We start from the raw sequence: 102,869 nt of genomic DNA on the forward strand, positions 1-102,869 counted from the left end.
AATTTTTTATCACAAACAACTTTTAATAATTATATAATAAACACAATCTTCAATAATTACACAAAAATAATAAGAATTAATATAATATCAAAAGAATTGACAATAATATAAATATCAAAACAACAAAAAAATTAAAATTCATATACAAAATTATAAATTAATATATAACACAATCAAAATATAATATTTAATTTTAATTATTTTTCATCTAACTTATACAAAAACTTTTATCAAAATTTTCATTTAAAATATCTATATATTATATTAATTATAAATTTTCAAAACCACTAATTAAATTTTATTTAAAAAATTTTCAAAAATTAATTATAAAATTAAATAAAAAAATTCAATCCCACCCTCCATACACCTTACCACACCTAATCCCTCCCCATCTTCCTCCCAACGCCCCACCACACCCAATCTACACCCAATCCTTCCCCACTTTCCCCCCAACGCCCCACCACACCCAATCCTTTCCACCCCATCTAATCTCTCCACGTGCCTAATATATCAAATTGTTTAATTCTTTCTAACAACCCGAGCCGAGACCTTTCTAGAAACATTTCATTCTTCTGTTCATCTTCTTTTTCGTCTTACATTTTACTTTCTCTGGCTTTCCAAAAAAATTTTTTTTTTTCATCTCTCGTTTTCTCTCACATCCCTTTATCACTATCACTTACTAACTTACCTAGTATCTACAGATATCTCATTCGTTTTTCAAACTTTCACAAGACACAACAGATCGATCATTTTACAAAAATTTTACAAAAAAAAAAATTTAACTTTCTTTTCTTACCTTGTTTGATCTTGAATGTTGATTGAAAACTTGAGGTTGATTTGAATTTGAATACTGAAAATGCCGTTTGAATGGTTGAAACTTGAAACTCTGTTTTTTAGCTCGTTTGAAAATTTCTTTTGATGATAAAGATCTGAGATTGTGAAGTTGTGAGCTTTATTTTTTTGATTTGGCTTTTACTTTTACTTTTGCAGGTTTGTTGTTTTATTTTGCAGGCATAAAATTTTATTTTTTTGTTAGAACTATTAGATCCGTGAGTAGAAAAACAGAATAACGACAATAACAGTCCGTTATTGCCGCTATTGCCCGTTACGCCGTTATTTTACGGCCGTTACTCTCCGTTTTTACTGTGAATAAATTTCTCAACCGTTTTCTATCTATTAACGATGGCGGAAGGCAGCACTACCGTAATTTTACGGGTGCTATTCTGCTATCAACCCGTTTTTTGAATCTCTGATAGTGGGCTTGGCCCACTGCTTAACTTGGTTTGTGCTTCCTAAAAAGCATTGCCAGGTTTCACCAGCTATCACAATTTAAACATTAAAGGATTTATCTCAAGGACATAGGCCCAACCTTAAGCCACCCCTTAAACTTCGATATTCCACCATTTGGTGCAACTTCCATATTCCATCAACCATCTAAAAAGACAAAAGGCAAAATAACAAATGATCTCAAGAAAATTTAATACCCTGATAATGTTACTGAATGCTGGATCATGTCAGTAATTCAAAACCAATTCTTTTCGCAAATTAGCAATTCTATTTATATATGCAACATAGGAATATTAATTCTATTCAATAAAATCCTTTTATCTAGTAAAACTATAATTAGAGTTTATAAAAGGTAAAACAATGAATTTGTCATGATGCATTCTTTAACAAATTCCACAGAATATCACTTAGCATCATATGTCATGGATGAAATTTGGGATTTTCCAATTTTTATAATCTAAACAATTGGAAAAATGAAAATATGAGGCAGTCGCAGACAGTCATGCAGATGGACTTCATTACTTAACAGCTGTAAAACCATGAAGCAGATGACCTCTAACCTAACCAAAACCAATTGACATTCAGGCATACACTATCTACTTTTATTTTTATTTCCTTTTGTTTCATCATGTAGAAGAATGAAATGCTTTACAGTAAGACAAATTATATTTGTCAAGAAGACCAGAGTGGAAACAATACGTCTTTAACTACAAAAGAAAAAAAAAAAACACAAATCTAGCAGTCAGTGACCTCTATAGGAGAATTTCTGATTGTTCAACCATGCCTTATGTTTAAAAGTTAGAACAAATCCCCATATTTCCAAGGTCCTTTGTATTGTTGAGTAGGTTTTGAATCTACTCCAACGCCCCGCAGAACAACAGAAACCTGAGAGATTTATTGCCACAAGATGATGGTTAACACAAAATTAAAGGGGAACACACAAACACACCCAGACACATCCACAGCTTATATTTAATTAGAAAGCACACCAAAAAAGAGATGGTTGTGACACTAAAAAAGATTGATGCAGTTAGCTTAGCGTATACTCTATAAGTCAAGTAAAAATCAAATGCATAAAAAAAAAACGGTGAGAATATACATCAAGGAAAAAGCACCTTGTTACTAGCTTAAATATGCTCCACCATTTTTGGTTCTCGCCTGACCAACTTGCGATCTAATATCATCTTCGAGATTGAGAGGTTTAAGAATTAAGAGGGGGAAGCCACTCCTTGCATAGCCTAACCATTGGACAAAATATGAACAATTTAATCAACTTCTCTATTAAATTTGCAAACTCAGATTTTTTTTTTTAGTAAATAGTAACCATACATAGTCCTTTTGACTGTCAAATAAGTAATAAGTTGAAAAGGAAAAAAAAATTGGTATATGCTACTGCCATGGTGTAAGTAAATCATAGGATTCTACAAGCTTTACCATTACCTCGGCATTGCATCAAGGCTCAGCACTAGGTACACTTCTTTTTGCATTAGATACGGACAAGCTTATGGTACATATCCAAGTTAAAGTGCCATGATGTATGTTATTTGCAAATGATATAGTCTTAGTTGTTGAAACTAATGATCTTAAAGCGAAATTAGAATTATGGAGGCATATATTGAAGTCTCAAAGCTTTAAATTGAGCAGATCCAAAACTGAATATATGAAATATAAGTTTAATAATTATGGACAGCGAGTGCTAGTGTGATTAAGTTGGATAGTGGGTAATATCAAAGAGTAGTCATTTTTTATATTTGGGATCAATTATTCAAATTGATGCTGAGATAAAAAAGGATATAAATCATATGATTCAAGCAGGAGGGTGAGATGGTGAAGTGCATTGGGTGTGTTATATGATCACAACATAACTTTAAAGTTAAAAGCGAAATTGTATAAAACAACTGTAAGGCTTGTGTTGCTATATGGATCTGAGTGTTGGGTCGTTAAGAAATAATATAAGAAGAAAATGAGCGTAGCTAAGATGAAGATGCTTAAATAGATGTGTGGTAAGACTAGAAGAGACAAAATAAAAAATGAAAAGATTCCAAAAAAATTAAGGATAATCTGAATTGAGCAAAAGATGGGAAAGGGGCGTTTGAGATGATTTGGATATGTAAAACGTAGGCCTATTTGTTCACTAATTAAGAGAAATGAGCTTTTAGATTTAGGTGAAACCAAAACTTCCACACGCAGATCACGAAAGAAATGAATGCAAATAATAATAAATAATATAAGTGTTAGGAAAGTAGATGAAAAGTTTGTTGCTAATAGAAATAAATTGCGCAAAAAAATTCAAAATTACAACCTAACATGATTTTTTTTTTGACCTTTCATACAACTAACCCAGAGTTATGCTATAAGGCCTAGTTTGTTGTCGTTAGTATATACTTTTGCATCAGTCATGCAGATCGACAACCGATAAATTAAAGCAATGCTACAAACTCTGATCTGGTAGTACATTTGCTTAAAAGCAAGCAAAACCTTCACATCCAAATTTATTTTATTAGAGTGCAGAAAAAAGAAATTTCATATATGTTAAATTTGGGTTAAATATAATACACATCCAACCTAAAATCAATTAAGAATAAGTGGAGTGACCTTGTTATATTTATGTGCCCAGATTAACCCCAATTTAATAGATTTGGGATTTCTTTTATTCCATTCTAATAAAATTCAAATTCCATAAGCCCTATATCTTACTATTATATAATAGCAGAAGCAACATGTATTTCAAAAAATTATGGCACCACTTAGCTATTAATTTTTTTAATTGTTTTTTGCTCCAAAAAACAAAATGGAAAGATGATGTTTGAATACAAAATTAAATATACATATAATTTGGAAAATTAATCATACAAAATATCACATTTTGTAAAGAATAAATGCATAATCTACTTTTATATTTTGAACTATTATGTTAAAATTGTTGTATTTTAGTCACTTCAGTCATTTGTTGCCTCTGAATTAATATGGTTTCCTTTCTATCATTCGCTTTGCTTTGCAGTTTGCAAAAATTTTTAAGAATCAAAAAGCAAGGAACAACGGAAAAAAAAAAAAAGAACAACAAAACAAAAAATGAATTTTTTAATTCAATTCCAAGTTCCCAACTGAGTAAAACCAAGTACCTCGACCTGTTCTTCAGTGCTGCGCTTGAACCAAGCCTCCTCTTTCCCAATCTCTTCTACCCTCTTCTTCCTCGTCTCCTCCGAGACTACTCCGTCTTCTTCCACTACCAAAACCTTCGCCGCCGCAGCACCATTCCCATTGCCGTTCACGTACTTCACCAAGCTCCCATTGCTCTCGCTCTCCACCACTCCTACCCCACCATTGATACATCCCTCAACTGATCCATTATTATACTGGTACTTACTTGCACTACCATTACCATTCAATACAAACCTACCGTTAACTTCCTTGATAAATTCTTGCTCCCTTTCCTCGTAGGCAACTCCTTCCTCTTTAAGAACTCGAACACGAGAACGCAAAACGACGCCGTTCCAGAAATGGATATTCCCAGAGAAAGAGACTCTAAAGAGAGAAGAACATCTAGAGAGATAAAAGCGGTACTTTTAAGTTGTTCTTGGAGTGAGAAAGTGAAGCTCTTGTAATGGTAGAGATGAAGCCATTAATGTAACAGAATTATCTTTTTCTTTCAACAGAAAATTTGAATCAAACCCTAACTAACACCCAAAATTTTCATTATTTTCCTTTTCTTTTTTGGTTATTTTTAGAACTGTGAAGGTTTTGTTGTTGGAGAGTGAAGACAAACGGACAAGTTTTAAAAAAATTAAATGAGGAGAGAATGGAGAAATAAAAAGTGAAAAATGCGCGGAAAGAAATATATGTAATTTAAAAAAAAAAAAAAAAGGTGGAGATTAAGGAAAACACGTGGCAAGACGATTGAGAGAGTGGGGATTTTGAGAATTGTGATTGAAGAAGACTGTTGCAGGAGATGTCTTGGCCAGAAAGTCTCTTTGACTATACGAAATTCAATTGTACTCTTTTTAGCTTACGTGTCAGTTAATTTTTGTTTTAATTAAAGTTGCCCTTCAAAAAAAATCCTGGACACGTGCGTTGGATTAGAGTTAAAAGTTCATTTGAGTATGCGTTTGATTTTAGTAAAATGAAAAATAAAAAAAAAATAGAATTATGATTAAAAATTTATTATAATGATAATTAAAAAATTTTATAAAAAAATTTATTTAAATAAAACTTATCAAAATTAATATTTAAATTTAATTGATAATATAATAAATTCAATTCACCATACTAAAAATATGATGATATCTAACATCTAATTATAATATATTTAGATGAACGATGAAATTAAATTTGATAAAATTGAAAACAATGATGAAAATAAAATTAGAAACTATAATAGTGAGATTGAGTGTTATAATAGTGAAATTAAAATCGATGGTAAAATATATGTTTGGATGTAAATGCAACGATAACGATGAAATAACATATACTGAGAAGAAAAAATAATAATTAAAGAGATTAAATAAAAACTTGTATAATAAAATTTTTAATAAATTTTTTACTTTTATGAATTAATTTTTATAATAAATAATAAATTTATTAAAAATTAATAATAATGTTTTACAATTTAAAAATTTTTAGCTTTTTATTTTATTAATGAATTTATTAATTATATAAATGATTTATTAAATAATTATAATGATATTATTTGAAAATATTTAAATATAAAAACTAAAATAACCAATAAAACAAACAAATAATAAAAAAGATAAAAACAAAGCATACAAGTGATACGGACATTTTCATCTCTGCACAGAAATTTTAAAGGTCAAAAAAAAAAAAAAAAAAAAAAAAAGGAAGAGGGAGCACGGGTAATAAAGGAAAGAATGCTGCGATGAGAGTGAAATGTTTTCACTGAACCCTGAAGGTCCAGTCAGTTTTTAAACCTCCAGCGCAATTGAAAAGCATGAAACGCACTGAATTGTGCTTTTCAAACACTTCATCAGTCCAGTGAAATGCTTCAACTGGATTTCAATGGAGCTTCAGTTGAATCCAAATGAAGGCTTAGTCAGGTCAGCCTGTCTGTTGATGTTGAGGAGCCCTAAACTAACCCAAAAAAGAAAAACCTAACCCCGGTCCGGTGTACAAGGCATTGGTCACATGGTCAAGTTTCCAGATTTTACAAGGATTTTCTTTTTTTTCATCAATCAAAACCAACAAATGCAAATTTATGAGTCCAAACCAATGTATCATCAACTCAATCGCTCATTTATTGTCAAGTTGGTATGAATGTTGGTAATAATTATTTTTGAGTTAATATCATAAATAGACTCTAATTATTGTAATTTTTAATGTGATATCTAAATTAAAGATTTTAAATAGTTACTTAAATTTCATTTTTATTTATTAAGTTATTCTAATTTTGAAAATCATTAGAATAAGACGTTAATGTGACAGTCAACACTGATGTGGATTACATGTGATTACCATACGAGAATAATGCGGATACCACATGTCATATTTTAAAAAATTAAAAATACAAAATCTTTTAAATAAAATAATTTTAAAATAAAAAAAAAAACTTTTTATTTTTCAGTTTTTTTTTTAAAAATTAGAAGATACAATCACATCACTATTACATAATAATCATGTCTCATCCACATCATTGTTAACTACACTAATGTTTATTCTAACGATCTTAGGAATTAAAATAATTTAATAAATTTAGATACCAATTTTAAATTTTTTTTTGATTAAGTAGCACATTAAAAAAATGTAATAATTCACAGTAAAAGGTTTAACTTTTATTCATGATGAAGAAAAGCTGAACAAATTTCTCTCAAAATAGTTCAAAAACAAAAAATGGCATAAAATATAAATTCTATAAACTGTTAAGTGTATAGATCAAATATAAAAATGACACATTAGTATACGATGACCATATTGAATCAACATGAAAGCTCAAAAGTGGCCTTTGATAAAGTAAAACCAAATTAAATAAAAACAGACTTAGCATGTTTTTTCTTCTCGAAAAGAAGTATGCAAAAGATGAGCCTCGTAAGCTATCAGCAGTTCCTGCACATCATCTGGAAACCTTGACATGAACTCCAAGAATTCATTCTCTGTATATTCCATAATGTAAAGAAAACTCCAATACATTTTCAACAACTCCTCCTACTTAATAATCTGCAAAACTCAATATTGAGGAATCACATGATCTCCCAAACTACTCATCAAAATAATTGGCCTAGAAAAAGACTTTTATCATGTGTTTTCTTCTTCTTCTGAAGAAGAAGTGTGCAAAAGATGAGCTTTGTAAGCCATCAACAGTTCACTTCCACATCATCTGGAAACCTTGATATGAACTCCAAGAATTCATTCTCTGTATATTCCAAGATGTAAAGAAAACTCCGATCCGTTTTCAACAACTTCTTGGAGTTAATAATCAGAAAAACTCGGTATCTAGGAATCACACGATCTTCCAAACTACTCATCAAAAGAATTGGCCTAGAAGCCAAAACATTCCTATCAAGCTTTGCCACATTAAGAAAGAAATCAATTCCTAACTTCATTTTCTCCTCAGAGACCTTAAAAACACCTGGGTTCTTCCTAAATGTAACCAGGCAATGATTGTCTGAAAAACCAAAAGTCTTAAGTAATTCACATTTCTTCTTAAATGTTTGTTCACTCAAGCAACTCAAGGTATAAATAGCATGCACTAACATCCTCGAATCAGTCGAAATCCCCATATCTACAACCCTCGTAACGAGATCCCTTAATGCCGATTCTCGCATCCTAAAAATCCTAGGTTGTCTCGTTAACAACTTTGAGAGCTGAGACCCAACAATCCCACAGCTTTCCAAATACTCAATGTTTCTCGACAACTTTGATATGCCATCTCTAGCAATAAAACCATTGCATCTACTGAAGACCTTAAACAAGTCTTCATTATTATTCCCTAAAATTTTCTTGACAAATTGGATAGAAGGAATCAACTTTTTATCTAAACTACAAGTTAAAAGCGTAGAATTCCTAGAAAAGAACTTACCCAGATGGGGTTCCACAAGACCCAGATCTTGAAAAAGTTTGATTGTTGGCCTAAGCTTCTTTTCTACATCAGCAAACAGAATTTGGGGCTCCAAACGGACAGCAAAGGCTATTTCGGCATTGGAAAAGCCAAGACTTTGAAAAAAATTGGCAACCGATCGAGCCTTTTGGACGGATTTGACATGAGAGTAACGGTTAGAGATTGAAACAGCTTGGGTTTCAGTGAAATCCAAGTTTTTTACAAGATAATTGAAAAGGGGCGGATTCGAAACAGAGGTGGAAGAAGAATATGAGAGAATAAAAATAAATGATTTGGGTTTTAACGAAAAATTGAGAAAATGGAAGATGATTTGAGGGTTTGCATTAAGGTTTTTGAGGAATTCTGTGCAGCGGGTTTTAGGGTTTAAAATTCAATCTTCATAATGCAGAATTGCAAATTCAATTCTAAATACACTCTCGATCAAGTAACGACGACGTTTAGGGTAGAACAATAAAATAAGCAGCGACGCCGTTGCTGGAAAAACAAACTTCTTTAAGGTGGACTTTTTATTCATTGGTCTAATATATGTTTTTGTTTTCTTATAGATAATGCAATTTATGATAAAATGTAATACCTTCCATTTTAATCATTATAATTTAACGCTAAAATTGGCATATGAAATTTATAAATTATTTAGATTTTAACCATTATTAACATTAATAATCTGTAAATTATACATACATGAGTATACAAAGATAAATCAAATATATTTTTTTTCTCCATAGGGTCAAACTTACTTTACATAAAGGTATAGATAATAATAATATTGCTTCATTTATAAATTTGCAGCAAAAATAATAAGCTGAATTAAATCAAAACAATCTTCTATTAAAGTTTTTTTTTTTTTAATTTTATGATTTATCCAATCGAATTTTAAATTAAAATTTTAATATTATATCAGTGCATCTTATGATTGTAAGTCTAAAAAAATGCTAGGATACTTTGTTTTAAATTGGACATCCAAAAGAAAAGGCAATTAATCTAGATCTTATTTATTTAATCATGATAATTAGATATGATAAATCTAAAACTTGCGTTCTAACGAGAAAAACTAAAGTACTAGAGAAGGCAACAAATATAACCAGAAAAGATACTCTAGTAGAAATTACACAGCCATTTTCTCATGTTTTTAGGCGCCAGGTTGGTATAGCCAGGAGATGCTTAGCCCTACGACATACTAGACCACAATCCTCAGTCATGTCCAAGTCAGTAGCCAACATATCATCCGGGAGTTCCCAATCGAAGCAATGCACCAATTGTGCCACCACAAGCCGAACAATAGTGAGACCCAGTTGCATTCCAGGGCAGCCTCTGCGGCCAGAACCAAATGGGATTAGCTGGAAGTTGCGTCCACGAAGATCAATGTCACTTCCAACAAATCTCTCTGGATAAAACTTCTCTGCATCAGTCCAAACCTTTTGGTCCCTACCTAGGCCCATGCGTTTATGAAGATTCGTGAATTCTTGGGTATGTGATAGCCATTCACTATGCAGTCTTCCATAGATGCATGCGGGAGCAGCAATGGTACCACGGGGTGAAGCCTAAAGCTTTCTTTCACAACCATGTCTAAGTACTTCAATTTCTCCAAGTCTGATTCTTCGACCATCCTCTCCAGGCCTACCACATTTTCCAGTTCTTTTTGGACTTCCTTTATCAACCGTGGATGTCTGATGAGCTCGGACAGTGGCCACTCAATTGCAGCAGCTACAGTATGCATTGAAGCTACAAGCATGTCCTGCAAAAATTGTCATATAGAAATATTTTTTAGACCAAAAGGCCCAATGGAGTGAATGGAAAAGTAAATGTGCTCAAAAGAAGAGTACCGATATTATTGCTTTCATATTGTCTCGCTCGACATGGTACTCAACAGTTTCTTCTGATCCAATGAATCCCAGCATGACATCAACGAAGTCCATGATTCTGTTTTCACTTTTGGATTGAACATGCTCATCAATTATCTTCTCAAGGAAGTCGTCAAAGACCTTGGCAATAGTTTTCAGGCGCTTTGTTAGACCCTGAAGATCAAGTCCTTTAATTTGAGGAATGTAATCAGCTAAATTAAAAGCACCAATTGATTGAGTGCCCTGTCGAATTATAGCTTCGAAGTCTTTTTCGTTGAAATCATCATTACTATATTTCTTTCCAAGCACCATTCTACAAGAAATATCAGTAGTAAGAGATGAGACCTTAGTACTAAGATCAACAGCAACTCGAGCAGAAGCAGCCTCTTGAATATACTGAATTAAAAGAAAAAGCTCTTCCTTTCTCATGGAACTGAAAGAATTGATTTTGAGATTACTAAGCAACTCTAGAGTGCACGTCTTACGCATGTTGCGCCAATAGGACCCGTATGGAGAAAAGGACAAGTTCTGCTGATTGTAACCAACATGCTTGGCACCTTCATGAGGCGGCCTGCTAGCAAAAACAAGGTCATATGTCTTAAGGAATAGCTCGGCAGCTTCAGGGGATGAGACAACAATTACAGGCATCAGGCCAAAGCGTAAGTGCATTATGGGGCCATACTTCTGGGCTAACTGTTGAAGATCTTGGTGAGGTATGTTCCCCATCATGAAAAAGTTTCCAAAAATAGGAAGCCCTCTCGGACCAGGAGGTAATCTCTTATTTTTGGCCCTTCTTTTCCATCTCAATGCTTGAAAGAAAAAGATAAGTGCAGCAACTGCAAGAATTGTCCATGACCACTCCATCACCGGCTGCTTGAACAAAAGTTAAAGCAGGGAAGAAGCCTGAGACACGGTCCTTACTTCTGCAACTGGGATACTGATATCATGGGGTGGAGCTTAAAGACAGAAGGGAAAACAAACAGAAGCAAAGTTCAATGACCACTTGCCTCTACTTAATCTAATATTTATCTTATCTAGAACAGTCATAGTACACAAAAAAATTCGAATTAAATGTCGTATAATGAATTAATATTTTGCTTTTTAAATATACAACAAATGATGTCACATTTCTATAATAATTTTTTGGAACAATCACAACATCACATTTGTTCAATTCAGTTTCATATCTGATCATGTCTGAAGCTAGAGTTAGAAAAACAGGAAAAAAAACAACTTCATTTTAAATGTTGTAGAAATGTTAAGTTATTTTTGAGCAGTGATAGACCCTTAATGTCCGAATTCTCTGAATAGGTTTAAGCCGGCGCTGCATATAGGCTTGCATTGAGTCTAGAAAAATAATGTTTTAATATTTTCTCCTTCATCTTATCGCTTTCATCTAGTTGAATTTGATATCGAGTTGGGGATCACAATTTTTTCTTCTGTCAATTTTGTGTCTTCAAGCCAGCTGGTTCCAGCTCAGTGGTATCCTGTAGCTGAGTTATCAATTTTCTCCCTTTGTCTCTTATACTTGTTAGCATCATTGACCTTGAACACTTGATAACAAATTACTTAATTCATAATCTCAGTAGAATTCTCAGCACATCTCCTTTTTGTGCAATTAACTAGCAGTAATTATTCAAATACAAAATGGACAAAATGAACCTAAGCGCAATTAGTTGTCGAAGCGCGTCGTCTGGGTGCTCCCAATCAAAGCAATGAACAAAGTGTGCCACCACAAGCAGAGCCATAGTGGGACTCAGTTGTTTTTCAGGATAGCTTTTATGTTACGGACTTAAAGAGAAGTCATGAATTTCACATCAAACATAATAGAAGGATCTTTGAGGTATAAAAAGATTCACATAATCTTTATCTTGTGAGGTACCTTTTGTAGGATAAAATCGTGAGATCAAAGGGACCAGAGCGAAAAATACCTCACAAAGATTTGAACCATGACAAAAAAACTGATCTAAGACGCCGAAAAAATGAATGTCTGAGTCTCGAAACCGCACGAATTCGAAGCTTAAATTTCGACCCGTAACATTTACAGTCAGAACCGAACGGGATTAGTTGCAAGTTGTGTCCTCGGATGCCAATGTCACCTAATAAATATCTATGGAAAAAGCTTATGGGCCAAGGACCCATAGGATGATGAAGATTCGAAATTCTTGGGTATGTGAAAGCCATTAACTATGTAGTCTGCCAGAGCCCCACGAGGGACCAACAACGGTACCTTAGGTTTTCTCTTGCAACCATATCCAAGCAGTCCAATTTCTCTACATCAAATTCTTTCACCATTCTTTGCAGACCCACCACATTTTCCAACTCTTTTTGGACTTTATTCATTACCTGTGGAAGCTTGATGAGTTCGGATAGTGTCCATTCAATTGCAGTTGCTGAAGTGTCCATTGCCGCCACCGCCACAAGGATGTCCTGCAAGGGAATTGTCGGCAAGAAGTACGGTTTCTAGATTCAAGGATACCGTGAAAATTAGAGAAGAAAAATATAGATTTAATGGTTTTAAATTTCAAGTCCTATTTTTATCTTTGGGAAAATCAAATATTGTTTGTTGAGATGTGGGAGATCATTTCCAAGATTATGGCTTCAATATTGTCTCACTCCACACGGAACTCAGTTTCTTCTGATCCCGTGAATTTCGACATAATATCAACAAAGTCCTCGGTTTCATTATCATCTTTGAATTGAACATGCCCATCAATTATCTTTACAAAGAATTTATCAAACACCATGGAAAACACTTTCATGAGCTTTGCTAGGTCTTGAAGATCAAGTGCTTTAATTTGAGGAATATAATCAGCTAAATTAAAAGCCGCTCCTAGTTGCATTCCCTGATCTCTAATTACAGTTTTGAAGCCCCTCTCATCAAAATCATCATCCAAATATCTTTCTAAGCACCATTCTACAAGTCATGTCAGTAGTAAGAGATGGGAACTTAGCACTAAGATCAAAAGCAACACGATCACAGGCAGCGTCTCGAATGTAGTCAATGAAAACATGAAGCTTCTCCTTTCTCATGGACTCGAAAGAATTAATTATTTTAACGTTACCAAGTAATTCTAGAGTGCACATCTTTGATCTTACGCATGTTGCGCCAGACCCGTATGAAGAGAGGGACAAGTTCTGCTGATTATAAGCTATATATATATATATATATATATATATATATACTTGCCAGCTTCAAAAGATGGCCTGATAGCAAAAACAAGGTCGTATGCAACAATTATACGCACCAGGCCAAAGCGCAAGTGCATGATGGGGCAATAATTTTGAGCTAAGGGTTCAAGATCTCGGTCAGGTTTATCCTCTAACATGAGAAGGTTTTCAAGAATAGGAAGTCCTCTCGGACCAGGAAGTAGTTTCTTCTTGCCCCATCTTTCCGTGCCAATGCTTTAAAGAAAAAGATAAGTGCAGTAATTGCAAGTGCTATTTCAATCAAATACACCATTGCTGGAATTACTTTGCTGGGATTCAAATAAGGCTGAGATACCCGGTGCTTTATGTTAGGCCAAATGGCCCCAATCTAATCACACTAACGAAAAGCGAAATCAAATAATTAATCAAATATATAAGAGACAACAATTTAACATAGTTCATTCTAATTAACATACATCTACATATGAGAAACAAGATTCATTAGTTGTAGAGAATTACAAACATATATAAAAACATATAAACCACTCAACAATCAATACCCATAGACCTTCTCAATCTCCTCTAGTTCTATGGAGTATTCTCAACCCAAACAAACACATACACATATGCACACTTTCAATACAACCAAACACATACCCATATGTACCCATACATCATACTTATGTGGACCTTTTCAGTCTCTTCTAGTTCACTCATAAACAAATATACACACCCATAAGACGTAAATCTTCAGTAGTCTTATGAGGTGTCTATTCATAAAACTCTATAACTCTTATACATCTTTTTTTCATACATAACACTGTAGAAACTTCACCTATTTATAACTATATAAACTTGCCTATTAAGAATCCCTTTCCTTTTATAATTCTTTTTCTGCAAGTTAAACTTGCCTATTAAGAATCTTCTGTCTCTTAAAATTTTTTTTTTCAAGTCTTCTTGTCCATCAAGCAATATCTAACAAATCTCAAACAAATCTCTAACAAATTTCAAACAAATCTCTTATAGGATTTGAGTCATTATTTCTAACAATCTCTACCTTGACTTAAATTACATCAATAATCTGTTTTTATGCTAGACATACTTGGTTTCACCTGTAATGGAAGTATCACCATCATTTTTTTTTGTGTATTTTCATGCTTTACGCAAATCGATCTTTAAAACACGAACTTGAACTTTTTTTTTTTACTTGGGCTTATCTAAGCTTGTCTCTTCCCATGTCTCGAACCATGCTCTGATATCACTTGTTAGAAATCACCATAGTTTTGATACCACTTGTTAAGCCAAATGGCACCAATCTAATCATACCAGCGGAAGCGAAATCAAATATTAATCAAACATATAAGAGACAATAATTTAACGTGGTTTGATCTAACGATCTACTTTCATAGATGAGAAATAAGATTCGCTAGTTGTAAAGAATTACAAACAAACATCAAAACATATAAACCACTTAACAATCAATATCCATAGACCCTCTTAATCTCCTCTAGTTTTATGGATTATTCTCAACCCAAACAAACACATATCCATATGCACACTTTCAATACAACCAAACACATACCCATATATGCACTCATACATCATACTGATGTGGACCCTCTCAGTCTCTTTTAGTTTACTCACATATACACACCTATAAGAGATAAATCCTTAGTAATTTTATGGGGTGTCTATCCATAAATCTTACAACTCTCTTATATCTTTTTCTCATACCTCTCATCTAGTTCATTCACAAACAAATATACACACCTATAAGATGTAAATCTTCAGTAATCTTATAGGGTATCTATCCATAAATCTTACAACTCTCTTACATTTTTCTTTCATACCTAACCTTGTAGAGACTTCACCTATTTATAACTATACAAACATGCCTATTAAGAATCTCTTTTCTTTTAAAATTCTTCTTTTACAAGTCAAACATGCCTATTAAGAATCATCTTTCTCTTAGAATTCTTCTTTTGTAATTCTTCTTGTCCATCAAGTAATATCTAACAAATCTCAAATAAATCTTTAACAAATCTCAAATAAATCTCTTATAAGATTTGAGTCATTATTCCTAATAATTTTTACCTTAACTCAAAGTTCATTAATCATATGTCTTCATGCTAGACATGCTTCGTTTCACCTATAATAAAAGTCTCACCAGTCTTTTCTCTTGTGTATCTTCATGTTTTACGTAAATCGATCTTTAAAATACGAACTTAAACTTTTTTCTTGAATCGAGCTCTTCTAAGTTTATCTCTTTTTATATATCGAACCATACTTTGATATCACTTGTTGAGAATCATCACAGCTCTGATACCACTTGTTAGATCAAATGACCCCAATCTAATCACACTAACAGAAGTGAAATCATACAATTAATCAAACTAATAAGAGATAATAATTGAATATGGTTCGGTCTAACTGCTTATGTCCACGGATGAGAAACAAGATCCACTAGTTGTAAAAAATTACAAACATACATCAAAACGTATAAATCACTCAACAATCAATACCTATAAACCCTCTCAATCTTCTCTAGTTCTGTGGATTATTCTCAACCCAAACAAACACATACCCATGTACACATTTTTAATACCACCAAACACATATCCATATACATCCATACATCATACCTATATGGATTCTTTCAGTCTCTTCTAATCCACTCACAAATAAATATACATACTCATAAGACGTAAATCCTTAGTAGTCTTATGAGATATCTACCCATAAAACCTTACAACTCTCTTATATCTTTTTCTCATACCTAACTTTGTAAAAACTTCACATATTTATAACTATATAAACTGGCCTATTAAGAATCCTTTTTCTCTTAGAATTCTTTTTCTACAAGTCAAACTTGCCTATTAAAAATCTTCTTTCTCTTAGAATTCTTCTTTTGTAAGTCTTCTTATCCATCAAGTAATATTTAACAAATCTTAAACAAATCTTTAACAAATCTCAAATAAATCTCTTATGAGATTCAAATAAGGCTGAAATACCTGGTGCTTCAATACGGTAGGTATCTCCACCAAGATAACAAGGTAAAAGCCTGAGACAAAGCCTTTACACTTACAGCTAAGGCATTTTGAAAGCTAAAAACTTGGAGCTTGAAGATAAAAGGGAAAATGATAATTAAAAAAAAAAGGTAGCGAAGTTCAACGCCTTAATATACATAATACATTGATGCCCAAAACATTTAGTGAAGAGTTAAAACCTACAAAATTAATTCATATAAGATCAAACCAAAAGGCTTAACTTTCTGGGAATACTCAGGTTGTGAACTTGAGTATGATAGACATAGATGGCCAAATAGGTTTCGATTCTCAAAATAATTAAGAATATAGTTTTAATTTTTTATTTTTTTAATACAGTTTTAGTTTATGCAATTATTTTAATCGGTTATCCTTGTACTGTAATTAAAAGATTAGTAGGATGTCCATTTTTGTTTTCAAGTACAATGAATTCAAACAGCTAGAGTCTCAAATGTCAATATCAATTCAATTTAAATATTTAATCTTTTGATAGATCAACAAACTTTTCAACTTAAAAAATAAAGATTTTAGCATCCAACACATTTAAATTTTAAATATTAATATTTGAAATTTTTTCTTTATTTCATACAACAACTTACTTTATACTAAAAAAATTTATTGCCAAAAAATTGAATGCCATGAAGATAAAAACTCATCATCATAAGCCACTTTATTAGATCTGATCAAGAGTTAGGCTATGCACCCAAAACTTATAGATTCATTCAAATTTTGAGAGAATTTGGATAAAAAATTAAAACTTGTTAAATGAACTTGAACTTAATTTTTAGATTTATTTAAATTTCGATACAGATCTTAAACAAAAGATTTAAAGTCTGAACTCGATTTGACCTAATCCAAATTCATATATATATATATATTTAATTTTTATATATATGTGAATTATATATAAACTAATTCACATATATATTATATATATTTTATTAAACTTAATTTTTATTTTTTATTTTAGATATATAATTTTTATTTTTAATTTTATAGATATGTAAATTAAATATAATCTCATTAAACTTAATTTAATTACATATTTTCTAATTTTTATTATACAAATAAAATTTAATGGGTGAATTTAAAATTTATTTTTTTTTAATTTAGAGTGGATTTAAAAAATTTTGAAACATAAAATTTCAAACTGAATCAGACTTGAATAAATATATAAATTATTAATATCAAATATAAATTTAGCTTAGCCCAATCCATTAACATTGTCTTACAAATGACATTGATTTATTTTTATTCTTATTTTCTCTTGATCATATTTATTTTTTTATATTGTAAAAGTGTTGCCATTTATATCACATTAAATAGACTTAAATATCTTTAGAGAATTTTATATTCCATTCAATTCTTGCATTTTATATTTAAACCACATATTAAATTTACTGGTGAACGTTTGCAAATCTCGGATCCGTGGCGCAATGGTAGCGCGTCTGACTCCAGATCAGAAGGTTGCGTGTTCGATTCACGTCGGGTTCAAAACCTCGATCCCAAGCGGATTCTTAATTTTGCTACTTTTGCCGCCCCCACACGGGGCAGCTCATGATTTCCTTCCATCCTAATACTCTGTCCATCCCAGCATTTTAACACAGAAGCCCCTATCTTCTACAAACAACGAACGGCGAAAAGAAAAGGAAAGAAAAAAAATTTAGGATTCCGAATATTGCTAAAGCTTTTTGTTTTACTAGTAATAAATTTCAGATATCAGGAATTTACGGTATAGCCAATAGGATTCCAGCTTAGGCTACAACCATGATTGTCCAAGGCTAAAAGACATAAATACAAGCCAGCCAGCGGGCGTTTCCCCCATCCCTGGAATGAAATGTAAAGGGAGGGAGTGAAGGACCTATATCTGGAGCATAATGCATTCCAAACATCCGATGTCCCATCCAAAACCTGTAAAATATAAATTTTAAGTTGAAATATTACAATGAACTCTTCAGTCTATAACATCAATAGATGGATGATAGTTCAAATAGGCTTCAATGTTCTTCTTGTCTAAATCTTGCAAGAATACTGTGCTTATTGTCCAGATCTTGCAAGCATACACAAAGAATGGTGTGAGTAAAACCTCAAAGAAACCTAATTTTATTTGTCTACAATTAGATCGTGTTCGAATAGAGGATGGAAAATTGTGGCTCAGACAAAAGAGATAGAAAACGACCTATAAAATGAAAATATGCTGGAATTCAACTTTCTATGGAGAAGAAACCCTCAAGGACATGTAGTGAGAAAAAAAAAGTTATTAAAATGAAAAAGTCTTCAATCTACAAGATAATAACAAATGCAGAAATATCCAAGCACCCCTTAAATGTTGCAACTTCAAAGCTACTTGGTCATTGGAAGAACAAAGGCGGCCACTTTCTATTATTTTTCAAGATTCTGATGCTGGGTAAAGAGAACATACGAAGTCCTTGATCTGCTGACTGTCAGCCTGTAGAAGGTTTGTTCTTGCTGCCACCAACAAAGAAACTTTATTTCAGACAGAACCAATGTGAAAAATCAAAGTTAATGTTAGGACCACCAGTTTCAAAAATTTTAAAACTACCTGCTTCAGTTGACAACTCGAAGCCAACAAAAGACAGAATACCAGGGCAGTTAGCATAAGCTATGGACATACGATGTAAAACAGAAGTATGTACGTCTCTTCCATCTGCATTATAAATGGAGATGTTACCATCCTCGTGTTTCCACTGCCCTTCAAACTGTCCATTTTCTGCATCTCTTATAACTAATAGATTTGGAGGATTTGCATTAAAAAATTGCAATGCAGGTGTTCGCAGTTGCTCCTCACTACAATATGAGCGAAATCACGGACAGCCCTATTTGCAGCACATTGCCGCTCAACTGTCATAGAAAAAGAAAAAAAAATTGAATGAAATCAACATAATGAGCAATGTCCAAAACACTTTCCATACAATTGACATTTTATTAGACTCTTACAATTTATATATTCATGTTTGTCTATCTTGTGTCAAACATATATAAAACACAAAAATTACCGTCACAATTTGTGTCCATGCCAAACACAACCCTTTCTCTTATATTTTTTGGCTAAATTTACGTTTTTTCATAAAATTTTAATCTTGCTTTATTTTTTTATATTTTCTTTTATGATTAAAATTAACGTGCTTTAAAACAAAATAAATGGTAAATGCATGACCACCCAAACGAGAATACCAATTCAAACATATTTGTTTCATATAAAAATGTGATTCAAGAATAACTATACCTTCTTGGTCAATTAATCCCACTTATTCTCCTCAGTTCGACCCTCATCTTTGTCATTTCCCTACATTTCGCATTCAGCTAATGCTGGAACTTTAAAAGTTTTCTTGGCTTTACGTTTTGCCATTTACACTAATTTTTTTTGGGTTTAACGCCTGAATTAGAATTAGCACATAATTTTTAGATTTAAATTCTGAAAAGAAAATTGAGGGAAAGCCTAATTCGGTGCCAAGATATTTTCCTCCACGACAAAGACCTAGTATTGTATGAAAAGGGCAATTAACAACAAGGCTTCAAGTAGAGTTGGCAACCCAACCCGTCTTTGGAGGGTTCCGACCCGACCCGACCTCCTAGGTTTTTTTTTTTTTTTAATAAAAAAATCGAGTTTCGGGTCAAGTTGGGTTGGTTATTGCTAAGAAAGAGTCAGGTTCGGGTTTTAGGCAAAATTGACCCTACCCGATATTTATATAAAAATTAATTTTTTAATTAATTATTTAATTTTTTATTTATATATATTTATATAATTATATATTTAAATATTTATATTTAAAAAATAATATTTTATATTTTAAAAAATAATATTTTATTAATTTCGAATCAGATCGGGTACAATTTATACAAATGTCGGGTCGGATCGGAATTAGGTATGAAAAAAAATAAAAATTTTTTTGGGTAAGGTCGGGTTCGGGGCAAGCTAAAACCCTCATCAACCTGACTCGTTGCCAACCCTAGGCTCGAGTCATCTTTGAATCATTAATTCTTTTGAATTTCCTTTTTTTCTCTTGCTTCTCTTTTACGATTTGCAAAAGATTTTGTTGGGGGCTTGGAATACAAAACTTGCGATCCAAAGTAGAGGTAATTATTCTCAATTTGGGCTTTGAATAGGCTTCACTTCACTTAGAATTTGAATATGTAGAAAGTTTGTCTTTTTTTTCACTCCAAGAAAAAACTTAGAGATATAAATTTTCTTTTCTATTTTCTAAAATTTAAAGCATGTATTGGATTTTCTAAGATAAATTGAAGTTGACAAAATATTTCGACGAACTTGACTACTGAATTTGTTAAATTTTGTTAAGATTTAGCCAACATATTTAGTTCACCCTAAACATTTAGTACATGATAATTATTTGTATCTCCTATTCAAAAAATTATATTTGAATTCTCCTTTTATCGATTAAAAAATTGAAGAAAATAAAACAAAATGATATATGTGATATTGGATAACACAATGAAAAATGTTATATTTTTTTTATCATATAAGTATCATCTTGCCCGCTTCAAAATTCGTACTCTAAGACTTTTTAATAATTTTTTTTACGCTCTTTGATATATACTTGTAATTTTATCTTAATGGTTTAGGTCAATATTTTTTTTGTACTTTTTTATAATTTTTTATATATAATATTATATTACAAATAAAGATTATAACCATTTTCAATATGTATCAAATAGTACATCCATATAAAAAATTAATATAAAAATCAATCAAGCAAAATCAACATAAAACTTGTGTGAATCTAAAAGTCATAGGATTTGAACTCTTCCTTACTTTTGGGACAAAGCTTGTTGGCAAACAGCTTCTTATATTTAGTTGTCTTTAGAATTGAATATGTTTAGGAATCAAATTAGGTCAAATCTAATTGATTTTTTGAAAAAAAAAATTTATCTAAGTCTCGTTCATCTATCATGGAATTTTAATTTTTCATTATGATGAAAGTGTAAACATTTTTAATTCAATGCAAATATTTAGTATAAGAGTAAATACTTAGAACTAGTCTGCGCTATTTTTTTTATTCTTTACGTTTTATTTTAGTGGTTAAAAAGATTTTATGAGAATATAAAAAATTCTAGTTTCGAGTCAAAAATTTTTTTTATAAGAGTTATACCTTTTCCTGATTAAAAAAAAAAGGAATACTTTGAAATTTTTATTTCAAAAATAAAATACTTGTACTTTTATTTTCCAAAGTAAAATACTCTTTGTCTTGTAAGCACTTGATCATCATCACATCAACTATTGACTTCTCTCTACCTCTTGTTGTCTTTTTATACTTTCATTGTCTTTTCTTTTCTCAATTTTTCCCTTCATAATCATTTTGATTTGAAACTACCATTAAGAAAAGCATGATATTTCAACTCATCTCAAGTTAATTGAATTAACCATAAAAATAAACAAATTTTTTTAAAAAAATCTATGGCTCTTTTTTGTTTAATGAAGGGTATAAGTATAACCCTTAAAAAATTAAAAAAATCTTTGTAAACCAATTCACAGTTCATTTATAGGTAACAACATAAACAATTATTCAAGCTCTTTAGAAATTATCTTATTCTCGTTGTTGTTCAAGACTTTTTCCTGCCAATCAATTAGCCATAGATTCTTTTGTCTAGATATATGCTTATGTTGCCAAGTCTATCAAAAAGATTTTATACGGCTCTCACCATTGGTGCCAAGGGATGATAGGTGATCTTTTGCTTTATTAATATGAAGGAGTTTAAAGAGTCGGATTCAATTTCAAGTCGATTGATTCCTAATTTTTTGGGCAATTCTATATAGCCCCCTAACTATGACAGGTCAATAAAACAATCATCAAGAGAGCTAAGAAATCCAGCTACTAGATTTACATTTTAATTCTCACTCTTTTAATGATCCAATGGCTCTGACATTTTTATTATATTATTTTTGTCCCAAGTCCCAATTGTCATAGACTTTAAGCTTAAACAATCTTATTTATGGTTTTCTCCAATTTCATAGAATTTCTCTTTTCTTTTTATTTCTATAATATTTATTGAGATATGAATATATTAATTATCTCTTTACTTTTTTAATTTATTTTTTTCTATATGACATTGTATGGATTTTTTGTGATACATGAAACCTCAAGTCAATATCTATTTTTGTAACGCCCTTAATCCCATATTAGAATAATGTGTGGATAAAAATTGATATATAAGTTAAGACTTAAACCCAAACTTGTGAGGCACCTTTTGTGAGACAAAACCATGAGACCTTCGGGTGAAAGCAGATAATATCTCGCAAGTTTAGTGCGGGTCTCCACAAATAATATAAGAGCGGTTACTAGTCAACAGGAATTAAATGCTACATCACGAGTCACTGAGTGTTACATAGTGAAGCTGTATGAGTACTAACTATTAACACGACGGGAAGCTACCTCTAAAATCTCAACGTTCAATGTGATCTTGGTTATATTGTTAAACTCGACTTGATAAAGAAGTCAAGTTTTAAAAGTAAGAAAATTATAACGTCTACAATCCAACATTGAAAGTATGTGTGGATTTGACTTAATATATAAATTAAGACTTAATCCTAAATCTGTGAGGCATCTTTTGTGAAACAAAATTGTGAGACCTTCGGGTCAAAGTCGACAATACCTCACAAGTTAGGTATGAGATTTTACAAATGGTATCAGAGCGGTCACCAGTTGACAGAAATTAAGTACCATATCGTGAGAGTCACTAAGTGCTACATGATGGGGTTGTGAGAGTTACTAAGTGCTACATAATGGGGAGTTACCTTTAGAATCCCAACATCTGGTGTGATCTTAGTCATGTGATTGGATTCGGCTTGACAAATAATGTCAAGCTTTAAAGGTAGAGAGATTGTAATGCTTCCTATCCCATATTAGTATGATATATTTATAAAAAACTAAACCCAAACTTGGAGATGCCTTTTGTAGGACAAAACCATGAGACCTTTGAGTCAAAGTGGATAATGTTTTGCAGGTTAGGTGCATGCCTTTATAAATAGTATCAGAGCGATCACTAGTTGGCAAGAATTAAGTGCTACATCGTGGGAGTCATTAAGTACTACACGGTGAGGAGCCACCTTTAGAATCTCAATGTCTAGTGTGATCTTAGTCTTATGGTTAGAATCTCAATGACAGGACATCAAGCTTTAAAGGTAAAGAGATTGTAATTTTCTCAATCCCATATTAAAAGAATGTGTGGATAAGAAATGATATATATGTAGAGGCTTAAACCTAAAACCTGTGTGATACCTTTTATAGGATAAAACCATAAGACTTTTAGGTCAAAGCAGATAATACCTCATAAGTTGGGTACGGATATTCTCAAATGGTATCAGAGTAGTCACTAGTTAGTGAAAACTAAGTGTTACATCATAGAAATCACTAAGTGCTATACGGTGGAGTCGTGGGAGTCACTAAGTGCTACATGGTAGGGAGCCACCTCTAGAATCCCAACGTCTAGTATAATCTTAGTCTTGTGATTAGACTCAGCTTGATAGAGATGTCAAGATTTAAAGGTGAAGAGATTATAACACCTCCAATCCCCCATAAAAGAATGTGTGGATAAGTAATGATATATATGTAAAGGCTTAAACCTAAAACCTGTGAAGCGCCTTTTATGGGATAAAATCGTAAAATTTTTGGATCAAAGTAGATAATATCTCGTAAGTTAGGTGCGAATCTTTACAAATTATATTAGAGTGATCACTAATCAGCAGGAACTAAGTGCTATATCGTGAGAGTCACTAAATGCTACATGATGGGGAGTCACAAGTAGAATCTCAATATCTGGTATGATCTTGGTCTTGTGGTTAGACTCGACTTAACAGGGATGATAAGTTTTAAAGTTTGAGAGATTGTAATGCCCTTAATCTCACATTGGAAGAACATGTGGATATGGTATAGTGTATATATATAGAGATCTAAACTAAAACTTGTGAGGCATCTTTTGTGGGACAAAACTATGAGACTTTCATGTCAAAGTAGACAATACCTCACAAGTTAGGTGAAAGTCTCCCATTATGTTAAGGGATTAAATATTTTTTATTTGAAAATATAAATTATTTAATTTTTTATTTTAATAGAAATTAAAATTATTTAATTCACTTGATCATTTGATTTTAATTATTTTTAATAAAATATCACATGTCATATTTTATAAAGTAATGGTAATCGTATTTTAGTAATTTAATAAGTGATTCATTTTATATTATATTAAAATTCAATATGTAATTTAATAGAAACATTATAATAATTTTGAAACAAAATGTCACATGTCAACTTCTTATAAAAGCACTCATAAAAACATCTATGTAATTATGGTATAAGGGGTATTATAGTAATTTTGATCAATTATAATAGGATTGAATGGAGTTAAAGATGTAAGAGAAAACTAGTCCACGGCATAATAATACTATGTCATAATGATAAAAGGTAAGACTGGAAAACAGACTATCAGTTCAACCAATGAGGAAAAGTTAAAAAAGACAAAGGTGATTGACATAAAGATTAAGGAAGTGAAATAAGCAAAACAGAACAACCTTAGTTAAAAGCAACAAGAAATTGACAAAAAAAAAGTGCTTTTAAGTCGCTCTAAGCTCTTAAGCTCCATACTTGTCCAAGTCATAAACTTTTGCAATTTTTGAATAGAATTACAGAAGTTGAACTCCTAAGCCTGCATAAACACTTGTCAATAGAATCAAGTTTTCAAGCTAGCCATAAGAAAATTTGAAATACAAATCTTCGTTTTGATTTAGTTATACTTTTTTATTATATGCCATCCTACTAACAACAAAATACTATCAATTAGGATTTGTCTTTTCTACAAGAAACAATATTAACCTAATTAAACAAAAAAAAACAATTAACCAAAGACCTAAGGTTGATGACAACAAACCAGAACCAATAGAGGACATCGTCTCTATACCATTCTTGGAGAATAATCCTTAAAAATGTACGCTAATTTAGGTCAAGCTTAACCATAAGAAACACCTAATTTAGCTATTAAAAAATAATACCGACCTGTTTGCATGGACATCATCAAATATGCTAGGGATTGATCTCTAGGAGATGGTTCATAGGTTACACATTGACTCAAACATGAAGCTAGTTTAGCAAAAGAATAAGATCTTTGCTCCAAATAGGCAAAAGGTTATTTAAATTAATATTTAAATTCAACTGATAATATAATAAATTCAACTCACCACATTAAAAATATGACTATATCCAACCCTCACTTATGGTTTATTTGGATGAGCGGTGAGATTGACTTTGATGAGATTAAAAATAATGAAAAAAGTGAGATTAGATATTGTAACGATAAGAGTGGATACTGTAATGATGAGATTAAAATTTGTGATGAAATATATATTTGGATGCAGACGCAATGATAGTGATAAAGTGAAATGTAGTAAGAAGAAAAAATAATCATTAAAGACATTAAATAGAAACTTGTATAATAAAATTTTTAATATATTTTTTACATTTATGAATTAATTTTTATAATAAATAATAAATTTATTAAAAATTAATAATAATGTTTTACAATTAAAAAATTTTCAGCTTTTTATTTTATTAATTAATTTATTAATTATATAAAAGATTTATTAAATAATTATAATGATATTATTTGAAAATATTTAAATAAAAAACTAGAATAACCAATACAACAAATAAATAATAAAAAAGATAAAAACCAAGCATACAATTGATATGGATATTTTCATCTCTGCACATAAATCTTAAGGGTAAAAAAGAAAAAAAAGAAAGAGCATGGGTAATAAAGGAAAGAATGTTGCTATGAGAGTGAAATGTTTTCACTGAACCCTGAAGCTCCAATTAGTTTTTAAACCTCCAATGCATTTGAAAAGCATGAAATGCATTGAATTGTGCTTTTCAAACGCTTTATCAATCTAGTGAAATGCTTTAATGGATCTCAAAAGAGCTTCAGTTGAATCCAAATGAATGCTTAGTCAGGTCAGCCAGTCAGCTGATGTTAAGCAACCCTAAACTAAGCCGAAAAAGAAAAACCTAACCCCAGTCTGGTGTACTAGGCATTGGTCACATGGTGAAGTTTCCAGAGTTTACAAGGATTTTCTTTTTTTTTTTTCATCAATAAAAACTAGCAAATGCAAATTTATGAGTCCAAACCAATGTATGATATTAGCTATCTATTTATAAACCTCTTAACTATACATAAGTTAATAAGTAGCTATAGTTTATTTTGACAGTTTTCATGAATAATGACAATATTTTTATTTGTTACTGTAGATACTACAACAGATTGATGTTTGTTTACTTGCTCTCTCGGACTTTGAACCAAGCTGTCTTGACTTGTCAGTGCTATTGGTGTAAGTTTATTTTGGTTTGGAATAGCTTATCCTTTTTTAATATTATCTAGATTAATTAACTTTTCATCTTTAGGATTAAAAGACTGAGTAGAAACTGTTCTAGATTTATTCTACATTTGTCATCCTTTTGATATTGAAACAGAAGATGCTAAAGATGATCCATGTCTTTCATTTCTAATATTTTTTGTAATAGTGCTAGTACTTTAGGTTTTATTACCATTTCAAAGTCATTGGCAGCAGCATAGAATCTTTTGACAAAAATTCTTTGTCCATTTGTTTGGGTAAAAATTATGAGATACGATGAATGAATAGTTTGAGTCAAAAGAATTTTGGCATAATTAATCATGGATATTCTTGTTTGTAAGTGATATCTTGATGAATTTGAGTATTTCTGTACTACTTGGTTTAGTAGTTCAAAATTTTCAATTCCATCCATTGCTAGTTCCAAGAGAAGACCGGACATAAGTTTCTCAACTTCTCATATCTGGTAAGGTTGGAAGAATTTTTCTTAGTATGTTCCAAGGAGATTATGGTATGTTCCAAAGAGATTATGGATAGAAAAATGAATATAACAAAACAGTTTTTGATTTATTCCACATTTGCCATCCTTCTTGATATTGAAACAGAAGATGTTGAGGACGATCAATGTCTTCCATTTTTTATTTTTTGTAGTAGTGCCACTGCTTCAGGTTCTACTACCATTTCAAAATCATTGACGGCAATATAGAATCTTTCGACAAAAATTCTTCGTCCATCTATTTGGGCAGAAATTTTGAGATATGATAAACGACTAACTTGAGTCAAAAGAATTTTGGCATAATTCATCATGGATATTCCTGTTTGGAAGTGATATCTTGATGAATTTGAGTATTTTCTAAATTACTTGGTTTAGTAGTTCAAAAATTTTCAATTCCATCCATTATTGGTTCCAAGGGAGGACCAAACATAAGTTTCTCAACTTCCCAAATCTAGTAAGGTTAGAAGAATTTTTTATTTCTTGAATAGAATATGGTTTTCTTCAAAGAAATCTACGTCTTGCTAATTTAGCAGATATGAAGAACAAAGATTTTTGAAAACCAATTCATCAAAAAGCTACTTTTTTTTAGCTTGTTTAACTAAAAATTCAGCTAATTTAGTCATCTTTTTTCTAAAATTCGATTTGTTTTGAGAGAGATGGGATTTTCAAATATTGTTGAACATATTGTATATGTGAACAGAAAGACCAGGATTGTAGAAATTTTTTATTTCTACATTTGTCATTTTTGTATCTTTCAACAATTTTTTTATTGATTGTACAATTTTTGAATAAGAAATAAGGTTTATTGGTTTGGATCCTAAGAAAATGGTGAAAGATTTTAAGGATTTGTAGTACTGGTTGTGTTACAAGTTTTTGTGGAAAGATAAAATAGGGCATTTAAGGAATCTAATGCGGTAAATATCCTCTTTGAGGGTTAATAAAAAGTGTATATCCCTGGTTAAGATATGATTTAGTATTTGTAGAGGAAAAGGAAGAAGAGGAAACTTTTTTAGTTTGCCTTTTTTGTATTGTTCTCTATCATTCTTGCTGCTGTAGAGGTTTTTTAACTCTATCCCTCTGGCATGCTAAGATAATCTACAAGAAAATTTTTATCACCATTAATAAATTCAATACTAAAAGTATATTGACATAAAAAATTATATCACCTAATCCATCTTGGATTAGTTTCTATTTTTCTATTTTTTAAGAAATCTCGAACATATTGGTTATCAGTTCTGATTGTAAAATGTTCAAGTGCAAGATAAATATGAAATTTAAAAATAATATTTTTAATGGCTAATAATTCTTTTTCAAATATAATATATTTGATTTCGTTCTGTTTGAACTTGCCAAAATTATAACCATAAATAAGTTTATTTTTGAACTTTTGCTTTTAAAACACATCCCTAGTGTTCATTTAAAGCATCTGTTTCCAAGATTATATAATCACCTTGTTTAGGTAAATATACTTTTGAAATAGTAGCAAGTTCTAATTTTATTTGTTTGATAATACCAGAATCTTGGTCTATCCAAGAAAATTCAATATCTTTTATCAATTTTTCTTGTAGAATTTTCTCCTTTTTAGAGAAATTTTTGAAGAATTGTTTTCCATAGTTAAAAGGACTAAGGAATTGTTGCAAATGTTTTATATTTTCTAGTTATTCTGGAAAATCTTTAATTTTTGAAATAATATGATCTTGAAGAGTAAAACCATATGATGAGAGATTTAATCCTAAAAATCCTATTTTAATTTTTTCTAACTCAATCTTTTTTTAACTGAGTATAATACCATGTTTGACAAACTCTTAAACAATAATATTAAGATGTTTTTTATGCTCAATTAGATTTTTAGAAAAAAACTAAAATATCATCAATATATACACAATAAAATTTTTTATGTTTTGCAAAAATTTTATCCATTCACCTGAAAGATTTGAGAGGCATTACATAATTTGAATGACATAATAGTCCATTGGTAATAGCTTGTTGGTGCACAAAAAGTAGTCAATGATTTTGACTTTTTGGTAAGCATTATTTGCCAAAAACTAAAATTACAGTTAAATTTACTAAAATATTTAGCATCTTTTGCTAAATTGATTAAAACATCTTTTTTTGGGATAAAATATCCATCAAAAACAAAATTTTGGTTAAGCCTTTTATAGTTGATTATCATAGGGCTTGACCACGTTTTTGTTTAGAATGTTTTTTGACAAGCAATGCAATACTAAAATGAGGGTTATCTGTTTGTTCAATTAAACCTTTCTTGAAAAGTTTTAAAATTTGAATTTCAAACTTATCTATATCATGTTTGATATAAATCATAGGTTTAACTCTAATAATTTTAGCTAAGTCATTAATTTTTAGTTCAAAAAAACGAGAACGTTTTTCTCAAAATTTCAGTTGATTTTCACTGAAATTATCTTGGAAAATTTTATATAACTAACATTTTCATTTATTTGTTTTATCTTGGTCTGGTTGGCTTCAGGACAAAATTCTTTATTATCAACTCAATACCTCACTTGTTGTCAAGTTGGTATGAATGTTAGTAATACTTATCTTTGAGTTAATATCATAAATAAACTCTAATTATTGTATTTTTTAATGTGATATCTAAATTAAAAAATTTTAAATAGTTACTTAAATTTCATTTTTATTTATTAAGTTATTCCAAATTTTAAAAATCATTAAAATAAGTGTTAATGTGGCAATCAACATTGATGTGAATTACATGTGATTACCATATGAGAATAATGCGGATACCACATGTCATATTTTAAAAAATAAAAATACAAAACTTTTAAAATAAAATAATTTAAAAATAATAAAAAAAACTTTTTATCTTTTAGTTTTTTTTTTTTTTTTAATATTACAAGATACAATCACATCACTATCACGTAATAATCATGTCTCATCCACATCACTGTTAACTACATTAATGTTTATTCTAACGATCTTAGGGATTAAAATAATTTAATAAAATTAGATACCAATTTAACATTGTTTTTATTAAGTAGCACATTAAAAAAAAAAAGGTGTAATAGCTCACAGCTATTTAGGGTATCCTCTCTAATTCTTTTATGTCTATTCCATCTTTGTTAGTCTCATACATGAAATCCATACCACATATGCATAATTGATGAATCATAAATTAAACATCACCACATCAAGCCTTTCTTTTCCTCTGAAGTGTTTTTTTTTTTTCTTCTTTTTGAAGACAGCGAAAGGATGAACTTTATTCATGATGAAGAAAAGCTGAACAAATTTGTCTCAAAATAGTCAAAACAAAAAATGGCATAAAATATAAACTCTATACACTGTTAAGTGTATAGATCAAATATAAACTAAATTAAATGACACATTAGTATACCAGGACCATCTCGAATCAACATGAAAGCCCAAAAGTGGCCTTTGACAAAGTAAAACCAAATTAAATAAAAACAGACTTGGCATGTTTTTTCTTCTAGAAAAGAAGTGTGCAAAAGATGAGCCTTGTAAGCTATCAGCAGTTCCTCCACATTACCTGGAAACCTTGACATGAACTCCAAGAATTCATTCTCTGTATATTCCAAGATGTAAAGAAAACTCCAAAACATTTTCAACAACTCCTTCTAACTAGTAATCTGCAAAACTCAATCTTGAGGAATCAAATGATCTCCCAAACTACTCATCAAAAGAATTGGCCTAGAAACAGACTTTTATCATGTGTTTTCTTCTTCTTCCGAAGAACAAGTGTGCAAAAGATGAGCTTTGTAAGCCATCAACAGTTCTTCCACATCATCTGGAAACCTTGATATGAACTCCAAGAATTCATTCTCTGTATATTCCAAGATGTAAAGAAAACTCCGATCCGTTTTCAACAACTTCTTGGACTTAACAATCTGCAAAACTCGGTATCTAGGAATCACACGATCTTTCAAACTACTCATCAAAAGAATTGGCCTAGAAGCCAAAACATTCTTATCAAACTTTGCCACATTAAGAAAGAACTCAATTCCTAACTTCATTTTCTTCTCAGAGACCCTAAAAACACCTGGGTTCTTCCTAAACATAACCAGGCAATGACTGTCTGAAAAACCAAAAGTCTTAAGTAATTCACATTTCTTCTTAAATGTTTGTTCACTCAAGCAACTCAAGGTATGAATAGCATGCACTAACATCCTCGAACCAGTCGAAATCCCCATATCTACAACCCTCGTAACGAGATCCCTTAATGCCGATTCTCGCATCCTAAAAATCCTAGGTTGTCTCGTTAACAACTTTGAGAGCTGAGACCCAACAATCCCACAGCTTTCCTAATACTCAATGTTTCTCGACAACTTTGATATGCCATCTCTAGCAATAAAACCATTGCACCTACTGAAGACCTTAAACAAGTCTTCATTATTATTCCCTAAAATTTTCTTGACAAATTGGATAGAAGGAATCAACTTTTTATCTAAACTACAAGTTAAAAGCGTAGAATTCCTGGAAAAGAACTTACCCAGATGGGGTTCCACAAGACCCAGATCTTGAAAAAGTTTGATTGTTGGCCTAAGCTTCTTTTCTACATCAGCAAACAGAATTTGGGGCTCCAAACGGACAGCAAAGGCTATTTCGGCATTGGAAAAGCCAAGACTTTGAAAAAAATTGGCAACCGATTGTGCCTTTTGGACGGATTTGACATGAGAGTAACGGTTAGAGATTGAAACAGCTTGGGTTTCAGTGAAATCCAAGTTTTTTACAAGATAATTGAAAAGGGGCGGATTCGAAACAGAGGTGGAAGAAGAATATGAGAGAATAAAAATAAATGATTTGGGTTTTAACGAAAAATTGAGAAAATAGGAAGTTGAGAAAATGGAAGATGATTTGAGGGTTTGCATTAAGGTTTTTGAGGAATTCTGTGCAGCGGGTTTTAGGGTTTAAAATTCAATCTTCATAATGCAGAATTGCAAATTCAATTCTAAATACACTCTCGATCAAGTAACGACGACGTTTAGGGTAGAAGGATAAAATAAGCAGCGACGCCGTTGCTGGAAAAACAAACTTCTTTAAGGTGGACTTTTTATTCATTGGTCTAATATATGTTTTTGTTTTCTTATAGATAATGCAATTTATGATAAAATGTAATACCTTCCATTTTAATCATTATAATTTAACGCTAAAATTGGCATATGAAATTTATAAATTATTTAGATTTTAACCATTATTAACATTAATAATCTGTAAATTATACATACATGAGTATACAAAGATAAATCAAATATATTTTTTTTCTCCATAGGGTCAAACTTACTTTACATAAAGGTATAGATAATAATAATATTGCTTCATTTATAAATTTGCAGCAAAAATAATAAGCTGAATTAAATCAAAACAATCTTCTATTAAAGTTTTTTTTTTTTTAATTTTATGATTTATCCAATCGAATTTTAAATTAAAATTTTAATATTATATCAGTGCATCTTATGATTGTAAGTCTAAAAAAATGCTAGGATACTTTGTTTTAAATTGGACATCCAAAAGAAAAGGCAATTAATCTAGATCTTATTTATTTAATCATGATAATTAGATATGATAAATCCAAAACTTGCGTTCTAACGAGAAAAGCTAAAGTACTAGAGAAGGCAACAAATATATCCAGAAAAGATACTCTAGTAGAAATTACACAGCCATTTTCTCATGTTTTTAGGCGCCAGGTTGGTATAGCCAGGAGATGCTTAGCCCTACGACATACTAGACCACAATCCTCAGTCATGTCCAAGTCGGTAGCCAACATATCATCCGGGAGTTCCCAATCGAAGCAATGCACCAATTGTGCCACCACAAGCCGAACAATAGTGAGACCCAGTTGCATTCCAGGGCAGCCTCTGCGGCCAGAACCAAATGGGATTAGCTGGAAGTTGCGTCCACGAAGATCAATGTCACTTCCAACAAATCTCTCTGGATAAAACTTCTCTGCATCAGTCCAAACCTTTTGGTCCCTACCGATGGCCCATGCGTTTATGAAGATTCGTGAATTCTTGGGTATGTGATAGCCATTCACTATGCAGTCTTCCATAGATGCATGCGGGAGCAGCAATGGTACCACGGGGTGAAGCCTAAAGCTTTCTTTCACAACCATGTCTAAGTACTTCAATTTCTCCAAGTCTGATTCTTCGACCATCCTGTCCATGCCTACTACATTTTCCAGTTCTTTTTGGACTTTCTTTGTCAACCGTGGATGTCTGATGAGTTCGGACAGTGTCCACTCAATTGCAGTAGCTGAAGTATCCATTGAAGCTGCAAGGATGTCCTGCAAAATTGTCATAAACAAACATTTTTTAGACCAAAAGGCACAATGGAGTGAATGGACAAGTAAACGTGCACAAAAGAAGAGTACCAATATTATTGCTTTGATATTGTCTCGCTCGACATGGTACTGATCAGTTTCTTCAGATCCAATGAATCCCAGCATGACATCAACGAAGTCCATGATTCTGTTTTCATCTTTGGATTGAACATGCTCATCAATTACCTTCTCAAAGAAGTCGTCAAAAACCTTGGCAATAGTTTTCAGGCGTTTTGTTAGACCCTGAAGATCAAGTCCTTTAATTTGAGGAATGTAATCAGCTAAATTAAAAGCTGCAATTGTTTGCATGCCCTCTCGAATTATAGCTTCGAAGCCTTTTTCGTTGAAATCATCATTACTATATTTCTTTCCAAGCACCATTCTACAAGAAATATCTGTAGTAAGAGATGAGACCTTAGCACTAAGATCAACTGCAACTCGAGCAGAAGCAGCCTCTTGAATATACTGAATTAAAAGAAAAAGCTCTTCCTTTCTCATGGAACTGAAAGAATTTATTTTGAGGTTACTAAGCAACTCTAGAGTGCATATCTTACGCATGTTGCGCCAATAGGAACCGTATGGGGAGAAGGACAAATTCTGCTGATTGTAACCAACATGCTTGGCAACTTCATGAGGTGGCCTGCTAGCAAAAACAAGGTCATATGTCTTGAGGAATAGCTCGGCAGCTTCAGGGGATGAGACAACAATTACAGGCATCAGGCCAAAGCGTAAGTGCATTATGGGGCCATACTTCTGGGCTAACTGTTGAAGATCTTGGTGAGGTTTGTTCCCCACCATGAAAAGGTTTCCAAAAATAGGAAGCCCTCTCGGACCGGGAGGTAATCTCTTGTTTTTGGCCCTTCTTTTCCATCTCAATGCGTGAAAGAAAAAGATAAGTGTAGAAACTGCAAGAATTGTCCATGACCACTCCATCACCGGCTGCTTCAACAAAGGTTAAAGCAGGGCAGAAGCCTGAGACACGGTCCTTACTTCTGCAACTGGGATACTGATACCATGGGGTGGAGCTTAAAGACAGAAGGGAAAATAAACAGAAGCAAAGTTCAATGACCACTTGCCTCTACTTAATCTAATATTTATCTTATCTAGAACAGTCATAGTACACAAAAAAATTCGAATTAAATGTCGTATAATGAATTAACATTTTGCTTTTTAAATATACAACAAATGATGTCACATTTCTATAATAATTTTTTGGGACCATCACAACATCACATTTGTTCAATTCAGTTTCATATCTGATCATGTCTGAAGCTAGAGTTAGAAAAACAGGAAAAAAAACTTCATTTTAAATGTTGTAGAAATGTTAAGTTATTTTTTAGCAGTGATAGAGACCCTTGATGTCCGGATTCTCTGAATAGGTTTAAGCCGGCGTTGCATTTAGGCTTGCATTGAGTCTAAAAAAATAATGTTTTAATATTTTCTCCTTCGTCTTATCGCTTTCATCTAGTTGAATTTGATATCGAGTTGCGGATCACAATTTTTTCTTCAGTCAATTTTGTGTCTTCAAGCCAGCTGGTTCCAGCTCAGTGGTATCCTGTAGCTGAGTTATCAATTTTCTCCCTTTGTCTCTTATACTTGTTAGCATCATTGACCTTGAACACTTGATAACAAATTACTTAATTCATAATCTCAGTAGAATTCTCAGCGCATCTCCTTTTTGTGCAATTAGCTAGCAGTAATTATTCAAATACACAATGGACAAAATGAACCTAAGCGCAATTAGTTGTCGAAGCGCGTCGTCTGGTGCTCCCAATCAAAGCAATGAACAAAGTGTGCCACCACAAGCCGAGCCATAGTGGGACCCAGTTGCTTTCCAGGGCAGCCTTTACAGCCAGAACCGAACGGGATTAGTTGCAAGTTGTGTCCTCGGATGTCAATGTCACTTAATAAATATCTATGGAAAAAGCTTCTGGGCCAAGGACCCATAGGATGAAGATTCGAAATTATTGGGCATGTGAAAGCCATTAACTATGTAGTCTGCCAGAGCCCCACGAGGGACCAACAACGGTACCTTAAGTTTTCTCTCGCAACCATATCCAAGCAGTCCAATTTCTCTACATCATATTCTTCCACCATTCTTTGCAGACCCACCACATTTTCCAACTCTTTTTGGACTTTATTCATTACCTGTGGAAGCTTGATGAGTTCGGATAGTGTCCATTCAATTGTAGTTGCTGAAGTGCCATTGCAGCCACCACCACAAGGATGTCCTGCAAGGGAATTGTCGGCAAGAAGTACGGTTTCTAGATTCAAGGATACCGTGAAAATTAGAGAAGAAAAATGTAGATTTAATGGTTTTAAATTTCAAGTCCTATTTTTTATCTTTGGGAAAATCAAATATTGTTTGTTGAGATGTGGGAGATCAGTACCAAGATTATGGCTTCAATATTGTCTCACTCAACACGAAACTCAGTTTCTTCTAACCCGTGAATTTCGACATAATATTAACAAAGTCCTCGGTTTCGTTATCATCTTTGAATTGAACATGCCCATCAATTATCTTTACAAAGAATTTATCAAACACCATGGAAAACACTTTCATGGGCTTTGCTAGGTCTTGAAGATCAAGTGCTTTAATTTGAGGAATATAATCAGCTAAATTAAAAGCTGCTCCTAGTTGCATTCCCTGATCTCTAATTACAGCTTTGAAGCCCCTCTCATCAAAATCATCATCCAAATATCGTTCTAAGCACCATTCTACAAGTCATGTCAATAGTAAGAGATGGGAACTTAGTACTAAGATCAACAGCAACATGATCACAGGCAGCGTCTCGAATGTAGTCAATGAAAACATGAAGCTTTTCCTTTCTCATGGACTCGAAAGAATTAATTATTTTAACGTTACCAAGTAATTCTAGAGTGCACATCTTTGATCTTACGCATGTTGCGCCAGACCCGTATGAAGAAAGGGACAAGTTCTGCTGATTATAAGCTATATATATATATATATATATATATATACTTGCCAGCTTCAAAAGATGGCCTGATAACAAAAACAAGGTCGTATGCAACAATTATACGCACCAGGCCAAAGCGCAAGTGCATGATGGGCCAATAATTTTGAGCTAAGGGTTCAAGATCTCGGTTAGGTTTGTCCTTTAACATGAGAAGGTTTTCAAGAATAGAAAGTCCTCTCGGACTAGGAAGTAGTTTCTTCTTGCCCCATCTTTTCCGTGCCAATGCTTTAAAGAAAAAGATAAGTGCAGTAATTGCAAGTGCTATTTCAATCCAATACACCATTGCTGGAATTACTTTGCTGGGATTCAAATAAGGCTGAGATACCTGGTGCTTTATGTTAGGCCAAATGGCCCCAATCTAATCACATTAGCGAAAAGCGAAATCAAATAATTAATCAAATATATAAGAGACAATAATTTAACATGGTTCGGTCTAATTAATATACATCTACGTATAAGAAACAAGATCCACTAGTTATAGAGAATTACAAACATATATCAAAACATATAAATCACTCAACAATCAATACCCATAGACCCTCTTAATCTCTTTTAGTTCTATGGAGTATTCTCAACCCAAACAAACACATATCCATATGCACACTTTCAATACAACTAAACACATACCTATATGTACCTATACATCATACTTATGTTGACCCTCTCAGTCTCTTTTAGTCCACTCATAAATAAATATACACACCCATAAGACGTAAATCCTCAGTAGTCTTATGAGGTGTCTATTCATAAAACTCTACAACTCTTTTACATATTTTTTTCATACATAACATTGTAGAAACTTCACCTATTTATAACTATATAAACTTGCCTATTAAGAATCTCTTTCCTCTTAGAATTCTTTTTCTGCAAGTTAAACTTGCCTATTAAGAATCTTCTGTCTCTTAGAATTATTTTTTTCAAGTCTTCTTGTCCACCAAGCAATATCTAACAAATCTTAAATAAATCTCTAACAAATCTCAAACAAATCTCTTATAAGATTTGAGTCATTATTTCTAACAATCTCCACCTTGACTTAAATTACATCAATTATCTGTTTTTATGCTAGACATACTTGGTTTCACCTGCAATGGAAGTATCACCATCATTTTCTTTTGTGTATCTTCATGCTTTATGCAAATCAATCTTTAAAACACGAACTTGAACTTTTTTTTTGAATTGGGCTCATCTAAGCTTGTCTCTTCTCATGTCTCGAACCATGCTCTGATATCACTTGTTAGGAATCACCACAGTTTTGATATCACTTGTTAAGCCAAATGGCACCAATCTAATCATACCAGCGGAAGTGAAATCAAATATTAATAAAAAATATAAGAGACAACAATTTAACGTGGTTTGGTTTAACGATCTACTTTCATAGATGAAAAATATGATTCACTAGTTGTAAAGAATTACAAACATACATCAAAACATATAAACCACTTAACAATCAATATCCATAGATCCTCTTAATCTCTTATAGTTTTATGGATTATTCTCAACCCAAACAAACACATATTCATATGCACACTTTCAATACAACCAAACACATACCTATATGCACTCATACATCATACCTATATGGACCCTCTCAATCTGCTCTAGTTTACTCACAAACAAATATACACACCTATAAGATGTAAATTCTTAGTAATCTTATGAGATGTCTACCCATAAACCTTACAACTCTCTTATATCTTTTTCTCATACCTCTCATCTAGTTCATTCACAAATAAATATGTACACCTATAAAATGTAAATCTTCAGTAATCTTATGGGGTATCTACCCATAAATCTTACAACTCTCTTACATCTTTTTTTCATACCTAATCTTGTAGAGACTTTACCTATTTATAACTATACAAACTTGCCTATTAAGAATCTCTTTTCTTTTAAAATTCTTTTTCTGCAAGTCAAACATACCTATTAAGAATCATCTTTCTCTTAGAATTCTTCTTTTGTAATTCTTCTTGTCCATCAAGCAATATCTAACAAATCTCAAATAAATCTTTAACAAATTCTAAATAAATCTCTTATGGGATTTGAGTCATTATTCCTAACAATTTTTACCTTGATTCAAAGTTCATTAATCATCTGTCTTCATACTAGACATACTTGGTTTCACCTACAATAAAAGTCTCACCATCCTTTTCTCTTATGTATCTTCATGTTTTACGTAAATCGATCTTCAAAATACGAACTTGAACTCCTTTCTTGAATTGAGCTCCTCTAAGTTTGTCTCTTTTCATATCTCGAACCATGCTTTGATATCACTTGTTGAGAATCATCACAGCTCTGATACCACTTGTTAGACCAAATGTCCCCAATCTAATCACACTAACAGAAGTGAAATCATACAATTAATCAAACACATAAGAGATAATAATTTAATGTGGTTCGATCTAACTGCCTACGTCCACGGATGAGAAACAAGATCCACTAGTTATAAAAAATTACAAACATACATGAAAACGTATAAATCACTCAACAATCAATACCCATAGACCCTTTCAATCTCCTCTAGTTTTGTGGATTATTCTCAACCCAAACAAATACATACCCATGTGCACACTTTTAATACAACCAAACACATATCCATATACATCGATACATCATACCTATATGGATTCTTTCAGTCTCCTCTAGTCCACTCATAAATAAATATACATACTCATAAGACGTAAATCCTTAGTAGTCTTATGGGGTATCTGCCCATAAAACCCTACAACTCTTTTATATCTTTTTCTTATACCTAACTTTGTAAAAACTTCACCTATTTATAACTATACAAACTGGCTTATTAAGAATCTCTTTTCTCTTAGAATTATTTTTCTACAAGTCAAACTTGCCTATTAAGAATCTTCTTTATCTTAGAATTCTTCTTTTGTAAGTCTTCTTATCCATCAAGTAATATCTAACAAATCTTTAACAAATCTCAAATAAATTTCTTATGAGATTCAAATAACGCTGAAATACCTGGTGCTTCAATGCGGTAGGTATCTCCACCGAGATAACAGGATAAAAGCTTGAGACAGAGCCTTTACACCTACAGCTAGGGCATTTTGAAAGCTAAAAACTTGGAGCTTGAAGATAAAAAAGAAAATGATAATTAAAAGAATAAGGTAGCGAAATTCAATGCCTTAATATACATAATACATTGATGCCCAAAACATTTAGTGAATATTTAAAAGCTACAAAATTAATTCATGTAAGATCAAGCTAAAAGGGTTAACTCTCTAGGAATACTTAGGTTGTGAACTTGAGTAGGATAGACATAGATGGCCAAATAGGTTTCGATTCTAAAAATAATTAAGAATATAGTTTTAATTTTTTATTTTTTTAATACAGTTTTAGTTTATGCAATTATTTTAATCGGTTATCCTTGTACTGTAATTAAAAGATTAGTAGGATGTCCATTTTTGTTTTCAAGTACAATGAATTCAACCAGCTAGAGTCTCAAATGTCAATATCAACTCAATTTAAATATTTAATCTTTTGATAGATCAACAAACTTTTCAACTTAAAAAATAAAGATTTTAGCATCCAACACATTTAAATTTTAAATATTAATATTTGAAATTTTTTTCTTTATCTCATACAACAACTTACTTTATACTAAAAATATTTATTGCCAAAAAATTAAATGCCATGAATATAAAAACTCATCATCATAAGCCACTTTAATAGATCTGATCAAGAGTTAGGCTATGCACCCAAAACTTATAGATTCATTCAAATTTTGAGAGAATTTGGATAAAAAATTAAAACTTGTTAAATGAACTTGAACTTAATTTTTAGATTTATTTAAATTTCGATACGGATCTTAAACAAAAGATTTAAAGTCTGAAATCGATTTGACCTAATCCAAATTCATATATATATATTTTTAATTTTTATATATATGTGAATTATATATAAACTAATTCACATATATATTATATATATTTTATTAAACTTAATTTTTATTTTTTATTTTAGATATATAATTTTTATTTTTATTTTTAATATATATGTAAATTAAATATAATTTCATTAAACTTAATTTAATTACATATTTTTTAATTTTAATTATATAAATAAAATTTAATGGGTGAATTTAAAATTTATTTTTTTAATTTAGAGTGGATTTAAAAAATTTTGAAACCTAAAATTTCAAACTGGATTGAATAAATATATAAATTGTTAATATCAAATATAAATTTAGCTTAGCCCAATCCATTAACACTGTCTCAAAAATGACATTGATTTATTTTTATTCTTGTTTTCTCTTGATTATATTTATTTTTTTATATTGTAAAAGTGTTGCCATTTACCATCACATTAAATAGACTTAAATATTTTTAGAGAATTTTATATTCCATTCAATTCTTGCTTTTTATATTTAAACCACATATTAAATTTACTGGTGAACGTTTGCATATCTCGGATCCGTGGCGCAATGGTAGTGCGTCTGACTCCAGATGCGAAGGTTGCGTATTCGATTCACGTCGGGTTCAAAACCTTGACCCCAAGCGGATTCTTAATTTTGCTACTTTTGCCGCCCCCACACGGGGCAGCTCATGATTTCCTTCCATCCTAATACTCTCTCCATCCCAGCATTTTAACACAGAAGCCCCTATCTTCTACAAACAACGAACGGCGAAAAGAAATGGAAAGAAAAAAAAATTTAGGATTCCGAATATTGCTAAAGCTTTTTGTTTTACTAGTAATAAATTTCAGATGTCAGGAATTTACGGTATAGCCAATAGGATTCCAGCTTAGGCTACAACCATGATTGTCCAAGGGTAAAAGACATAAATACAAGCCAGCCAGCGGGCGTTTCCCCCATCCCTGGAATGAAATGTAAAAGGAGGGAGTGAAGGACCTATATCTGGAGCATAATGCATTCCAAACATCCGATGTCCCATCCAAAACCTGTAAAATATAAATTTTAAGTTGAAATATTACAATGAACTCTTCAGTCTATAACATCAATAGATGGATGATAGTTCAAATAGGCTTCAATGTTCTTCTTGTCTAAATCTTGCAAGAATACTGTGCTTATTGTCCAGATCTTGCAAGCATACACAAAGAATGGTGTGAGTAAAACCTCAAAGAAACCTAATTTTATTTGTCTACAATTAGATCGTGTTCGAATAGAGGATGGAAAATTGTGGCTCAGACAAAAGAGATAGAAAACGACCTATAAAATGAAAATATGCTGGAATTCAACTTTCTATGGAGAAGAAACCCTCAAGGACATGTAGTGAGAAAAAAAAAAGTTATTAAAATGAAAAAGTCTTCAATCTACAAGATAATAACAAATGCAGAAATATCCAAGCACCCCTTAAATGTTGCAACTTCAAAGCTACTTGGTCATTGGAAGAACAAAGGCCGCCACTTTCTATTATTTTTCAAGATTCTGATGCTGGGTAAAGAGAACATACGAAGTCCTTGATCTGCTGACTGTCAGCCTGTAGAAGGTTTGTTCTTGCTGCCACCAACAAAGAAACTTTATTTCAGACAGAACCAATGTGAAAAATCAAAGTTAATGTTAGGACCACCAGTTTCAAAAATTTTAAAACTACCTGCTTCAGTTGACAACTCGAAGCCAACAAAAGACAGAATACCAGGGCAGTTAGCATAAGCTATGGACATACGATGTAAAACAGAAGTATGTACGTCTCTTCCATCTGCATTATAAATGGAGATGTTACCATCCTCATGTTTCCACTGCCCTTCAAACTGTCCATTTTCTGCATCTCTTATAACTAATAGATTTGGAGGATTTGCATTAAAAAATTGCAATGCAGGTGTTCGCAGTTGCTCCTCACTACAATATGAGCGAAATCACGGACAGCCCTATTTGCAGCACATTGCCGCTCAACTGTCATAGAAAAAGAAAAAAAAAATTGAATGAAATGAACATAATGAGCAATGTCCAAAACACTTTCCATAGTTTAGTTGCTTAACTTACCATTTGCAATTGACATTTTATTAGGCTCTTACAATTTGTGTATTCAAGTTTGTCTATTTTGTGTCAAACATATATAAAACACAAAAATTACCGTCACAATTTGTGTTCATGCCAAACACAACCCTTTCTCTTTTTTTTTTTTGACTAAATTTATGTTTTTTCATAAAATTTTAATCCTGTTTTATTTTTTTATATTTTCTTTTATGATTAAAATTATTAACTCTACCTTTTATATCCAAAATGTGCTTTAAAACAAAATAAATGGTAAATGCATGAACACCCAAACGATAATACCAATTCAAACATATTTGTTCCGTATAAAATGTGATTCAAGAACAACTATACCTTCCTGGTCAATTAATCCCACTTATTTCCTCAGTTCGGCCTTCATCTTTGTCATTTCCCTACACTTCGCATTTAGCTGATGCTGGAAATTTAAAAGTTTTCTTCGCTTTACATTTTGCCATTTACACTGATTTTTTTTAGGTTTATCACCTAAATTAGAATTAGCACATAATTTTTAAATTTAAATTCTGGAAAGAAAATTGAGGGAAAGCCTAATTTGGTGCCAAGATATTTCCTCCACTACAAAGGCCTAATATTGTATGAAAAGGGCAATTAACAACAAGGCCTCAAATAGAGTCGGCAACCCAACCTGTCTTTGGAGGGTTTCAACCCAATCCAACCTCCTAGGGTTTTTTTTTTTATTATTAAAAAAATTGAGTTTCGGGTCAGGTTGGGTTGGTTATTGCTAAGAAAGAGTTAGATTCGGGTTTTAGGCAAACCTGACCACACCTGATATTTATATAAAAATTAATTTTTTAATTAATTATTTAATTTTTATTTATATATATATTTATATATTTATATAATTATATATTTAAATATTTATATTTAAAAAATAATATTTTATATTTTAAAAAATAATATTTTATTAATTTCGAGTCAGATCGGGTACAATTTATACAAATATCGAGTCGAATTAGGGTCGGGTATGAAAAAAAATAAAAAAAATTTCAGATCAGGTCGGGTTCGGGGTAAGCAAAAACTCTCCTGAATCCGACTCGTTGTCAACCTTAGCCTCAAGTCATCTATGAATCCTTAATTCTTTTAAATTTCCTTTATTTCTCTCACTTCTCTTTTACGATTTGCAAAAGGTTTTGTTGGGGCCTGGAATACAAAACTTACGATCCAAAGTAGAGGTAATTATTTTTAATTTGGGCTTTGAATAGGCTTCACTTCACTTAGAACTTCAATATGTAAAAAGTTTGTCTTTTTCTTCACTTTAAGAAAAAACTTAGAGATATAAATTTTCTTTTCTATTTTCTAAAATTTAAAGCATGTATTGGATTTTCTAAGATAAATTGAAGTTGACAAAATATTTCGATGAACTTGACTACTGAATTTGTTAAATTTTGTTAAGATTTAGCCAACATATTTAGTTCACCCTAAACATTTAGTACATGATAATTATTTGTATCTCCTATTCAAAAAATTATATTTGAATTCTCCTTTTATCGATTAAAATATTGAAGAAAATAAAACAAAATGATATATGTGATATTGGATAACACAATGAAAAATGTTATATATTTTTTTATCATATAAATATCATATTGTTCGCTTCAAAATTCGTACTCCAAGACTTTTTAGTAATTTTTTTTACACTCTTTGATATATACTTGTAATTTTATCTTAATGGTTTAGGTCAATATTTTTTTGTACTTTTTTTATAATTTTTTATATATAATATTATATTACAAATAAAGATTATAACCATTTTCAATATGTATCAAATAGTACGTCCATATAACAAATTAATATAAAAATCAATCAAGCAAAATCAACATAAAACTTGTGTGAATCTAAAAGTCGTAGGATTTGAACTCTTCCTTACTTTTGGGATAAAGCTTGTTGGCATGCAGCTTCTTATATTTAGTTGTCTTTAGAATTGAACATGTTTAGGAATCAAATTAGGTCAAATCTAATTGATTTTTTGAAAAAAAAAAAGTTTATCTAAGTCTCGTTCATCTATCATGGAATTTTAATTTTTCATTATGATGAAAGTGTAAACATTTTTAATTCAATGCAAATATTTAGTATAAGAGTAAATACTTAGAACTAGTCTGTGCTATATTTTTTTATCCTGTACGTTTTAGTTTAGTGGTTAAAGAGATTTTATGAGAATATAAAAAATTCTAGTTTCGAGTCAAATTTTTTTTTTATAAGAGCTATACCTTTTCCTGATTAAAAAAAAAAAAGGAATACTTTGAAATTTTTATTTCAAAAATAAAATACTTTTACTTTTATTTTCCGAAGTAAAATACTCTTTGTCTTGTAAGCACTTGATCATCATCACATCAACTATTGACTTCTCTCTACCTCTTGTTGTCTTTTTATACTTTCATTGTCTTTTCTTTTCTCAATTTTTCCCTTCATAATCATTTTGATTTGAAACTACCATTAAGAAGAGCATGATATTTCAACTCATCTCAAGTTAATTGAATTAACCATAAAAATAAACTAATTTTAAAAAAAACTCTATGGCTCTTTTTTGTTTAATGAAGGGTATAAGTATAACCCTTAAAAAATTAAAAAAATCTTTGTAAACCAATTCATAGTTCATTTATAGGCAACAACATAAACAATTATTCAAGCTTTTTAGAAATTATCTTATCCTCGTTGTTGTTCAAGACTTTTTCCTGCCAACCAATTAGCCACAGATTCTTTTGTCTAGATATATGCTTATGTTGCCAAGTCTATCAAAAAGATTTTATACGGCTCTCACCATTGGAGCCAAGGGATGATAGGTGACCTTTTACTTTATTAGTATGAAGGAGTTTAAAGAGTCGGATTCAATTTCAAGTCGATTGATTCCCAATTTTTTGGGCAATTCTAGATAGCCCCCTAACTATGACAAGTCAATAGAACAATCATCAAGAGAGCCAAGAAATCCGGCTACTAGATTTACATTTTAATTCTCACTCCTTTAATGATCCAATGGCTCTGACATTTTTATTATATTATTTTTGTCCCAGGTCCCAATTGTCATAAACTTTAAGCTTAAACAATCTTATTTATGGTTTTCTCCAATTTCATAGAATTTCTTTTTTTTTTTATTTCTATAATATTTACTGAGATATGAATATATTAATTATCTCTTTACTTTTTTAATTTATTGTTTTCTATATGACATTGTATGGATTTTTTGTGATACATGAAACCTCAAGTCAACATCTATTTTTGTGACGCCCTTAATCCCATATTAGAATAATGTGTGGATAAAAATTGATGTATAAGTTAAGACTTAAACCCAAACTTGTGAGGCACCTTTTGTGAGACAAAACCATGAGACCTTTAGGTGAAAGCAGACAATACCTCGCAAGTTTGGTGTGGGTCTCCACAAATAATATAAGAGCGGTCACTAGTCAACAGGAATTAAATGCTACATCATGAGTCACTAAGTGTTACACAGTGAAGCTGTATGAGTACTAACTATTACACGATGGGAAGCTACCTCTAAAATCTCAACATTCGATGTGATCTTGGTCATATTGTTAAACTTGACTTGATAGAGACGTCAAGCTTTAAAAGTAAAAAAATTATAACGTCCACAATCGTAAGTTAGGGGCTGATATTTACAAATTGTATCAGAGTGGTCACTAATCAGCAGGAACTAAGTGCTATATCGTGAGGGTCATTAAATGCTACATGATGGAGAGCCACATGTAGAATCTCAATATCTGGTATAATCTTGGTCTTGTGGTTAGACTCGACTTAACAGGGATGATAAGTTTTAAAGTTTGAGAGATTGTAACGCCCTTAATCTCACATTGGAAGAACATGTGGATATGGTATAGTGTATATGTATAGAGATCTAAACTAAAACTTGTGAGGCATCTTTTGTGAGACAAAACTATGAGACTTTCGGGTCAAAGTAGACAATACCTCACAGGTTAGGTGAAAGTCTCTCACTATATTGGGGGATTAAATATTTTTTATTTGAAAATATAAATTATTTAATTTGTTATTTTAATAGAAATTAAAATTATTTAGTTCACTTGATCATTTAATTTTAATTATTTTTAATAAAATATCACATGTCATATTTTATAAAGTAATGGTAATCGTATTTTAGTAATTTAATAAGTGATTAATTTTATATTATATTAAAATTTAATATGTAATTTAATAGAGACATTATAATAATTTTGAAACAAAATGTCACATGTCAACTTCTTATAAAAGCACTCATAAAAACATCTATGTAATTATGGTATAAGGGGTATTATAGTAATTTTGATCAATTATAATAGGAGGGGCATTTTCATTAGTATGGTATGAATGGTATCATAATAATTTTGGTCAAATATAGTATGAGACATATTTTTATAATTATGGTAAAATGGCATTATAATAATTTGGTCAATTATAGTTGGAGGGTATTTATGTAATTATAATAAAAAATATTATAATAATTTTGACTAATTATGAGAGAGGAGTATTTCTGTAATTATGGTAAAAATGTATTATAATAAATTTGAATATGTATCAAAATCATATCAAATAAACAAAGGGGTTGTCATAACAGTTTTATGACTATTTAGACAAATTTATAAACAAATAGAGTCACTATTTTAGTTACGTGTGATTGCCATCTATTAAAACTTACCTTTTTATTAAAATTTTAAAAATTAATTTAAAATTTATTAAAATGATGATTTTAGGGTTTGAGAAATAATTTAAGTTCGAGAGTTGGTTATGCATGTGGAAAGATTAGCACTTTCACGTCGCTCATTTAAAATGATATCAATTAATTATATGTTATCATTTAATTTTGACAAAAATGGTCTAATTTCCTTGATTTCTTTTATTTATCACAATTTGGCTTTTTTTGTTATTATCTTTTATTAATATTCAATTTTTATTTAGAAAAATAGACTAGAACCTTATTATTGAAAAAAATTCTTAAAATGCTTCAATATATTGATAACATTAAAAAAAAAATTTCATCTAAAGATTTCTTAACCATCACTACTCGGAATACCTTAAAATCTTATCTTAGGAGTCTCACATTTATTCGCCAAAAATTAAATGACATGCATGTAATGCAAATGATAAAATATTAGTGTACATGTTTTATTTATCTATTTTTTGAAAAAATTGTTTATTGATTATTTATTATATTTTTTTAGAATTTTTTAAAAGAAAAGGAAAATTTTTATTGTATTAAAATTTTTTTATAAATACTCAAATATACTGATAGTATTTTAAAAAAAAATTTCACCTAGAAATTTCTTAGATATCACTACTTGGATTACCTTAAAATCTCATCATTAGATTTTCTTTTTTATTCTAGATTTTTTTACACTTATTATTATTTTTATTATTTACTTTAAAGATTTAAAATTTAAGTATGCATAAATAAACAAATAAATAACTTAAAAAAAATATATAAAAATTAAATTAAAAAAAATAAGCAAATATCCAAAAATGTTGGTAAAAGCTAGTCAACGATTCAGTAGTGGTTCACTATTGGTTCGGACCGTTCAACCATTCTCAAATGGTCGATAAGTAGTTTAGGCGTGGTTTAAAAATAGTTCAAATGGTTCACGCCTATTCAAGAATGGTCTGATGGATCGGTTCAAGGCTGTTGATAGGAGTGAGAACTGGCTTAGGTCCACGTGTGGGTTGCTTATGGTTTTTTTTTCTATATAAGCGAAAGTTTTTTTTTAACTTTATTTTTAACTTTTCTAGAAAAAGAACCTTTAGGTTTTCAAAAAGAACCAAATGACCGGTAACTACACTACCTAGATTCCAATGTTGTTTTACAGCATCGTCTGCTGCTGGCTGCTAGTCACCAGCTTAGGTTAGCTCCAAACAATACCAAAAAATTTCCTTTGATGTCCTCTACCTATTTCCTACCTTAGTTTAGCCTAGAATGGCCCCAAAAGCTCTAGATCTAGGTCGAAATCCCTCAACCTTAAAACTCAAAATGCCTTTGTTCTGCTGCTTCAAATGCCCTTTCCTTTTAGTATGTTCTCCACCTAGCTTTGGCCTATCTCTTCTCGAAAGATCTGAACCCAAAGCCTTCTTAAATCAAAAATTTTTTTTTTATATTTTTTATGTTGTTTTCAGGCACTGTGGTTGCTCCCCTCAAAGAAGATTATGATATTCTCTTTTTTTATGTGATTTGTGGATTTTTTGTGGTTAGGTCAATTTTTATTTTTAATGGTTTTTTATTATTTTTCTGGTGGGTATGTTCGATCGAAGAGATTTGGTTTTTAGGAAGGTCACGACATGGTGGGTTTTTTCTTATTGGTGGTTAGTTTTAGCTTGGGGCAATGGTGTTTCTTGGGTTGGCTTCAGGTGGTTGGTCGGTTTGTGGGGGTGGTTGGTCATGGTAATGGGTTTTCGTGGGTGAAGTATGGTTGTTTTATTGAAAACAAGTAGAGGTCTTACTCTAGAAGAGGCTAATGGTGTTGTAGGCAGTGGGTTTAGGGTTGATTTTTTAAGATGGTGATGAGTTAGGCTCACGGTGGTAGTGGGAGATATATGGTGATAGTGTCTGTAGGTTGATAGAGGTAGGGATTTTTCCTTTGGTCGAGTGTTCTCATTCAAAATTGGCCTCTTTTTTGATGATTTGTGGCTAGGGTTTTATTATGTTGTAAGATCGTTAGAAGGACTGAGGGAGAGAATAGATTATTGGGTATAAAGGTGGATAGGTGGTAGTTGAAATTCAACTACCAAAGGTGGTAATTGAGGCTAGGAAACATAGGGTAGGGTGGTGCTAGGGTAGAGTTGGTGAATGGATAGAATAGATGGGCTTGTTAGGGTTAGGGGAAGCGCAGGGTAGGGCTCTACAGTGGCTTGGCTTTATGGTGCCATGTAAGGCACTAAGTTGTAGTTTCTTTCTTTTCATTTTTTTTTTGGGTTAATTTTTAATTGAAAATAAAAGGTTTCGAGTTGGGATTTTTCAACTTGGGTAGTGGGCCTTTAAGCCTAAATGTCTTACTCCAAGCTTTTAGGCCTGAATGACCCACGTAACAGACCCGTATGGTCAAGTCCAATCACAACTTGAATAGCTTAAAGTGGACTCAAATTGGACATAAAATCATAATTAATCTAGACAAAATTAGGTGTCTACAGTTGTCTATATTTGTATATTACTAAAAATCAAGAATAAGGCAAAGACATTGACAACAACTTTGTTCAGGCCCATTGACCTTAAACTTTTTTTTTTTTGAAATCTTGATTTCTTCTTCTTCTTGTTCTTTTTTTTATTTTTTTATTTTTGTTTTTCTTGAAAAGCTCATCTTATTAGCAACTTCAAAGTTTTTGAAAATAAATTAAAACTAAAAGTTTCTTTTAATAAAGGCTCCATAATTTTAAAAATAGATTGTAATAACTTCGAGATTATTCTCAAGGGCCTTACAAATCTTAAAATTAAGATAGATTGTACTCGAAAGACTTACAAATCTTACTCGAAGATCTTAAAAAATCTCGATACTTATGAATGCTCATCTCATTAAAGGCTCTATAACTTTAAAATTTTAAAGTTAACTCTACAACTTTAACTCTATAACTTTAACTCTATAAAATTTTAAAAAATCTTTATACTTATAAATGCTCATCTCATTAACTCTATAACTCGAGGGACTTACAAATCTTGACTTTAAATAAATTCAGTTCGAAAGACTTATGAATCTTGATCAGAGGACTTAGAGACTATGCCCGGAGGTCTCATAAATCTCGACACTTAAATGCTCATCTAAACAGAGGCTCTACAACTTTTAAAATTTAAAATATTATGCTTGAAAGACTTACAAATCATGACATTAAATATATTCAGCTCGAAAGACTTACAAATTTTGTTCAGAGGATTTGGAGACTATGCTCGGAGGTATTAAAAATCTCAACACTTAAATGCTCTTCTAAACAGAAGCTTTATAACTTTACAATTCTCAGCTCAAAGTGCTCATTTAAACAAAATTTCAATAACTTTAAAATTTTAAATTTTCTACCCAGAGGACTTATGAATCTTTCTCATCTTTGCCTGTAGATCTTGGGCATTTTGCTGGCAAAACTTAGAAATCGTTCTTATTTTCAATCGAAGGTTTTTAAATTTTCTCATCTTAAATATCTAAAAAATCTCATCATTTTTTATCTGAAATTTTTTTTTTCAAATCTATCAATCATTTCGATATTTCTTTCTTTAAATTTCACTTTTGTTTTTTCAATCCTTTTTTCAAAATTTTTTTCACAAACATTTAGAAAGACGTCATTGTTTCAGAAACTTGCAAATCGATAACTACAATGATTAATCACAATAATGCAAATTCAAATCTACAAATGTTTACTTCAATGAAGTGAATGCACATGACCTTACCAAGATATGAATGCAAATACACTCTACAAAAGATGTAAATAAATTTTACGCAAATGCTCACTAAATGATGCAAATGCATGAACAAAAGATGATGCAAATGCTTGTCTAATAATGCAAACACATATATCCTAAAAATGTTTTTTTTTTCATGATGTAAAATGCAAATGCTTAAAAAACACTTCTTTATAGAATTCTTTTCAACTCCAAATCATTCAATCATTCCTTTTCCTACATCAAATCATCCTCTAACTTATTTCTATAAGATTTTCCTTTCCCTTCCATCGTATCTTTCTTTCCATTCCTTCATTTTCACTTCACATTTTCAAACCTAACCATGCCACATTCATGTGATCAGTGCCAATTTATTTGTATCAAAAATTCAAAAAATTCCTATGTTCTTGTTATTTAATCAATAAAAAACATATACCAGAAACAAATGTGTCTCATTTCATGTTTTCTTGCCTAAATATCATATGCATTTATTCACCCTAAAGTTGATTTTTCCCTTTTTTTTTTTTAAATAAAAACCATTTCAAAAGATTGGTTTTTCAATGAAACAATATTTTATTTTGTAAATCAAAACTCACATTGCATTTACAAGATTCTTGCCAAATGTAATTTTTCTTTTACACCAAAATTGATTTCTCTACTCTTTACAAAAATGCCTAACAAATAGCTCAAAATTGACCAGCAAAATTACCCCATATAACTAAATCTCATGATCAAAGAAAACCAAAAACATGACTTTCAAATCTCTCGAGAATTGGTGTTCACTATTATGAACGAAAGAGTGATCTTTTCCGAATAGATTGAACAATCTATCATATCAAGGTTTTGGTTCATTAAGGAATGCCTTATAACTTGATAAAAAATAAACAATCTTTCATCTAGACTCACAAATTAAACATGAATTTTCTAAAAAGCATGAATTCTTTGAAAACCAAACATGTGTGACATTTTCTTTAGTATCCAAATATGGCATTTTAATTAATGTTAAGACTAGTTGCGAAGGGTTAAGATTTTGAAGGGTTATTTCGAAATAGAAAAATACCGCTCAAATTTTCAAAATTCATCTCTTTAATGGTTTTCAAACTTTTAAAGCATCCACATTCTTGAACCTTTCAAAAGCACGATTTACTTTATACCACTTTTTCTTATTTCGCTAGACACAAAGATTGGCTTCAAAGTCTTCAAATTTGCTTTACACTTTTTTTTTTAGAATTTTTAACCTAGAGCTACATCATTTTTCTCTTTTTTTTTGATTGTTTCAATATGCACTTAATAGTCCAAATTTTATCCAAGATGGGTTGATAGTTCAAATGGTTGGACTGTGAAAAAAAGTAAAAGACTTACAAGTTGTATAGTAATCCCACAAGGAAAAGCTTTTCAGTCTAAGCATTTATACTTAATCAAAATGGACTTTTTAAAGCACGTAATGTAGGTCAAGGTTTGGGATTTTCAATGAAAATAATATATAGGCCCAAAATAAGTGTTTAAATATTATCAAACAAATAATTACTTCAGGATGCTTATCTTTTCATTTTCCTATTTTTGCTACTTCAACATTTTTTTCCTTTTTTATTTTTCTTTTCCTTTTTCACCTTTGTTTCCCTTTTTCTTTTTTCTTTAAATAGATTTCAAACTTTTAGGAAACTTTTTATGGAACCTTTTCTCTCCAAATGGAGAGTTCTTTCATGGATTTTAGCATACTTAACTTTTGAATGCACCCCTCTTTTGCCCTTTAATATGGAGGATGGTTCTCGGTTAAAGTTTATTTACAATCAATTCATTAGGCTCAAAAGGATAGCATAGAATTAATTTTCTTATTTGTGAAACGATAATGAAAAATTGCCATTTGTCATTTCAAGCACAATAACTTAAACTAAAGAGTAATTCCTTTTAAAAGAAGTTTTTTTTTTTAATTTTCTTTTTTTTAAGAATTTTTTTAGTTTCCTTGACTTTTGAGTTCTTTGGTTTTTCTTGGTTTCTTTCAAAGATTTGTGCTTTCATTTTATACTTTTAAAGTTTTTGTTTAAATTTATTCGAACATCTTGAGTGCATGATGTAAGAATCATATTTGTTCTTCTTTTTTTTTTTTTTCTTTTTATCATTTTCTTTATGCTTACATAATTTATACATAATTCATCAAAAGGTACTCTAGTTCAATATGCCATACGAAAAAGGTTTATATGATGAGAATCATGTTGAAAAGGTCTTTAGATTGTTCATATCATCCCACAACGAAAGAAATAGTTATGGTGTAAGCCATGTTGTCCTCAAGGTAATGAATGGTCTTGTTCTTTCGGTTAATGTGCCCTAAGACATTGAACACTAATAACTTAGGAAAGGAATTGAAACATTATGTGTTTATGGCCAATTGATGAGATTCCAGTGAGTGGTTTTATTGTTAAAAAGTAAGCATAATCTTGACAAATATTAAATTACCAACATCAAATCTAAAAAAAAAAAAATTCATGTTTGCCAAATTTTCAAGAAATCTAAAAAGCCTTTTTCGAAGTAATTGTTTTATTGATCATCGCCTAAGAAAAATTATCCCCTTTTATATGTCATGGTATGATCAAGTGAAGATGGGATTGAAACTTATGCCCTTTTAAAAAATGATAGTGCTGGTAAAAGGTATTTTTTAGGGCAAGTTTATTCCAAATAATGATCAATAGTTTTTCGAAACCTATCATGATTTGAAAATCATTTTTTTAATTTTTCACTTATCCTTTTTTCTTGATTTGAAAAGTATACTATGTGGGTTTTATTTTCAAACAGTTGCTTGAAAAAAATAAATAAAAACAAAAATAAAAACTATAAAACACTTATTCAAAAATCCAACGATATTGATTCCACGAACAGATACAACCTAGCAATATCATGTGCATGCCATGCATGTGTACCAAATAAAATTTCAAAAGCTTAAAATTTACTCTTTTTTAATCATCTAAGACCTAAAATTCCTTTTCATATCTTAACTCCTCAAATTTTGTAATTGGACTTAAGACAAAGTAAGTCTCTATTGTTCTATAAGCTCAAGAGTCAAAATGCCACCATTGATAAGATTTTCAATCTTTTCTTTCAACTATCTGTATTTTTTAATTGAATGGTCGATTGCCCCCATGTGAAAATCACATTTGCTATTTGGATCCTATCTTTTTGTTGATGACTTTGGGTTTATTTTCAAAGGCACAAGAGTGACGTATCGATTTTTTACTAGTAAAGGCAAAAGATTAAAAATAGGGATAAAGAGCTTCTCTTAACTAATTTTGGGTCTTTCTTGGCCTATTCTTAGTTTGGTAATAGATCCATATAGAAGGGTTGGATCATGAGCAATTTTTTGAGGTTGGAAGTTTGCTTGAAACTTTGATTGACATGGGTAGGGATTTGACAAGGCATTATTTATGGCATGATAGTAGGGGTGGTAGACTGGATGAGGATAATGTAGGGCAAAACTTCTATCTTGTTGCCCTTCATGGGTTACAGTTTATACATCTTTTTCTTTCTAAGATGCCCTATCTTTTTTTGCTTATCTTTCATTGAGCTTTTCATTCTTGATCGCGTTCTCTATTATTTTTCTAGAAATTACTATATCTGTAAATCTTTTCTTGGCATTCTCAATCATGTTGACATAATAAAGTGCTTGAAAAGTGTTAACAAACAAGAATGTGATCTCTTTCTCTGTGAACATCATCTAAACTTGGGTGGCTGTATCTTTCCACTTTTGAGCATACTTTTTAAAGCTTTTAGTAGCTTTTTTCTTCATATTTTGTAATGACAGATGATCTGGGCCCAATCTATAATATGCTTGTATTGTGCGATAAATGCCTTAACTAACTTTTTTCATGAGCTAATGTGACTTCTATCCAATTGAACATACCATTTTATGATAGATCCCGTGAGGCTATCTTGGAAGACATGGACCAATAGTTTATCATTATAGGTATGAGCAGCCATCTTTTGGTAGTACATAATGACATAGGTCACAAAGCATTCAATCCCATCATATTTTTTAAATTCAAGAACTATGAACTTTGAAGGGATTATCATGTCTAGCTCCAATCATAATTCAACTATATTTATTGATCCATAAAGATCCATCCCCTTAATAACCCATAATCTTTTTTCTGTCAAATTCATCTTATACTGAGACTGAGGCTCCTCTCTTTCTTTTGAAATATTTGTTTTGAGCTTTTTTGGTTCTCTAAGATCCTGTAATTAGAATCCTCCAATGAAGGGTTTGGACTATGATTGCACTATTCAAAAAGTCTAGGCTTGATATGAGGTGCAACCTAGTAGATATAAGAGGTCGTCATTATCATTTTATTGTTGGTGTCCCTTTTAGGTAGCTTCTTCCTTTTGCCAATTTTCTTCATTATTTTCATCATCATGTTAAGTAGTTCTTTTATTTCATCTTGTACTTCTCTATCTCATCCATTCTAGTGGCCCATTCTTCTTTCATAATCTTAGCTCAAATATTGCACAAATAGTGGATAAGCTAATTTGAAACCTTGGATAGTTGAGCTATCTTGGACTTTTTATTACCACGATTTCAAAATTAGGCTTTTGTTTCATTTATTTACTTATACCACGATTTCAAAATTAGGCTTTTGTTTCATTTATTTACTTATGCCATGACAAAAAAAATAGTTTTTTTTTTAATTTTTCATGACCTAAAAAAAAGGGAGAACTTAAAACTCTCTTTTTTACAAGATCCTTTTAATGTGTAAACTTTTTTTAAAAAATGCTATTTAAAAATGTACAATTGATGCATGATATGCATGGATGCAACAATAAGTTTATGCATGAAAGTGAAAGGTGAAGCAAGATAAATTTTCATATATGCATGATCCTAAATATAGTATCTAGAAATAATGAGTTTTCATATATATATGATCCAAAAACAAAATCTTAGTAATTTAGAATTCTCTTAATTTCTTTCAATGAACCACCCCTCTATGTCAAGAATTTTTTTGAAACTTTTTTTTTAATTTTTTAGACAAACAAATGATAAAAATAATTCTACCCATTTTTTTTACTACAATACTATTTTTTTAATTTAGAGAAAAGATCTAAAAAAAAATTCTTTTTTAGAAAAAGAAAACTTATCCTTTTGTTTTTTTTAGGAAAGAAAAGAAAAAAACATTTTTTACAACTTTTTTTAAATGCAAAACATTTAAAAAAAAAACCCATGAAAGATATAAAAATTTAGACATACATACACTAATTTAAATTAAACAAAAAAATAAAAGGTTTTTTTTTTTTGTGAAATTTTTGTTTAAATTTTGGAAGTAATATATAACCATTTTATTATTGTAAAAAATAAATATGTTTCTTCACACGTAATAATTCGAGTATTTTCTATAAAAAGGTTTAACATAGCTCTACCCTCGACTAGGCTTTTAAGGGTCATTGTATGCTAGGTTAAAATTTATACAACTAAAGGTTTCTAAATTATTTCTTACATTATCGTCCATTATAAACTAGTAAGGCACCATAATCTTCACCCATGACAGGCCAAAAACTAAAAAGTTTCAATTTGAATGAAAGTATTTTACTTGTCATTACGAAGGTTATCACCTCACGAGAGTATAGGTACTTTACTTCCTTCTATAAGGGTAGAGCCTGGGTATAGAGCTTATGCATGCAGTGCAATATGTTGTTCTGTGTGCAAATGCCCCCTAATTTGCTAAGGATAATATATACAGAGAAATAAAATAAAAAAATAGTACAATTAAAATGCAATGCTAATAATTCTTTTAATTGATTTATTATTTTTTTTATTATTTGATTTTTTTATTTAAAAGGAAACAAAATCAATATCTAGGAAATTAGAGTTAAACATCGATTAAGACTATTTACATCAAAATTGAGAATAACATGCAATTAATTTTGTCCTGACTCTAAAAAAAATACATCTCTATTGAAGTTGCCAAGCTGTCGTAATGATTTTGGGAATGCTTAGATGAATTTAAAAATAAAGTCACCACCAATCTTTTTTGGCTATGTGCGATTGATCACCTATTAAAACTTATCTTTTTAATAAAATCGTAAAAATAAATTTAAAATTTATTAAAAAGATAATTTTATGGTCTGCAAAATAGTTTGAGCTGAAGAGTCGATTACATGTGGGAAAAGATTAGCACCTTCACAGCATCTGTTTAAAATGATACCAATTAATTATATGTTATCCTTTAATTCTAACAAAAATGGTTTTAATTTTGGAATTTAAAAGTCATTTCCTTTATTTCCTTTATTTATCACAATTTGGCTTTTTTTGTTATTATCTTTTATTAATATTCAATTTTTATTTAGAAAAATAAATTAAAACCTTGTTATTGAAAAAATTCTGAAGATGCTCCTTGGTAACATTTGAAAAAAATTTTCTCATCCAAAGATTCCTTAACTATCGTTACACGGAATACCTTTAAATCTCATCCTAAAAGGCTTACATTTATTCTTCAAAAATTAAATGACATGCATGCAATACAAATGATTAAATATTAGCTTGCATGTTTTATTTATCCATTTTTTAAAAAAAGTTATTTATTGATTATTTATTATATTTTTTAGATTTTTTAAAAAGAAAAGAAAAATTTTTATTGTATTGAAAATTTTTTATACATACTTTAACACGTTGGTTATATTTTAAAAAAACTTCTCACCTAAAAATTTCTTAGATATTACTACTCGGATTACCTTAGAATCTTATCATCGGAGGATTTTTATTTTTATTCTAGATTTTTTTACACTTATTATTTACTTTAAAGATTTAAAAATTAAGTATGCATAAATAAACAAATAAATAACTTAACGAAAATATGTAAAAAATTAAATTTAAAAAAGTAAGAAAATACCTAAAAGGATGGTCAAAGCCAGTTTTGTAGCGATTCACTATTGGTTTGGACGATTCAGTCAGTTCACAAATAGTCTGCAAATGATTTAGGCAAGTCCAGGCAATCCAAACATGGTTCAAAAACGGTTCAAATGGTTCACATTGATTTAAGAGTGGTTTGACTAGATCGGTACAAAGCTACTGAAATGAGTGGAAACTAGTCGGACAAGCAGACCCTGGGTTGGGTTGGGTCCACGCACAGGTCACTAATGGCTTTTTTTTCTATATAAACCAATGTTTTTTGTTTTTGTTTTACTTCATTTTAAGCTTTTTTAAAAAAATCCTTCGAGTTCTTAGAAAAGAACTAGATGGTCGGCAACCAAACTACCCAGAGTTTGGTGCCGACCCGTCTTGCCATCTGCCATTGATCACTAGTCATCGACGCCAATTAGCTTAAAACAAAACACTTAAAATTCCTTTTAATGTCCTTTACTTATTTCTTACCTTAGCTTAGCCTAAAACAACCCCAAAAGCTCTAGATCTAGGCTGAAAGCCCATGGTCTTAAAACCTAAAAAGCCTTGTTCTACCACTTCAAATGCCTTTTTCTTCTAGTATATTCCCCACTTAACTTCAACCTATCTCTCTCTAAAGATTCGAGCCCAAAGCCCCTTCAAATTGAAATTTTCTTTTTTTTTTGTATTTTTCTATGTTGTTTCCAAGCACTGTGGTTCCTCCCCTTAAGAAAAAATGTGATTTTTTTCTTTTTTGTGTCTATGTGATTTATGATTTTTTAGTAGTTAGGCCAAAATTTTTTTAATTTTTTTCAATTTTTTTGAATAATTTTTTATTGGCTTTTGTATGGGTATGTTTGATCAGAGAGATTTACTTTTTATGAGGGTCATGGCAATGTGGGTTTTTGCTTGCTGGTGGACAACTTTAGCTTGAAGGCAATGGTGTTTTTTGGGGTGGTTGATTGGCTTATGGGGATAGTGGTCACAACTCATGGGTAAAGTGTGGTTGTTTTATTGGAAACAGGTAAAGGTCCTGTTCTAGTAAAGGCTAATGGTGTCATAAGCAGTGGGTTTAGGGCTAGTTTTTTTTAGTAGTGGTGAGCTAAGCTCACAGTGGTAGTGGGAGATAGATGGTGATGGTATTTGTGGGTTGATGAAAGTAAGGATTTTTCCTTTGGCCAAGTGTTCTCGATTTAAAATTGGCCTCCTTTCTGATGATTTATGGCTAGGTTTTTATTATGCTATTAGATCATTAGAAGGACTAGGGGAAAGCATGAATTATTAGGCATTAAGGTGGATTGGTGGCAACTAGAATTCAGCTACCAAAGGTGTCAGTTGAGGCTGGGAAACATAGGTTAATGTGGTGCTAGGGTGGAGCTGGTAACTAGATAGAATAAATGGGCTCATCAAGGGTAGAGAAGGTGCAGGGTAAGGCTTTAGGGTGGCTCAACCTAATGGCACCAAGTAAGGCACCAAGCTGTAGTTTCTTTCTTTTTTTTTTTAGGTTAATTTTTAATTGAAAACAAAAGGTTTTGAATCGGGCTTTTTTAACTTGGGTAATAGGCTTTTAAGCTTAAATGGCCTACTCTAAGTTTTCAGGCCCGAATGATCCACGTAATAGGCCCATATGATCAAATTCAATAATGACTTGAACAACTTAAAATGAACACAAATAAAACATACAATTACGATTAACCCAAACAAAATTAGGTGTTTATAGAGGCATTATAGTAATTTTCATGAGAATTATTTTAATATATGTTATTTAAGGTTTAATAAGTAATTTAATAGGATATTATAATAAATTTCAAAAAAATTTCACATGTCAAATTTTAGCCAATTATATTAGGAGGTGTATTTTGTAATTATTATAGTAGGATATTATAGTAATTTTAACTAATTATAAAAAAAGAAATAATTTTGTAATTATTGGAAAAAAGCACAATAGTAAATTTGGATACGTATTGATATTATATCAAATAAACAAAAGGTTATTATAATAATTATCAAGGAGATTGTTTTAACATATGTTATTAATTTTAAAACAAAATGTCATATGTCAACTTCCTATTAAGCATTCATATGGGCATTTCCTTGATTATGATAGGTGAGATATTATAGTAGTTTTAATCAATTATAAAATAAAGGTATTTTTGTAATTATGGTAAAAAGGTATTATAGTAATTTTGACCAATTATAGAAAAAGGTATTTTCGTAGTTTAATAATAAGATAAGGGGTATTTTTATAATTCAATAATAAGTGAAGAGGTATTTCCATAATTATAATATATGGTATTATAGTAAATAGTTATAAAAGAATGAATATTTTCATAATTATTAAATAAAAGCATCATAGTTAATTTATGAGAAAGAATATTTTTGTAATTATGATATAAAAGTATTATAATAAATAATTATAAAAGAAAGGATATTTTCATAATTATCATATGAAGGTAAAATAGTCAATTTAGACATATCAATTTCTTATCAAATAATAGGAAGGATAATTTGTTAATTTTCTTAAGATTTCTTTTATATATGTATGTTTGTATATATGTGTGTATAGCTGTCAATTAGTTTAAATTAATAGGTTGAAAGAAGCAATCATTCTCTCTATTGTGACTGTTAAAGTTAATGTTAGGTCTAAAGGGTATTTTGGTTATTTTTTCTAATTAGAGATTGTCAGTAGATAATTAGGGGCATTTTTTATTTTTGGGTTGATTTGACATGTGAATCTAACTTACAATGTCAATGCCACATCAACTCGGCCACGTCATCGCTCAGCTCTTAAACCCTTCACATTTTGCCTTTAAATAAGACTCCCTACGTACTATCCAAGCATATGACTTTTCTTTTATTTTTGCTTTATTTTCCTCTCATTCCAACCTTTCTTATTCTGACTTCTAATTTAAGCGTCGGAGTGCAAACACAAAAAATATTATTTACTTTTGCTTTTAGCCGTTTACTTTTTTATAATTTTAGGGTTTTGTCCTTCAACTCAAAATTCAACACAAATATTTGGTGTGTCAGGTAGAAGCAAAAATGCATCTTTTAGTTAAGCAAAACAATATGTTGCCTAATGGTGGATAGCTTTAGCTTGAAGGCAATGGTGTTTTTTGGGGTGGCTAATGGTGGTTGGTTTGCTTATGGGGATAGTGGTCACAACTCATGGGTAAAGTGTGGTTGTTTTATTGGAAAGAGGTAAAGGTCCTGTTCTAGTAAAGGCTAATGGTGTCATAGGCAGTGGGTTTAGGGCTAGTTTTTTTTAGTAGTGGTGAGCTAAGCTCACAGTGGTAGTGGGAGATAGATGGTGATGGTATTTATGGGTTGATGGAAGTAGGGATTTTTCCTTTGGCCAAGTGTTCTCGATTTAAAATTGGCCTCCTTTCTGATGATTTATGGCTAGGTTTTTATTATGCTGTTAGATCATTAGAAGGACTAGGGGAAAGCATAAATTATTAGGCATTAAGGTGGATTGGTGGCAACTGGAATTTAGCTACCAAAGGTGTCGGTTGAGGCTGGGAAACATAGGTTAATGTGGTGCTAGGGTGGAGCTGGTGACTAGATAGAATAAATGGGCTCATCAAGGGTAGAGAAGGTGCAGGGTAAGGCTTTAGGGTGGCTCAACCTAATGGCACCAAGTAAGGCACCAAGCTGTAGTTTCTTTTTTTTTTTTTTTTAGATTAATTTTTAATTGAAAATAAAAGGTTTTGAATCGGGCCTTTTTAACTTGTGTAATGGGCCTTTAAGCTTAAATGGCCTACTCTAAGTTTTCAGGCCCGAATGATCCACGTACTAGGCCCATATGATTAAATTCAATAATGACTTAAACAACTTAAAATGAACACAAATAAAACATACAATTACGATTAACCCAAACAAAATTAGGTGTCTATAGAGGCATTATAGTAATTTTCATGAGAATTATTTTAATATATGTTATTTAAGGTTTAATAAGTAATTTAATAGGATATTATAATAAATTTCAAAAAATTTTCACATGTCAAATTTTAGCCAATTATATTAGGAAGGTATTTTGTAATTATTATAGTAGGATATTATAGTAATTTTAACTAATTATAAAAAAAGAAATATTTTTGTAATTATAGTAAAAAAGCACAATAGTAAATTTGGATACGTATTGATATTATATCAAATAAACAAAAGGTTATTATAATAATTATCAAGGAGATTGTTTTAACATATGTTATTAATTTTAAAACAAAACGTCATATGTCAACTTCCTATTAAGCATTCACATGAGAATTTCCTTGATTATGATAGGTGAGATATTATAGTAATTTTAATCAATTATAAGATAAAGGTATTTCTGTAATTATGGTAAAAAGGTATTATAATAATTTTGACCAATAATAAAAAAGGTATTTTCGTAGTTTAATAATAAGATAAGGGGTATTTTTATAATTCAATAATAAGTGAAGATGTATTTCCATAATTATAATATATGGTATTATAGTAAATAGTTATAAAAGAATGAATATTTTCATAATTATTAAATAAAAGCATCATAGTTAATTTATGAGAAAGAATATTTTTGTAATTATGATATAAAAGTATTATAATAAATAATTATAAAAGAAAGGATATTTTCATAATTATCATATGAAGGTAAAATAGTCAATTTAGACATATCAATTTCTTATCAAATAATGGGAAGGATAATTTGTTAATTTTCTTAAGATTTCTTTTATATATGTATGTTTGTATATATGTGTGTATAGCTGTCAATTAGTTTAAATTAACAGGTTGAAAGAAGCAATCATTCTCTCTATTGTGACTGTTAAAGGTAATGTTAGGTCTAAAGGGTATCTTGGTTATTTTTTCTAATTAGAGATTGTCAGTAGATAACTAGGGGCATTTTTTATTTTTGGGTTGATTTGACATGTGAATCTAACTTACAATGCAATGCCACATCAACTCGGCCACGTCATCGCTCACCTCTTAAACCCTTCACATTTTGCCTTTAAATAAGACTCCCTACGTACTATCTAAGCATATGACTTTTCTTTTATTTTTGCTTTATTTTCCTCTCATTCCAACCTTTCTTATTCTGACTTCTAACTTAAGCGTCGGAGTGCAAACATAAAAAATACTATTTACTTTTGCTTTTAGCCGTTTACTTTTTTATAATTTTAGGGTTTTGTCCTTCAACTCAAAATTCAACACAAATATTTGGTGTGTCAGGTAGAAGCAAAAATGCATCTTTTAGTTAAGCAAAACAATATGTTGCCTAAAAAGAAAGCCTTTGAGGAATGAAAGCCAACCGTCCCAACTAGGATCGAAACCTCATAACAGCCAACCTATGGATTGACTTGCGTGGGTACAAGCAAGGCCAACTATGAAATAATTTGAGGCCTTGATCGAACATATCCAAGCCTTAAAATAGATGCTCCAAAGCATAACACTATCCCAAACCTCAAAAGTACTTAATCTGGTCACCCTTGGTAAACAACCAAGCTATGAGAAAGTTGAAGCTTTTTAAGGCTCTAAGGAGGAGAAACATATCATTCCAACTACCCATCACCACCACCCTAATCATAACTCTACCCATGCCACCACCCAAAAATCCAAACAACCTTTAACTCCAATGAAATAAAGATCTGGAAGCCAGGATGCAAGCTATGGAGAAGGAATAGAAAGAAAAAGCAATAGCTTTTGAAAACATGCAAAAATCTTGGAAACCTCACCTTTTACTAAAGAAATCGATTGAACCATGCTTCAAAATGCCAACTTTGGAAACCTATTATGGTACTTTTGATCCTTTTGATCATTTAGAGCTTTATCAAACTAATATGATAATACAAGGTATAGATAAAACTATCATGTGCAAAAGTCTAGCCACGACCTTTAAAAGATTAGCTTAGTCCTGGTCTTGGTATTATAGTATGAAATCGAGGTCCATTATCACCTTTAAGGAGCTCAACCATTTTTTTTTTGCCAAGATTTGTAAGCAGCTGAAGAACTAAGAAAACCATTCTAAGCTTGATATTGATCCATCAAGGTAGAAATGAGTATATAAAATACTATGTTACATGTTTTAATGTGAAAGCTTTACAAGTGAAAGATCTATAGTAGACAACTGTACTGGCTGCCATCACTAACGGACTCAACGATAGAGAACACTACCTAAAGCTCACACAATCCCTCAAACTACCAAAGACATTGCTGACGTGCTATTTGTCATGGAAAAATACATAAAAGCTAAAATTACAATAAAAAATTGAGTAGAGAAAGACACATCTCTCATTCGTGGTGGACGAGATGAGAGAAGCTCATCTCCTTTCCTCAATTGGAGAAAAGGCAAGGAAGTTTATAATCGTCATTGAGAGAAAGACAAAAATGGTACATTAGGGCCTAAAGCTCGAGCCGATAATAAAGCTACATTGTACTAAATATTTTCAAAGAGAGGATTTTGATGTAAATTAAAAAGGACCTTGAGCTTAGATGGCCCAAGTTGTTGAGGCAAAACACCCATTGTGATCATAACAAAATATGTGAGTTTTATAGAGATTTCAGCCACAACACTGAAGATTAGTTAACCTGAAGAATGAAATAGAAAGTCTTATCAAAAGAGGTCGGCTAGGAAAGTTCATGGTTTGATGAAAAAAAAGTCAAGATAGGCCAAACTACAGAATAAGGAATCATAGAAAAGAGCTAGTGAGGAATAAAAAAGATAGACTAGATGGAAATTGAGGTAGTGAAAATCAGAGAAACGAGTAAGAAGAAAAAGGTTGAGCTATAGGCAATAAGCCCATTACATGCATAATCACTATGATTATTGGAGGAAGTTTTACTTTGGCTAAAAAAAAATTTAATTAGGGAATGATCATTGCCATAAGGTCCTTAACCAAGAAAGAGAAGAGCTAGAAAAATGAATCGATCTTTTTCACGTCAAAAGATGTGGAAGGAATCAAATTTTCACATGATGACGTTATCATAATCATGGCTATTATATATAATCATGCAGTAACAAATATTCTATTTGGCAATGGGAGCTTGACTGATGTTTATTATTACATAACAATACTAAGAATGAGAATCAAAGAAGAGATGTTAAAACCATTTACTACCATACTACTTGGCTTCAGAAATGAACCGATATCAATAAAAAGACTAATCAAGCCACCTATCACACTTGGTACCAAGTCGAAAAACATCACATAGGTCATAAAACTCATAGTGATAGACGTGCTTTCAACTTTCAATATGATCTTAGGCTGACCTAGTTAGTCTATTACATGGCTAATTGGCCCAACTTCTCATTTAAAGATCAAGTTTTTGACATTGAATGAAGTTAAAGAGGTAAGAGGAAACTAGTCCACGGCATAATAATACTATGTCATAATGATAAAAGGTAAGACTAGGAAATAGACTAACAGTTCAACCAATGAGGAAAAGTTAAAAAAAACAAAGATGACTGATATAAAGATTAAGGAAGTGAAAAAAGCAAAACGAAACAACCTTAGTTAAAAACAGCACGAAATTGACAAAAAAAATGTGTTTTTAAGCCGCTCTGAGCTCTTAAGCTCTATACTTGTACAAGTCATAAACTTTTGCAATTTTTGAATAGAATTACAGAAGTTGAGCTCTTAAGCCTACATAAACACTTGTCAATAGAATCGAGTTTTCAAGCTAGCCATAAGAAAATTTGAAATACAAATCTTCGTTTTGATTCAGTTATACTTTTTTATTATATGCCATCCTACTAACAACAAAATACTATCAATTAGGATTTGTCTTTTTTACAAGAAACAATCTCGACCTAATTAAACAAAAAGAAATTATTGACCAGAGACCTAAGGTTGATGACAAAAAACCAGAACGAATAGAGGACATCGTCTCTATACCATTCTTGGAGAATAATCCTTAAAAATGTAGGCTAATTTAGGTCAAGCTTAACCATAAGAAACATCTAATTTAACTATTAAAAAATAATACCGACCTGTTTGCATGGACATCATCAGATATGCTAAGGATTGATCTCAAGGAGATGGTTCATAGGTTACACATTGACCCAAACATGAAGCTAGTTTAACAAAAGAATAAGATCTTTGCTCCAAATAGGCAAAAGGTTATTTAAATTAATATTTAAATTCAACTGATAATATAATAAATTCAACTCACCACATTAAAAATATGACTATATCCAACCCTCACTTATGGTTTATTTGGATGAGTGGTGAGATTGACTTCGATAAGATTAAAAATAATGAAAAAAGTGAGATTAGATATTGTAGCGGTAAGAATGGATACTATAATGATGAGATTAAAATTTGTGATGGAATATATATTTGGATGCAAACGCAACGATAGTGATGAAGTGAAATGTAGTAAGAAGAAAAAATAATCATTAAAGACATTAAATAGAAACTTGTATAAAAAATTTTTAATATATTTTTTACATTTATGAATTAATTTTTATAATAAATAATAAATTTATTAAAAATTAATAATAATGTTTTACAATTAAAAAATTTTTAGCTTTTTATTTTATTAATTAATTTATTAATTATATAAAAGATTTATTAAATAATTATAATGATATTATTTGAAAATATTTAAATAAAAAACTAGAATAACCAATAAAACAAATAAATAATAAAAAAGATAAAAACAAAGCATACAATTGATATGGATATTCTCATCTCTGCACGTAAATCTTAAGGGTAAAAAAGAAAAAAAAAAAAAAGAGCATGGGTAATAAAAGAAAGAATGTCGCGATGAGAGTGAAATGTTTTCACTGAACCCTGAAGCTCCAATTAGTTTTTAAACCTCCAATGCAATTGAAAAGCATGAAACGCATTGAATTATGCTTTTCAAATGCTTCATCAATCTAGTGAAATGCTTTAATGGATTTCAAAAAAGCTTCAGTTGAATCCAAATGAATGCTTAGTCAGGTCAGCCAGTCAGTTGATGTTGAGCAACCCTAAACTAAGCCGAAAAAGAAAAACCTAACCCTAGTCTGGTGTACTAGGCATTGGTCACATGGTCAAGTTTCCAGAGTTTACAAGGATTTTTTTTTTCATCAATCAAAACTAGCAAATGCAAATTTATGAGTCCAAACCAACGTATGATATTAGCTCTCTATTTATAAACCTCTTAACTATACACGAGTTAATAAGTAGCTATAGTTTGTTTTGACAGTTTTCATGAATAATGACAATATTTTCATTTGTTACTGTAGATACTACAGCAGATTGATGTTTGTTTACTTGCTGTCTCAGACTTTGAACTAAGCTATCTTGACTTGCCAGTGGTATTGGTGTAAGTTTATTTTGGTTCGGAATAACTTATCCTTTTTGAATATTATCTAGATTAATTAACTTTTCATCTTTAGGATTAAAAGATCGAGTAGAAACTGTTCTAGATTTATTCTACATTTGTCATCCTTTTGATATTGAAATAGAAGATGCTAAAGAAGATCCATGTCTTTCATTTCTAATATTTTTTGTAATAGTGCTAGTACTTCATGTTTTACTACTATTTCAAAGTCATTGGCAGCAGCATAGAATCTTTTAACAAAAATTCTTTGTCCATCTGTTTGGGTAGAAATTCTGAGATACGATGAATGAATAGTTTGAGTCAAAAGAATTTTGGCATAATTAATCATGGATATTCTTGTTTGTAAGTGATATCTTGATGAATTTGAGTATTTCTGTATTACTTGGTTTAGTTGTTCAAAATTTTCAATTCCATCCATTGCTAGTTCCAAGGGAGGACCAAACATAAGTTTCTCAACTTCCCATATCTGGTAAGGTTGGAAGAATTTTTCTTAGTATGTTCCAAGGAGATTATGGTATGTTCCAAAGAGATTATGGATAGAAAAATGCATATAACAAAATAGTTTTTGATTTATTCCACATTTGTCATCCTTCTTGATATTGAAACAGAAGATGTTGAGGACGATCAATGTCTTCCATTTTTTATTTTTTTGTAGTAGTGCCACTCCTTCAGGTTCTACTACCATTTCAAAATCATTGACAGCAACATAGAATCTTTCGACAAAAATTCTTCGTCCATCTATTTGGGCAGAAATTTTGAGATATGATGAACGACTAACTTGAGTCAAAAGAACTTTGGCATAATTCATCACGGATATTCCTGTTTGGAAGTGATATCTTGATGAATTTGAGTATTTTCTAAATTACTTGGTTTAGTAGTTCAGAAATTTTCAATTCCATCCATTATTGGTTCCAAGGGAGGACCAGACATATGTTTCTCAACTTCTCAAATCTAGTAAGGTTAGAAGAATTTTTTATTTCTTGAATAGAATATGGTTTTCTTCAAAGAAATCTACGTCTTGCTATTTTAGCAGATATGAAGAACAAAGATTTTTGAAAACCAATTCATCAAAAAGTTACTTTTTTTTAGCTTTTTTAACTAAGAATTCAACTAATTTAGTCATCTTTTTTCTAAAATTCGATTTGTTTTGAGAGAGATGGGATTTTCAAATATTGTTGAACATATTGTATATGTCAACAGGAAGACCAGGATTGTAGAAATTTTTTATTTCTACATTTGTCATTTTTGTATCTTTCAACAATTTTTTTATTGATTGTACAATTTTTGAATAAGAAATAAGGGTCTATTGGTTTGGATCCTAAGAAAATGGTGAAAGATTTTAAGGATTTGTAGTACTGGTTGTATTACAGGTTTTTGTGGAAAGATAAAATAAGGCATTTAAGGAATCTAATGCGGTAAATATCCTCTTTGAAGGTTAATAAAAGGTGTATATCCCAGGTTAAGATATGATTTAGTATTTGTAGAGGAAAAGGAAGAAGAGGAAACTTTTTTAGTTTGCCTTTTTTGTATTGTTCTCTATCCTTCTTGCTGCTGTAAAGGGTTTTTAACTCTATCCCTCTGGCCTGTTAAGATAATCTACAAGAAAATTTTTATCACCATTAATAAATTCAATACTAAAAGTATATTGACATAAAAAATTATACCACCTAATCCATCTTGGATTAGTTTCTATTTTTCTATTTTTTAAGAAATCTCGAACATATTGGTTATCAGTTCTGATTGTAAAATGTTCAAGTGCAAGATAAATATGAAATTTAAAAATAGTATTTTTAATGGCTAATAATTCTTTTTCAAATATAATATATTTGATTTCGTTCTGTTTGAACTTGCCAGAATTATAACCATAAATAAGTTTATTTTTGAACTTTTGCTTTTAAAACACATCCCTAGTGTTCATTTAAAGCATCAGTTTCCAAGATTAGATAATCACCTTGTTTAGGTAAATATACTTTTGAAATAGTAGCAAGTTCTAATTTTATTTGTTTGATAATACCAGAATCTTGGTCTATCCAAGAAAATTCAATATCTTTTATCAATTTTTCTTGTAGAATTTTCTCCTCTTTAGAGAAATTTTTGAAGAATTGTTTTCCATAGTTAAAAGGACTAAGGAATTGTTGCAAATGTTTTATATATTCTAGTTATTCTGGAAAATCTTTAATTTTTGAAATAATATGATCTTGAAGAGTAAAACCATATGATGAGAGATTTAATCCTAAAAATCCTATTTTAATTTTTTCTAACTCAATCTTTTTTTAACTGAGTATAATACCATGTTTGACAAACTCTTAAACAATAATATTAAGATGTTTTTTATGCTCAATTAGATTTTTAGAAAAAAACTAAAATATCATCAATATATACACAATAAAATTTTTTATGTTTTGCAAAAATTTTGTCCATTCACCTCGAAAGATTTGAGAGGCATTACATAATTTGAATGACATAATAGTCCATTGGTAATGGCTTGTTGGTGCACAAAAAATAGTCAATGATTTTGACTTTTTGGTAAGCATTATTTGCCAAAAACTAAAATTACAGTTAAATTTACTAAAATATTTAGCATCTTTTGCTAAATTGATTAAAACATCTTTTTTAGGATAAAATATCCATCAAAAAAAAAATTTTGGTTAAGCCTTTTATAGTTGATTATCATAGGGCTTGACCACGTTTTTGTTTAGAATGTTTTCTGACAAGAAATGCAATACTAAAATGAGGGCTATCTGTTTGTTCAATTAAACCTTTCTTGAAAAGTTTTAAAATTTGAATTTCAAACTTATCTATATCATGTTTAATATAAATCATAGGTTTAACTCTAATAATTTTAGCTAAGTCATTAATTTTTCGTTCAAAAAAACGAGAACGTTTTTTTCATAATTTCAGTTGATTTTCACTGAAATTATCTTGGAAAATTTTATATAACTAACATTTTCATTTATTTGTTTTATCTTGGTCTGGTTGGCTTCAAGATAAAATTCTTTATTATCAACTCAATACCTCACTTGTTGTCAAGTTGGTATGAATGTTAGTAATACTTATCTTTGAGTTAATATCATGAATAAACTCTAATTATTGTATTTTTTAATGTGATATCTAAATTAAAAAATTTTAAATAGTTAATTAAATTTCATTTTTATTTATTAAGTTATTCCAATTTTAAAAATCATTAAAATAAGTGTTAAGGTGACAATCAACATTGATGTGAATTACATGTGATTACCATATGAGAATAATGCGGCTACCACATGTCATATTTTAAAAAATAAAAATACAAAACTTTTAAAATAAAATAATTTAAAAATAAAAAACGGACAGCAAAGGCTGTTTCGGCATTGGAAAAGCCAAGACTTTGAAAAAAATTGGCAACCGATTGAGCCTTTTGGAGGGATTTCACATGAGAGTAACGGTTAGAGATTGAAACAGCTTGGGTTTCAGTGAAATCCAAGTTTTTTACAAGATAATTGAAAAGGGGCGGATTCGAAACAGAGGTGGAAGAAGAATATGAGAGAATAAAAATAAATGATTTGGGTTTTAACGAAAAATTGAGAAAATAGGAAGTTGAGAAAATGGAAGATGATTTGAGGGTTTGCATTAAGGTTTTTGAGGAATTCTGTGCAGCGGGTTTTAGGGTTTAAAATCTTCATAATGCAGAATTGCAAATTCAATTCTAAGTACACTCTCGATCAAGTAACGACGACGTTTATGGTAGAAGGATAAAATAAGCAGCGACGCCGTTGCTGGAAAAACAAACTTCTTTAAGGTGGACTTTTTATTCATTGGTCTAATATATGTTTTTGTTTTCTTATAGATAATGCAATTTATGATAAAATGTAATACCTTCCATTTTAATCATTATAATTTAACGCTAAAATTGGCATATGAAATTTATAAATTATTTAGATTTTAACCATTATTAACATTAATAATCTGTAAATTATACATACATGAGTATACAAAGATAAATCAAATATATTTTTTTTCTTCATAGGGTCAAACTTACTTTACATAAAGGTGTAGATAATAATAATATTGCTTCATTTATAAATTTGCAGCAAAAATAATAAGCTGAATTAAATCAAAACAATCTTCTATTAAAGCTTTTTTTTCTTTAATTTTATGATTTATCCAATCGAATTTTAATATTATATCAGTGCATCTTATGATTGTAAGTCTAAAAAAATGCTAGGATACTTTGTTTTAAATTGGACATCCAAAAGAAAAGGTAATTAATCTAGATCTTATTTATTTAATCATGATAATTAGATATGATAAATCCAAAATTTGCGTTCTAACGAGAAAAGCTAAAGTACTAGAGAAGGCAACAAATATATCCAGAAAAGATACTCTAGTAGAAATTACACAGCCATTTTCTCATGTTTTTAGGCGCCAGGTTGGTATAGCCAGGAGATGCTTAGCCCTACGACATACCTTCTCAAAGAAGTCGTCAAAAACCTTGGCAATAGTTTTCAGGCGTTTTGTTAGACCCTGAAGATCAAGTCCTTTAATTTGAGGAATGTAATCAGCTAAATTAAAAGCTGCAATTGTTTGCATGCCCTCTCGAATTATAGCTTCGAAGCCTTTTTCGTTGAAATCATCATTACTATATTTCTTTCCAAGCACCATTCTACAAGAAATATCTGTAGTAAGAGATGAGACCTTAGCACTAAGATCAACCGCAACTCGAGCAGAGGCAGCCTCTTGAATATACTGAATTAAAAGAAAAAGCTCTTCCTTTCTCATGGAACTGAAAGAATTTATTTTGAGGTTACTAAGCAACTCTAGAGTGCATATCTTACGCATGTTGCGCCAATAGGAACCGTATGGGGAGAAGGACAAATTCTGCTGATTGTAACCAACATGCTTGGCAACTTCATGAGGTGGCCTGCTAGCAAAAACAAGGTCATATGTCTTGAGGAATAGCTCGGCAGCTTCAGGGGATGAGACAACAATTACAGGCATCAGGCCAAAGCGTAAGTGCATTATGGGGCCATACTTCTGGGCTAACTGTTGAAGATCTTGGTGAGGTTTGTTCCCCACCATGAAAAGGTTTCCAAAAATAGGAAGCCCTCTCGGACCGGGAGGTAATCTCTTATTTTTGGCCCTTCTTTTCCATCTCAATGCGTGAAAGAAAAAGATAAGTGTAGCAACTGCAAGAATTGTCCATGACCACTCCATCACCGGCTGCTTCAACGAAGGTTAAAGCAGGGCAGAAGCCTGAGACACGGTCCTTACTTCTGCAACTGGGATACTGATACCATGGGGTGGAGCTTAAAGACAGAAGGGAAAACAAACAGAAGCAAAGTTCAATGACCACTTGCCTCTACTTAATCTAATATTTATCTTATCTAGAACAGTCATAGTACACAAAAAAATTCGAATTAAATGTCGTATAATGAATTAACATTTTGCTTTTTAAATATACAACAAATGATGTCACATTTCTATAATAATTTTTTGGGACAATCACAACATCACATTTGTTCAATTCAGTTTCATATCTGATCATGTCTGAAGCTAGAGTTAGAAAAACAGGAAAAAAAACAACTTCATTTTAAATGTTGTAGAAATGTTAAGTTATTTTTGAGCAGTGATAGACCCTTGATGTCCGGATTCTCTGAATAGGTTTAAGCCGGCGCTGCATATAGGGGTGTAAATGATACATTAGTACTCGCAAGCTACTCGAGTTCGATTCGAAAAAAACTTGAATTCGGTTCGATTATTATCGAGTATAGCTCGAGCTCGAGTAGCTCGACTTATCGATCGAGCCGAATTTGAGTATTCTTATATCCGACTCGAGTAGCTCGCGAGCCTAATCGATTTTTTATATTATATATTTATTTTTATTATTTTATTTATAAAATTACTTTTTTACCCTTAGCTTAAAAAACCCTAAAATTTTATTTTCTTCATTTCCCTCTTCTCCTTCAGTCTTTCTCCCCGTCTCTCTCACTCACCAACAGACACTTGCGGTGCCTTTTCTTCCCGAATCCCACTCCATTGTCTTCCAAGCTTGTTCCACCCTTTCGAAAGCCCTTTCTCCTCTCTCTAAAAAGCTTGAATAGAACCCGATCTTGAACAGAACCCGATCCCTCAATGTAGCCCTGCTCGTTCCACCCATTCGACGTTTGCAGCAACTTCAACAGAACCCGATCTTGAACAAAACCCGATCCCTCAACGAAGCCCTGCTCGTTCCACCCATTCGACGTTTGCAGTAGCACCCATTCGACGTTTGCAGCAGCTTCAACAGAACCCGATCTTGAACAGAACCCGCAGCAGCTTCAATAGAACCCGATCTTGAACAGAACCCGATCCTTCAACGAAGCCCTGCTCGTTCCACCCATTCGACGTTTGCAGTAGCACCCATTCGACGTTTGCAGTAGCTTGAATAGAACCCGATCTTGAACACAACCCGATCCCTCAACGAAGCCCTGCTCGTTCCACCCATTCGACATTTGCAGTAGCTTGAACAGAACCCGATCCCTCAACGTAGCCCTGCTCGTTCCACCCATTCAACGTTTACAGTAGCTTGAAAAGAACCCGATCTTGAACAGAACCCGATCCCTCAACGTAGCCCTTTCTCTATGGCATACTTTTTGAGTGCCATTTTTTTATTAAATGTTTTTATGTTAGGCTTCCAATTCATGCTAAAAGGTGGTTTAAATAAGAATGCCTTAATTAAATACCCTTATGAATGTCTAAATTAAATACCCTTATGAATATTGTGGGGATGCAGATCGAGAACAACAATGAAAGGGGGCAAGGTGTTATAGCTATTTGTTAGTATTGATATTCTCAATTCTGATTTGTTTGTCAAACACTATCATATTATACTTTTATTTTTGTTGCAAACTTGTGAAAAGCAGTATGTTCTTTGTGAAGTTGCATTTAAATACTGAATTTTGTAAACCAAAAGTCTCTATATTATTAGCAAGAAAGTAATTGAATTTGGGCCACTTCAAAACTTGCACAATACGCTTTATCAGTAGAAAAACTTTTGGATGGTTCATATTATTTAACAAAAAAAAAAAAGGTCATTGGCTCTATTGTTTTTAGTCATAATCATAATTTGAGCTTCCATATAGTTCATCACTAATTTATTGAGGACTGTTTAATGTGAATACTTTTCTTCTTTATGCATATTAGATTTGTTAGAATATAACCTGACACTTATTTCTAATGAGATTGAGTTAATGTTATATAAATACTAAATAGGCATGTATAATTGTAAAAATTAATAAGAAATATTCATTTTAAGAAATTGATTTTAGAAATTGAAATTATTATCGAAGTAGGTAATCTTAAATTTATTAAAATTCCTACAATATTAGTATATTTTCCTAAAGAATAAAATTTTATACTCTTCCAATAATTTGTTCTCGCAACTTGTTTAGCATGTTTCTGGCAATAAAATTTATCGCACATGTTTCTAACAACTTGTTTGCATTATTGTTTGATCCTAAAATTATATTATTGTTTTGATTTGTCTTTTTTTTTTTTTTTTGCTATAGGAAACTAAACATGTCATCAACCACACCAGATATCTCTTCTATACCAGTTCAGCCGACAATAAATTCTTTTACTAGATGATGGTAATGATCCAATGAATGAAGCTTTAGATGCCACTAATGGTAACACAGATAAAACACCAGTCATTGATGCCAATGATAGAGAATGTGATAATGCTGACCCTGAAGAGTGTGAAGAAAGTAATGAGAAAAAGAGGCAAAAGACATCTGCTGTTTAGTTAGAGTTCAAAGAAGTCACTCTTTCTGATGGTTCCAAAAAAGGAGAGTGTGTCCATTGTAAGAAGAAGCTAGCAATAAATACAAGTAAAAGTATAACTCAAATTAAGAGGCATTTGATAACTTGTGTTAAGAGAAAAAATTTTCAGAATCAACAACAAATGATCAACTTTCAGCCAGTAAACACATGTGGTGATGTACAGATACTACCTGCTCTCACAGATGGCAAGTTTGATATGGTAAAGATGAGAGAAGCAGCTGCACATTGGATACTTATGCACGAGCATCCTTTTTCGATTATCGAAAATGAAGGTTTTAACATGATGCAAAAACGTGGGATGCCTGAATGGAAAAAGGTATCACGCAATACTATTAAAAAGGATTGCATGCAAGTTTATGAAGCAGAAAAGAAGAAATTAAAGGCATTGTTGAAGACTGTCAGCAAGATTAGTTTGACAACAGATTTGTGAAAATCAAGTAATCAAAAGATTGAGTACATGGTTCTTACAGCACACTTTGTAGATTCTAATTGGAGATTGCAAAAGCGTGTTATTAGCTTTGTTCACATACCTCCTCCTCGTCAAATTGTTGAGATTGCTGATTGTATTTTTAAGTGTCTAAAAGAATAGGGAATTGAAAACAAGGTGTTTACACTTTCTGTGGACAATGCTTCAAGCAATGATGTGGTGATTAGAATTCTTAAAGACACTTTTTCAAGAAATAGGATATTGCTTTGTGGAGGAAAATTATTTCATGTTCGGTGTTGTGCACATATCTTAAATCTCATGGTTCAAGATGGCCTTTCTGAGATTAAGAATGTGATTGGTGATGTTCATGAAAGTGTCAATTTTATTAATCAAAATGAGGCAAGACTTAACTCATTTTCTGACATAGTATAGCAGTTACAGTTACCTGATAGGAAACTCATTCTCGATTGTAAAACACGTTGGAATTCGACATTCGAGATGTTGTCGATTGCAATCAAATTCAAAGAAGTGTTTTCGAGACTCAAAGAGCGAGAATCTCATTATGAATGTTGTCCAAGTCATGAAGATTGGGAAAAGGTGGAGAAAGTTTGTGAGATTTTAGAAGTTTTTAATTCAGCCACTAAAATCATCTCTGGAAGTGATTATCCAACTTCAAACCTGTTTCTGAATGAAGTTTATCGTGTGAAAGTGTTGTTGGATAAAAGGATGAATGATGAAAATGAATTTGTTCAAGCAATGGTTCGTAAGATGAAGAGTAAATTTGATAAGTATTGGGGATAATGTAATTTGTTGATGTCTATAGCAGCAATCTTGGATCCAAGGTGCAAAATGAGGGTGATTGAGTTTTGCTTTCCTCGAATGTACCCTGATAGAGAAGCAAGAAAAAATATTGCTAAAGTTCGAGATATCTTTTATGATATTTATGATGAATATGCTCGTGAGTATCAATTTGGCAATGAGCATAGTGCTGAAACTCGAGTGCATGATAATAGTATTAGTGGTATGAATATAGAAGCTTCTTCTTCTGGTTGGTTTGAATTTGCAAATTATGTAAAATCAGTTGAAACTGCTCAACCACAACAATCTGATTTAGATGTCTACCTAGCTGAAGGTTGTTTTATCTGTGAAGGAGATTCCACTAAGTTTCATGCTTTGGAATGGTGAAAAGTGAGCATTTTGAAGTATCGTATTTTATCCAAGATGGCTCGGGATATACTTGCTATTCCTACCACTACAGTGGCTTCAGAAGCTACCTTTAGTGCAGAAGGTAAAGTTATTGATACTTATCGTGCTTCTTTATCTCCTGACACAGTGCAAGCATTACTTTGTGAAGGAGATTGGTGTCGGAATCTTCATGGAGTGAAGAAGAAGAACAAAGTAGTTTTTTTTATTATTATTTTGTTATTAGGTGACTATTATTGCTTTAATCTAATTTTTAACTATTATTTTCCTTTACTTTATCTATGTAGAAAGAGAAGAAATAAATTGAGATTGCACTCAAAATCTCCTAAAGTGAGGATATCTAATGTCTTCTATACAGGTATGAAATATTATTATTAAATGCTTTTAATTTGTCACAACATTACTAAAGAAAAATAGGTAGTAGCTAATCTAGATTGAGCTTTTTGCATTTTAATTTACGAACCATAAGTTAACTAATGATAGAAACTCATGTTAAGGTAATTGACAAGATACTATTTATATTTTTTTGCATTGATTATACCAGCGGAAGTGAAATCAAATATTAATAAAAAATATAAGAGACAACAATTTAACGTGGTTTGGTCTAACGATCTACTTTCATAGAGGAAAAATATGATTCATTAGTTGTAAAGAATTACAAACATACATCAAAACATATAAACCACTTAACAATCAATATCCATAGACCCTCGTAATCTCCTATAGTTTTATGGATTATTCTCAACCCAAACAAACACATATCCATATGCACACTTTCAATACAACCAAACACATACCTATATGCACTCATACATCATACCTATATGGACCCTCTCAATCTGCTCTAGTTCACTCATAAACAAATATACACACCTATAAGATGTAAATTCTTAGTAATCTTATGGGATGTCTACCCATAAACCTTACAACTCTCTTATATCTTTTTCTCATACCTCTCATCTAGTTCATTCACAAACAAAGATATACACCTATAAGATGTAAATCTTCAGTAATCTTATGGGGTATCTACCCATAAATCTTACAACTCTCTTACATCTTTTTTTTATACCTAACCTTGTAGAGACTTCACCTATTTATAACTATACAAACTTGCCTATTAAGAAACTCTTTTCTTTTAAAATTCTTCTTCTGCAAGTCAAACATGCCTATTAAGAATCATCTTTCTCTTAGAATTCTTCTTTTGTAATTCTTCTTGTCCATCAAGCAATATCTAACAAATCTCAGATAAATCTTTAACAAATCCCAAATAAATCTTTTATGGGATTTGAGTCATTACTCCTAACAATTTTTACCTTGACTCAAAGTTCATTAATCATCTGTCTTCATGCTAGACATATTTGGTTCCACCTACAATAAAAGTCTCACCATCATTTTCTCTTATGTATCTTCATGTTTTACGTAAATCCATCTTCAAAATATGAACTTGAACTCCTTTCTTGAATTGAGCTCCTCTAAGTTTGTCTCTTTTCATATCTCGAACCATGCTTTGATATCACTTGTTGAGAATCATCACAGCTCTGATACCACTTGTTAGACCAAATGGCCCCAATCTAATCACACTAACAGAAGTTAAATCATACAATTAATCAAACACATAAAAGATAATAATTTAATGTGGTTCAGTCTAACTGCCTACGTCCATGGATAAAAAACAAGATCCACTAGTTGTAAAAAATTACAAACATACATCAAAACGTATAAATCACTCAACAATCAATACCCATAGACCCTCTCAATCTCCTCTAGTTCTGTGGATTATTCTTAACCCAAACAAACACATACCCATGTACACACTTTTAATACAACCAAACACATATCCATATACATCCATACATCATACCTATATGGATTCTTTCAGTCTCCTCTAGTCCACTCACAAATAAATATACATACTCATAAGACGTAAATCCTTAGTAGTCTTATGGGGTATCTGTCCATAAAACCCTACAACTCTTTTACATCTTTTTCTCATACCTAACTTTGTAAAAACTTCACCTATTTATAACTATACAAACTGGCCTATTAAGAATCTCTTTTCTCTTAGAATTCTTTTTCTACAAGTTAAACTTGCCTATTAAGAATCTCCTTTATCTTAGAATTCTTCTTTTGAAATTCTTCTTATCCATCAAGTAATATCTAACAAATCTTAAACAAATCTCAAATAAATTTCTTATGAGATTCAAATAAGGCTGAAATACCTGGTGCTTCAATGCGGTAGGTATTTCCACCGAGATAACAGGCTAAAAGCCTAAGACAGAGCCTTTACACCTACAGCTAGGGCATTTTGAAAGTTAAAAACTTGGAGCTTGAAGATAAAAAAAATGATAATTAAAAGAAAAAGGTAGCGAAATTCAACGCCTTAATATACATAATACATTGATGCCCAAAACATTTAGTGAAGAGTTAAAAGCTACAAAATTAATTCATGTAAGATCAAGCTAAAAGGCTTAACTCTCTCAGAATACTTAGGTTGTAAACTTAAGTAAGATAGACATAGATGGCCAAATAGGTTTTGATTCTAAAAATAATTAAGAATATAGTTTTAATTTTTTATTTTTTTAATACAGTTTTAGTTTGTGCAATTATTTTAATCGGTTATCCTTGTACTGTAATTAAAAGATTAGTAGGATGTTCATTTTTGTTTTCAAGTACAATGAATTCAAACAGCTAGAGTCTCAAATGTCAATATCAACTCAATTTAAATATTTAATCTTTTGATAGATCAACAAACTTTTCAACTTAAAAAATAAAGATTTTAGCATCCAACACATTTAAATTTTAAATATTAATATTTGAAATTTTTTTCTTTATCTCATACAACAACTTACTTTACACTAAAAATATTTATTGCAAAAAATTAAATGCCATGAATATAAAAACTCATCATCATAAGCCACTTTATTAGATCTGATCAAAAGTTAGGGTATGCACCCAAAACTTATAGATTCATTCAAATTTTGAGAGAATTTGGATAAAAAATTAAAACTTGTTAAATGAACTTGAACTTAATTTTTAGATTTATTTAAATTTCGATACGGATCTTAAACAAAAGATTTAAAGTCTGAACTCAATTTGACCTAATCCAAATTCATATATATATTTTTAATTTTTATATATATGTGAATTATATATAAACTAATTCACATATATATTATATATATTTTATTAAACTTAATTTTTATTTTTTATTTTAGATATATAATTTTATTTTTATTTTTAATATATATGTAAATTAAATATAATTTCATTAAACTTAATTTAATTACATATTTTTTAATTTTTATTATATAAATAAAATTTAATGGGTGAATTTAAATTTTATTTTTTTAATTTAGAGTGGATTTAAAAAATTTTGAAACCTAAAATTTTAAACTGAATTGAATAAATATATAAATTGTTAATCTCAAATATAAATTTAGCTTAGCCCAATCCATTAACACTATCTCAAAAATGACATTGATTTATTTTTATTCTTATTTTCTCTTGATCATATTTATTTTTTTATATTGTAAAAGTGTTACCATTTACCATCACATTAAATAGACTTAAATATCTTTAGAGAATTTTATATTCCATCAATTCTTGCTTTTTATATTTAAACAACATATTAAGTTTACTGGTGATCGTTTGCAAATCTCGGATCGCTGGCGCAATGGTAGTGTGTCTGACTCCAGATAAGAAGGTTGCGTGTTCGATTGACGTCGGGTTCAAAACCTTGATCCAAAGCGGATTTTTAATTTTGCTACTTTTCCCGCCCCCACACGGGGCAGCTCATGATTTCCTTCCATCCTAATACTCTCTCCATCCCAGCATTTTAACACAAGAAGCCCCTATCTTCTACAAACAACGAACGGCGAAAAGAAAAGGAAAGAAAAAAAATTTAGGATTCCGAATATTGCTAAAGCTTTTTGTTTTACTAGTAATAAATTTCAGATGTCAGGAATTTACGGTATAGCCAATAGGATTCCAGCTTAGGCTACAACCATGATTGTCCAAGGGTAAAAGACATAAATACAAGCCAGCCAGAGGGCGTTTCCTCCATCCCTGGAATGAAATGTAAAAGGAGGGAGTGAAGGACCTATATCTGGAGCATAATGCATTCCAAACATCCGATGTCCCATCCAAAACCTGTAAAATATAAATTTTAAGTTGAAATATTACAATGAACTCTTCAGTCTATAACATCAATAGATGGATGATAGTTCAAATAGGCTTCAATGTTCTTCTTGTCTAACTCTTGCAAGAATACTGTGCTTATTGTCCAGATCTTGCAAGCATACACAAAGAATGGTGTGAGTAAAACCTGAAAGAAACCTAATTTTATTTGTCTACAATTAGATCGTGTTCGAATAGAGGATGGAAAATTGTGGCTCAGACAAAAGAGATAGAAAACGACCTATAAAATGAAAATATGCTGGAATTCAACTTTCTATGGAGAAGAAACGCTCAAGGACATGTAGTGAGAAAAAAAAAAGTTATTAAAATGAAAAAGTCTTCAATCTACAGGATAATAACAAATGCAGAAATATCCAAGCACCCCTTAAATGTTGCAACTTCAAAGCTACTTGGTCATTGGAAGAACAAAGGCGGCCACTTTCTATTATTTTTCAAGATTCTGATGCTGGGTAAAGAGAACATACGAAGTCCTTGATCTGCTGACTGTCAGCCTGTAGAAGGCTTGTTCTTGCTGCCACCAACAAAGAAACTTTATTTCAGACAGAACCAATGTGAAAAATCAAAGTTAATGTTAGGACCACCAGTTTCAAAAATTTTAAAACTACCTGCTTCAGTTGACAACTCGAAGCCAACAGAAGACAGAATACCAGGGCAGTTAGCATAAGCTATGGACATACGATGTAAAACAGAACTATGTACGTCTCTTCCATCTGCATTATAAATGGAGATGTTACCATCCTCATGTTTCCACTGCCCTTCAAACTGTCCATTTTCTGCATCTCTTATAACTAATAGATTTGGAGGATTTGCATTAAAAAATTGCAATGCAGGTGTTCGCAGTTGCTCCTCACTACAATATGAGCGAAATCACGGACAGCCCTATTTGCAGCACATTGCCGCTCAACTGTCATAGAAAAAGAAAAAAAAATTGAATGAAATCAACATAATGAGCAATGTCCAAAACACTTTCCATAGTTTAGTTGCTTAACTTACCATTTGCAATTGACATTTTATTAGACTCTTACAATTTGTGTATTCATGTTTGTCTATTTTGTGTCAAACATATATAAAACACAAAAATTACCGTCACAATTTGTGTCCATACCAAACACAACCCTTTCTCTTATTTTTTTTGACTAAATTTACGTTTTTTCATAAAATTTTAATCATGCTTTATTTTTTTATATTTTCTTTTATGATTAAAATTATTAACTCTACCTTTTATATCCAAAATGTGCTTTAAAACAAAATAAATGGTAAATGCATGAACACCCAAACGATAATACCAATTCAAACATATTTGTTCGGTATAAAATGTGATTCAAGAACAACTATACCTTCCTGGTCAATTAATCCCACTTATTCTCCTCAGTTCGGCCCTCATCTTTGTCATTTCCCTACACTTCGCATTCAGCTGATGCTGGAACTTTAAAAGTTTTCTTAGCTTTACATTTTGCCATTTACACTGATTTTTTTTAGGTTTATCACCTAAATTAGAATTAGCACATAATTTTTAAATTTAAATTCTGGAAAGAAAATTGAGGGAAAGCCTAATTCGGTGCCAAGATATTTTCCTCCACTACAAAGGCCTAATATTGTATGAAAAGGGCAATTAACAACAAAGCCTCAAGTAGAGTCGGCAACCCAACCCGTCTTTGGAGGGTTCCGACCCAATTCGACCTCCTAGGGTTGTTTTTTTTTTTTATTAAAAAAATTGAGTTTCGGGTCAGGTTGGGTTGGTTATTGCTAAGAAAGAGTCAGGTTCGGATTTTAGGCAAACCTGACCCCACCCGATATTTATATAAAAATTAATTTTTTATTTATATATATTTATATATTTATATAATTATATATTTAAATATTTATATTTAAAAAATAATATTTTATATTTTAAAAAATAATATTTTATTAATTTCGAGTCAGATCGGGTATAATTTATACAAATGTCGAGTCGGATCGGGGTCGGGTATGAAAAAAATAAAAAAATTTTCGGGTCAGGTCGAGTTCGGGGCAAGCAAAAACTCTCCTCAACCCGACTCCTTGCCAACCTTAGCCTCGAGTCATCTATGAATCATTAATTCTTTTGAATTTCCTTTATTTCTCTCACTTCTCTTTTACGATTTGCAAAAGGTTTTGTTGGGGGCCTGGAATACAAAACTTACGATCCAAAGTAGAGGTAATTATTCTCAATTTGGGCTTTGAATAGGCTTCACTTCACTTAGAACTTGAATATGTAGAAAGTTTGTCTTTTTCTTCACTCCAAGAAAAAACTTAGAGATATAAATTTTCTTTTCTATTTTCTAAAATTTAAAGCATGTATTGGATTTTCTAAGATAAATCGAAGTTGACAAAATATTTCGACGAACTTGACTACTGAATTTGTTAAATTTTTTTAAGATTTAGCCAACATATTTAGTTCACCCTAAACATTTAGTACATGATAATTATTTGTATCTCCTATTCAAAAAATTATATTTGAATTCTCCTTTTATCGATTAAAAAATTGAAGAAAATAAAACAAAATGATATGTGTGATATTGGATAACACAATGAAAAATGTTATATTTTTTTTATCATATAAATATCATATTGTCCGCTTCAAAATTCGTACTCCAAGACTTTTTAATAATTTTTTTTACACTCTTTGACATATACTTGTAATTTTATCTTAATGGTTTAGGTCAATATTTTTTTGTACTTTTTTATAATTTTTTATATATAATATTATATTACAAATAAAGATTATAACCATTTTCAATATGTATCAAATAGTACATCCATATAAAAAATTAATATAAAAATCAATCAAGCAAAATCAACATAAAACTTGTGTGAATCTAAAAGTCGTAGGATTTGAACTCTTCCTTACTTTTGGGACAAAGCTTGTTGGCATGCAGCTTCTTATATTTAGTTGTCTTTAGAATTGAACATGTTTAGAAATCAAATTAGGTCAAATCTAATTGATTTTTTGAAAAAAAAAAGCTTATCTAAGTCTCGTTCATCTATCATGGAATTTTAATTTTTCATTATGATGAAAGTGTAAACATTTTTAATTCAATGCAAATATTTAGTATAAGAGTAAATACTTAGAACTAGTCTGCGCTATTTTTTTTATCTTTTACGTTTTAGTTTAGTGGTTAAAGAGAATTTATGAGAATATAAAAAATTCTAGTTTCGAGTCAAAATTTTTTTTTATAAGAGTTATACCTTTTTCTGATTAAAAAAAAAGGAATACTTTGAAATTTTTATTTCAAAAATAAAATACTTTTACTTTTATTTTCCAAAGTAAAATACTCTGTCTTGTAAGCACTTGATCATCATCACATCAACTATTGACTTCTCTCTACCTCTTGTTGTCTTTTTATACTTTCATTGTCTTTTCTTTTCTCAATTTTTCCCTTCATAATCATTTTGATTTGAAACTACCATTAAGAAAAGCATGATATTTCAACTCATCTCAAGTTAATTGAATTAACCATAAAAATAAACTAATTTTAAAAAAAAAATCTATGGCTCTTTTTTGTTTATGAAGGCTATAAGTATAACCCTTAAAAAATTAAAAAAATCTTTGTAAACCAATTCATAGTTCATTTATAGGCAACAACATAAACAATTATTCAAGCTTTTTAGAAATTATCTTATCCTCATTGTTGTTCAAGACTTTTTCCTGCCAACCAATTAGCCACAGATTCTTTTGTCTAGATATATGCTTATGTTGCCAAGTCTATCAAAAAGATTTTATACGGCTCTCACCATTAGAGCCAAGGGATGATAGGTGACCTTTTGCTTTATTAGTATGAAGGAGTTTAAAGAGTCGGATTCAATTTCAAGTCGATTGATTCCCAATTTTTTGGGCAATTCTAGATAGCCCCCTAACTATGACAGGTTAATAGAACAATCATCAAGAGAGCCAAGAAATCCAACTACTAGATTTACATTTTAATTCTCACTCCTTTAATGATCCAATGGCTCTGACATTTTTATTATATTATTTTTTTCCTAGGTCCCAATTGTCATAAACTTTAAGCTTAAACAATCTTATTTATTGTTTTCTCCAATTTCATAGAATTTCTCTTTTTTTTTATTTCTATAATATTTATTGAGATATGAATATATTAATTATCTCTTTACTTTTTTAATTTATTGTTTTCTATATGACATTGTATGGATTTTTTGTGATACATGAAACCTCAAGTCAACATCTATTTTTGTAACGCCCTTAATCCCATATTAGAATAATGTGTGGATAAAAATTGATATATAAGTTAAGACTTAAACCCAAACTTGTGAGGCACCTTTTGTGAGACAAAATCATGAGACCTTCGGGTGAAAGCAGACAATACCTCGCAAGTTTGGTGTGGGTCTCTACAAACAATATAAGAGTGATCACTAGTCAACAGGAATTAAATGCTGCATCATGAGTCACTAAGTGTTACACAGTAAAGCTGTATGAGTACTAACTATTACACGGTGGGAAGCTACCTTTAAAATCTCAGCGTTCGATGTGATCTTGGTCATATTGTTAAACTCGGCTTAATAGAGACGTCAAGCTTTAAAAGTAAGAAAATTATAACGTCCACAATCCAACATTGAAAGTATGTGTGGATTTGACTTGATATATAAATTGAGACTTAATCCCAAATCTGTGAGGCATCTTTTGTAAAACAAAATTGTGAGACCTTCAGGTCAAAGCTGACAATACCTCACAAGTTAGGTACGAGATTTTACAAATGGTATCACAGCGGTCACCAGTTGACATGAATTAAGTACTACATTATGGAAGTCACTAAGTGCTACATCATGGGAGTCACTAAGTGCTACATCATAGGGTTGTGAGAGTTACTAATTGCTACATAATGGGGAGCTACCTTTAGAATCCCAACATCTGGTGTGATCTTAGTCATGTGATTGGATTCGGCTTGACAAATGATGTCAAGCTTTAAAGGTAGGGAGATTGTAACGCCTCCTATCCCATATTAGTATGATATATTTATAAAGAACTAAACCCAAACTTGGAAATGCTTTTTTTAGGACAAAACCATGAGACCTTCGAGTCAAAGTGGATAATGTTTTACAGGTTAAGTGCATGCTTCTATAAATAGTATCAGAGCGATTACTAGTTGACAAGAATTAAGTGCTACATCATGAGAGTATTAAGTACTACACGGTGAGGAGCCACCTTTAGAATCTCAATGTCTGGTGTGATATTGGTCTTATGGTTAGAATCTCAATGACAAGACATCAAGCTTTAAAGGTGAAGAGATTGTAATTTTCTCAATCCCATATTAAAAGAATGTGTGGATAAGAAATGATATATATATAGAGGCTTAAACCTAAAACCTGTGAGATACCTTTTATAGGATAAAACCATGAGACCTTTAGGTCATAGTAGATAATACTTCATAAGTTGGGTACGGGTCTCCTCAAATGGTATCAGAGTAGTCACTAGTTGTGAAAACTAAGCGTTACATCATAGAAATCACTAAGTGCTATACGGTGGGGCCGTCGGAGTCACCAAGTGCTACATGGTGGGGAGCCACCTCTAGAATCCTAATGTCTAGTATAATCTTAGTTTTGTGGTTAGACTCAGCTTGATAGAGATGTCAAGATTTAAAGGTGAAGAGATTATAACACCTTCAATCTCCCATAAAAAAATGTGTGGATAAGTAATGATATATATGTAAAGGCTTAAACCTAAAACTTGTGAAGCACTTTTTATGAGAAAAAATCGTAAAACTTTCGGATCAAAGTAGATAATATCTCGTAAGTTAGGGGCTGATCTTTACAAATTGTATCAAAGTGGTCACTAATCAATAGGAACTAAGTACTATATCGTGAGGATCATTAAATGCTACATGATGGAGAGCCACATGTAAAATCTCAATATCTGGTATGATCTTGGTCTTGTGGTTAGACTCGACTTAACAGGGATGATAAGTTTTAAAGTTTGAGAGATTGTAATGCTCTTAATCTCACATTGGAAGAACATGTGGATATGGTATAGTGTATATATATAGAGATCTAAACGAAAACTTGTGAGGCATCTTTTGTGGGATAAAACTATGAGACTTTCAGGTCAAAGTAGACAATACCTCACAGGTTAGGTGAAAGTCTCTCACTATGTTGAGGGATTAAATATTTTTTATTTGAAAATATAAATTATTTAATTTTTTATTTTAATAGAAATTAAAATTATTTAGTTCACTTGATCATTTAATTTTAATTATTTTTAATAAAATATCACATGTCATATTTTATAAAGTAATGGTAATCGTATTTTAGTAATTTCATAAGTGATTAATTTTATATTATATTAAAATTTAATATGTAATTTAATAGAGACATTATAATAATTTTGAAACAAAATGTCACATGTCAACTTCTTATAAAAGCACTCATAAAAACATCTATGTAATTATAGTATAAAGGGTATTATAGTAATTTTGATCAATTATAATAAGAGGGGCATTTTCGTTAGTATGGTATGAATGGTATCATAGCAATTTTGGTCAAATATAGTATAAGACATATTTTTATAATTATGGTAAAATGGCATTATAATAATTTGGTCAATTATAGTTGGAGGGTATTTATGTAATTATAATAAAAAAATATTATAATAATTTTGACTAATTATGAGAGAGGAGTATTTCTGTAATTATGGTAAAAATGTATTATAATAAATTTGAATATGTATCAAAATCATGTCAAATAAACAAAGGGATTGTCATAACAGTTTTATGACTATTTAGACGAATTTATAAACAAATGGAGTCACTATTTTAGTTACGTGTGATTGCCATCTATTAAAACTTACCTTTTTATTAAAATTTTAAAAATTAATTTAAAATTTATTAAAATGATGATTTTAGGGTTTGAGAAATAATTTAAGTTCAAGAGTTGGTTATGCATGTGGAAAGATTAGCACTTTCACGTCGCTCATTTAAAATGATATCAATTAATTAAGGGTTTGAGAAATAATTTAAGTTCGAGAGTTGGTTATGCATGTGGAAAGATTAGCACTTTCACGTCGCTCATTTAAAATGATATCAATTAATTATATGTTATTATTTAATTTTGACAAAAATGGTTTAATTTCCTTGATTTATTTTATTTATGACAATTTGGCTTTTTTTGTTATTATCTTTTATTAATATTCAATTTTTATTTAGAAAAATAAACTAGAACCTTATTATTGAAAAAAATTCTTAAAATGCTTCAATATATTGATAACATTAAAAAAAAATTTCATCTAAAGATTTCTTAAGCATCACTACTCGAAATACCTTAAAATCTTATCTTATGAGTCTCACATTTATTCGCCAAAAATTAAATGACATGCATATAATGCAAATGATAAAATATTAGTGTACATGTTTTATTTATCTATTTTTTAAAAAAATTGTTTATTGATTATTTATTATATTTTTTTAGAATTTTTTAAAAGAAAAGGAAAATTTTTATTGTATTAAAATTTTTTTATAAATACTCAAATATACTGATAGTATTTAAAAAAAAAAATTTTACCTAGAAATTTCATAGATATTACTACTTGGATTACCTTAAAATCTCACCATTAGATTTTTATTTTTATTCTAGATTTTTTTACACTTATTATTATTTTTATTATTTACTTTAAAGATTTAAAATTTAAGTATGCATAAATAAACAAATAAATAACTTAACAAAAATATATAAAAATTAAATTAAATTAAAAAAAAAAGCAAATATCCAAAAAAATTGGTCAAAGCTAGTCAACGATTTCAGTAGTGGTTCACTATTGGTTCGGACCGTTTCGACCATTCTCAAATGGTCCATAAGCAGTTCAAGCGCGGTTCAAAAATAGTTCAAATGGTTCACGTCTATTCAAAAATAGTCTGATTGGACCGGTTCAAGGCTGTTGATAGGAGTGAGAACTGGTTTAGGTCCACGTGTGGGTCGTTTATGGTTTTTTTTTTTTCTATATAAGCTAAAGTTTTTTTTTTAACTTTATTTTTAACTTTTCTAAAAAAAAAACCTTTAGGTTTTCAAAAATAACCAAGTGACCGGTAACTACACTACCTAGATTCCAATGTTGTTCTACAGCATCGTCTGCTGCTGGCTGCTAGTCACCAGCTTAGGTTAGCTCCAAACAATACCAAAAAATTTCCTTTGATGTCCTCTACCTATTTCCTACCTTAGTTTAGCCTAGAACGACCCCAAAAGCTCTAGATCTAGGTTGAAATCCCTCGACCTTAAAACCCAAAATGCCTTTGTTCTGCTGCTTTAAATGCTCCTTTCTTTTAGTATGTTCTCCACCTAGCTTTGGCCTATCTCTTCTCGAAAGATCTCAGCCCAAAGCCTTCTCAAATCAAAAACTTTTTTTTTTGTATTTTTTATGTTGTTTTCAGGCACTGTGGTTGCTCCCCTCAAAGAAGATTGTGATATTCTCTTTTTTTATGTGATTTGTGGATTTTTTGTGGTTAGGCCAATTTTTTTTAATGGTTTTTTATTGGTTTTCTGGTGGGTATCTTCGATTGAAGAGATTTGGTTTTTAGGAAGGTCACGACATGGTGGGTTTTTGCTTATTGGTGGGTAGTTTTAGCTTGGGGCAATGGTGTTTCTTGGGTTGGCTTCAGGTGGTTGGTCAGCTTGTAGGGGTGGTTGGTCATGGTAATGGGTTTTCGTGGGTGAAGTATAGTTGTTTTATTGAAAACAAGTAAAGGTCTTACTCTAGAAGAGGCTAATGGTGTTGTAGGCAGTGGGTTTAGGGTTGATTTTTTAAGGTGGTGATGAGTTAGGCTCACGGTGGTAGTGGGAGATATATGGTGATAGTGTCTGTGGGTTGATAGAGGTAGGGATTTTTCCTTTGGTCGAGTGTTCTCATTCAAAATTGGCCTCTTTTTTTATGATTTGTGGCTAGGGTTTTATTATGTTGTAAGATCGTTAGAAGGACTGAGGGAGAGAATAGACTATTGGGTATAAGGGTGGATAGGTGGTAGTTGAAATTCAGCTACCAAAGGTGGTAATTGAGGCTAGGAAACATAGGGTAGGGTGGTGCTAGGGTAGAGCTAGTGACTGGATAGAATAGATGGGCTTGTCAGGGTTAGGGGAAGTGCAGGGTAGGGCTCTACGGTGGCTTGGCTTTATGGTGCCGTGTAAGGCACTAAGTTGTAGTTTCTTTCTTTTCATTTTTTTTGGGTTAATTTTTAATTGAAAATAAAAGGTTTCGAGTTGGGATTTTTCAACTTGGGTAGTGGGCCTTTAAGCCTAAATGTCTTACTCCAAGCTTTTAGGCCTGAATGACCCACGTAACAGACCTGTATGGTCAAGTCCAATCACAACTTGAATAGCTTAAAGTGGACTCAAATTGGACATAAAATCGTAATTAATCTAGACAAAATTAGGTGTTTACAGTTGTCCATATTTGTATATTACTAAAAATCAAGAATAAGGCAAAGACATTGACAACAACTTTGTTCAGGCCCATTGACCTTAAACTTTTTTTTTTTTTAAATCTTGATTTCTTCTTCTTCTTATTCTTTTTTTTATTTTTTATTTTTGTTTTTCTTGAAAAGCTCATCTTATTAGCAACTTCAAAGTTTTTGAAAATAAATTAAAACTAAAAGTTTCTCTTAATAAAGGCTCCATAATTTTAAAAATAGATTGTAATAACTTCGAGATTATTCTCAAGGGCCTTACAAATCTTAAAATTGAGATAAATTGTACTCGAAAGACTTACAAATCTTACTCGAAGATCTTAAAAAATCTCGATACTTATGAATGCTCCTCTCATTAAAGGCTCTATAACTTTAAAATTTTAAAGTTAACTCTACAACTTTAACTCTATAACTTTAACTCTATAAAAGTTTAAAAAATCTTTATACTTATAAATGCTCATCTCATTAACTCTATAACTCGAGGGACTTACAAATCTTGACTTTAAATAAATTCAGTTCGAAAGACTTATGAATCTTGATTAAAGGACTTAGAGACTATGCCCGGAGGTCTCATAAATCTCGACACTTAAATGCTCATCTAAACAGAGGCTCCACAACTTTTAAAAGTTAAAATATTATGCTTGAAAGACTTACAAATCATGACATTAAATAGATTCAGCTCGAAAGACTTACGAATTTTGTTCAGAGGATTTGGAGACTATGCTCGGAGGTATTATAAATCTCAACACTTAAATGCTCTTCTAAACAGAAGCTTTATAACTTTACAATTCTCAGCTCAAAGTGCTCATTTAAATAAAAGTTCAATAACTTTAAAATTTTAAATTTTTTGCCCAGAGGACTTATGAATCTTTCTCATCTTTGCCTGTAGATCTTGGGGATTTTGCTGGCAAAACTTAAAAATCGTTCTTATTTTCAATTGAAGGTTTTTAAATTTTCTCATCTCAAATATCTAAAAAATCTCATCATTTTTTATCTGAAATTTTTTTTTTCAAATCTATCAATCATTTCAATAATTCTTTCTTTAAATTTCATTTTTGTTTTTTCAATCCTTTTTTCAAAATTTTTTTCACAAACATTCAGAAAGACGTCATTGTTTCAAAAACTTGCAAATCGATAACTACAATGATTAATCACAATGATGCAAATTCAAATCTACAAAATGTTTACTTCAATGAAGAGAATACACATGACCTTACCAAGATATGAATGCAAATACACTCTACAAAAGATGTAAATAAATTTTACGCAAATGCTCACTAAATGATGCAAATGCATGAACAAAAGATTATGCAAATGCTTGTCTAATAATGCAAACACATATATCCTAAAAATGTTTTTTTTTCATGATGTAAAATGCAAATGCTTAAAAAAAAACTTCTTTATAGAATTCTTTTCAACTCCAAATCATTCAATCATTCCTTTTCCCACATCAAATCATCCTCTAACTTATTTCTATAAGATTTTCCTTTCCCTTCCATCGTATCTTTCTTTCCATTCCTTCATTTTCACTTCACATTTTCAAACCTAACCATGCCACATTCATGTGATCAATGCCAATTTATTTGTATCAAAAATTCAAAAAATTCCTATGTTCTTGTTATTTAATTAATCAAAAACATATACCAGAAACAAATGTGTCTCATTTCATGTTTTCTTGCCTAAATATCATATGCATTTATTCACCCTAAAGTTGATTTTTCCTTCTTTTTTTTTTTTTAAAAATAAAAATTATTTCAAAAGATTGGTTTTTCAATGAAACAATATTTTATTTTGTAAATCAAAACTCACATTGCATTTACAAGATTCTTGCCAAATGTAATTTTCTTTTACACCAAAATTGATTTCTCTACTCTTTACAAAAATGCCTAACAAATAGTTCAAAATTGACAAGCAAAATTACCCCACATAACTAAATATCATGATCAAAGAAAACCAAAACATGACTTTCAAATCTCTCGAGAATTGGTGTTCACTATTATGAACGAAAGAGTGATCTTTTCCAAATAAATTGAATAATCTATCATATCAAGGATTTGGTTCATTAAGGAATGCCTTATAACTTGATAAAAAATAAACAATCTTTCATCTAGACTCACAAATTAAACATGAATTTTCTAAAAAGCATGAATTCTTTGAAAACCAAACATGTGTGACATTTTCTTTAGTATCCAAATATGGCATTTTAATTAATGTTAAGACTAGTTGCGAAGGGTTAAGATTTTGAAGGGTTATTTCAGAATAGAAGAATAATGCTCAAATTTTCAAAACTCATCTCTTTAATGGTTTTCAAACTTTCAAAGCATCCACATTCTTAAACCTTTCAAAAGCACGATTTACTTTATACCACTTTTTTTTTTATTTCGCTAGACACAAAGATTGGCTTCAAAGTCTTCAAATTTGCTCTACACTTTTTTTTTTTAGAATTTTCAACCTAGAGCTACATCATTTTTCTCTCTTTTTTTGATTGTTTCATCATGCACTTTATAGTCCAAATTTTATCCAAGATGGGTTGATAGTTCAAATGGTTGGACTGTGAAAAAAAGCAAAAGACTTACAAGTTGTATAGTAATCCCACAAGGAAAAGCTCTTCAGTTTAAGCATTTATACTTAATCAAAATGGACTTTTTAAAGCACGTAATGTAGGTCAAAGTTTGGGATTTTCAATGAAAATAATATATAGGCCCAAAATAAGTGTTTAAATATTATCAAACAAATAATTACTTCAGGATGCTTATCTTTTCATTTTCCTATTTTTGCCACTTCAACATTTTTTTCCTTTTTTATTTTTCTTTTCCTCTTTCACCTTTGTTTCCCTTTTTCTTTTTTCTTTAAATAGATTTCAAACTTTTAGGAAACTTCTTATGGAACCTTTTCTCTCCAAATGGAGAGTTTTTTCATGGAATTCAGCATACTTAACTTTTGAATGCACCCTTCTTTTACCTTTTAATATGGAAGATGGTTCTCGGTTAAAGTTCATTTACAATCAATTCATTAGGCTCAAAAGGATAGCATAGGATTAATTTTCTTATTTGTGAAACGATAATGAAAAATTGCCATTTGTCATTTCAAGCACAATAACTTAAACTAAAAAGTAATTCCTTTTAAAAGAAGTTTTTTTTTTAATTTTCTTTTTTTTAAGAATTTTTTTAGTTTCCTTGATTTTTGAGTTCTTTGGTTTTTCTCGGTTTCTTTCAAAGATTTATGCTTTCTTTTTAGACATTTAAAGTTTTTGTTTAAATTTATTTGAGCATCTTGAGTGCATGATGTAACAATCATATTTGTTCTTCTTTCTTTTTTTTTTTCTTTTTATCATTTTCTTTATGCTTACATAATTTATACATAATTCATCAAAAGGTACTCTAGTTCAATATGCCATACGAAAAAGGTTTATATGATGAGAATCATGTTGAAAAGGTATTTAGATTGTTCATATCATCCCACAACGAAAGAAATAGTTATGGTGTAAGCCATGTTGTCCTCAAGGTAATGAATGGTCTTGTTCTTTCGGTTAATGTGCCCTAAGACATTGAACACTAATAACTTAGGAAAGGAATTGAAACATTATGTGTTTATGGCCAATTGATGAGATTCCAGTGAGTGGTTTTATTGTTAAAAAGTAAGCATAATCTTGACAAATATCAAATTACCAACATCAAATCTAAAAGAAAAAAAAATTCATGTTTGCCAAATTTTCAAGAAATCTAAAAACCCTTTTTCGAAGTAATTGTTTTATTGATCACCGCCTAAGAAAAATTATCCCCTTTTATATGTCATGGTATGATCAAGTGAAGATGGGATTGGAACTTATGCCCTTTTAAAACATGATAGTACTGGTAAAAGGTATTTTCTAGGGCAAGTTTATTCCAAATAATGATCAATAGTTTTTCGAAACCTATCATGATTTGAAAATCATTTTTTTAATTTTTCACTTATCCTTTTTTCTTGATTTGAAAAGTATACTATGTGGGTTTTATTTTCAAATAGTTGCTTGAAAAAAATAAATAAAAACAAAAATAAAAACTATGAAATACTTATTAAAAAATCCAACAATATTGATTCCACGAACAGATACAACCTAGCAATATCATGTGCATGCCATGCATGTGTACCAAATAAAATTTCAAAAGCTTAAAATTTACTCTTTTTTAATCATCTATGACCTAAAATTCCTTTTCATATCTTAACTCCTCAAATTTTGTAATTGGACTTGAGACAAAGTAAGTCTCTATTGTTCTATAAGCTCTAGAGTCAAAATGCCACCATTGATAAGATTTTCAATCTTTTCTTTCAACTATCTGTATTTTTTAATTGAATGGTCAATTACCCCCATGTGAAAATCGCATTTGCTATTTGGATCATATCTTTTTGTTGATGACTTTGGGTTTATTTTCAAAGGCACAAGAGTGACGTATCGATTTTCTACTAGTAAAGGCAAAAGATTAAAAATCGGGATAAGGAGTTTCTCTTAACTAATTTTGGGTCTTTCTTGGCTTATTCTTGGTTAGGTAATAGATCCATATAGAAGGGTTGGATCATGAGCAATTTTTTGAGGATGAAAGTTTGCTTGAAACTTTGACTGACATGGGTAGGGATTTGACAAGGCATTATTTATGGCATGATAGTATGGGTGGTAGACTGGATGAGGATAATGTAGAGCAAAACTTCTATCTTGTTGCCCTTCATGGGTTACAGTTTGTACATCTTTTTCTTTCTAAGATACCCTATCTTTCTTTGCTTATCTTTTATTGAGCTTTTCATTCTTGATCGCATTCTCTATTATTTTTCTAGAAATTACTATATCTGTAAATCTTTTCTTGGCATTCTCAATCATGTTGACATAATAAAGTGCTTGAAAAGTGTTAACAAACAAGAATGTGATCTCTTTCTCTGTGAGCATCATCTAAACTTGGGTGGCTGCATCTTTTCACTTTTGAGCATACTTTTTCAAGTTTTTAGTAGCTTTTTTCTTCATATTTTGTAATGACAGATGATCTGGACCCAATCTATAATATGCTTGTATTGTGTGATAAATGCCTTAACTAACTTTTTTCATGAGCTAATGTGACTTCTATCTAATTGAACATACCATTTTATGACAGATCCCGTGAGGCTATCTTGGAAGACATGGACCAATAATTTATCATTATAGGCATGAGCAGCCATCTTTTGGTAGTACATAATGACATAGGTCACAAAGCATTCAATCCCATCATACTTTTTAAATTCAAGAACTATGAACTTTGAAGGAATTATCATGTCTAGCTCCAATCATAATTCAACTGTATTCATTGATCCATAAATATCCATCCCCTTAATAACCCATAACGTTTCTTCTATCAAATTCATCTTATACTGAGACTGAGGCTCCTCTTTTTCTTTTGAAATATTTGTTTTGAGCTTTTCTGGTTCTCTAAGATCCTGTAATTGGAATCCACCATTGAAGGGTTTGGACTATGATTGCACTATTCAGAAAGTTTGGGCTTGATATGAGGTGCAACCTAGTAGATATAAGAGGTTGTCATTATCATTTTATTGTAGGTGTCCCTTTTAGGTAGCTTCTTCCCTTTGCCAATTTTCCTCATTATTTTCCTCATCTTGTTAGGCAGTTATTTTATTTCATCTTGTACTTCTCTATCTCATCCATTCTAGTGGCCCATTCTTCTTGCATAATCTTAGCTCAAATATTGCACAAATAGTGGATAAGCTAATTTGAAACCTTGGATAGTTGAGCTATCTCGGACCTTTTATTACCACGATTTCAAAATTAGGCTTTTGTTTCATTTATTTACTTATGCCATGACAAAAAAAATAGTTTTTTTTTTTTTAATTTTTCATGACCTAAAAAAAAGGGAGAACTTAAAACTCTTTTTTTTACAAGATCCTTTTAATGTGTAAACTTTTTAAAAAATGCTATTTAAAAATGTACAATTGACGCATGATATGCATGGATGCAACAATAAATTTATGCATGAAAGTGAAAGGTGAAGCAAGATAAATTTTCATATATGCATGATCCTAAATATAGTATCTAGAAATAATGAGTTTTCGTATATATATGATCCAAAAACAAAATCTTAGTAATTTAGAATTCTCTTAATTTCTTTCAATGAACCACCCCTCTATGTCAAGAATTTTTTTGAAACTTTTTTTTTATTTTTTTATTTTAGACAAACAAATGATAAAAATAATTCTACCCATTTTTTGGACTATAATACTATTTTTTTTAATTTAGAGAAAAGATCTTAAAAAAATTCTTTTTTAGAAAAAGAAAACTTATCCTTTTGTTTTTTTTAGGAAAGAAAAGAAAAAAACATTTTTTACAACTTTTTTTAAGTGCAAAACTTTTAAAAAAAAAACCCATGAAAGATATAAAAATTTAGACATACATACACTAATTTAAATTAAACAAAAAAATAAAAGGTTTTTTTTTTGTGAAATTTTTGTTTAAATTTTGGTAGTAATATATAACCATTTTATTATTGTAAAAAATAAATATGTTTCTTCACACGTAATAATTCGAGTATTTTCTATAAAAAAGTTTAACATAGCTCTACCCTCGACTAGGCTTTTAAGGGTCACTGTATGCTAGGTTAAAATTTATACAACTAAAGGTTTCTAAATTATTTCTTACATTATCGTCCATTATAAACTAGTAAGGCACCATAATCTTCACCCATGACAGGCCAAAAACTGAAAAGTTTCAATTTAAATGAAAGTATTTTACTTGCCATTACGAAGGTTATCACCTCACGAGAGTATAGGTACTTTACTTCCTTCTATAAGGGTAGAGCCTGGGTATAGAGCTTATGCATGCACTGCAATATGCTGTTGTGTGTGCAAATGCCCCCTAATTTGCTAAGGATAATATATACAGAGAAATAAAAAAAAAAAAATAGTACAATTAAAATGCAATGCTAATGATTCTTTTAATTGATTTATTATTTTTTTATTATTTGATTTTTTTATTTAAAAGGAAACAAAATCAATATCAAGGAAATTAGAGTTAAACATCGATTAAGACTATTTACATCAAAATTGAGAATAACATGCAATTAATTTTGTCCTGACTCTAAAAAAAATGCATCTCTATTGAAGTTGCCAAGCTGTCGTAATGATTTTGGGAATGCTTAGATGAATTTAAAAATAAATAGTCACCACCAATCTTTTTTGGCTATGTACGATTGATCACCTATTAAGACTTATCTTTTTAATAAAATCTTAAAAATAAATTTAAAATTTATTAAAAAGATAATTTTATTGTCTGCAAAATAATTTGAGCTCAAGAGTCGATTACATGTGGGAAAAGATTAGCACCTTCACAGCATCTGTTTAAAATGATACCAATTAATTATATGTTATCCTTTAATTCTAACAAAAATGGTTTTAATTTTGGAATTTAAAAGTCATTTCCTTTATTTCCTTTATTTATCACAATTTGGCTTTTTTTGTTATTATCTTTAATTAATATTCAATTTTTATTTAGAAAAATAAATTAAAACCTTGTTATTGAAAAAATTCTGAAGATGCTCTTTGGTAACATTTGAAAAAAATTTTCTCATCCAAAGATTCCTTAACTATCGCTACACGGAATACCTTTAAATCTCATCCTAAAAGGCTTACATTTATTCTTCAAAAATTAAATGACATGCATGTAATACAAAAGATTAAATATTAGCTTGCTTGTTTTATTTATCCATTTTTTAAAAAAAGTTATTTATTGATTATTTATTATATTTTTTAGATTTTTTAAAAAGAAAAGAAAAATTTTTATTGTATTGAAAATTTTTTATAAATACTCTAACACGTTGGTTGTATTTTAAAAAAACTTCTCACCTAAAAATTTCTTAGATATTACTACTCGGATTACCTTAGAATCTTATCATCAAAGGATTTTTATTTTTATTCTAGATTTTTTTACACTTATTATTTACTTTAATGATTTAAAAATTAAGTATGCATAAATAAACAAATAAATAACTTAACGAAAATATATAAAAAATTAAATTTAAAAAAGTAAGAAAATACCTAAAAGGATGATCAAAGCCAGTTTTGTAGCGATTCACTATTGGTTTGGACGATTCAATCAGTTCAGAAATAGTCTGCAAATGATTCAGGCAAGTCCAGGCAATCCAAACAAGGTTAAAAAACGGTTCAAATGGTTCACATTGATTTAAGAGTGGTCTGACTAGACCGGTACAAAGCTGCTGAAAGGAGTGGAAACTAGTCGGACAGGCAGACCCTGGGTTGGGTTGGGTCCACGCACAGGTCACTAATGGCCTTTTTTTCTATATAAGCCAATGTTTTTTTTTTTTTACTTCATTTTAAGCTTTTTCAAAAAAAATCCTTCTAGTTCTTAGAAAAGAACTAAATGGTCGGCAACCAAACTACCCAGAGTTTGGTGCTGACCCGTCTTGCCATCTGTCATTGATCACCAGTCATCGACACCAGTTAGCTTAAAAAAAAAACACCTAAAATTCCTTTTGATGTCCTTTACTTATTTCTTACCTTAGCTTAGCCTAAAACAACCCCAAAAGCTCTAGATCTAGGTTGAAAGCCCTTGGTCTTAAAACCCAAAAAGCCTTGTTCTGCCACTTCAAATGCCTTTTTCTTCTAGTATATTCCCCACTTAACTTGAACCTATCTCTCTCTAAAGATTCGAGCCCAAAGCCCCTTCAAATTGAAATTTTCTTTTTTTTTTTGTATTTTTCTATGTTGTTTCCAAGCGCTGTGGTTCCTCCCCTTAAGAAAAAATGTGATTTTTTCTTTTTTATGTCTATGTGATTTATGATTTTTTAGTAGTTAGGTCAAAATTTTTTTAATTTTTTTAATTTTTTTGAATAATTTGTTATTGGCTTTTGTATGGGTATGTTTAATCAGGGAGATTTAGTTTTTATGAGGGTCATGGCAATGTGGGTTTTTGCTTGCTGGTGGACAGCTTTGGCTTGAAGGCAATGGTGTTTTTTGGGGTGGCTAATGGTGGTTGGTTGGCTTATGGGGATAGTGGTCACAACTCATGGGTAAAGTGTGGTTGTTTTATTGGAAACAGGTAAAGGTCCTGTTCTAGTAAAGGCTAATGGTGTCATAGGCAGTGGGTTTAGGGCTAGTTTTTTTTAGTAGTGGTGAGCTAAGCTCACAGTGGTAGTGGGAGATAGATGGTGATGGTATTTGTGGGTTGATGGAAGTAGGGATTTTTCCTTTGGCCAAGTGTTCTCGATTTAAAATTGGCCTCCTTTCTAATGATTTATGGCTAGGTTTTTATTATACTGTTAAATCATTAGAAGGACTAGGGGAAAGCATGAATTATTAGGCATTAAGGTGGATTGGTGGCAACTGGAATTCAGCTACCAAAGGTGTCGGTTGAGGCTGGGAAACATAGGTTAATGTGGTGCTAGGGTGGAGCTGGTGACTAGATAGAATAAATGAGCTCATCAAGGTTAGAGAAGGTGCAGGGTAAGGCTTTATGGTGGCTCAACCTAATGGCACCAAGTAAGGCACCAAGCTGTAGTTTCTTTCTTCTTTTTTTTTTTTTAGGTTAATTTTTAATTGAAAATAAAAGGTTTTGAATCGGGCTTTTTTAACTTGGGTAATGGGCCTTTAAGCTTAAATGGCCTACTCTAAGTTTTCAGGCCCGAATGATCCACATAATAGGCCCATATGATCAAATTCAATAATGACTTGAACAACTTAAAATGAACACAAATAAAAAATACAATTACGATTAACCCAAACAAAATTAGGTGTCTATAGAGGCATTATAGTAATTTTCATGAGAATTATTTTAATATATGTTATTTAAGGTTTAATAAGTAATTTAATAGGATATTATAATAAATTTCAAAAAAATTTTCACATGTCAAATTTTAGCCAATTATATTAGGAGGGTATTTTGTAATTATTATAGTAGGATATTATAGTAATTTTAACTAATTATAAAAAAAGAAATATTTTTGTAATTATAGTAAAAAAGCACAATAGTAAATTTGGATACGTATTGATATTATATCAAATAAACAAAAGGTTATTATAATAATTATCAAGGAGATTGTTTTAATATATGTTATTAATTTTAAAACAAAATGTCATATGTCAACTTCCTATTAAGCATTCATATGGGCATTTCCTTGATTATGATAGGTGAGATATTATAGTAATTTTAATCAATTATAAGATAAAGGTATTTCTGTAATTATGGTAAAAAGGTATTATAATAATTTTGACCAATAATAAAAAAGGTATTTTCGTAGTTTAATAATAAGATAAGGGGTATTTTTATAATTCAATAATAAGTGAAGAGGTATTTCCATAATTATAATATATGGTATTATAGTAAATAGTTATAAAAGAATGAATATTTTCATAATTATTAAATAAAAGCATCATAGTTAATTTATGAGAAAGAATATTTTTGTAATTATGATATAAAAGTATTATAATAAATAATTATAAAAGAAAGGATATTTTCATAATTATCATATGAAGGTAAAATAGTCAATTTAGACATATCAATTTCTTATCAAATAATAGGAAGGATAATTTGTTAATTTTCTTAAGATTTCTTTTATATATGTATGTTTGTATATATTTGTGTATAGCTGTCAATTAGTTTAAATTAACAGGTTGAAAGAAGTAATCATTCTCTCTATTGTGACTGTTAAAGGTAATGTTAGGTCCAAAGGGTATTTTGGTTATTTTTTCTAATTAGAGATTGTCAGTAGATAACTAGGGGCATTTTTTATTTTTGGGTTGATTTGACATGTGAATCTAACTTACAATGTCAATGCCACATCAACTCGGCCACATCATCGCTCACCTCTTAAACCCTTCACATTTTGCCTTTAAATAAGACTCCCTACGTACTATCCAAGCATATGACTTTTCTTTTATTTTTGCTTTATTTTCCTCCCATTCCAACCTTTCTTATTCTGACTTCTAACTTAAGCGTGGGAGTGCAAACACAAAAAATACTATTTACTTTTGCTTTTAGCCGTTTACTTTTTTATAATTTTAGGGTTTTGTCCTTCAACTCAAAATTCAACACAAATATTTGGTGTGTCAGGTAGAAGCAAAAATGCATCTTTTAGTTAAGCAAAACAATATGTTGCCTAAAAAGAAACCCTTTGAGGAATGAGAGCCAACCGTCCTAACTAGGATCGAAACCTCATAACAGCCAACCTATGGATTGACTTGCGTGGGTACAAGCAAGGCCAACTATGAAATAATTTGAGGCCTTGATCGAACATATCCAAGCCTTAAAATAGATGCTCCAAAGCATAACACTATCCCAAACCTCAAAAGTACTTAATCTGGTCACCCTTGGTAAACAACCAAGCTATGAGAAAGTTGAAACTTTTTAAGCCTCTAAGGAGGAGAAACATATCATTCCAACTACCCATCACCACCACCCTAATCATAACTCTACCCATGCCACCACCCAAAAATCCAAACAACCTTTAACTCCAATGAAACAAAGATCTGGAAGCCATGATGCAAGCTATGGAGAAGGAATAGAAAGAAAAAGCAATAGCTTTTGAAAACATGCAAAAATCTTGGAAACCTTACCTTTTACTAAAGAAATCGATCGAACCATGCTTCAAAATGCCAACTTTGGAAACCTATTATGGTACCTTTGATCCTTTTGATCATTTAGAGCTTTATTAAACTAATATGATGATAACAGGTATAAATAAAACTATCATGTGCAAAAGTCTAGCCACGACCTTTAAAAGATTAGCTTAGTCCTGGTCTTGGTATTATAGTATGAAATCGAAGTCCATTATCACCTTTAAAGAGCTCAACCATTTTTTTTGGCCAAGATTTGTAAGCAGCTGAAGAACTAAAAAAACCATTCTAAGCTTGATATTGATCCATCAAGGTAGAAATGAGTATATAAAAGACTATGTTACGTGTTTTAATGTGAAAGCTTTACAAGTGAAAGATCTATAGCAGACAACTGTACTAGCTGCCATCACTAACGGACTCAACGATAGAGAAGACTACCTAAAGCTCACACAATCCCTCAAACTGCCAAAGACATTGCTGACGTGCTATTTGTCATGGAAAAATACATAAATGCTAAAATTACAATAAAAAATTGAGTAGAGAAAGACACATCTCTCATTCGTGGTGGACGAGATGAGAGAAGCTCATCTCTTTTCCTCAATTGGAGAAAAGGCAAGGAAGTTTATAATCGTCATTGAGAGAAAGACAAAAATGGTACATTAGGGCCTAAAGCTTGAGCCGATAATGAAGCTACATTGTACAAAATATTTTCAAAGAGAGGATTTTGATGTAAATTAAAAAGGACCCTGAGCTTAGATGGCCCAAGTTGTTGGGCAAAACACCCATTGTGATCATAACAAAATAAGTGAGTTTTATAGAGATTTCAGCCACAACACTGAAGATTAGTTAACCTGAAGAATGAAATAGAAAGTCTTATCAAAAGAGGTCGGCTAGGAAAGTTCATGGTTTGATGAAAAAAAAGTCAAGATAGGCCAGACTACAGAATAAGGAATCATAGAAAAGAGCTAGTGAGGAATAAAAAAGATAGACTAGATGGAAATTGAGGTAGTGAAAATCAGAGAAACGAGCAAGAAGAAAAAGGTTGAGCTATAGGCAATAAGCCCATTACATGCATAATCACTATAATTATTGGAAGAAGTTTTACTTTGGCTAAAAAAAAATTTAATTAGGGAATGATCATTGCCATAAGGTCCTTAGCCAAGAAAGAAAAAAGCTAGAAAAATGAATCGATCTTTTTCACGTC

The 102,869-nt window shown here is 30.7% G+C and overlaps 1 protein-coding gene, 1 non-coding gene and 8 pseudogenes across 3 annotated transcripts; 2 read left to right on the forward strand and 8 right to left on the reverse strand.

Moving 5' to 3' along the window:
• Positions 1 to 7,048: 7,048 nt before the first annotated feature.
• LOC149511959 (uncharacterized) lies at positions 7,049 to 8,692 on the reverse strand (annotated as a pseudogene).
• Positions 8,693 to 9,324: 632 nt separating this feature from the next.
• On the reverse strand, positions 9,325 to 11,251 carry LOC149511960 (cytochrome P450 71AU50-like; annotated as a pseudogene). Its single transcript, XR_016333370.1, has 2 exons — positions 10,177 to 11,251; positions 9,325 to 10,088 (listed from the first exon to the last, which is right to left on the reverse strand). The product of XR_016333370.1 is annotated as a cytochrome P450 71AU50-like (transcript).
• LOC149511961 (cytochrome P450 71AU50-like) lies at positions 11,080 to 17,960 on the reverse strand (annotated as a pseudogene).
• Positions 17,811 to 17,882, forward strand: TRNAW-CCA (transfer RNA tryptophan (anticodon CCA)). Its single transcript has one exon. It is a non-coding gene; the product is annotated as a tRNA-Trp (tRNA).
• Positions 17,961 to 18,107: 147 nt separating the features above from the next.
• LOC149511963 (uncharacterized) lies at positions 18,108 to 19,873 on the reverse strand (annotated as a pseudogene).
• Positions 19,874 to 30,821: 10,948 nt separating this feature from the next.
• On the reverse strand, positions 30,822 to 32,224 carry LOC149511964 (transcription termination factor MTERF8, chloroplastic-like; annotated as a pseudogene).
• Positions 32,225 to 32,760: 536 nt separating this feature from the next.
• Positions 32,761 to 34,622, reverse strand: LOC149511965 (cytochrome P450 71AU50-like). The gene is made up of 2 exons (XM_089753569.1): positions 33,618 to 34,622; positions 32,761 to 33,530 (listed from the first exon to the last, which is right to left on the reverse strand). Exons 1-2 carry the CDS (start codon positions 34,497 to 34,499, stop codon positions 32,916 to 32,918), a joined length of 1,497 nt encoding a protein of 498 aa, XP_089609695.1. The 5' UTR covers positions 34,500 to 34,622; the 3' UTR covers positions 32,761 to 32,915.
• A 684-nt stretch (positions 34,623 to 35,306) lies between these two features.
• On the reverse strand, positions 35,307 to 72,477 carry LOC149511966 (cytochrome P450 71AU50 pseudogene; annotated as a pseudogene).
• Positions 72,478 to 75,122: 2,645 nt separating this feature from the next.
• On the forward strand, positions 75,123 to 76,440 carry LOC149511967 (zinc finger BED domain-containing protein RICESLEEPER 2-like; annotated as a pseudogene).
• A 3,986-nt stretch (positions 76,441 to 80,426) lies between these two features.
• LOC149511968 (uncharacterized) lies at positions 80,427 to 82,126 on the reverse strand (annotated as a pseudogene).
• Positions 82,127 to 102,869: the final 20,743 nt, after the last annotated feature.

The sequence above is a fragment of the Durio zibethinus genome, chromosome 24 (genome assembly GCF_047325235.1).
Source record: "Durio zibethinus cultivar Kanyao isolate XHJ-2024 chromosome 24, ASM4732523v1, whole genome shotgun sequence".
NCBI classification, from domain to species: domain Eukaryota; kingdom Viridiplantae; phylum Streptophyta; class Magnoliopsida; order Malvales; family Malvaceae; genus Durio; species Durio zibethinus.

Excerpts from the sequence above, each read along its gene's own strand:
- LOC149511965 (XM_089753569.1), bottom strand. The coding sequence starts at position 34,499 with ATGGAGTGGTCATGGACAATTCTTGCAGTTTCTACACTTATCTTTTTC. Across the intron at positions 33,531-33,617 it reads ATATCAAAGCAATAATATTG|GACATCCTTGCAGCTTCAAT; the intron begins GTACTCTTCTTT and ends ACAATTTTGCAG.